Source organism: Euleptes europaea, chromosome 2 (assembly GCF_029931775.1).
Source record: "Euleptes europaea isolate rEulEur1 chromosome 2, rEulEur1.hap1, whole genome shotgun sequence".
NCBI lineage: Eukaryota > Metazoa > Chordata > Lepidosauria > Squamata > Sphaerodactylidae > Euleptes > Euleptes europaea.
Window position 1 is genome coordinate 6972264 of NC_079313.1, and position 118902 is coordinate 7091165.

The 118902-nt window shown below is 49.1% G+C and overlaps 1 protein-coding gene across 1 annotated transcript; it reads right to left on the minus strand.

The window, feature by feature from the left end:
• Nucleotides 1-306: 306 nt before the first annotated feature.
• Nucleotides 307-94404, minus strand: DOT1L (DOT1 like histone lysine methyltransferase). Its single transcript, XM_056867693.1, has 30 exons — nt 94298-94404; nt 72291-72334; nt 67314-67388; nt 65008-65071; nt 60945-61173; nt 58554-58648; nt 56442-56504; nt 51896-51951; nt 50008-50087; nt 41130-41198; nt 38469-38575; nt 36347-36388; nt 35214-35297; nt 33268-33505; nt 29256-29369; nt 27635-27726; nt 26885-26986; nt 25966-26103; nt 25527-25652; nt 20826-21304; nt 17592-17715; nt 15758-15904; nt 13203-13332; nt 11716-12341; nt 9536-9744; nt 8053-8117; nt 4519-5475; nt 2827-2870; nt 2211-2700; nt 307-469 (listed from the first exon to the last, which is right to left on the minus strand). Exons 1-29 carry the CDS (start codon nt 94376-94378, stop codon nt 2248-2250), a joined length of 5133 nt encoding a protein of 1710 aa, XP_056723671.1. The 5' UTR covers nt 94379-94404; the 3' UTR covers nt 307-469; nt 2211-2247.
• Nucleotides 94405-118902: the final 24498 nt, after the last annotated feature.

Genomic DNA, 118902 nt, shown 5'->3' on the forward strand with positions numbered 1-118902 from the left:
CACTCCAAGAGATTGCTTATTAATTATTTCATCCTCTTTTTTTAACCCCTATGATTCAGGCAGAACAGAAAAGCCAAAAAAAAAAAGAAAGATTGAGGGTGTGTTTTAACCTTTAAAAATATATAAATATCTAAACTATCAACAATACAAACTGGAGCCATATCTAAGAATTTTCTTCTGCAGTTTGAATATATATATATATATAGATATATATATTTAACTTAGATTCACAGTAGCAATTTCTTTTCTCGAGTTTTATATCTACGATGTCGCTTTCTTTTTCTTTCTTTTTTTGTCCAGTAGTGAGCGAGAAAGAGAAAAGGGGAAAAAAAGAGAAAGAAAGGGGAAGGAGAGAGGAAGCAGAAACCCAAAAGCATTCCAGGCGAGCACCTTCAGTGGAAACGGAGAGAAGTTGGTCCGTGTTGTCGTTGCATAGGTCGTGTTTGGTTGAGGTAGAAATCCTAGTTACCTGCAACACAGGAACGAAGGGAAGGGGGGGAGACAGAAGAGGGGGTGCGGTTTAGTTTGAAGTATCAGCAACCACCGTGTTTGTTCATCTCAGTTTTTCAGAATGCCACCACCACGCTGTTTGCCCGCTTATACTTATTATTTGACAACCCCTCGTCAATCTAGAGCCTTCTGTTTAGCTAGACTGAATGCAGACTCCTCTATGGTCATGCAAGGCAGAATTTTGAATATATCATACCCGGATAGGACCTGTCCTTGCTCTTCTGGCTGTACTGATTCACTAGTTCGTGCCTTTTGGAATGCTGCTTTTATGGGGAACTTAGATCACGTTATATCTCTCCCCTTTTAACATATAAATCTAATGCCTCTGTGTCTGACACAATGCCTTATTTTATTAAGTGACTGGGATCCCAAGGCTACACTGTCAGTGGTAAGATTTATTTCAGTCCTTATATGCCTTACGCATTAGATTTAAAATTACACTGCTCAAGATCAATGGATCAAGGAGCTTCTAAGGGATAAAAGGAAAGGAAGAGGAAAAAGGTTATCAGCAGCTGTGGCCGGATGCAACTCGGTTGCAATTCCCATACGGCCCAATTTCCGTACTGCACCGTGTGGTGGTCTTCCCTGGCCTTTGCGCAGTTCAAGTGACCTCCAGACAAACACGGAGAGATGGTTTTGTAACTGGATGTGGGGGACCCTGCCCCTTCATGTGTCCCAGATCGTAAGCAATTCTGGTGAATTTCTTTGCAACCCCGAACAACCGAATACAAAGGTTTTCCCGTTAAGATGACCCAGGAAGAGCCTTTGGGTAACTCCACGTAACACATGGATTTTCTCCACTCACAGGGAAACCACATGACCCAGTTTGGTAAGGGAGGGCTCTGTCCGAATCCCACCTTGCCCAGTGGAACAAAAGTCCATGCATGACCAATGTTCTTGGGAGTCTGGATGAACCGGTTTAGAGAAACCTGGATCCCAGATGGGAAGAGTTAAATCATCACATCTGCAGCAACTTTATATCACAGACCCATCTAGTCGAGAACTGTCTATTCTCATCAGCACTAGTTATCCAAACCACGGAAGGCTTCCCCTATTCCTGAAATCATGTAACTAGAGATGTGGGGAAATGAACCTGGGACCTAAATAAGAACATAGGAAGGGCCATGCTGGATCAGACCAAGGTCCATCAAGTCCAGCAGTCTGTTCACACAGCGGCTAACCAGGTGCATCTAGGAAGCCCACAAACAAGACGATGGCAGCAACACTGTCGTGCCTGTGTTCCAAAGCACCCAATATAATAGGCCTGCTCCTCTGATCCTGGAGAGAATAGGGACGCATCATGACTAGGACCCATTTTTACTAGCAGCCATGAATGCCCCTCTCCTCCATGAACATGTCCACTCCCCTCTTACAGCCTTCCAAGTTGGCAGCCATCACCACATCCTGGGGCAAGGAGTTCCACAGTTTAACCATGCATTGTGTGAAGAAAGACACCTTGTTGGTCTTTACGGTGCTACTGGACTCAAAGGTTGCCCATCTACTACAGACCAACGTGGCCACCCACCTGAAACAGCCTAAAGAAGGCTTGCCCTACGTTCACACGGAGAAAATGCATCAGAGACGAAAACCAGCAAAAACAAACCCTTAACGGAAACCCACAATATTCTGGTCTCTTGGCACAAACATCTCTTCCTGCCCCCCACCCCCCGCTCACAACACCGGCCCCTCACAAGGCTTACCTTACAAAGCACGAACACTTAAGGTAAGCCAAGCTCTTTATCGCGGTTTGACCCCAGAGAGGTGCGAAGCGTAAGGAGACTGCATGCCAAGGGTGACCCACATAGCGGGCGCGGCGGCAGCGGCGTTGGGCTGCGGGTTGGAGGGTGCGGCGGGCGCCAGCGCCATGCAGGAGGGCAGAGGCGGGTGGTGGACGGTGAAAGTGGGGCGGGAGGAGACTTTGTGCTGGAGAGAAGCGAGCTTAATAGACAGAGCAGCGTTAGCGGCAGAGGAGGGGGGCAGGAAAGCCTCGGGGGGCAAGCCCTGCAGGAGGACGGACGGCTCCGAAGTAGACCCGAGGAGGGGAGGGGGAGGCGGCAGTGAGACGTTGGGAGGGGGAGGCGCGAGGAGAGAGGACTGTGCCGTCGCGCGGTGGAGGTGCTGAGCCAGCTGGGCCTCGCCGGGGGTCGCCGTGTTAGGGGGTGCTTGGAAGGATGACAGGCCGGCCGCCACCTGCAGAGGATTTAAGTTTAGCACGGCACAGCTGGAAACAGCGCTGTTGCTAAGAGCGGCTCCGAAGTGGAGAGGTGTGGAGGAGGAGGAAGAAGAGAAAGAGGGCGTGGAGGGAGAGGGAGTGGAGGGGGAAGAGGAGGAGGCACAAGGCACCACATGATTAAAAACACCTGCAAACGGGAAAGAAAAAAAACACAAAAACACACACAAAAAACCCTCAGCGTCAGCAGATGGACTCGGTCACGTTCACAGTGAGAAAAGCAAAACCGAAAAAAAAAGCAAAAGCAGGCAAGGGGCGGGGGGAAGAGAGAGGGAACAAAAAATGGCAGCAGCCACACAGCCTGATGTACAATAATATGCAGTACGAACACAGAGCAGCAGGCAACGAACAAGCGATGGTGCAAACTCCGGGAGGTGGACGCCACTTACCTGCCTCCTTTCAGCTACGAGGGGGGAGGAGAGGAAGGAACGGCTGGACTCCGGACCCAATGTGAACCTCCTTCTAGAGCAGTGGTTCTCAACCTTTTTTTGCTCCATTCCCCCCTTTCACCAATGTTCATAACAAATTCCCCCCTTCCTAAGATAGTCTTAACAGTTCTTAAAAAAACAAACTACAATTTTACAGGTTGTACGTAATCTACAGGACATCCCACTTTGCTAAATAGTGGTCCCAATTCCCCCCCCCCCCCCGGAACCTTAAAATTCATCCCCCTGGGGGGGGGAATTCCCCCCTTGTTGAGAACCCATGTTGTAGAGCAACGTTTCTTTCGGCCAGGGTGGCCTGGCTAAACCGAGAGCAACTGTCCCTTCTCCTCGCTTGAAAAGGCTGGCTGCTAGGAATAATCTTCCAGGCACCTGGTTCTCCCCGTCTCCAACGATATGCTATTGCACAAACTAGGGACTAGGATGCCTGGCCTTGCGAGTGGTCTCAGGAATGCTTAAGAGCCAGCCCTCCAGCTTTTCCCCCCTGGCCCAGAGATCTGCCCGCAAACCGAACGTCGGCAGAGCGAAAACCAGTATCGACAGCTGCTGCTCCTGCACACAGGTCAACTCTAGAGCAGGGATGTCAAACATAAGGCCTGCGGGCCGGATCCGGCCCCTTGAGAACTCTTATCCGGCCCGTGAGCCAGCCACCCTCCCCTCACTGTCGATCTGGGCTGACGATGCATGGCCCGGCCCAACCAAGAGACATTTATGCCATGTCTGGACTGCGTAACAATCGAGTTCAACACCCCTGCTCTAGGGCATGCCCCAAAAACCTGTGGTGAGCGCACAACTTGGAACAGTCTTCCAAGTGACATCAGGGCCCTGCGGGACCTTTAAGGAGTTCCTCAGGGCCTGTAAAACGGAGCTATTCCGCCAGGCCTATAACTGAGGACGGCCGCGAGTTGATCCACCATTACTGGCTTCCCCATTCTTCCTCCACACGCTTAACATCTGTGGGGGTTTGACCTGCCATAACCCAGTTACACCGTGGTGCCTGAGTTGCTTCAAGGCCATCTGGTTTATGGTTTTAATATGAGTTTTAAAATTATTGTTCCATAGTTTTATGTATTTTAAAGGCTGTTACCCGCCCTGAGCCCGGCCTTGGTTGGGAATGAGGGCGGGCTATAAATCTGAATAATCGATCAATCAATCAACCAACGTCCACAGCGGAGATTTCACAGGCTGCTCATTCAAAAAGCTTCCTTAGGGAGAAGGTTTCAAAGTGTTTGCCTTGGCTGGGGGAAATGCTCCAAAGAGATCAACGCCCCACTCTTCAAAGCCCCCCCCCCCCGCGAAGTGCGAAGGAGGAACCTCCCCCGAGGGCACACCTACCTCCAACTGTTCCACCTGCAACCCCAGGAGAGAAACTCCCCATGACGTGCGAGTTGGTCAGACGAGTGGCGGCCGAGGACACGTGGACCAGGCTGGCGGCAGCGGCCGGCATCGAGTTGAACAAGGACTGCAGTACCGAGGAGTTAGTCACAGAGTTGAGGTTCGCTTGCAAGGCCATGGAGCCGAGGGAGAACTGTGAGCCGGCGGTCAAGGAGTTCAGAAAGGGGTGGTGCGCCTGAGCGGGGGCAGCCGGGCCGGCCGGGTTGCCGGCGGCAGTGGCCGCCGTGGGGAGGCTTTTGCCATTGAGAAGGCCCCCGGAAGGCACGGCCGCCATGGCGGAGATGAAGAGGTTGTGGCCGTTCTTGAACTCCACCTCCCGCCCTTTGCTGGCCTTGCCGTTGTGTAGCACCGGGGCCTTTTCCGAAGAGCCCCCCAAGCGGACCCCCAGTTCGCCAGCTTCTTTGCCTTTGGCCCCCAGCCAGTTGGCATCTTCCCCTTTCACGGCGCCCAAGCTCTCTAGCTGCCTTTTGCTCAAGAATGGGTTCGCCTCCAAGACCCCGGACTCCTTGTTCCGCTGCACCAGGAACCCCAGCGCTGTCGTGTCGGTGGTTTTGTGCGGGAGCGAAGCACCGTCGATAAAGCTATGTAAACCGATGTCCGTCGACAGCCCACCGTTGTAAGCAAATCCGTTAATGGAACCGCCACTCTGGCCGAGTGTCTCGGCCCCCGTCACGGGCATGGCTGCATGCTTCCTCGAGTGGACCTTGGGGACGTCGCCGGTGTCCTCGGAGGAGGGCCGGAAGGCGAAGAGGGAGTTCTGGCTCAGGGACGACACTGCCTGCAGAGGGCTGTCCGCCGTTTTGGTCAGGTTGATGTCCGAGATTGGCGAAAAGGTGGACTTCCACTTGCTGCTGTTCATGTTTTCGCTGGCTTGCTTCCTCCCGGCTAAGGTGATGCCTGGATTGCAAGAAAAAGGGTGGAGGCAATCAGGCCCGAGGAAAGTAAGAAAGGCCCTGGGGGGGGGGGGCCTGCACCAAACCTCATCAGCCAACTGTGGCCAACTGTGCATGGGAGGTTTCTGCCTTGGAGTTGCCACTCTCCGGGTGCACATTTTTCCCGCCTGAATTCTCAAAACTAAAAAATGAGCCCCCACGCATGCAAAACTCAGGCTATAAATAAGTAAAGGGGCTGTGGTATGTTTGTGCTTATATGGGGGGGAAAATTAAAAATGGGGAAAAAATTAACTGGAATAGCAACATTAGATGATATGTTTAATGAATATAGGATATAGCTTATATGGATTGGTAAATAGAGAATATTAGCTGATTGAAGATTAAGTGACTAGGTAGAAATGATTAATATTAATTTATTGGTATAGTTTAAGATCAAGCAGCGTATTGTAAGATAGCTGAATAGGCCTTTGCTCTTCTCTTTTTTTATTTCTGTAAGTTTGAAATGATAAATTTAAAATTAATCCCCTGGAAGGTGGATTATATTGTATGTTTGGGTTTGTTATGTGTGGTCTTGTTTTCTTTGAAATTTTAATTTAAAAAAAAAATGTTTAAATGAGCCCCCATGCAGATTTTTGAGAATTCAGATGGGAAAAAATGGGCGGCAAATCCCAAGCAAAACCTCCCATGCACAAATGGCCAGAAAGTTTCTTCCCCGGGTGTGTTTCAAAAGGTGTTACAGCCATTAACAGGACTGCCCTTGGTTGATCAGGGATGGCCCAAATGTTCTGCTTAGATCCCTGTTTCGCCACACCAGACAGTGTGGGGCTAACCAGGCCAAGAGACAGCAAACCTTGGAATCCGTCAGCAAGAATATAAGAAACCCTGCTTGATCACCTCAAGGTCCACTTAAGCCCAGCGTCCCGTTTTCAGCTCTGGCCAAGCCATTGCCTCTGGGAAGCTCACAGGCAGGGCGTAAAGGCAGCAGCTTTCCCCCCAGCATCTGGTATTCTGCCACTGCACATGGAGGTTTCCTTTCCTAACAGCCATCAGACCTCTGAGAGCTCACAGAACCCTGGAGAGGAGGTCTGGGAAGTGTGGGCAGGAAGGGACCTTTCCAAAGAGTTGATGGCTGTTACACATTGTTCCTTGCATGTGGCCAAGCTCCCAAACTGCTGCAAAAAAACCTGTGGGCATGCGCAAGAGTGCCCATTTTGCAACACCTACCCTCACTGTACACTAAGCAAATACAGCAAACGCACCAAAGAAAAGAGATAAGGGAGGGGTCCTGTGGCTCAGTGGTGGTAGAGCCTCTGCTTGGCACGCAGAAGGTCCCAGGTTCAACCCCCCTGGCATCTCCAGTTAAAGGGACTAAGCAGGTAGGTGATGTGGAAAGACCTCTGCCTGAGACCCTGGAGAGCCACTGCCGGTCTGAGTAGACAATACTGACTTTGATGGGCCAAGGGTCTGATTCAGTGGAAGGCAGCTTCATGTGTTCATTGCAGAGTTCTACCATTAGGGAAAAAGTCCCCCAACAGGGGCTTACCTTGTACCCGTTGTTCTTCTGAGCGGTCTTCTTCTGTGCCTTCACACTGATGGGCTTTGTGCCTGTGCAAAGCAGCAATTTGGAAACCTCCGGAGCTAGCTTTCTGGGCGCAAGGACCTCCCCCCGACCCTGAAATGCCACCTTAGACTGTGCATGCCAGGGGGCGGGGAGGGGAGGGCATCGCACGTCCCTGCTCAGTTTCCCTCGGTCCTTTTTAGTCTGCAGCCGAATGGTGGGGATTTGGAGTTTCTCCAGGAGACACCTCCCTGCCCAGCTAGTTTTGAGAAACAGTTCATTTCCACTCCCACCTATCCCAAGTATTCCGTCTGCTATACGAAGGCTAAACTATTAGTAGGAACATCTCCAGGATCGCTTGTCCTCATCACCCCCTCCCCAATACTGGACTCTATGAGAGCTCTTGGTACTGACGTCTGCTCGTGCTGCCTGCATTAGGTTTCCAGTACCAACAAACCCCCTGCCCTCCAGTGTGGCGTAGTGGTTAAGTGCGGTGGTTCGGAGCGGTGGAGTTTGATCTGGGGAACCGGGTTTGATTCCCCACTCCTCTACATGAGTGGCCAGAGGCTAAACTGGTGAACTGGATTTGTTTCCCCTCTCCTACACATGAAGCCAGCTGGGTGACCTTGGGCTAGTCACAGCTCTCTCAGCCCCACCTACCTCACAGGATGTCTTTTGTGGGGAGGGGAAGGGAAGGCGATTGTAAGCTGGTTTGATTCTTCCTTAAGTGGTAGAGCAAGTCGGCATATAAAAAACCAACTCCTCCTCTTCCTCCTTCTTTTCCTTTGGGGAAAGCTTTTCCCCTATGCGGGACCGCCTTCCTTCCTGATGACGCCAAACTAACAGCAGCTCCTTTTTCAGGAGAAAGCCCTCCGACTCTTGAAGCGACAGATCTAGCTAGCTCGGGACATTTCCGAATTGCTGCTCCGCGCAGGCACAAAACCCGCGAGCCTGAGGCACGCAGACCACGAAGAAGGAACGTTCCGTTTCTATGCGGACACAGGCCAACCATTCCATACTTACTGCTCTCCATTGGCTTTTGTGGAGATTTGCTGTCCAGTGATATTGTTGCAATTTTTCTTTCGATTCTAGGAAGAAGAGGGGGGGGGTTGTTACTTCAAATTTCCTTGCCGGATTTAGGTTATCCTCAAATCCAGGGGTGGGGAACTTCTTATCCATCAAGGGCCATTTGGATATTTATATCATCATTCGAGGGCCATACAAAATTATCAAAAATTAGCCGACCAAGCCCCAAGCAGGCAGCTGCCCCAGATGACCCCCCCCCCCCGGGCACAGGCAAGCAGGCAGGCATCCAACCGGTGGCGTACTCAGGGGAAAAAAGGTTCCTTTTCTCAGCAAAACAAACTCACATCCACCTTGAATAGAGGCTATTCCTGTCCGTGGGAGGGGGCGGATCACCAGTCTTAGATCCTTCTGAGCTAGAGATCTGCCAGGACCCACAAAGGGCCAGACCAAATGATTTCCCAGGCCTTAAATGGCCACCGGGCCTGACGTTCCCCACCCCTGCTCAAACCAAACAAAGTATTGAAACTGTTCATTCTCCTTCTCCATGTGTACTTTTTTTAAAAACAAACAAACAAAGGCCAGTTATTTATGGCATGCAATATACGGAAACAAAGGAAGATTCCAGTTGTTAATGAACTGCTAAATGAGCTATGAGATTTAAGCTGCCAGGCCAGCAATGCACAAGCTAAAGGAGAAAAGCAAAATACATTATTTTCTACACAAAAGGGCCTGCTTTATTTTGACAAGAGATATTAAGGCATTTGCTGGAGAAAACACTTGTATTCTCAGTTTTTAATATACAGAGCTGGAGAGTTTTCAGAAGTCCACTGTTGTGGGCGGAAACAAAATGAATCTCCCACATCCAGCCAACTCCTCTCGAGAAGCGAAGGGCTCTAAGACTGATCTCAAGGAGGGTGTTTCCCTTCTCCTGTTCGGTTGGCTTTGTTTTAAAACAGCCTGGTTCTTTCCAAATGCTATCCGGCAAAAAAAAGAGACTTGGAAAGCGGAACAAACCAAGGTGGGACGCAGCACGGGAGTCCCATACGAAGGGAACCAACTCTGCTGGAGGGGAAAAAAAGCCCTCTTGGTTCAGTTCAGATGGAAAAGGAAGAAGAAGAGTTGGTTTTTATATGCTGACTTTCTCTCCCACTTAAGGGAGAATCAAACCGGCTTACAATCACCTTCCCTTCCCCTCCCCACAACAGACACCCTGTGAGGTAGGTGGGGCTGAGAGAGCTCTAAGTGAGCTGTGACTAGACCAAGGTCACCCAGCTGGCTTCATGTGGAGGAGTGGGGAAACCAGCCTGGTTCACCAGATTAGGCTCTGCTGTTCATGTGGAGGAGTGGGGAATCAAACCCGGTTCTCCAGATCAGAGTCTACCGCTCCAAACCACTGCTCTTAACCACTACACCACGCTGGCTCTCTCAGGATTGACCCCCTTCGAGGAGCACTGCCCACCGGCCCCTGCCCCCTGCTCACCGGGTGCTGTTGTGGTCATCCTCCGAGCCCTGCTCCTCATCAGACGTCAACGGCGAGTAGTGGACCCCCCCGTTGGTCTGAACGATGGGCTTCTCTTTCTTCAGCACCGGGGGCTGGTCGTTGTCCTGGTACGGGATGGGGGAGTTCTTCAGGGAGTTTTCAGGGGAAGAAATGGCTGTGATTTCTAAAGGCTGGTTAATATTACTGACCTGAAGAGAGAGGAAGCGTAAAACCGTTCAGAAAGAGAAAGGGGTTTTTTTTTTGCATTTAAGGGGGCGGCCAAATTCTGTCCTCTGGGGGCAGTGTTTTTTCTTTCGGGGGGGGGGGTCGAGAATTTTTTCTACAGCAGGGGTCACACATGAACACACATGAACATGCCTTCTACTGAATCAGACCCTCAGTCCATCAAAGTCAGTATTGTCTACTCAGAGCGTCAGCGGCCCTCCAGGGTCTCAGGCAGAGGTCTTTCCCATCACCTACTTGCCTAGTCCCTTTAACTGGAGATGCTGGGAATTGAACCTGGGACCTTCTGCATGCCAAGCAGAGACTCTACCACTGAGCCACAGCCCCTCCCCAACATGGTACCCGTGAGTGCTACATGGTGTTTGTGGACAATTTTCCTGGCACCCAGCCAAGTGTTTTTAGAAAGTGGGCAGGACCAGGTAGGGGTTTTTGCCCAGCAAGGATTCTGATTGGCAGCACAGATTTTTTAAAACTTTGGTTGGCAGCAGCTGCCACCCACAGTGAAAGGATCTTCACTGTGGCAGCCATTTCGTGGCTGTGCCCGCCACACTATGTCAGAATTCCAAAGGTGCCCACAGGCTCAGAAAGGTTGGGGATGCCCTGGTTTTACTGCATAAGCAAGCCCAAAGACAGAGATACAATCTTGCTTCTGTTGCATCCAAATGGGGGATTTGTTTGCACAAAACAATAAGCCAGATTCTTTTGGCGCATGTGCTACTTCACGCACGGTGGTGCCATAACCAGGTGCCTGGTTCATTAAAAAAAATTATTCCCCACCTTTCCTCTTGGCTCAAGGCGGGCTCTTTGGTCTTTTGGTCCTGTGTCTTCAAGTGTACCGCAGTCTCTCTATCGAATACTACTTAATGCCAAATATAGACGGGCTTTTCCTAGAGCCCGCTTTAATGCCCTACCGTCTCCGTTTTAGACGGAAAGTTTCAACATCTGCCTACGGAGCAGCGGTGTTGCCCCTGTTCGGCTAATGCAGTTGAATCAAACACACGTATAGTGCTGCACTGAATTTCATGATGAGATCATAACAAACACCGTTTCCCCTCTGCTATCTCGTTTCAAGCATCTAAACTATTTTCAGGGGGGGGGGGTACGGAGTTAGCCCTGGTCAAATCATTGCTTGAGGATAAGGAGGCTGCAGTATCCCACACAATGGCAAAATACTGCTTCTTGCCTATTAAGAAGAGAAATGCACTCAGAAGTAAGAAGGTAAAAGAAGAAGAGTTGGTTTTTATATGCTGACTCTCTCTACCACTTAAGGAAGAATCGAACCGGCTTACAATCGCCTTCCCCTCCCCACAACAGATACCCTGTGAGGTAGGTGGGGCTGAGAGAGCTCTAAGAGAACTGTGACTAGCCCAAGGTCACCCAGCTGGCTTCATGTGTAGGAGTGGGGAAACCAACCCAGTTCTCCAGATTAGAGTTCACCGCTCCAAACCAGTGCTCTTAGCCACTACACCACATGAAGCTGCCTTCTACTGAATCAGACCCTTGGTCCATCAAAGTAAATCTTGTCTACTCAGACCAGAATCAGCTCTCCAGGGTCTCAACCAGGGGCCTTTCCCATCACCTACCTGCCTAGTCGCTTTAACTGGTGATGCCGGGGATTGAACCGGGGACCTTCTGCATGCCAAGCAGAGGCTCTACCACTGAGCCACGGCCCCTCCCCATGGCAAGCAGGGGCCTTTCCCATCACCTACCTGCCTAGTCCCTTTAACTGGGGATGCCGGGGATTGAACCTGGGACCTTCTGCATGCCAAGCAGATGCTCTGCCACTGATCCACAGCCCCTCCCCTAATGTGAAACAGCTCACTAATTATACCATAGTACGATTGTGTACTATTGTGATTGCTTTTTAAAATTGTTATGCTGGTCAATGACTGTATTTAATAATAAAATCTAAAACTACACAACCCTCAATTCCTCACCATTGAACTGATATTAAGCGGAGACCCCGAAGGCTGAGTGAAGAGCCCGGCCACCGACTGCAGCGATTTGCGTTTCGGCGACACCCCGGAGTTCATGTGGGGCGCCCCCGTGGAGGACCGCTTCCTCCGGCCGCGCTTCTTCCCGTCCTGCACGTAGGCCTGGCTGCACTCCATCCGGATGCTTGCGGTAAGGGGGCTGTGCTTGCTGGAAGGAGAGTGCTTTACGGTTCCCGTGGCGGGAGAGATGGTGAAGATGATCCTCCGCTTGCCCTCGCTTTCGGGATCGGAGAACGCTGCGTCCGCCTGCGCGTCCCCCCGTGTCCCTTCGGCGAATGCTTTCTGGGAGTCCACGTACTGCAGTACCCCTCCCAGACTCTGGGAGGCACCGTTCAGCCTGGGGCTCGGCGAGTGCTGGTGAGCAGGGGAGTTCTGCCCGGAATTCCGCAAGGGCATCGTCAGCAAGGAAGGGTGCTGGGGAGTGGAGCTCCGGGAACCCACCGAATTGAACAAGCTCCCTGAACTGGACGCGTCCTCCAGAGCTGCGTGGTCGATGCTGTGGTTAAGCTGGACGGGGCTGTTTGAAAGAGTCCCGTTGGCCAACCCCGAGCCCGCCGTGTAAGAAAAACCTGTGGAGGAGAGAGATGGGAGCGCTGAGCTGTTAAATCAATCCTCCCCCTCCCCCACAAAAAAACCAGTTAAAAAAATGTGAACAATTTAAGACCAGCAGAGAATCCCTTTACAAAAAGAAAGCCAAAGCATTACAAATCTACAAAATAAAAATATCTTGATTAAGTATTAGTAGAAAAGAGCAAGAGTCCAGTAGCACCTTAAAGACTAACAAAAATATTTTCTGGCAGGGTATGAGCTTTCGTGAGCCACAGCTCACTTCTTCAGAAGCTCATACCCTGCCAGAAAATATTTTTGTTAGTCTTTAAGGTGCTACTGGACTCTTGCTCTTTTCTACTACTGCAGACAGACCAACATGGCTACCCACTGTATTAAGTATTGTTTGGGGCAAAATTTTCAGAAATATAAAACAAGTAATATTATTAATAGTTTAAAATATTACATGTTATATTTGATTCTATATTATGATTTAATAATTATTCGGTTCTATAATAATGTTTAATTTTAAAACGGTATTTTATAAGTATCATATAAAACTCTGTTTTACAAAAGATGTGATGACAATTAATATGTAATGTTGTGCTACCGTGTATTGCAAAGAAGAATGTATATTATGTGTGTGTGTGTGTGTGTGTGTGTGTTAAAAGAATGTGTGTTATGTGTATGTGAAGTACCATCAAGTTAATTCCAACTCATGGCGACCCTATGAATCAATGTCCTCCAAAACGTCCTATCCTTAACAGCCTTGCTCAGGTCTTGCAAACGGAGGGCCGCGGCTTCCTTGAAGGAGTCAATCCATTTTCAAGGGGCAGGGATGTCTGCTCTTTTCCCCACGCAGGTCTTGGCAGGAAGGGACTCACCTGAGGTAGCCAAAGTCAGTGGCTTGTTGGCAGCACCACCGTTCACGCCATTATGAGAACTAGCACCATATTGTTTATCAAGTGTTGAAAAGGAGTCACGGTTCTGGTGGATGGGGCTAGGCGTGCTTCTCTGGAAGAAGGAAAAGACAGGCAACTTCAGAGGGTGAGCGCCCGGCTTTGTCCACCGTTTGCCTAAGGCAGCGGGATCACAGACAGCAGTGACCACGGAGTCAGCATCAAGGGGCTCAAAACGGAGCCACCCACAGCTGGGAAAGCTCGACCCACCCCTAAAAGGTTACTGTCATTCTCAGCATGTAGACTATGTCTTCCTTATCCATATAATACCCGGAGATAAGTTAGGATTTTAAAAAAACGAAGAAGAGGAAGAGGAGTAGGAGGAAGAGGAGGAAGAAGAGGAAGAAGGAAGAGTTGGTTTTCATATGCTGACTTTCTCTGCCACTTAAAGGAGAATCAAACCAGCTTACAATCACCTTCCCTTCCCCTCCCCACAACAGACACCCTGTGAGGGAGGTGGGGCTGAGAGAGCTGCGACTAGCCCAAGATCATCCAGCTAGCTTCATGTGTAGGAGTGGGGAAGCAAATCCAGTTCACCAGATTAGCCTCCGCCGCTCATGTGGAGGAGCAGGGAATCAAACCCGGTTCTCCAGGTCAGACTCCACCGCTCCAAACCACAGCTCTTAACCACTACACCACCCTGGCTCAACCCCAAAGCAAACTAATCCGAGGCTTCGCACAGGGAATTTGAAGCCTGTGCTAGTCCACTGCTGAACACGACAGCCTTATGAAGCTGGACTGGGCCAGAAGTTAAAATGTTCACATGGGTTAACCAGAGAAATCTTCAGGAGTCCAGGCCATGCACTGGAATCCAGGCAGGGTGCTCTACCTCTATGTCGCCTACCACATTTTGCCCTATTCTTCCCATTCAAGGAGCTCAGAGTTCTCCCTTCCATCTTCACAACAACCCTGCACGATGGGCCAACTGCTATCTCTCCATTTAGTCGCAGGTCACCTGCCGAGTTTCACAGCTGAGAGGGAATCTGAACCAGGGGTATGTCCAACACTCTAAGCACTGCCCCACCCTGGCTCCCGTTCGCATCCAGCAAATTTTGCTGTGAGGGGCATAAAAAACTCAAAACATCCCCCGCAGCCCACAGCCCTAAAGATGCAGTTCAAAGTCCTCAAGTCAGTGGACTTCAACCTTTATGGACCCAGAAACTCACGACAATGAGTCGCACGACACAGTAGCGAGACGAAGTGTGGGCGGCAAGGCGAGAGAGCTGGGAGGCATAAGCTCGGATGTGGATCATGGCAAGGATGAGGCAGAGGGCCGGAGCCACGGAAGAATCCTGCCTGCCACAGAGTGACCTCACGCGGCTGTCCTTGCTGCTCTTTTAGACGTGCCTAGAGAGGCAGAAGGCATGGAACCCTGGCTCTCTACGCAGGAGGGGTCTTCCGAACGGGGGCAAAGAAAGAGACGGCTGTGTCGTGGTTTGAGACCCAAATAACAAATACAGCACGCAGGCTACATAACAGCAATTCTGGTATGTTCCAGAAGGAAAACCTCCCCATCAAGAAACGGAATGTGATCATGGCTGCATGTCCCTGAAAATTTAAGGTTGGGATCCAACTGCTTCAGCCAAGTCATGAATTTCTGAAAAATATCCCCATTTTTTAGAACAACAAAAAAAAGGTCATCAATATATCCACAATAAGAAATCATATCTTCTGAAAAGCATCTGCTGCGTAAACAGATGAAATTATATCTGGAATCTTCGTCTGACTGATCTTGATTCTTATCGGTGATCCTATTTTGACCGTCACCTGCGATTCGCCTGCCATTGGAACGCTGACCTGCAATTGAACTGTCTTGCCTAAGAAGAAAATTGTATGTTATGGAAGACCTGGGATTACTGTATTTGGTCTTTGCTTTGTTAGTTGTATAACTTGTATACTGTTGGAGCGAGATTGGCTGCATTTTTTGTTGTCATGTACTTGGTGTTACTGAACACGACCTGCTCACAACCTGAGTTCAATCCCAACAGGAGTCAGTTTCAGGTAGCCGGCTCGAGGTTGACTCAGTCTTCCATCCTTCCGAGGTCGGTAAAATGAGTACCAGCTTGCTGGGGGTAAAGTGTAAATGACTGGGGAAGGCACTGGCAAACCACCCCGCAAACATAATCTGCCTAGTAAACGTCGGGATGTGACGTCACCCCATGGGTCAGGAATGACCTGGTGCTTGCACAGGGGACTACCTTTACCTTTACTGAACGCATTCTGTGCAAATAAGATTAACTTTTGTTATAGAGCCTGTGTGCTGTATTTGCTATTAGGATGACTTCGTATTACAGCTCAGTTCTATTTTTGAGATATGGTCTGAGACCTGGTAGGAGGGGGCTCTGCAAACCCACCTGAGCTCCTGGACTGTGGGGGGCTGAAGACCACTGCTGAAGGGCATCATCGTCTCTGGCCTAGCTTTACAAGGAAGGGACCGGGGGGGGGGGGAGGGAGAAAGGTCAAGGAGAACCCTTACTCACCACCTTCTCAACACGGCTAGGTAGGACTACGCTGGCCAGGGGAATGCTAACGGGGAGTTTATTGGGCTGCACTGTGCTGAGGGGGATACTGATGGGAAGGCTGGTGATGGTCTCCCCGTTATTCGCGGGCGTCCTCTCTCGCAAAGCCTGCAAACACACAAAGCAGACAACGCCCAATGCAGCAGCTCTCCCTTTCGCCTGTGGCTGTAACACCACCACCCCCACACACATATGCCCCATCTCGGCCGAACTGAATTTCTTCCCTTCCAGCCGGGGCATCCCGGCTTGGCTGCATACACAGACAACATGTGCGTAAAATGCCAGCAATAGTTTAAGAGCTGCAAGCGTAAGAACGTAAGAAGAGCCCTGCTGGATCAGACCAAGGTCCATCTAATCCATTGTCTTGCCTGTGTTCCACAGCACCTAACATGATAGGCCTGCTCCTCTGATAACTGGAGAGAATAGGTCTGCATCATGACTAGCATCCATTTTTACTAGTAGCCATGAAGCACTCCACCCACCCCATGCAGGCTAACCAGCTTGTATTGCGCCATGTGCGGCACGCTGCAGAAAGAGTCGACGGCATTATCCAGCCAACACACCCAGAAACAAACGCGCACATTGCTTTGACCGGCGTTCTAAAAGAGCCAGGAGAACCACAGTACCGATTGCTCTCTTGCCTGAAGCGTTACATGTAATGTAATAAATAAGTAAGCGATGTATGTAGTCTGGAGATCAGTTGTAATTCTGGGAGATCTTCAACCCACACCTGGAGGTTGGCAAGTCTACTTACTGGAGAAAGGGTCTGCCTGTACCCCTCTGGGCTCTGGCCCAAAGGGCCTTCCTCCAACGCAAGAGGCCTGGAAGACTTCTTGGACCTGCAGGGAGGCTTCAGACTTGGCTGAGAGGAGTGGTAGGGTACAAGCAGAGGTCTTGGGTAGGGTTGCTAACCTCCAGGTGTGGTAGAAACATGGCAAGGGATCTTCACCAGGAACTGATCTTAAACGTGATGTTGATGAGGTGAAAGGCACCAGTCTATAGGACTGCGCGCTTGTGGCTGCTACTCTATTCTTTAAGCCTTTAAAAAAAATGCAAAACATTTGTAGTGCATTTCAGAACATGCCCAAATAGGCTAGAGAGATTTGTATTTATTTATACTTCTGGTTCACTTACAATGCAATAATAATCAGATGTTGTAGAAACTGTAAAATGTGAGTTTTGATTGCTTTTGCGGGTGGATTGTTGTCCCTTGACTGAAGATTATTTCCAAAACTAGTCGGGACCACCAATCCATGCGGCTGGCTCCCTTGCATGTTCTTCTGCACCCCTCTGCAACTATTTCTCACCCCCCCCCCAGTTTTCTGGACTGCACTCTGTTACAAAACCTACTTCAAAAGTTTCCATACGATCAGAAGCATTCCCTCCATCCCGAGCAGATGACAAACAGAATAAATTATCATTCTCCCGTGTGAAAAGTTAAAGCCGCGTGGCAGAAGAGCCCACTCAAGGAAGCTACGGTAGAATCGTGCAACAATTTTCCAAAAAAGTTGGATGTTTTAGTAATCCAAATTCTATTTGAACTGGTATCTTCTACAGATTAACATTGGGGGGAGCTACCAGAAGCGCGGCAAGGAACTCTCTCCGATTTGGGACACCATGTGAGGGTTTCCTAAGCTCAGCCATCATTGGCATCCTTCTCTCAACTTGGTTCCCCAAACCCCGCGGGGCCAGACTATCATTGTTGTGCCTGGGAACTCAACCCGTGGGTACACGCTACCCAGCTAGCAAAAACTGTAGCCAAACACCCAGAATCGGGGCCCTACGGCTTCCTTACCTTCTCGTTAGCGGCTGGCAAAGCTGCCGGTGAAGAAGGACGGGGTTCCTGAGGGCTCATCTTTATGCCGTTCGGTATCGTCGGGCTCGGGAACGTCACGGCGTTCTCTTTTATGTGCTCGGCTCTGTAAGAAAAGAGGATGGAGTTTTAAGACCAGCCTCGGCAGCGACAGCAGTGCTAGCGGAGGAGCTGTGGCTCCTTCGGCAGAAGACCTCTTTGGCGGGAAGGTGCTTTTTCCAGCTCAGGCTCTGGAATCACCAACTAAGGATCCGGGACAGCAGGTCCTGGGAAAGACCTTTGGACAGCCACTGCCAGTCAGAGCGGACAAGGCTCAGCTAAATGGACCAGCAGACTGATATGTTAAGAAGATCCAGCTGCGCCTGGAAGGCTGTTTTTTTAATTACAGAGCATCAGCAATACTTCATCAAATATCTAGGCAAGTTTGAAGAACGAAAAGATAATTTCGGAGGGTAGCCATGTTGGTCCCCAGTAGAACAGGTAGATTCGAGTCCAGCAGCACCTTGGACACTAACAAGAAAGCCTGCTGCTGTTTGTTTGCTAATTTAATTTATTACGGTCATTGTTGTTGGCTCTTATTTAACAGCTAAGACAGGTATTCTGGTGAGATATACACCTTTGCTTTCTGATGGTTCAGTGTACACAAAATTATTAAAAATATTGTTTAAAATTACGTTCAGGCTGTATGTGTAAAACATAAAATGAATTTGGGTCCTATCCCCATGATATCTCATTATGTATATGCAAAAAAATTCTAAAATATTCCAATATATGGAAAGATCCAAAATATGGACCACTTCTGGTCTCGAGCAGTTCGGATAAGGGGACACTCGACCTGTATAAGCTTTCGAGAATCAAAGTTCCCTTCGTCAGTATGTGACAAAGGGAGCTTCGACTACTGAAAGCTTAAAGGCCCCCCAAAATCTTGTTGGTCTCTATGGTGCTACTGGACTCAACTCCAACAAAAAGATGGTGACTTTTAAACTGTGTTCTGAAAGGTGCCCCAACCCCTTCCAAGACAAATTTCCCTGAAAAAACAGTCCTTTGCTTTATCAACAATGCCCCTTCGACCAGAGATCTTGAGCTGTGGGGGGGGGGGAGGAGGAGGAGGAGAAGGAGGCGAAGAAGAAAAGTTGGTTTTTATATGCCGACTTTCTCTACCACTTAAGGGAGACACAAACCGTCTTACAAGCACCTTCCCTTCCCCTCCCCACAACAGACGCCCTGTGAGGTGGGTGAGGCTGAGAGATCTCTAACAGAGCTGTAACTTGCCCAAGGTCACCCAGCTGGCTTCGTGTGTAGGAGTGGGGAAACAAATCCAGTTCACCAGAATAGCCTCCGCCGCTCATGTGGAGGAGTTGGGGAATCAAACCCGGTTCTCCAGATCAGACTCCACCGCTCCAAACCACTGCTCTTAACCACTACACCACGCTGGCTCTTCACGCTACGATTAAAGCCTGAAACACCGCCCTTGCCTTCCATGACTGATCTCCCCTAGCAAGGCGTAGCTGACAACAATGTGCGGCTGTCCTCAACAAGGACCAGAGCTTTTTCAGCCCTGGCCCCTGCCTGGTGGAATAGCCTTCCAGGTAACGTCAGGGCTCTGCGGGACCTTGAGGAGTTCCACAGGGCCTGTAAAATGGAGCTATTCCGCCAGGCCTATAACTGAGGACAGCCGCAAGAAGATCCATCTTTACTGGCCTCCCCATCCCGCCCCCACTTTAAAATCGGGGGGGGGGGCTGATCTGCTGACATTTATTGCTTTGGTGCCTAGGTATAGTTAAGGCCATCTGTTTAGGGTTTAAAATGGTTTCAATGATTATGGTTTTAAGGATGTACCGGTACTTGATTTATATTGGATGTATTTATGTTTTAATTATTGTTAGCCACCCTGAGCCTGGTTCACTGGGGATGAGGGCGGGTTATAAATTCAAATAATAATAATAAAATAATAATAAAATAACAACAACAACAACAACAACAAAAACCTTGTGTGTTGGGGGAGGGGGGAGGAAGTTCATGGGCACACTTTCAAATTAATACAACAATTAATGCAACAGAGAGGCAGAACAGACCGGGCTGGTGCTCCATTTGACCACTCTAGAAAATCCCCCAGAATCTTTTACAAAGCACATCGGCTAAGTGAGGTCTTACATGGAATGTTTTTCAAACAGGTAGCCGTGTTGGTCTGTGGTAGTCAAGTAAGATTTGAGTCCAGCAGTCCCTTAACGACCAGCAATGATTCCCAGCGTATAATCTCCCGAGAGTCAAAGCCAGAAAATCCGATGCAGGGAGCGTCACATCTCAAAAACGTATCCCCTGGAAATCTCGTCGGACTTTAAGGTACTGCTGGACTTGAACCATGGAATGTGGTTGTGGTTTGAAAACCACACCAAGAAAAAGGAGGAGGGTTGGTTTTTATACCCGCTTTTCTCTACTATAAGGAGTCTCAAAGTGGCTTCCAATTGCCTTCCCCTCTCACAACAGGAACCTTGTGGGGTAGGTAAGGATGAGGGAGTTTGGAGAGAACTGTGACCGGCCCAAGGTCACCCAGCAGGCTGCATGTGGAGGAGTGGGGAATCGAACCCGGTTCCCCAGATTAGGGTACACATGAAGCTGCCTTATACTGAATCAGACCCTTGGTCTATCGAAGTCAGTATTGTCTACTTAGACAGGCAGCGGCTCTCTAGGGTCTCAGGCAGGGGTCTTTCACATCACCTACCTGCCTAGTCCCTTTAACTGGAGATGCCGGGGATTGAACCTGGGACCTTCTGTATGCCAAGCAGATGCTCTACCACTGCACCACAGCCCTTCAACTGCCCATGTTCTAACATTGGCTCAATCTCTATTGATAGGCAAAATAAGAACACACTAAAAGACGACCGTGTGGGAATCTGGGCTCTGGCCTCCATCTGCAACTCTGGCACCACTCACAAAAGGAACCTTAAAAAGCAAAAAAGACTTGGTGCAAATAAAAAAAGCTAGCACTTCAAGGAGAAAGCACCCACCCTGTTTCCTGTGTGTACGTTTTATGAATGCAAGGGTTTTTCCTCCCTCAAAAGAGTGCAATCCCTCCCCAGCAGAAGCTCAGAGAAGCATAGTGCACAGCTCTTCACCACGACACCACACTGGCTCTCCTACTGTGATCCTTTCTCGAAAGAAGCCGATTCCTTCCCTCCGACCCCCACCGCCACCCAGGATCAAAGAGAACCTCACCTCTGATGGTTTTCATTACTTGCTGATTTCCCACTGCCCGTATGGTCCTGGTTCAGGTGCCTCCGCAGGGCTATCTTCGCTGGGGAGAACCTGGTGTAATCTGGCAAGGACAAGCTCAAGGCCTTGTCCGGCTTCTGCCGACAGTGGTGGTTCGGGGTGCAAGGGACAATATCTTGGTCCAGGTGGGAGGCGGCGTACTGAGGGGTGCCCTGCTTGGAGGAAGGTCTGCCGAGAGCATTGTGGATCTCGTACGGGGTCGCGTGACCGTTCATGGACAGTTCGGGGCTCATGCCGTTGATCGGGGGCACTGGGAACTTGGGGCACTCCAGCTGGAACATGCCGTGGTCAGGCTCCGGCTCACGGTTCGGGTGGCTTTTGTGGCGCGGCTGCGCCGGTGGCGATTCCTCGGGGGGCATGTACGACTTCAGCTGCAGGAGTTCCTGTTGCCTTTGGCTCTTCTCGAGTTCCACAATGCTGATCTTTAAAAAGGAGAGGAGAGGAATGGAATTGGGATACTACATGCCCAGTTAACACAGCACTTTATGGCAGAGGCTTCCTGCATGCTGCTCTTCAGGAAACCCATCCCAGCTCAAAACTAAGAGCCGGGCAGGCAAAAGGACCATTACAACACAAAATACTCACTACAATACAATAACCTTTATTGGCACATGATGTAATACAACAGATCGTCCATACAGATAACGGTCAGAGGAAACAAAAACATATTAAAAAGCCATCAATTGTTAGACCTTATCTAATCTGTTTTTGATTATTAAGCTTAAGAAAATAGCTACTTTCCCAGTTATTTTGGGTGATAAATCACTGAGAAGATGATAGGTTTTCAGGGCTTCTGAGTGGCCTGATATATTAGCTAAGATAGAATCGAGAAAATTGGAGCGTATGACATTATACTGAGGACAACAAAGAAGGATTTGGGAAAGCGACTGGATTGAATTTGAGTTACAAGGACAAAGCCTCACTGAGTATCTGGTTTGGTTATATCTGCCAAAAGTAATAGCTGAAGGAAGAGCATTGCACCTAGCTAGTGCAAATGCTCTGCGTGTTTGAGGGGCATGTAGGGTAGACAAATAAGGAGCCAGTTGACAAGTAATTAGGGGAAAAAACTTGCTATATGCAGTACACACAAGGTGACCATATACACAACACTCAGAAGTGTCACTCAGGGAAATATTTCCTGTCTCCTTTTCCTGGACGTTTTGTCTTTGCCTTTCAAGCTGCTTTGGCCTAAATTAGAACCCCTGATGCAAACTTAAAAAGGTAAAGGTCCCCTTGCAAGCACCAGGTCATTCCTGACCCATGGGGTAACGTCACATTATCCCGACGTTTACTAGGCAGACTTTGTTTTACGGGGTGGATTGCCAGTGCCTTCCCCAGTCGTCTTCCCCTTACCCGCAGCAAGCTGGGTACTCATTTGACCGACCGCGGAAAGATGGAAGGCTGAGTCAATCTTGAACCGGCTACCTGAAACCGACTCCCGTTGGGATCGAACTCAGGTCATGAGCAGAGCTTGCACTGCAGTACTGCAGCTTTACCACTCTGCGCCACGGGGCTCTTGAAAACTTACCTGGATGAAATTATTAGGGACTGTGGTTTATACTGCTATGTACAGCTTATTCTAGTAAGATCACATTACGTAATCTCTGTACCGCTTAACATGTCATGTTAATACTTATGCTAAGGAGCCCTGTGGCGCAGAGTGGTGAAGCTGCAGTACTGCAGTCCAAGCTCTGTTCACGACCTGAGCTCGATCCTGACGGAAGTCTGTTTCAGGTCGACAACTCAAGGTCGACTCAGCCTTCTGATCTTCCGAGGTTGGTGAAATGAGAACCCTGCTGGCTAGGGGTAAAGTGTAGGCGATGGGGGAAGGCAAAGGCAAACCGCCCCACAAACATAGTGTGCCTCATAAATGTTGCCCTGTGGATCAGTAGTGACCTGTTGCTTACACAGGGGGACTACCTTTACCTTTTTAATACTAACGCTATGTTTTTGTTTCTCTCTGGTGGTTCCAGAATTCTAGTTTTTATACCCCGCTTTTCTCTATTCTTTAAGGAGTCTCAAAGCGGCTTACCATCACCTTCCCTTCCTCTTCTCACAACAGGCGCCTTGTGAGGTAGGTGGGGCTGAGAGAGTTCAGAGAGAACTGTGACTGGCCCAAGGTCACCCAGCAGGCTGCATGTGGAGGAGTGGGGAAACCAACAGAGTTCACCAGATTAGAGTCCACCACTCACGTGGAGGAGTGGAGAATCGAACCCGGTTCTCCAGATCAGAGTCCACCACTCATGTGGAGGAGTGGGGAATCGAACCCGGTTCTCCAGATCAGAGTCCGCCACTCATGTGGAGGAGTGGAGAATCAAACCCGGTTCTCCAGATTAGAGTCCGCCACTCATGTGGAGGAGTGGAGAATCAAACCCGGTTCTCCAGATTAGAGTCCGCCACTCATGTGGAGGAGTGGAGAATCAAACCCGGTTCACCAGATCAGAGTCCGCCACTCATGTGGAGGAGCGGGGAATCGAACCCTGTTCTCCAAATTAGAATCCGCCACTCTTAACCACTACACCACACTGGCCAATCTCTGCCATCAGAGGCCTAAAAGGTCCAAACGTGTAGCAGAACCAGCTTTCCCCCACAATTAGTCAGCCTGGCTATTAACACCCTCCGTGCCTTGGAGCGCTCTCCTGTTAACAAAACTCCCTCCCTGACAACCACATGTGTGTCCTCAGCATTAGGGGGTATGACCGAGGCTGCTGCATCAATACTCTGCCTTTCATCCGGGAGGGTTGCACCAGCGGCTGACGACGAAGGTTCATAAGAACATAAGAAAGGCCCTGCTGGATCAGACCAAGGTCCATCTAGTCCAGCAGTCTGTTCACACAGTGGGCAACCAGCTGCCTCTAGGAAGCCCACAAACAAGGCGACTGCAGCAGCATTATCCTGCCTTTCTTCCACAGAACTAATATAATAGGCATGCTCCTCTGATACTAGAAAGAATAGGTATGCAGCATGACTAGTATCCATTTTAACTAATAGCCATGGATAGCCCTCTCCTCCATGAACATGTCCACTCCCCTCTTAAAGCCTTCCAAGTTGGCAGCCATCACCACATCCTGGGGCAGGGAGTTCCACAATTTAACTATGCGTTGTGTGAAAAAATACTTCCTTTTATCTGTTTTGAATCTGTCACCCTCCAGCTTCAACAGATGACCTCGCGTCCTAGTATTTTGGGAGAGGGAGAAAAACTTCTCCCTGTCCACTCTCTCCAAACCATGCATAATTTTATAGACCTCTATCATGTCTCCCCTCATTTGCCTTCTTTCCAAGCTAAACAGCCCTAAGCGTCTTAACCACTCCCCACAGGACAGTTGCTCTAGTCCCCTAATCATTTTGGTTGCTCTTTTCTGCACCTTCTCAAGCTCTGTAATATCCTTTCTTAGGTGTGGTGACAAGAACTGTACACAGTATTCCTAGTGTGGTCTCATCATAGATTTGTACAAGGGAAGTGATAGCAGCAGTTTTATTATCTTTTCCTCGTCTAATTATGGCCAGCATGGAATTTGTTCGTCACAAGCAGAAGCGAGAGTGTCTAAAGGGCTGGGGAGGAGGACTCGGCGTCTCTCTGGCACGCGCACACCCTTCCCTCTTTTCCCCTCGCGCCTTGACAACGGCCTGCTGAAACCTGGACATTGTTGCCATAGGAGACCAGCTCCCTAGAGAAAGGTGCCTTCTGGTGCAACAGGACTCTGCTCTCTGCATTGCCTTTTCCCAGGGGGAGGGGAGCCGCTACTTCCCCCCCAGGTCTTGTCACAAACCTCACAACAGCATGCACACAGAGATAGAGAGCAGATAATTTAGAGGGCTGGGGAGGTGGGCTGAACGTCCGACACTACAATGCCGCCCCCTGCTGCCTTGGCTAATTTCAGGGTTTCCACTGTGAGGCCGCAGTGGCCAAAAAGCCGTCTGTAAAACATATAAATCCAAAGAAAACGCAAAATACTATCAGTACGTGAGGGGGGGGAGCAGGTACTGTGGGGGAGAGAAGCAGGGGGGTTGTGGAACCTTCAGCGAAGGTTCAAGATTCTTCTGGGCGTGGAGTGGGGGTCACTGGGGGTGTGGGGGGGGGAGGTAGTTGTGAATTTCCTGCATTGTGCAGGGGGTTGGACTAGATGACCCTGGTGGTCCCTTCCAACTCTAGGATTCTATGCCAGAAGACAGATGCGCAGCTTGGAATTTTGGGACGTGAAGAAAGAAGAACAGAGTCGGGAGGGGCCTCAAAAGCCACATGGTTTTTTACAGTAAGAACTGTTCGACAGCGGAATTGGCTGCATGGGGTGGGGAGCTCCCCCTCACTGGCGGTCTTCAAACAGAGGCTGTACAAACACTTGTCAGGGATGCTCTAGGCTGATCCTGCATTGAGCAGGGGGTTGGGCTAGATGGCCTGTCTGGCCTCTCCCAACTCCATGATTTTCAGCCCTCCACAACTTCCAGCCACTGGGCCCAAGGATATGGTCGCCACATAAGACCTTCCCTCCCAGAGGACCACCATGACACAAACTAGCCGGGCCATGCAAGCGACCTTGTTAATTCAAACTCTGCAACCAAATGGAACCAGCTAACCGGGCCGGGTGGAGGGGGAGGGAGAATTCTCTAGCAGTTATATTTCCCAGCCCACTCTGGCACTCCTACCTGTAATTCCAAGCAATGCTTTTGCTTCTCAGAGATCTGGTTCTTCAGCGCCTGCTTTTCTTTCAGCAGATTCTCCAGTGACAGGGTTGACCAGTCGAGCTTCAGCTCTTCGCACCTGGCCTTCAGCTGAAAGGAGGCAGAGAGAGAGATGCGATTGGCCGAGGAGAGCTACAGTCCGCCGGCAGTGAACCGGAAGGGTTTGCGCCCTCCTGCAAACCGGGGAACTCAAAAACGATCCCCTCCTCGCCCTACCCGTTTCTTCTGGGAATACGACCCAAGGTTTTAAGCCCTTAGTTCGGGAACAATTTCTAAGCAACTCCCAAGAGCCAAAAGGGAGGCTTCACAAGCTAGCCTCGGCCCCGCTGTGCGAGCCAAACACTGGCACCCCTTTTTATTTGTTGCTGTGCTCGTCAGACAAATGCAGTACGGAAATACCCACCAGCTGCAGGCTCTGGTTCCTGAGTTCACCGTTATCCTTCTCCAGCTGCTTGGACTGCTCCTTAAGCTGTTGGTTGTGAGCAGAGATCTCTTTCTGAGCTTGAATAAGGTCGTTGTAGGTCAGAGCCTTAACTCCAAGCTGCAGGGGACAGAACATGGTGTGATGCCGTTACCATCCCCGCAACAACAAAAAGAGTCCGTCCGCAGAGTACGCCAAATACTTTGCCCCTTCTCCTCGTGCCTGGCCTCCCTCGAGGGTTTCAAAAGCACATTCCGCCCAACTCCGATTCGCCACAAATGCCCAAGTACAGGTGCCGGGGCTAGTCAGGGGTTGCTCTGCAAGCCGGGATTCTAAACCCAAGGTTGAATTCTGCTTTAGAATCCAGCCTTTGTGGGTAGGGTGGGGTAGCAGCCTCCTGTTTGCCCAGGTGCCAACACTGGGAGGGGCCATGGCTCAGCGGCAGAGCATCTGCTTGGCATGCAGAAGGTCCTAGGTTCAATCCCTGGCATCTCCAGTTAAAGGGACCAGGCGAGGAGGTGATGTGAAAGACCCTCTGCCTGAGAACCTGGAGAGCCGCTGCCGGTCTGAGTAGACAATGCTGACTTTGATGGACCGACGGTCTGATTCAGTATAAGGCAGATTCATGTGTGGGATCACAGCAAGTCGGCATTTACTGGAAGTGGAAGCATTCGAGCTCCTCTCTACTGCACAAGGAGAAGGAAGGGGCTTATAGGACAGCAGTAAACGATGTTTGTGCACATCCTGACCAGAGGCGTAAGAGAAAGCACAAGCAGAATAGATGGAACAATCACCCAACTCTGCACAGCGCATCTTTTGTATGTTCAAGGGCATTTTCCACTCATCCGTACACCACACACACACCCCAAAGCCAAGCCCCCCTCTCCCCCTGGCTTCGTACCTCATCTAGCTTCTGCTGGAACAGCCGTTTTATTTCTTCTTTCTGAGCTTGGCAATGAGTAAACAACTGCTGCGCTTTCCCCAGCAAATGCGTATTCTTTTCCTGAGAGAGAGAAAGCAGCCAAGATGTCACCCCTTGCAGGCCCAGGGTCCTTTTGCTTACAGGGCTGCTGCAACTGCTGGGAATCAAACGCGTCCCCCCCTTTCCTTCAAACGCAGCAAAGCCCACAAGGAAGGTTTTGATGAAGCTGCTGACGTCACCATCCAGAAATTACAACACACAAAACAGAGGCTGCATCCAGACCATGTGGATTTGTCTGGAGGACTGATGGACTAGTAGCAATCTTCTTCTTTTTTTTTTAAAGAAAGGAACAGGAGAACCCCCATCATAGGGAAGCATAGGCTTTTGAAGCAGTTAGCACTTCCCTGCTGAAAAGGAAGTTTATCATCTCTCCCAGCACTGTTTGCTAATATTCAGCTGGGTCACCTTCATCCATCCATTCATGGCTCAGTGGTAGAGCATCTGCTTGGCATGCAGAAGGTCCTAGGTTCGATCCCCAGCATCTCCAGTGAGGTGTGAGCTTTTGTGAGCCACAGCTCACTTCTTCAGATACAGCCAGAGGATTATGTAGGAATCTGCCCCCCCTCCCCCAGCTACTTCATCTCACACACAAGGTGCTGCTTTTTTTTTAACGCCCCTGCAGTCCACACAACATCAAAGTAACCAGGAGGCCCTTGGAAAACCAGCTACCTTTTCCTGTTCCAGCAGCTGCTGAAGGTTCTCTTTGTACTGAGGGGTCTTCATGTATGCCATGAATTGCATGTACTGGATCTTGAATGAGTCTGTAGGATAAAGCAAGAGAGAGGGAGGGAGGGTCAAAGAAAGGAGCGTTTAAGGAACAGCCCCTGCGTTGCGACTCAGCGGCACCATCTGCACGGCCTCGGTTGGTTGGGTCCCCATCCTGCCAGCTCTTCCACAGGTGCAAGAGGAGAGGGAGCAGAAGCTCTTTTGAGCCCCAGAGAGAAGAAGAGTTGGTTCTTATACCCCGCTTTTCTCCACCTTTAAAGAGTATCAAAGCGGCTTGCCATCGCCATCCCTTCCTCTCATCACAACAGGCACCTTGTGAGGTAGGTGGGGCTGAGAGAGCTCTAAGACAGCTGTGACTAGCCCATGGTCACCCAGTTGGCTTCACGCGTAGGACTGGGGAAACAAATCCAGTTCACCAGATTAGCCTCCGCCGCTCATGTGGAGGAATGGGGAATCAAACCCGGTTCTCCAGATCAGAGTCCACCGCTCCAAACCACCGCTCTTAACCGCTACACCAAGCTGGCTCTCATCCAAAATCAGGTAGGTGGAGCTGAGAGTTTGGAGAGACAGGCGTCATGTGGAGGAGTGGGGAATCGAACCCGGCTCTCCAGATTAGCGTCTGCAGCTCTTAACTACGACACCACGCTGGCTCCCTAGGGCAGAGGTGTCAAACTTAAGGCCCACGGGCCACATCTGGCCCCCCGAGAGCTCTTATCCGCCCCACGAGGCAGCCGAGGCAGCCACACACCCCTACTCTCGATCTGGGCTGGCAAGGCATGGCCCGGCCCGACCAAGTGACATTTATGTCATATCCAGCTCTCATAACAATTGAGCTCGACACCCTTACCCTAGAGAAGAAGAGTAGGTTTTTCTATGCCGACTTTCTCTACCAATTAAGGAAGAATCAAACCAGCTTACAATCACCTTCCCTTCCCCTCCCCACAACAAGCATCCTGTGAGGCAGGTGGGGCTGAGAGAGCTCTAAAAGAGCTGTGACTAGGCCAAGGTCACCCAGCTGGCCTCATGTGGAGGAGCGGGGAAACCAACCTGGTTCACCAGATTAGCCTCTGCCGCTCATGTGGAGGAGTGGGGGAATCAAACCGGGTTCTCCAGATCAGAGTCCACCGCTCTAAACCACTGCTCTTAACCACTACAGCACGCTGGCTCTCCTAGGGATTGTGGAACCTGCACAGACAACAAGCCATGTGGGACGGGGCTGCAGGACAGAGCGGAATCAGGAGAGATCAACTGTCCTCCCTCTCGTGCCAGTGAGAAAGCTGGTAGGCCCTGATCCGTTCAGGCCAACTCCTTCCCCTACAACACCCCAAGATCACTAGTTCCAGGAGGGGCTCAACTTCCTGGAGCCTCACCCCCACATTCAAGCTCCAGACATGTCCAGTTAAAAGGAGTTCAAGGGAAAAGCCTTCACCCGAGACCTCACGATTCGACCGGCCATAAGGCAGCTTTGCGCAGTCGGGGATTGTAAATCTTCACTCTGCCTCCCGCAAGGGCACCTGCCCGCCTCTCCCTCTGTTCACCAAGGTGAGGGGGGAAGGGCTCTTACCTAGCAGCTTCTGTAGTGCAGGTGGGGTGGGAGTCACCAACAGTTGGTTTGATGAATGCCGCTGCACTTTAGGAGGTAGTTGGTAAAATGGACTATGAGGTGACCTGTATGCATCTGCAAAAAAGAAGAGAACGCAGGCCGTGAACACTGAGGGGTTAAAACCAGTGAGACTCTGCCACCGAGAGAGGGAGCGGCCCACACTGAGCCACCCTGCCCTCTGGGCTGTTAAAGCGATGCTGGTATGGTGGGGGCGGGGGGCTTCTTAGGAAGCTGCTGGGTCCCCATAAACTTATGCATGCAGCCACGAGAGAGTGCTGGGATGTGCTTTTGGGCAAAGGTGATGACCGACCGGCCATGGCAGTGTCCGCAGTGTGCTCCCTAGAATACTTCCCAGAGTTCTTTGAAACACACAGGGACCTTCATGGAAGACACACGGATGATGAACAAACACTGTAGGAGCTCAGTGATAAGGAGGGGCAGCTACTAATGAGAAGAAAACAACTTTCCCGTAGCAGTGCCAAGGTTACAAAACACCCTTTTCAGGAGCAGCTGAGCCTTGGTCTTTTCGGAGCAAGGCTAAAACCGTATGGTTCCACGGGGAATTCTGTGAATAAATGCTACCTCCATTGCTCGGCCTACTGAAGTGGTCCTCTATGAAAGGCTCTGTCAACCACCTCCCACCCCCAGGGCCCATGAGGATCCACTGGATGGGGAACAAGGGAGAGATTCCTCCTGACTGTGCCCTTTTTATGACAACTAGGCGCAAGCAGTAAACACTTCTTGAGGCAGCTGTTGAAGGAAGGCATTTGCCTAAGCCAGCTGCTTATCAGCCGAACAGCCATGGGGGCGTGGGGAGGGCACCTCCTTAGTGCCAGACAGCATTCAGCTGGACCCTAGCTGTGGCACAGTGTGGGTGGCAGGCTATGGGGTTCAGCACTTCTCGGCACAAATAACGAGAAGGAGAAGAAGAAGAGTTGGTTTTTATGTGCCGATTTTCTCTACCACTTAAGGAAGATTCAAACAGGCTTACAAACAGCTTCCCTTCCCCTCCCCGCAACAGACATCCTCCCTGTGAGGTAGGTGGGGCTGAGAGAGCTCTAAGAGAGCTGTGACTAGCCCAAGGTCACCCAGCTGGCTTCATGTGAAGGAGTGGGGAAACCAACCCGGTTCACCAGATTAGCCTCCGCAGCTCATGTGGAGGAGTGGGGAATCCAACCCGGATCTCCAGATTAGAGTTCACCACTCCAAACCACCGCTATTAAAAACTACACCACGCTGGCTTTATGGTGCCATAAAGCGTTGTTCGTGACACTCGTTCACTTTATTGTGCTTTCTGTGTTATGAAACATTGAAAAAATAGTAGACGACGCTTGGGGGCACGTTCTACATGGCTGGGGTTTTAGTGGCTGGAGAGGAGACGCCTGCGGCTCATCCTCTTGGCCAGAGTCATGATGGAGCATGGTGCCCGCAGACAGAGCCACCGAAGGAGGCACCCGTGGGCCTAGCTGTCCTTCCACCTTTGGGCATGGGACAGACCCTGCGAAGCCGGCTCGAGCAGCGCTCAGACACAGGTCGAGGGCTGCCACCAGCCAAGCCCCTGAAGTCTCCCGTCGCTCTACGGCCTACGGAAATGAAGTGCAGGCCCTTCTTTGTGTGTGTGTGTGTGTGGGGGGGCTTCGCAGCAATTGATCCCCTCCCCTTTATGAAGATGCGTCAGTTCCCAGAGCTAAATTGGGCTAGGGGGCAAAGGGAAGAAGGCTTCCGCTACTTCCGGAGGAGCATGATTATTAAGGGGGGGGTGGTCAGAGGGCGAGGCTGCAGTCCCTTCAATGAAGGAGGGAGGATTTCTGCAGCTTTAGCCCCATAGGAGCTTCCTTATGCTCTCTGCCCCATTTCTTCTCTCTCTTTCCACGGCTGATATAGGACAACAGGAAAGAAGAAAAAGAAGAGTTGGTTTTTACATGCCAACTTTCTCTACCATTTAAGGGAGACTCAAACTGGCTTACAATCACCTTCCCTTCCCCTCCCCGCAACAGACACCCTGTGAGGTAGGTGGGGCTGAGAGAGCATTGACTAGCCCAAGGTCACCCAGCTGGCTTCATGCGGAGGAGTGGGGAAACAAACCCAGTTAACCAGATTAGCCCCCGCCGCTCACGTGGAGGAGTGGGGAATCAAACCTGGTTCTCCAGATCAGAGTCCACCGCTCCAAACCACGGCTCTAAACCACTACATTACACTGGCTCTCCTTGTTGACAGTTCTCAAAAAGCTTGTGGTCTACAGTTCTGAAGGGCCAGCCTGATTCTAAGCAGTTACGCCCGCCCGAAAAGGGCGAGGGGGTAAAACACGCCCGTTCCCAAACACAGAGGGAAGTGTGCTCCAAACAGAATAAGCGCAAGTGCTTATTTTCAGAAAGCCTCCCCCCCGCCCAACCAGCAATCAATAGATCTGCCCCACTGACTGCAGGACTTCAGGCTTTATTGCTGGGGAGGGAAAGATAATTCTAATGATTAATTAATTAATAAGGGAGAGGGCAAATAAATAGCGTCCCATGAATCTGGATTCCCCCCCCCCTTTGAATGTTAACATCAATAAGCTTGGAGGTCCATAGATAACTTGCAAACCAAAATGTTATTTAAGTTCGAAAACCACTGGCCTCCTGAATTCACAGGAGGTTGATCATAACTCTCTCCCCACCCCTCCCAGGGGGGAAAAACAATTTTATACAAGGGTTCAAACTGTGCTGCGAGGCAGATAGATCACAATGGGTAGCCGTGTTAGTCTGTCACTAGCAGTAGAAAAGAGCAAGGATCCAGTAGCACCTTAAAGACTTCTGGCAGGGGATGAGCTTTCGTGAACCACAGCTCACAGGTATTTGAAGAAGTGAGTTGTGGCTGATGAAAGCTCGTACCCTGCCAGAAATTTTGTTAGTCTTTAAGGTGCTCCTGTGCTGTAAGGCAGTGATACATTCCTGGATGGAAAGGCAGGATAGAACCAACAATAATGATGCAGTTTTGCAACAATAATGATGGAGTTTTGCAAGACTATGGCTTGCCCTGCCACCCTTTTTTGCTTCAAGCTATCCTCTGTATCAGTAACCCTGCTGCTGGCTTCCAAACGCCCATCTCGTCAACGGGTAGCCCCTCCACACACACCCCTCGCCCACATCACCTTCCAGTATTCAGGAAGACATTTACCGATATGAGCCGGCTCACTGTTCCTGCTCTGAATCTCCTCACTTGGGCAGGTGTGGCCGGTAGAGAGACGGAACAGGACCTCTTCCGTGGTGGCCCCCTGGCTCTCGCATGAGCTCCCTGGAAGAGGGATGACAGAACACCTACCTCCCGTTTCAATGTTTCAAAGGAAGGGTAAGGCACACCTTGTCAGAATAACCGCAGGAGGGTGGACCAGTTGGGGTGGGGTCTTTTTTTAAAAAGCTTTTAAAGTCTGATATTTGCAAGGTTTTACAGTAAAAGAGCAGTAGTCTAGCACAGTGGTTGGGCTCAGAATCAGGAAATAAAAATCTCGTATTAATCATAAACTTTCTTGCCCCTTTTATGCAAGACCCACGCCCCTCTGCATGCTCCTTCCATCTGCAACGCGGGGACATTACAACACTAACCTACTGTTACGGAACTGTAATTAAGGATTATTCAGATAAGTTGTCACATGCTCAGACATAGCGCTTCGAGAGTTGATATTTAAACACTAAGTACTATTATATTTAACACATGGGATTGCCCCTCACTGGCCCTGAACTTATTTGAAGGGGATGGCGGGCGGGGGTGGTGGTGGTAAAGTTGGTTCCTTTTTGGACATCGGATTTACCAAGTCTGGCTACATGCAGGCGACCTAAAGAACGGGATCAACCGTTCAGCGTTAGAGGAAAGGAATGCCCGTTGCTGTCAAGTCAGCTGGCACTCAAACAATTTAGACGGGCAGCAAAAAAAAGGCAGCTGCCCTGTTCCCCACCCCCAAACCCCTCCCAGGACCTCCTTTGGTGCCAGGGCTTACCCTGAGGAGAGGACGAGCATGTTTGTGATATAGTTTGAGCGTGGAGAAGCTCCAGTGCGGTTTGGTTCTTCTTGGTCTTGCGCTCCGGATTCACGACGTTCATTTTCTTGGGACGCCCGCGCTTCCTGCCCGCCATTTTCCTTCCCTTTTTGCTCAGTTTCTTCTTGCGCGCTTTGGACGGAGATGGCTTTTTGACGGCATTGGCCCCAGGATTCTTCTCTTCTTCAGCACCATCATCCTTTTTGGGGGGAGGAAAAATGGTTTGATAAGAGAAAAGAAAACGGTGCTTGACATGTTCCACTCAGATCTGCTCCGTGGTGGCTGTTGTCTTTCTCTGCTGGGGAGGGGGGGGCACAACTTTGCGCTAGAGCACCTGCTGTGCATGCAGGAGGGCAACACAGGATAGGACTCACAATAATGGGTTTAAATCAGGGGTGGGGAACGTCAGGCCCAGGGGCCGTTTAAGGCCCTCAAAATCATTTGGTCTGGCCCTTCGTGGGTCCTGGCAGATCTCTAGCTCAGAAGGATCTAAGATTGGTGATCCGCACCATATCGTGGACAGGAATAGCCTCTATTCAAGGCAGATGTGTGTTTGTTTTGCCGAGAAAAGGAACCTTTTCCCCTCTTTGCAGAAGAGTTGTTAGCTATGGAGCTGCTAGGACCACCCAAGAAACTGTGTTAACCCTTTCCCACCAGGGCCGTGGAGAAACGTATTGGTCGGCTAATTTTTAAGTTGTTAATTTTGTATGGCCCACGAATGATGTTATAAATATCCAAATGGCCCTTGGTGGAAAAAAGGTTCCCCCACCCCTGGTTTAAATTGTGGGTGGAAAGGTATCAGCTGGATATTAGGAAAGCTTTTTTACAGTAAGAGTTGTTCGACAGCGGAACCGGCTACCTCGGGAGGTGGTGAGCTCCCCCTCACTGGCGGCCTTTAAGCAGAGGCTGGATAAGCACTGGTCAGGTATGCTCTAGGCTGATCCTGCATTGAGCAGGGGGTTAGACTAGATGGTCTCTATGGACCCCTTCCGACTCTATGATTCTATATTCAAGGAAAAGTGTAGATTCCCCAGAGGTGGCCTCAGGGTGGACTCCTTACTGGCACAGTTCTCTCCCCTCTCTGCTCACTCATTTCACGGCATTTCTACCCCACTCAGGATCTTTCACAGAACACCAGGTGGTGCGTGTGTGATTCCAGGGAGGCTAGCTTCGGCAAGGCTGTGGGATCACGTGCCCTGTATTCACACCAGGGTGTGGGGAGGTAGACTGCACTATTAGAATTCTGAACTTAATTTTTAGGGGAAGAGCTTCTGCGGTTTCAATGCACACGACAGTCTGAACGGGAAAGTTCTGCTGCTGTGCCGATGAAATGCAGGCAGGCAGGCAGGCAGGCAAGGTATCTGTTTCTCTTTAACACTACATCAGGACGTTTTGTTGAACTCTGGCTCAGGTTTGGGAGGAGAGATGAGGATGGTGGCGAGTTGTTTTTGTTGCCCCAGAAGGTTGGACCAGAACCAACAGGTTGAAATTAAATAAAAAAAGTTTCCATCTAGACATTAGGAAGAATTTTCTAACAGTTAGAGCAGTTCCTCAGTGGAACAGGCTTCCTCAGGAGGTGGTGAGCTCTTCTTCCCTAGAGGTTTTTAAGCAGAGTCCAGATGGCCATCTGTCAGCAATGCTGATTCTATGACCTTAAGTAGGTGATGAGAGGGAGGGCATCTTGGCCATCTTCTGGGCATGGAGTGTGGGTCACTGGGGGTGTGGGGAGGGGGAGGTAGATGTGAATTTCCTGCATTGTGCAGGGGGTTGGACTAGATGACCCTGGTGGTCCCTTCCAACTCTATGACTGCCACCACCTGAAGCCCCAACTCAACTTATAGGAAAGCCAAGTAGCGGCATGTGACATAGATGGGAGGGGAGAGACACAACATCTGGCGGGATCAAACCTTGGTTTCCTGGACTTTTGTTGGCGTTGTTGTGTTGCTCTTGTTCTCTCTCTGCTGCCGGCGCCTAGCTGCCTCTTGTTCCTCCTGCAAGAAATAAAAGGGGGGGGCTAGTCACACACATGCAATCCGAAAGGCAGCTTTCCATCAAAGCTATGAAGAGCTAGTTAGCCTCTCCCCACACTCCCCAAAGGGGGAACACAACAACGAAAGAGCAAGAGACTGCGGCTTCCTTGAGAAGCAACTCAGTTTTACCCACTTATGAGAAGAGTTACGCTGACTATCTGAATGTCCATTTCCAGAAGAAGAAGAGTTGGCTTTTCTATGCTGACTTTACCACTTAAGGAAGATTCAAACCGGCTTGCAATCACCTCCCCTTCCCCTCCCCACAACAGACACCCTGTGAGGTAGGTGGGGCTGAGAGAGCTGTGACTATCCCAAGGTCACCCAGCTGACTTCCTGTGGAGGAGTGGGGAAACCAACCCGGTTCACCAGATCAGCCTCCGCCGCTCATGTGGAGGAGTGGGGAACCAAACCCGGTTCTCCAGATCCACCCTGCCCACCGCTCCAAATCACTATACCGAACTGGTGTGGAAGAAGGACGAAACCTGTTTAGGATTAGATGAACGCCGCTCCACCCAAGCGGTGCCTTTGTCAGGTCAAATGTTCCACCCTGCACCCTTCCTAATGACCCAGTGCAAATTCATGTGAACTTGGTATCAGTAAATTTGGATAGTACTTTACAAGTATTTGACACCTGTTGCATTCTACTCTTCCATAGCAGTTCTATGTATCTAAACTTGTAGCAACGTGGACCCCCCCATCCCCCTGGTCAAGGCAGGCCTTAACACACACTAGACTCGAATCTAGCTCAACAGGGAAGAACTCTATGCCTGCTTCCACATTCTGCTGCTGCCCCAGAACTACCGTTAACACATAGTTTTGCTCACAACTTAACTCTGCAGAACCGCTAGGCGCTTTTGCAACCCTACAACCTCTGGAAAGCTAATCTGTGCGATCGTCCCTGTCGAGATACGAGTGGCAATCGTATGCCTTTTAAAGCCCGCAGCTGCAATATTTAATGCTCCAACTAATGCGTGTTTGTGTTTTTCTTTTACAAACAAAAGGCTACTTACCCTGAGTTTTGGATTTTTGAGACTAGAGAAGTAGTTTTCAAGCTAAAAAACAACAACAACCAGAAAGCACATGGGAGTCAGTCATCAGGACACAACAAAGAATTCCAACAGGGCATGCAAAGCGGGCAGCGTTTCTCCCTTAAGTTTCTTTCCCCCACCCACCCCCAGCCTTTGAAGCAAAGGTGCCGCAGAGAACAGAGTCCAAGATGGCGCTTGGCTTATCAACTTCAATACAGCCCGCTCCGATTGCAAAAAGCACCGTTTACCTTTGGCTCGACGGAAGGCTGGTTTAGAAACTTATTTACTTTCAGAGAGACTTACCAACAGGTGAGGGGGATGGGGAGGAGAGAGATCTCAATGCTAACATGGCAACCATTAACATGTTTTATTTCTCTACAAAACAATGGCAGTGCATTTCTTATGCAGGAACTGAATATTCATCCAAAGGCAGAGAGAAGCACATTTTTGAAAGGGTTTAATTCAACAGTGCCATACAAGTAAAAAAATCTCCTTGTTATCACTGCTGGGGGGGGGGTGCGTGGGGTGGGGGAGAAGGGCACAGAGAAATTAAACCAAAAGAGTTTCCGTCTAAACATTAGGAAGAACTTTCTAACAGTTGGAGCGGTTCCTCAGTGGAACAGGCTTCCTTGGGAGGTGGAGGGCTCTCCTTCCCTGGAGGTTTTTGAGCAGAGGCTAGATGGCAATCTGTCAGCAATGCTGATTCTATGACCTTAGGTAGATCATGAGAGGGCCATCTTCTGGGCATGGAGTAGGGGGTCACTGGGGGTGTGTTGGGGGGGAGGTAGTTGTGATTTTCCTGCATTGTGCAGGGGGTTGGACTAGATGACCCTGGTGGTCCCTTCCAACTCTATGATTCTGTGAGAGGAAAAAATCAGCACACCTCAACAGCACCTCTAAGACCAAAGCAGAGATTCTGCCCATAAAAGTGAATGGCGGCGGGGATCTGCGTGCGTGTGTGTGTGTGTGTGTGGGGAGAATGCACATGTATCCACCCCCCTCCCCAGTCTCTGAAATGTGTACTCCCTTGTAGGGAGCCCAGCCAGTGAGAACCCAGCCTCCTCCCCACTGCAGACCCCCACCTTATTCGTTGGTTTAATCCAGCCCCCAAGTTGTTTTTCTTAGCCGCACCCACATATTACACCAGCAGGTCCAAAAATTAAGCCCCACAAAGAAAGCCCTCTTTCAGAGGGGAGGAGGAGGAGTTGGTTTTTATATGCCAACTTTCTCTACCACTTAAAGAAGAATCAAACCGGCTTACAATCACCTTCCCTTCCCCTCCCTGCAACCGACACACTGTGAGGTAGGTGGGGCTGAGAGAGCTCTAAGAGAACTGTGACTAGGCCAAGGTCACCCAGCTGGCTTCATGTGGACGAGTGGGGAAACCAACCCGGTTCACCAGATTAGCATCTGCCGCTCATGTGGAGGAGTGGGGGATCAAACCCAGCTCTCCAGATTAGAGTCCACCGCTCCAAACTACTGCTCTTAACCACTATACCACACTGGCTCTCCTCGGGAGGTCCTGAGGTCTTCTCTGGAGAAGCATCCCCACCCTCACAGCTATGAAGCATCAGTTTCTTACTTTTAGGAGTCAAGGTGAACTACTCTTGGTCCCCACCAGGGCTCTTGATTTAAAAAATTTTAAATGTGTACGCAGGGTGCTAGTCCTAATGATTCATGATGATTTTTAATGGTTGCTAGTTTTAACTGTGTATTTTACTCACAAGATACGTTGGATGCCACTAAATTGTGGGTTTTACTCGCAAGGGGCACTGGATGCCACTAATCTGAGAAATGGGGCATGTACTTTTAAAAATACATTTGATCTGGATCTAAATAACTCCCATCTCTGCAGGTATAAAATTCCCCCTCCCTGCGGTATAAGAACGTAAGAAGAGCCCTTGCTGGATCAGACCAGTGGTCCATCTAGTCCAGCATCCTGTCACACATAGTGGCCATAGCATCTGTATGAACCAGGAAAAAGAAGGTCAGGTTTAGAAAGTGCTGTATTGCCAACAATAAAATGCTGAGACACCCATTTTGCCTGGCAATGCACCCCACAGCCTGGCATATAGACAGCCAACGCCTGCCGCGATATACTCACTATGGTTCGATCGATAGTATGCAGGTAGTAAGAAACTGGTTTCCCGGTCCACGAAACAGACCCTTTGAGTGGTGATAATTCCACAACTCTCATTATAGTGCCGATATCTATTTAAAACACACACACACACAAAGGAAATGAACACACATTAAGGCCAGCATATGCATTGTAGAGTGATGAGTTCCTACAATAAGAAGTGGAGATGGCCAAGGGTGGTGATGGTGGAATCCAGGGTTCGTCACTCCCTGCCATTTCATGTCAACAAGGAACAAGGAGGGATATCCCAGGGCAGAACCATCAGCCAATCCTAGAACTGCAGGGCTGTACCCTTCAGTTCGGGGTCTCCTGGACTGAGCTGGAAATGGAAGTATCGACTGGCCAGTCAAAGGCAGGGCCGGTTCTCAGCGTCTATCTGATGCCTTCTCTGCCTTGAAAGGGTTCTGAAACCCCACTTTCACACAGCCCGTGGTTGCCTGCTTGCTAGTAACAAAGAGAAATAAAAGGGCCACACCAGCAACAGGAGATAAAAATAAGGCTGAGGCCAATAGTGCAAAATAGGTTAAAAAAAATTCATTACTCAGAACAGAATTTCCCTATGTGTTTCACCCAAGAGGATTCTTCAGGGGAATCTGTAATATATCATCTCAGGAGGTAGTGAGCTCTCCTTCAGTGGAGGTTTTTAAGCAGAGGCTAGATGGCCATCTGCCAGCAATGCTGATTCTATGACCTTAGGCAGATCATGAGAGAGAGGGCATCTTGGGGGCATTGAGTAGGGGGTCACTGGGGTGTGTGTGTGTGGGGGGGAGGTAGTTGTGAATTTCCTGCATTGTGCAGAGGGTTGGACTAGATGATCCTGGTGGTCCCTTCCAACTCTATGATTCTATGATCTATCTTTCTCCTCTGTGCAATCTAAAGGACAAATAAGCTCTGGCAGTTATGTACATGGTATAGACTGTATGCTGATTTTTAATATAGCGTTTTATTTGCCTACACAATTTTAACCAAATAGCTATTTTTATAAACTCAGTAATGTAATTACGTATTATATACTGCATATTCCCACGAAGAAGCCTCTTGGGCGAAACACGTAGGGAAATTCTATTCTGAGTAATAAAAAATTTAAACCTATTTTGCATCATTGGCCTCGGCCTTATTTTTACCTGCCTGCTTGCTAGGCCAGGCCCTCCGATTCCTCTGAACTTCCTGGTTCAAGATCTGAGGGGGGGTCCCCCAGGGGAACCAGCACACAGAATCCCCATACAAGGCTGCTCAGTGCCATCAAAGCCTCCACCCCCTGCAAAGGGTTGGATCCAGCAATCTGCCAGCGGAACACCAGACGGTCCCAGATCTTCCCTGCCTTCCCCTCCCTCCAAAACTGTTTCCAAACCTGGGAAAGCCGATTCCTGGGGCTGTGAGACCCATGTAAAGTAACAGCTACACAGGATGATGGGCTGCCGTGTGTGTGTGTGTGTGGGGTAAAACTCCCCCATCCTGTCTCTTCTGTCTACTGAGCCAGCTCTTCCATCTGCAGCACTGCTGCCGAAGGAGGGAGAATGGAGAGATTTTACCTCCTTTCCTCCGCCTGACCACACACCCAGGTGACTTGTGTGGCTATTACTCCATACGGGTCATAGAACATAAGAAAGGCCACGCTGGATCAGACCAAGGTCCATCAAGTCCAGCAGTATGTTCACACAGTGGCCAACCAGGTGCCCCCAGGAAGCCCACAAACTAGATGACTGCAGCAGCATTATCCTGCCTGTGTTCCACAGCACCTAATATAATAGGCATGCTCCTCTGATACTGCAGAGAATAGGTATGCGTCGTGACTAGCATCCATCTTGACTAGTAACCCTGGATAGCCCTCTCCTCCGTGAACATGTTCACTCCCCTCTTAAAGACTTCCAAGTTGGCAGCCATCACCACATCCTGGGGTAGGGAGTTCCACAATTTAACTATGAGTTCTGTGAAGAAATACTTCCTTTTACCTGTTTTGAATCTCTCAGCCTCAAGCTTCAGCAAATGAACCTGTGTTCTGGTATTATGAGGGAGAAAAGCTTCTCCCTGTCCATTCTCTCCACACCATGCATAATTTTAGACCTTCTTTCCAAGCTAAACAGCCCTAAGTGTCTCAAGACATTGGGAATCAACTTCTCCAGAGTTGGAAGCGGCTTCCAAGGGGTCAGGAAACCAGGGAAGATTTCCCAGGCCTGTCGCCAGCTAACTGCTGGATCCAACCCAACGATTTCCCTTCACACCCCTCGCTACACACAGCCAATCCAACTAGCAGATGGAAACAAGTCCCTGGGTTGACCCCAGCTCTCTCTCCGGCCCAGTGGGGCTTGGTTGCTTTTAGACCAGTGATGCTCACTCATCGGCTCAAGAGCCACATTTGGCTCTTCTGAGCACCGTGTCCCGGTGTGGCACCTGCCCCAAGTTTCAGAAAAGTGGGCAGGGCCCTTGCCCGCTTGGCTTGTGGTTGGCAGGGAAGGGTTAGGCAGCGAGCTTCCCTGAGGTGCATACCTTATGCCAGGGACGGAAGTAAATGTGGTTTCTGTGGGGTAGAGGTTAACTGTGAAGGTGGCTCTCCGTGAGCCATGGGGTATCACAGTTTTAGACCCACACAAGCTGAAACGAAGCCTACTGAGAGCCAAATCTTACCGCTCAAGTTTCGACTGTTTATTCTAAAGTTTAGCGGTGCAAAAGGTTTCGACGATACAATTTGGCCACCTGTTAGGAGAGAAAAGAAAACGTGAGTAAATGAAATCTCCCTTAACAGTGGAAAGACAAGCAGAAATGGGCAAATCCTGTTGCAAAGGACAGGAGAACTCACCTTGCCTTGCAACACAGAAAAAAAGGGACCAAACCCAGTCCTGAATGCTTTTTGTGCTGGACAGAAAGCATTCATGCAACCCATTACCATAACTTGGCCGATAACAGCCATTGCAGCAAGGAGAACTGGGCCTGATTTAAATGTGATGCCAGCAGGCAAGAAGAATGTACCAATGTGAGTGCCCAGCGCACCCCACTTCAACTGGGCCCCAAACTCTACCTGTGCAACGTTAGCACACCAGAGATACACAGCCTTAGGTAGACATTGCGACAGCTGCCGATACTGCATGTGTACTAGGACTGCACCCTGACCTGGATGGCCCAGGCTAGCCTGATTTCATCCAGTCTCAGAAGCCCAGTCAGCCTTGGTTAGTACCTGGATGGAAGACCCCCCAAGGTAGTCCAGGGTTGCTATGCAGAGGCAAGGTAACGGCAAACCACCTCTGAAAGTCTCTTGCCTTGAAAATCCTACGGCAGTGGTTCCCAAAGTGGGCAGTACCACCCCCTGGGAGGCGGTGGGATTACCTAGGGGGGCACTAAGAGGCAAGGGGGCAGCAGGGGGGGCCTAGAGGTGGGCCCCTTCAACTGTGTTGTTCACTAATAGATCAAGCTATGGCACCGTGCTTGCAAATTTGGTAGAAACTAACAGAACTGTTTTCTAGACTTTGAAGAGCTGGTACCACTGGATCAAGTCCATCAGTTTTGTTGAATAAAGTTCAACTAAAAAGTTTTAATTTGGCTTTGAATAGATGTGCAATTAATGTTAACTGTTTTGAAATTTTATTGTTATTATCTTCTTTAGTGCATTATGCAAACCCCTACTTTGAATAATGCTTTTTATAGGATAGGGTAACGGTGTGCTGGGGTTGAGTTTGTAGAACCAAGGGGGTGGTGGCCCCAAAAATTTGAGAACCACTGTCCTACGGGGTTGGCATAAGTCGGCTGGGATTCGATGGCACTTTCTGACACCCACCAGGACTGCATGCGCAGCGGTCCATTTTAAACAAAACACAGGTATTTTGAAGTCACGCTTAAAATCAGGCCTCGGATACCTCGCCATATCAACCAGCAGCTGCATCGCTGCGCTGCTCTGAGAACATGTATCTGGACCTGTGAGAACCACTTCAGGAACAGCACCCACAAAAACCTGCAGATGATTTCAAGGGTCCCCCAACACAATGTAATACCTGTCAGAGGTTATAAACACAAGTCCTGACAAGTGGCTTTCTTCCACTACCGCTAAAGACAGACGGTTTGTGTGTGTGTGTCCTGTATCACAGAACGCCAAAAGAGCTCTCTCGCTCATCTGGCGTGGCAAACCCGTCTGAGTTAGCATCTCGGCGCAATTCAAGGTTCTGGGCCCAGCCACTTAAAAGCTTTGGATGGCCGAGGCAAACCCAGGTAGTGTTTCATACCCAAAGGTGCAAGGAGAATTAATCTCACCGTTAACAGGAAACAAAAACAAAGGGGACTGTCTTCTTCCACCCCCAGAGTGCTCAAATCATACAAGCGTGCCCAGGACCTGCACTCACCTGGGGGGGGATCCATGGTGAGAGCAACCTCAACGGGATGAGAGGTTAGCAGAGACTTCTGAGAAAGAGCCTTTTTTCTGTTCACTCCATCCCACCCATCCCCAACTACGAAACTCTTTGCACCCCTGGGGATATTATTGGCACAGTCCCCCATATGACTTCTGTTCTCATGCTGCCAGAAAGCAGATTTTTTTAGACCGCTTCCTTGCATCTTGCTATTTAATGGGTCGGTTTGTATTCAGACTTCTGCCTTTTGTGGCTGTCTACCGTTAAGATAGAAACACAGGCTACCAGTCTTTAACAAACAAGCCGCCTGAGAAGATTCTGCTCTTGGTGCCTTACACTTCAGAGAGACTGCGCGTCGGGTTCTGGGCCACAGGATTTTTAGGTCACTGATGCCCTCTCCAAAGGATCCTTGCCCCACTGAGGGCCTGTCAGGACAGGAGCTGTCAGCCACTCAGAGTAAAACAGACTCTTGCTTCAGAGGGTCTTTGTGGCAAGGGGCTACTCAACTGACACAGACGACGCAGATCAGAGCTGTGCTCTTATAGCGGCACCGGGCCCTGCTGTATTTTTCACGGTTTCACATGTGCGCACACACTTCCTTGTTTGGGTTTAAAATTGCATAGGTGGTGTTGTACCAACACCAGACATAAGACCAGGGGAATTGGAACAAAATAAAGTAAGTAAATTCTAGAGATGTTAAAGAACCAGAAAACCTTATCTGACTTCTTTAGGATAGGGCAGGCATAGTTTTGCATTTGGAGTGGGCATTCCCATAAAACTTTCCCACTCAAGTACTGCCACATTATTACTAGCCAACTACTTGTATGTTCTCCATATCCAGAAGAGATGAATACAGAAAGAGAAGCATGCAAGTTTCCTGGTCTCTCCTGAGCCTCAGGATGCGGCCACCCTTCTCTCTCTGGGAACCCTTGGCAAACTGGCTTGCACATCACATGTTCTCTTACTGTGGTTTCATTTAGAGATGCTCAAAAGAAGCAAACAGACATGCTCCTTCCTCTGACTATGCCACTGAACTGCTGAATCATCCAGCAGGGGAGGAATTTTACCTCGGCGAGAACCTCAAGCCCTGGGCAAGCGTTCTCCAGTGCCACCTCTCTGTCCTCCCCCCTCCTGGCCAGCTCGGAGGTCCTTTTGAGTTCCTCTGAGTTTCTGCCCTGCTGACAGTGGAATCCTGTCACTTCAGGCACAGCCATGTTTACATTTGGCTGGGACAAGGAAGATGGAAAACCGACACTCGAACTCCGGCAGGGCCGAGGCCTACACTCATTCCCCATCCTTTGAAAGTTCTAGGTCTCGCTACATTTTGGTCGTGTGAGCAGGAGCAAAATTCAGCGTTGGGGTTGCTGATGTCCTGCACGAGGGTGGACAATAAAGTCATAGGGCTGCAACGCCACCACCGGACTCTCTCGTTGGGATGTCCTCGATCTTTCGGTCAACAGCGGGCTGCATGATTACAGTAAAAAGGGTTACAAAGTAAGTAGTACCTTCACAATGTAAGGACCATTTGACTACAAGCGCCTCCACTTCCAGAGCAGAGAAGGCTCTCTCTTGGTGGAATGGTTTACAAGTAATAAAAAGGGATGCACTTGCATTAACACAGTTCCTAGCCCTACCCATGAAGAGCCAGTGTGTAGTAGAAAGGGCTTACTGGAATCTAGGCCTCGTGATACTGCAGGAGTTCTGCAATATGACGATTAGGGGGTCCGACGCTGTGAATAGGTTCCTTGAAGCCCTTCTGCAACCAATCCAACAACTGAGATCTGGGCACAAATCGACTGAAGTGGACGGCCAGGGCTAGCAGCTGTTGGACCCGTTTCTTGATTGTGGGAGATGGTAGTTCCCGCAAGTCTTGGAGTTCGCTCTGCATTGGTGACTTGGCTCCGTTTCCTACCCAATAACCAAGATGGCAGGTCTAGGTTCCGGCCAGCATGTACTTTTGGAGAGTGGAGTCCACCCCCTCCAGATGTCAACGAAGACTGACTGTAGATGCCTTAGGTACTAGTCCCATGAATCACTAAAAACCTGTCACACGGTCAGTGTACACAGTCGCATACTCATGACAGGGTCTTAAGAGTCAGTTGACCATGCGCTGAAATGTGGCGGCTGCTCCATCCAACCTGAAGGGCACGGTGACGAATCGATGAAGTCCCCATGAGGTGGTGAATGTTGTTGTGTTTTTCTTATTCTGAGCTACCGGTGGAATTTGCGAGTAGTTAAAATTCTGGTCTTCGGTTAGGTGTTCCAGCAACTGCGGAGCTCCTGGCACAAGGAAGGCAAAGAACATATTCACCTCTCTGACGTCCAAACACCTCTGGATCAGCCACCAGGTTTTGGGGCAGGTGATATCGGCCTCGGTCTGCTAGAGGTTCCCATGACCCCTGCAGCCAGAGGGCAGCAGGCATAGTTGACTTGCTGACTACCATGCCCGGTTCTCTGACAGCTGAGTGAGTGATCAAGATGGTGCACCTCACTGCCAGTGAAAACAAGGCCCCGTACTGGTCCAGATGGGTCATACAACTGGGACTACTGAGCAGAGGTCAGGGTTTCTGTGGAATTTCAGGCAACCCTGCTCCATTCAGTCACCAATGGAGGACTTGCTTCTCTTCTGGAAGCTCCTTTGTCAGGGCGAACAGGGCAGGCTTCTCCTCCCAACGCCTTAAGGAGGCTGATTCGCAATCGCTTGGTTTCAGCCCAGGGGTTAGCTGAGTTGCACTGCATATGGAGTGGTCCCCCTCTTCCCAACCACTGTGTGTGGTTGTATCCACAGGTCCACCTTACCAGAACCATGGAACATTCCACCAAGTTCCTAGTCCGGGTCCACCGGTAATGCTGCCTTTTGGGGGACCTCAGGACATCTAAGTACTTGCAGGCCCACACCTGAGCAAACTGCAACCACTCTGGGGACTGTCACATGTGTTTGTCTATTCCTGCTGGCCGCTCTTCTGGTTGCCCACCCCCAACATTCAGCTAGGATCACCAATGGGCAGGGTGTTCAAAAATTAACTGGTAAGGGGATGCCCTTTGTGGAGCCTTGAGGGATTTCTCTGACTGCTAAAAGGAGGATATCCCAATCAGATGGCCTTTCTGAGAGCCAGCGTGGTGTAGTGGTTAAGAGCAGTGGTTAAGAGCGGCAGACTCTAATCTGGAGAACCGGGTTTGATTCCCTACTCCTCCACATGAGCGGCAGATGCTAATCTGGTGAACCGGGTTGGTTTCCCCACTCCTCCACATGAAGCCTGCGGGGTGACCTTGGACTAGTCACAGTTTGCTCTGAACTCTCTTAGCCTCACCTACCTCACAAGGTGTCTGTTGTGGGGAAGGGAAGGTGATTGTAAGCCAGATTGATTCTTGCTTAAGTGGTCAAGAAAGTTGGCATATAAAAACCAACTCTTCTTCTTTCTTCCATGAAATTTTTCACTGCCAACTTTTAACATCTGAATAAAACTTTCCACAAGACAGTCTGGGGGGGTGATACAGTGAGGCTCGGCTCTGGGGGACAAGAGTCTCAATGCCTGACACAGCAGGTGGAATCAATGTGATGCGAAACCGTGCCCCTGATCAACCAGGACTTCTCGGGGAATGTCAACCCCACAGAATCAACACCAGTGCAGAAAAAGGGTTCTGGTATTACAGTGAGGGGATCCGGGGATGTTTGGGGTCAGCACTCACAGGTCCATCAGTTGTGTTACTTCTGTCCCCCCACAACCCTTTGCTTTTCATCCGAGGACTTTGTCTTCCTTCAAACTGAAGCAGTTGTTCGGCCTGTTTAGCAACTCGCCGTTACCCCTTAGCATCTTGAGGGTTTTGTTCTCCCTCTGCAATTTCATGGTTTTTTTTATCATCCTTGGCTTCCTCTGGCTGGGCAGCGCAGGGTCACAAATGCAGGTCTCTGTGACAGCCTTCTTATTCTTGGTGGGGATGGCCCCTCTGACCAGAGCTCGCCAACGGGGCAACTCACATTTGACGAGGAGAGGCATTGGCTCAGCAGGGCAACTGGCACCATGGCTTCAAAACAGGCCCGTGGGTGTTATGGTCTTCCACTGCCAGCCATCGCTCACAGGTCCCATGGATGCAGCAGGCTTCATACGATTCAATGCAGGTATGCCTTGGGGAGTGATTGCCAGGAAAACGAGAGTCATAGCACTTCTAAGGTCTGGCGTAATCATTAATGCCTGGCCATATATTGAAACACAGACCAATAGGGGAGGGGGCTACCCTCCATGTGAAAGCAGCTTCCAAGCAGAATGCCCAGTTGCCTTCCATAAATGGACCCTTCCAGAGAAGTGGCTGGGCTGGCCAACCGTGAAACAAACTCTTCCCCGAGGGTCCGGCAGGACTCCTACTGGAAGCCCTCCACCCTCGGCATTGTGGTTCCCTATACGCCGCTTTCCTTTTTTGCAGGCCGCCAAGTCCCGCTTGTACCTCGGGTTCGGGGCAGGTGACCATGCTTGCCCGCCAAGTGGGCCATCTGGTGCTCACTCTGTTTTCTCTGTGCGCTCTGAGAGCCTTAAGTGGGGGGTGGCAGCCCCTATTGGTGGCCCTCAGGCTTCTGGGCTCTCCTCACTCTGTACCCACATGCTCCGGGTGAGAGAAGGCAACTCTGAATGCCCAACAGCCACCTAATATCAGGGCCAACTTACTCAAACTCTGGGGATTGTTGAGGAACCCAGACTCGATAGCGTGGCGTAGAGGTTAAGAGCAGGTGGTTTGGAGTGGTAGACTCTGATCTGGAGAACGGGTTAGTTTCCCCACTCCTCCACATGAAGCCAGCTGGGTGACCTTGGGCTAGTCACAGCTCTCTCAGCCCCACCTACCTCACAGGGTGTCTGTTGCAGGGAGGGGAAGGGAAGGCGATTGTAAGCCGGTTTGATTCTGCCTTAAGTAGTAGAGAAAGTCAGCATATAAAAACCAACTCTTCTTCTTCTTCTTCAAGTGGGCTGTTTGGTGTTCACTTCGTTATCTCCATGTGGCTTTTGAGCCTTTAGTGGGTGGTGGCAGCCCTGGCTGGTAGCCCTCAGGCTTCTGGGCTCTCCTCACTCTGCAACCTCATGCTCCTTGTGAGATAAGGCAATTTGGGATGCCCAGAAGTCACCTCATATCTGGGCCAACTTACTCAGAAACTTTGGGAGCTGTTAAGGGACCCACACTTGACTCTTTGGAGGCATCACCTGAGGCTGTTCTGAAATTGGCCATTTCTGGATGAGCTTTTCTAATGTGCAGGCTTTTTCCGAAGGGCAGCTGGATTGGAAGCCATCGCCTACATGTTTTTGTCTATGATGTGACATTTCTGAAAAGTGCCTTTTTTTTCATAATCACCACTCTCAGCTGTGCCGAGGGCGCAAATGATTGGCTCTGTAAGGAAGGGGCCCTCCAATGGCTGGCCACTGGGGCTTGGGCTTCAAGGCCACCAGAAACGGCTTCTATATCATCGGTAGGAGCCATCCTCATTAGCCAGAATGGCGCCTCCTGTGGACTCGGTTACCACAGAAACAACCTGGCTGGCGGAGAACCCATGGGAGAGCAGGGTTCATAATAGCTCCCTTGGGACTGGCTAGCCATTCCCCCCAAAAGGGTGAGGTCAGGGGCCGAGTCCATCGCAGCTGCCCCGCTGGCCCCAGGCGCCATCATCGTGGTGGTTGTGGGTTAGTTCACCACCTTCTTTGCTCCCTCTATGGATCCCCCCTCACCCCCCCCACTTGTCAGTTTCCTGCTCCCTTCTGCATCTCAGAACAGGGGCAGCTTTTTGGTGTCTCTGAGCACCAGGTGAGCAGGATTGCTTCTCACAGGCTCTTTTTATTTATTTTTTTTGTTTCTCTCCCTTATTTGCAAGAAGGGAGCTCTCCAAGCTGAGGGGTGTGTGGCGTGATTCTTGCCCTACTGGTGGCAGCTTCCCCTTACTTCCAGCCTGGCCATCTTGATATTCAGCCAGGCCTAGAGAGATGGCAAGCTGATGCCTGGCTCCCCACAGAGCTGCGCCCCACTTACGACTCAACACATCTGAAGTTCGGGGGCCGGGGGAAGAGCACAGAGAAATACACACACGCACACTATATCAGGAATGACCAACCAGTCGATCGCAAGGTGGCCCTTCAGCATTAATGGGATCCTTGCTGAACAGCTGCTGGGTCCAGGACGCACCTGGACTCCAGCCATCCAGGCCCTCCCTCAGTCCTGTGAGCTCTTTAGCATTAACACGGTGCTTGCTGCACAGCTGCTGGGTCCAGGAGGCACCGGGACTCAAGCCATCCAGGCCCTCCCTCAGTCCCATGAGTTATTCTGGCACTGACGGGAGGGAGGCGGATGAAGCTCGGGTGCTGCCGGCCAGCCCTTGTGGTTCAGGCGTGTCCTGGTCCGTCAGCTGTTCAGAGCTGGTAGGAGGACAGTGTCCCCACCCTCCCCCATCAGAGCAGAACAAGCTGATGGGCCAGGGCTGTGCTTCCCATCCGCACGGAACAACTGGGGATTGCCAGTTTCCCCACCGTTGCTTCCCTGGGTCTTCTCGCTTGCTAAAAACCACGTGGTGGCCAAGAAGAGGGAGAAGGAGCAGGAAAATCACCCCTTTTTTTGCCTTGAACACATGAAGGACCCTTAAACTGAGTCAGACCACTGGTATAGTGGTGACTGGTAAGGGAGGGGTGAAGCATGTGGGGGCCAGGAGACCCACCACTGCTGGCACACACCCCCCCGGAAGCAGCAATTGCCAACAAAAAGTTGGCTACCCCTGCACCACGTACAATCCGTGTGCACATACGAATTATATGTGCAAAGCACTGATCTGTTTTTTTTTTTCTTTCAAAGCAAACTTGAAAAGGTCCGAAGCTACTGTACACTTCCTGGTCCCAATATATAGAGTCAGTCAGGATTCCCGTACAAGACAATGAAGACATCTACGCAAGGCCTAAAGATTTGAAGAGGAGGAGCAGCGAGACCAAATCTCTGCCCCCAAGAAGCCTGCAGACAGCAACTGGAGCCATTCCAAAGCCTCGAGGGACAAACATGAATGAGCGACTTCCGGACAGCCAAGCTGATTACGAGCAAGGACAAGAACTCAACACCACCATGCAAGCTCAAAACGCGGAACTTCATGGCTGTACCAGCTGCCGCAGCAGAGCCAAAATAGCATTCGTCACAAAGGCTCAAATTATTACCTTCCTTCATGTTCGCAAATCGCTCCTTCAGCTGGTGATCCACCTCAGGTCCAAAGGCAAAGTTATTCACAAATATAACGCTGCAAGATAAAAGCACCACTAGTAAGACATGACGTGACCACCTTGCTTCCATTTTAAATGCAAAGCTGCTAAGGCGAGATAGAAGTACACTTAGCAAACAACGTGGTTTCGCTGAAATGCACTGACAGAACATAAGAGAAGCCCTGCTGGATCAGACCAAGCCCCATCAAGTCCTGCAGTCTGTTCACACAGTGGCCAACCAGGTGCCTCTAGGGAGCCCACAAACAAGACGACTGCATCATGACTAGTATCCATTTTTACTAGTAGCCATGGATACCCCCTCTCCTCCATGGACATGTCCACTCCCCTCTTAAAGCCTTCCAAGTTGGCAGCCATTACCACATCCTGGGGCAGGGAGTTCCACAATTTAACTACGCTAGGTCATCCAAAGCAGACTGAAAATACTCATGTGGGGGGTGGGAAGATCCCTGGACACAATCACCTTTACAAACTACATATATTGTCCATTTTGCATTTCTACAGGACCCTCAGTGTTCGAAGCACTTGGGCCACTACACAATGCTGGCTCTATCACATTTTTACTTTACCCTTTTCTAAGGCAATCAGGGCGGCAACACATGGCAGTCCCCTCTTCCATTTCACCTTCACAACAACCCTGTGAAGTAGGTTATGAGGGCAAGCATGACTGGACAAAGGCCACCCCACAACACTCAGGGCGGAGCAGGAATTTCAACCTGGCATGTCTCCCAGCCATTGACTCACTCTGACATCAACCCCACATTTTTAGGGCTCTTTTTCCCTACAGTAAGGGCAATTTGCCTTGAGCTTGAAGGATATTTCCATTGATACGGATAGGGACAGGCTACAATCTAGGTAAGGCCTCCTTTCCTCTCCCAGCAGGACAGTCCCTGAACTTACTAACAGAAGAGCCACACATCAGTCTAATAGGTGAGAGGCCTCCCACATGGTGCCCGTGAGCACCATGGAGCCCGCCGATATTTTTTCTGGTGCCCGCCAAGTGTTTTTAGGAAGAGGGCAGGGCCAGGCAGGGGCTTTTGCCCAGGAAGGCTTCTGTCTGGCTGTGCTGTTTTTTTAAAAAAATGTTGCTTTGACAGTAGCTGCTACCACAGCACAAGGATCTGACCTGTGTTACTAAAGTTAAGCCATGGCAATCAGTTTGTGGCTGGCTCTGCCTTCTGCCGCAGCCATTTTGTGTCAGCCATTTTTTCGCTGCGCCCACCCTGCCATGTCAGAATTCCAAATGTGCCCGCAGGCTCAGAAAAACTGGGGACCCCTGTAACAGGTAAATAAAACCCTCACAGAGAAAAGTATATGTTTTAATGGATCAGCAGCCCTAGAGACAGACAGGTCTCTAAATAAATCCGTATTTAAGGCACACGGATATAGGGTAGCTTGTTTTTTTAATATGTGTCAAAATGTTTATTTTTAACCTAACTGTAAATTATTTTAATTATATATACTCTTTCAACTTAATATGACATAACTTTTAAACAATATCAATGTACCCGTGGTAACATTGCTGTTATGTTCTTAATCTTTTTTAGAGCAATGCCGCAATAAACGTATAGAGTAGTAGGGTAGCTTGTTTATTTAGAAGGTGTCTGTGCTGCCCCTCCAGAAAGCCTGCTCAAGGAGGCTAGTAGTCAGTCATACTGCGGCCAGGGAGAAGCAGATTCAAACCCATTCCATTATCCTTTCTCAGCCTAGCATACCTCACAGGGCTGTTGTGAGGGCAAAATGGAGGAGAACAGGGACCATGACAACACCCTGGATTCCTTGCTAAAACGACAATATAAAAACACGACACCCAGACAGGATACGGTACCTTGTGTTAGCAATTCTCTCTCGCCATTCTTCCGAGAGGAAATCACCTCTTTCCAGCTAGGAAAAGAAAGAAAATGATTCTTGAAATTCCATTTCCCCACCCATGACAAATGTGAAGTTGGGACACAACTGAAGATGCCCCAGGTTACAAAAGACATATTCTCCTTTGTGAATGCAAATCTTTAAATATATTTATATCCCCCCACCCCGGCAAGCTTCTGTTACTGTAATTCAGAGGACCAAACACTGAAAAGAACTGAGACTTCTCTATTTGATATTGTGTTTTATTACTGTATCAATATTACCAGTTGTGTGTCTTGGGGGAAAAATGCGATTTATCTTTCGCTCAGGTTACACGCAACCTCCATTCGTGTGTATTTCCTTTCCACCCACCCTTGACGAAAACTGACACTGCAGCTCCGCACAGATTTTCACGCAGTCTGAATGGCAGGCCTCAGGTACCTAATGGGGTGGGCATCTTTAAAGGATAACCCCGGTGCGACCTCTCCTAGGGGCAAATGTAAGAGCCTGGGCTTCTCCGCAGCAGTGCCCTCAAAGAGAGGTGTGAAAAGCTACCTCATGTTTTCTGTTGCCCCAGAAGGTCGGGTCAGAACGGACGGGTTGAAATTAAATCAGAAGAGTTTCTGTCCAGACATTAGGAAGAATTTTCTAACAGTTACAGCGGTTCCTCAGGGGAACAGGCTTCCTCAGGAGGTGGTGAGCTCTCCTTCCCTGGAGGTTTTTAAGCAGAGGCTAGATGGTCATCTGTCAGCAATGCTGATTCTGTGACCTTAGGCAGATCATGAGACAGAGGGCACCTTGGCCATATTCTGGACGTGCAATAGGGGGTCACTGGGGGTGGGGGGGGAGGTAGTTTGGAATTTCCTGCATTGTGCAGGGGGTTGGACTAGATAACCTTGGTGGTCCCTCCAACTCCATGATTCTAAGTTCTTAGAAAGTAAAGATTAGCAAAACAAAAAACCCACAAATCAAGTACCGTGTAAGCGCTGTTTCCAAATGAATTAAGAGCTTTGCGCGGAAATCTTTATTGCAATAATACTTGTCAAAATTTAAAGAGAATATACTATATGTTTTTCTTGCACAGATCAAAATTAAGGGGGGACAGAAACAAAGGCAGTGAGAACAGCTGACTTCCCAGGCACTCTCCCTAGGGAGCAAATCCCATTCAGTGCCAATGGCATTTACTTCCAAGTATACCATGGTTAGAATTGCACTGTAAATTCAGCACACCCAAGGCCCTGTGCGTTATGTGCTGGGGATGCACTCATCCACTCATCTATTTTAATGGAATTTAACTCTCCTCCACAGAATTCACTAGGGGACCTCACAGCGCACGTTATTTGCTAGCTCCATATCAGATCTGTGACCCCAATTTCACCATGTGAGAGGAGCAACATACCGTATTTTTCTGTGTATAAGACACCCCCGTGTATAAGATGACTCCTATTTTTTTGAACCCAAAATTAAGAAATCAGGGGTCGTCTTATACATGGAAAAATACGGGTGGGGAAGACAGCGGGGGACCATCGGAAGGCCGGACGCTGGCCGGCCAGGGCGACCGGGCTCTTCCCTGCCCGTTCTCTTCCCCGCCCATCAGCTGACGGCTGAAGCCGGCTGGCCAGGGTGACCGGGCTCTTCCCCGCCCACTGACGGGAAAGAACCCTGATGGGTAGGGAAGAGAGCGGCAACCTTCCGTGTATAAGACGACCCCCAATTTTTTCTACATTTTTAAAGAAAAAAACATCGTCTTATACACGGAAAAATACGGTTAAAAAAAAAACCTGTAGCTTTCCTTTTGATTTCACCTGCACAGCAAATCAAGGTGAACTGGTAACTTGATTTTAAAAATCTGATTGTACGTATTTGCAGTTTTATCTCTCTCCCCCCCCCCGCCATCTCAGTTTAAAAGTCGATAAAACATATATGTCCTCTCACACAATTCCCAGCTTGATCTCATCAGAACTCAGACGCTAAGCAGGGTCAGCCCTGGTGAATATTTGGATGGGCGACCTCCAAGGGACACCAGGGTCGCGAAAAGGAGGCAGGCAATGGCAAACCACCTCTGGACGTCTCTTGCCTTGAAAACCTTACAGCAGTGGTTCCCAAAGTGGGCAGTATCACCCCCTGGAGGGCGGTGGGATTACCTGGGGGGCACTCAGAGGCAAGGGGGAAGCAGGGGGAGCTAGAGGTGGGTCCCTTCAACTGTGGATAGGGTAGGGGGTGCTGGGTTTGAGTTTGTGGAACCAAGGGGGCAGTGGCCCAAAAAGTTTGGGAACCACCGCCTTACAGGATCGCCATAAGTCACCTATGACTTGATGACACACACAATCAACTACAAACTCTGAAACTGCCAAGCTTGCCCAATCCTGCATTGGCAACGGCATCCGTTCGTTGCTGTTAATTTTAGCAAAGAATGAACCTTTAGCAAAGGAATGTTTTCCACAGAAAAATAAATTTTGGAAAATTTCCCACCCCTCATCTCTGGTTAAGCCTTGTTTTTTAAACGACCACCAAGAAAGCGACAACAGAACCGGCAGTACGAGTATCCCCCTCATTCTCTTTAGCATTGAGCTTTGAGCGCTTTCAATTCTGCATCTCACTTTATCTGCATCTCCAGTTAAAGGGACCAGGCCAGTAGGTGACGTGAAAGACCCCTGCCTGAGACCCTGGAGAGCCGCTGCCGGTCTGAGTAGACAATATTGACTTTGATGGACCGAGGGTCTGATTCAGTAGAAGGCGGCTTCACATGTTCGTGTACCCCTGCCTCTTACCAATTCAGGCAGGGGCACCGAGGCAAGATGCCAGATCTGGGAGGCCTACCCTGAAGAGAGTGCGGAAGACAGGATCACAGCTCCTGAGGGCTGAGCCTCAGCCAAAAAGAGGCAGCCAAACTGGTGGGATGGAGGGGGGGAAGCCTCTACTGGCGGTGCCTGCGTCAATTGGGAAAGCAGAGGCGTCAGATTTCCAGAAGCTGAGTTCTGGGTTCCAAAAAAATCAAACCCAAAAGAGAACTGATGCAGAAGAAGCAGCACCCCACCATACACACACACCAATCTGTAGTGGGAAGCAGAGTAAGCAGGCCGCCTGGCTTGTCTGAGCGCATGACACAATACGCAGGGAGGAGAGGGAAGAAGTCACCTTCCAGCCGCAGCCTCCGTGCGATACGTTTGGCTCACAAAGGCCGTTTTGTTCTGCCCGGAAAAGCACGCGCGGCTATTTTTAAAAACGACCTCGCGGCAGGCATTCAAAGCTGCAGAACGGTGGCTCCGTTTCAAAGCCACTAATGGCGTTTGGAGGGCTTTTTGAATCTTAAAAACAGCCGAAGTTCCCGCTGGAAAATGGGGCATTAAATACCCATATCTGGAAGAAGTTAATATCCTGCTGGGGTTCCCCCCACTTTTTGTTTTTGCAAAAGAACAGACCGTTAAACTGTCCTCAGTGACGAGTGGGGGAGAGAGAAATGCAGAAAGCCACAGTTATTAGGAAAAGCTAACAAAGCCAGGAACTATAAGAAGGCATGTGTGGGGGGTAGAGCTCTCCCACTTCCACCCTAACATGCTTCATTTACCTGTTACAAGGACCCAGGGTGGGGGGATTGTGCTTTGCCAACCAATCCGCACAACTCAGACCCCGTTTCTGAGCGTTACATTTCAGAAGTCTAGCACTAACAAGTCCTATGAATTATTAACCCACACAATACAGCTCTCCGTTTGGAGATTAAGAAGCTGAATTTAGGCAAGGATCCAGAGGAGAGGGAAAATGAAACACAACGCTTCCCCCCACTCCAGATACTTAATCCAGCCAATGCAAAAGAGAAATATCAGTGCAGCAGCATATTCTAATTTTCCCTCGGCACGCTGCGCCCATGCGTCTCTGACACAGTTACCCCGCACACACTCACCAAATGCACATAGATAATTGAGCGACCTATTTTCTTATTAGGGAAACGGGGAGGTGAGCACAGACAGGTGGGAACCGTTTAAAGGGGAGGGAGACCTCATTACGAGAGACTTCTTGGAAAATTAACCGCTCAACCACTTTCGCGTGGAAGCGGCTCCGCATCATTACGCCCCCCAGATACCCGGGTAGCATTCCAGGGGGAAGCTTCCACGTTGGAACCGCAGAAGCGCCATCTGTCTGCACTAATTGCAACAAGAAGCTTTTAGCCTTTAATAATGGGAAACGCGAGCCGGAATTCCCAAATAGCACATCGCTGCGGCCGCTCGGATCACCTAAGGAACTGAAATTTAAGAAAAAACGGCTTCTCTGGGGGGAGCAGAAGGAAAACAACTTCTTTTTTTAAAGAGGAATTCAGAGGATATGCCTGCAGGCAGAAAAAGTAACTCTCCCGGCTCCTGAACCAATGCTATAACGCATGGTTTCCTCACTGTGGTGAGAGCTCGAAACCAATTTCTTTTAAGAAACCTATCACCATAACCTATGTACGTTGTGTGCATATAGGGAAGTCCATTTGTTTTCAAAGCCAAGCTCGCGGTTCTGTGGTTTTCAGTTACTTTTTCACTCACTGTGTATTCTGCGTGTTTTTTCCCATACCATTTCATCCATTTTCTGAATTCTTTGTCCATGGACTGGAAAAGAAGGGAGGCAGGAGACAAAAAACAAGGAAACAAAAAAGCCTTGCCATTAGTAAACCTCATTATCAGTTGACACTTGAGCAAACGGTGGGCGGGGTGGGGGAACGGCAGTTCTTGCGAGAGCTTGTGGTTGTAAAATGCTGTCAAGTCGCAGGCAACTTATGGCAATCCAGCAAGAGCTTCCTGGCGCCCAAGTTCGCGCGAGCAAAATCGCCACGTTCTTAAGATGGGAAGGAAGCTGAAGGTGATTCTGAACACACATGAAGCTGCCTTCTACTGAATCAGACCCTCTACTCAGACTGGCAGCCGCTCTCCAGGTTCTAAGGCAGGGGTCTTTCACATCACCTACTTGCCTAGTCCCTTTAACAGAATACTGAATTCTCAGTGCAGTATGACAAGCAGATGCTCTACCACTGAGCCACGGCCCCTCTCCAAGGCTCTCCAGGGTCTCAGGCAGGGGTCTTTCACATCACCTACTGGCCTAGTCCCTTTAACTGGAGATGCCGGGGATTGAACCTGGGACCTTCTGCATGCCAAGCAGAGGCTCTACCACTGAGCCACAGCCCCTCAATGAAACCTACACCGAGGGGTTGAGTGAGGCAGCCCAGCTGCCAGAACTGGCCATCCGGAAGGTCAAGTCTCTCCGCATCATTTGCAGAAGGGGCCGCAGCTCACAGGCAGGGCCCGCCCTGTGCATGTGCAAAGCCCCCAAGTGCCATTCTCAGAACCTCCAGAAACGGAACTTGGAGAGCAGAGCTGGAAAAGGCCTTGGATCGAGTCCTTGGAGAGCGGATACCAGCCGGAGCAGATGGCTCCATGTGTATATTCAGTTTCCTAAGCCTTGAGACGGGCCCTACAAAAGCAAGTACTTGGTTCCCCATCTCCCCCACCCATTGCCTTCTGTAAAGGTACCAAATCAGCCATCCCCCCTCCCCGGGCCAATAAAGAGTTTGCTGCAACTCTCACCAGCGTTCAGTGCTGCTTTCTGGTATCTGCTCCCCTCTTGTCTCGGCCCCATTTTACCTGAGCACCTGCTCCCCACTTCTCCAGCAAAACAATGTGAACTACGACCTTGGCTTTGGAACAAAACCATGCCTCCCGTCACATTTCAGACATGGATATCCGTTTTCCACAGGGTCTGAAGCTACATGATTGGCCCATTAGCAGAACTAAGTCCAACCCCCACTTCCGACCCAAATATCTGGGCTGGTGACAGGGCAGAAGATAATCTGCAGCTACGTGTGAGATTAAGATTTGTATTCTGAAGCTGCAGTGACAGCTGAATGACCCACTGATTGTCTGGGTGCTGAGATATGTCAGAAGGGCAGCATTTTTGCAGTACAAGGGCAGCGGGCACAAAACCCAGTTTCCCCGAGGACCTGAGCTTGCTTGCTTGCTTTTAAAGAGGGGTTTCTAGCCTTTATGGATGCACAGAAATGCTTCAGAGCATGTGAACACCACCCGCTGTGATCTTGGAAGCCAGAGTGGTTACTGAGCAAGATTTACAGTTTGGGGGGTTTTTTTTGGGGGGGGAGGAGGGAATAGTTCTGTCTCGCTAGAAAAGACATATAATTACGCAATAGAAAAAACAAAGGATTATGCACAAGTAGTAATTCTGCTCCTCCAGCACAATTTACAAAGGCCGCAGAATACTGAATTCTCAGTGCAGAATAAAAAAGAAAAAAAGAAATTAGGACAGAGTACACACAGCCGTGACTACTACCGTCAAGATAGATCACGATGGGTAGCCGTGTTAGTCTGTCACCAGCAGTAGAAAAGAGCCAGAGACCAGTGGCACCTGAAAGACTAGCAAAATTTCTGGCAGGGGGATGAGCTTTCGTAAGCCACATGACATTCTAGTTTGTATCTGAAGAAGTGAGCTGTGGCTCACAAAAGCTCATACCCCTGCCAGAAATTTTGTTAGTCTTTAAGGTGCTACTGGACCCTTGGCTCTTTTCTACCGGCGTCAAGATCTCTTCTCCACAGCTGGGTCCCAGCCTGGCCACAGAACCCACCATTATTCCAGGCCAAGCGGCTGCATACCTCTGCGTATTTGGCAGGAATATCCGCTTTCTCCACCCCGTAGTGATGTTTGCAATTGGTGGCTGCCGCGACTTGCAGGACCACTTGACCCACACCTGACAAAGGCAAGACAAAGAAACGCAGTTAGAGAGCCCTGTGACAAAACAGTATGTAAAGTGTGGGGGTGGGAAAAGAAGAGGAAGAGGGTCGAGGGCATGACTGCACAAGATAACATTGAGAAGGTCGGACCAGAACCAACGGGTTGAAATTAAATCAAAAGAGTTTCCGTCTAGACATTAGGAAGAATTTTCTAAGAATTTGAGCGGTTCCTCAGTGGAACAGGCTTCCTCAGGAGGTGGCAGCTCTCCTTCCCTGGAGGTTTTTAAGCAGTGGCTAGATGGCCATCTGACAGCAATGCTGATTATATGTCCTTAGGCAGATATCATGAGAGGGAGGGCATCTTGGCCATCTTCTGGGCCTGGAGTAGGGGTCACTGGGGATGTGGGGGGGAAGTAGTTGTGAATTTCCTGCATTGTGCAGGGGGTTGGACTAGATGACCCTGGTGGTCCCTTCCACCTCTATGATTCTAAAATTTACAAATTAAAAGATATCCTTTACATTCTTCTTTACCAGCAAGCCTCATACACGGGGTATAAAGCTGAGGCCAAGAGCTTCCCTACGCAGTTTTTAAATGCGCTCAGAGTCCCATTTCCATTGGGCTGCCACCCATGCAAAACTGGTGCATTGCTGAAACGGTGAACTAAGAAAGGCAGAACCGTGCATGGCACCCTGAGCTCCTTGGTGGCAGAGCTGGGTGAAGATGCAGTTAAATAGTGCCACACAAGCAAGATGCAGCATCTGATCCAGGATCCACCAGGCATAAGAGAAGCTTCTGCTTCTCTTAAAAAAGACCATAAATATCTAGCTGCATATGTGAGTGGATGCAAGATACACACTGGCTATCTTCAGGCACAGTCATTTTAGCTTCTAGGGTCAGTTCAGGCTTGATTTGATCTATAAACCACTGATTTGTTTTTTTGGCAGTCCACAGAATCCGTAACCCTCTCCTCCAACACCACATTTCAAAGGAATCTCCTTTCTTCCTATCAGCTTTCTTCATAGAATCGAATCATAGAGTTGGAAGGGACCACAAGGGTCATCTAGTCCAACCCCCTGCACAAGGCAGGAAATTCACAACTAACTCCCCCCACACCCCCACAGACCCCCTACTCCATGCCCAGAAGATGGCCATATCTCATCATCTGTCTAAGGTCATAGAATCAGCATTGCTGACAGATGGCCATCTAGCCTCTGCTTAGAAACCTCCAGGGAAGGAAAGCTCACCACCTCCCAAGGAAGCCCATTCCACTGAGGGACCGCTCTACCTGTTAAAAAGTTCTTCCTAATGTCTACGGACATCACTGATCAGCTTTCACACCCATACATAGTAATAGGGAATACGATGACATGAATTAACTTGATCTTGGTGGCCAGTGACACAGCCTTACGCTTAAGAATCTTTTCTAGGTCCTTAATGGGTGCCCTTCCCAGTCTCAATCTCCTTCTGATTTCTTGGCTGCAGTCTCCCTTTTGGTTGATGATGGAGCCAAGGAATAGAAAGTCTTGTACCATTTCCTCATTGTAAGCCTTACAGTTGAGTAATTCTCCTGCCTATTCTATATTCTGCTTTTAATTGAAACACACAAGCAATACATTTCTCTCTCCAACCATGGAGTCTAAAAACATAGCCTTTTCTAAACCAAAGCAGAGGTTTCATGAGAAGGACACAAGACCTCACCCGAGATGCCCCATTCTGCATCCCATGGTGGGACTGCAGCTAATAATGCTGACTCAGAAAGTGACCAAACTGAAAATTTTTTAAAGCAGAGACCGCGTCTTTGGCCATTTATACATGGTGAATTTTGATGCCCGCTCAAAGCTCTTTTTTTAAATGCAATTTTTAAAATGCCGATTCACGGTTCCTACGCAAAGCGAGAAAATCCACCCCCCCACTCGCCTGCTCCTTCATTCCTGTTTGCATATCCATTAGCATGTGCATAGCTAACGCACTGCTGTTATTTTGCATGGTTCCTTGAGGGGACTCTTCGGGGCAAACAGCAAAGGTTGCGTAAAATGGGCTCTTAAGTAATGTGAAGCAGGTATGCGCCGGCTTCACAGTCACTTCCAGAATGATGGTTCAGCGTGAAAAATTAAAAAAAATATGCAGAGCAATTCAGCCTGGAATGTGCTGCTAATTACCATGCATAAATGGCCTTTGTTTACTATCCAAGACAACAGCGCACATTAGTAAAAAAACAAAGGAATATACAAGGAGGGAAGAGCGTTCTCTGAGCAAGATGATGCACGAGAGAGGAGAGAGGGAAGAGGGAAGGCAGAACAGCAGCCACTTACCACTGCCCAAGTCCACAAACAAATCATCTTCCGTCATTTTTATCTCATCTATCATCTGGGCCACCAAGTCAAAGGAAGTCTCTCCGTATACTTCTGGAGAAAAGGGCTCATAGTTGTTAAGTTTTTCTGGGTCCGTCACTGAGTGGTTATACACTTGCTGTAGGATATGGCGGAGAAGTCCATTGGAGGGGCGGGTGTTCAGTTTCATGGGCTGGGTGGTTCCTTTCCACTGGAACAGAGGAAGAAAAGGAAAACCTTAACCCTCCCTGGATCGATCTCGGCCATCGCTATCGCGTGCCAAACAAGCACACCCCTTTGGAGGCAGAAAAGGCCTCATCGATCCTCATTCACCGGCCCAACAACACCGGAGTTTGAGGGCACACTGTGAAGCAGCTGCCCAAACTGGTAGGGTAAGATTTCTCAATACGGCCAGTCTTTCTACTATGCTACTGCATTAACGACAGCTCTGTGGAGGTGTGTTTTTGGAGATCAATTCCGGAGAAGGCAACAGCTCAGTTCAGACAGGATATGAACATATGAAGCTGCCTTATACTGAATCAGACCCTTGATCCATCAAAGTCAGTGTGGTGTAGTGGTTAAGAGCGGTGGTTTGGAGCGGTGGAGTCTGATCTGGAGAACAGGGTTTGATTCTCCACTCCTCCACAGGAGCGGCGGACACTAATCTGATGAACTGGATTTGTTTTCCCACTCCTATACATGAAGCCAGCTGGGTGACCTTTGCCCAGTCACACTCTCTCAGCTCCACCTACCTCACAGGGTGTCTGTTGTGGGGAGGGGAAGGTGGTTGTAAGTCGGTTTGAGTCTCCCTTAAATGGTAGAGAAAGTTGGCATATAAAAACCAACTCTTCTTCTTCTACTCTGACTGGCAGCAGCTCTCCAGGGTCTCGGGCAGAGGTCTTTCACATCACCTACTTGCCTAGCCCCTTTAACTGGAGATGCCAGGGATAGAACCTGGGATCTTCTGCATGCCAAGCAGATGCTCTACCACTGAGCCACGGCCCCTCCCCTAACCGAGGTCTGCACTTCCTAACAAGTTTCAGAGGGTAGCTGTGTTGGTCTGAAGTAGAACAAGAAGAGTTGGTTTTTATATGACGACTTTCTCTGCCACTTAAGGGAGAATCAAACGGGCTTTCAATCACCTTCCCTTCCCACAACAGACACCAGGTAGGTGGGGCTGAGAGAGCTGTGACTAGCCCAAGGTCACCCATCTGGCTTGGTGTGTCGAAGTGGGGAATCCAGTTCACCATAATAGCCTCCGCCGCTCATGTGGAGGAGTGGGGAATCAAACCCGGTTCTCCAGATCAGACTCCCACCGCTCCAAACCACCACTCTTAACCACTACACCACGCTGGCTCTAGATTCGAGTCCAGTAGCACCTTAGAGACCAATATAATTTGGGGGGGTGTATGTTTTCAAGAGTCAAAGCTCCCCTGGGGAGCTCTGTCTCTCGAAAGCTTACACCCTCAAGAATCTTGTTCGTCTCTAAGGTGCTACTGGACTCGACTCTAACTTCCTAACAAGCAGCTCAGAAACGCTTTCGTTTTCTGCTGGCTCAGCACCCCTGTCTCTAGGTGCCTCTGGAAACAATTGCTGTAGCTACAGTTTGTCAACCGAGACCTCACATTGAACTGTTACTGGCACACAGCCAGCTCTGTAAACCCGCTTCATACCACGGTCTCTCGTGAATATACCCCACGGACAGTCTTTTCAGATGGCCCGCCAAACCACCGAGCCACCAAACTGTGGGCTTGCTCACAACTCCACTGCCAAAAGCTAAATGTTGGGTTCTTTGTTTCCTACATTCCCGGGTTAGTGCTCCAAAACCACAACAACTTCAAAATAAAAGCTTCCCCCCGCTAATTAAAATCGTCCTCGTCAAGCCACTGGAACACCCGATGAATCAACAAATGACGGCTTGCAGAAATCCTTACACAGGAGCTCATTCCCCCCCCCTCCCCTGAAAGAAACTGAAAATTAAAACCAGTCATTAAAAAAAAGTCATCCCCTTCTCTCCTTCAAAAGATAATTTCAAGCAGAAAATTTTTACTATTTTGTATTAATGAACTCCAGGAAATTCTCAAATCCATGGATCCCTGCCATGACACCCTTTGATGGTGTTTTAAAGAGCCTGTAAACCTCATCCAAGCCTTCAATCTGTACTTAATAAATCCTACGGCTATTTTTGTAAGGGAAAAGGCTACATATAATTGTTAAAGAGGGAAAGCAGGAGAACGGCCACTGTTCTTCGGTGATCTTTAATAATTTAAAACCGGCAAACTTATTTTGTACATGAATTAAAAAAAACGGCTCTCCGTTTCGAAATGTGCATCCCTGCCAAGGATAAGGTTTAAAACAGCCTATATATTTTCAGTGGCAGAAAGTACAGAAAGATCACCTGGGAATATAAATGTGGTTTTTAGCCACCCTGATGCTTAATAGAAATGAGTAGCTTCCCCCCCCCCCCCGCATATCCATTTCCAAAAAAAACTGGCTTGTTTTCAACACTGACATTGTTAAACAGGCAAGTTTTCATTAAGATGTTAGTTTCTGCTAGTTTTGAAACAGAAATTTCCAGTTTCTGCTTGATTTGGATCAGGTTTTCTGGGATCGTACCCCTTACTCAAAGGCTCCTCCTCCACAAATTTCAGACAGATTATAGACAAAGTCAGAACACATTGGAATTAATGTAACAAATGGAATTAATTCATTGTTATTCCCGTTTGTCTACATTATATGAAGGAACACAAGAAATCAAGCATGTTCAGTCTGCCCCCCTCCACTGCCCATGATCAGCTATTTATTTACAGCTTAGATGGGGAGTATCAAACATAAGGCCCGCGGGTCGGATGCGGCCCCCTGAGAGCATTTATCTTGTCTGCGAGGCAGTTACCTCCCACCCTCTCTATCTGGACTGGTGAGTCACAGCCCGGCCCGACCAAGTGACATTTATGTCATATCCAGCCCTCGTAACATTTGAGTTCGACACCCCTGGTTTAGCCTTCATCAGCCAGATACTTAAAACTATGGTTAGGGATTGCCCACAAGGTAGGAAATAAGGAGTCAAGACTTGCAGAGGGAATATGCTGTGATGGCAAAGTTGACCTACTTGTTGAATAAAAGACCTGTTGGGGAGTGGCAGAAGAAATGGAAACTTTACTATGATTATCTGCAAATGTAACTTTAATAGTTTGTAGCAGAACAATTAGAAAGTGAGTAAGTTAGTATATTGTGGTTAGAACATATATATGCTTTAGAAATAGGATTTAGTTACCTTCATATCGACTAATTTTTTACCTATGACAAAGGGTTATAACATATAAATAATAGACTTTATCTGTAGTTATATATAATGTGTTAAGCAAAAAAAGTTGGATATTCAAGAAAGTGAGAGAACAGATGTGGGACTGTAGAGAAATAAGTAATGCTATAGCTTACAAGGAAATATAAAGGGGTTTAAAAATCTTATATAATGGGATCTCTTGTGTTTGATATTTTTATCATCTTAGTACTTAGAAGATAAGTAAAAGACAGCTCCTTTTGGAAGATTTGATATACTGTATGTATATGGTGTAAGCACGTTGTGTTTAATTTTGTAAGTTCTTTTTTTTTAATAAAAGTGTTTTTTTTTTAAAAAAAAAAAGACTTGCAGAGGGCTGGCAAGCCGCGGTTTTCCTGTTAAGAGCCAACTCCGTGGCAAGTAACCAGTCTCTTGTTCATTGGTCCTACTGGGCAACTGGTTGGCCACTACGTGAAACAGGTTGCTGGACCCGATGACCACCGGTCTGATTCAGCAGGGCTTTTCTTAAGTCCTTACGGCCTTCTCCCCGCTTCCCTAACAGCTCTCGGGTCTCTGCGCTACAAAGTATTTTCGAGACTTTTAACCAAGGTTAACTCGACGGAACCGTGAGTGCACTGACTGATGCGGTCATCCGAGTTAAGCCTGTCGAGATTCTTAGCGAGTACTGCTTAGTTTACAAGAGGCTGAAATAAGCCATCAGAAGAAACTGGAGGAGTTCTGGGAATGGCGGTCAGGAATACGTACCAACTGGTGAATGCTATCAATGGCGCGATTGTATTTGTCACAAAGCCTTTGCATGCTTTCAAAGCTGGGGAAAAACGGAAAAGGAGGGTGGGTGAGAGAGAAGAGAAAAGTTAATCAGCTGTGCAAATTAAGGCTCCCTTAAGGTTAGGTATGCTCCTGCCCAGCATGTCTCTTTCAAGCAGGCCCAGCATCATGTACAGAGAAGAAAAAGAAGAAGAGTTGGTTTTTATATGCCAACTTTCTCCAGCACTTAAGGAAGAATCAAATCGGCTTACAATCGCCTTCCCTTCCCCTCCCCACAACAGACACCCTGTGAGGTAGGTGGGGCTGAGAGAGGCCAGAGAGAGCTGTGACTGGCCCAAGGTCACCCAGCAGGCTTTGTGTGGAGGAGTGGGGAAACCAACCCGATTCACCAGATTAGCCTCCTCCGCTCATGTGGAGGAGTAGGGAATCAAATCCTGTTCTCCGGATCAGAGTCCACTGCTCTTCACCACTACACCACGCTGGCTCTACACATTGTGGAGAAGCTGGCCCCCAACAATAATTGCACTTCCTCAAAGCCCCACATCAGAACTACTCAAGGAGCCCTTTGTCCGAGGAAGAACTCCTACATATGACATTATAAAATGCGTGTGTGGGGCAGAGAATTCTGTGGCATTTTCCAGGGCGCTCATTCCATGCCCAGTGCCAGCTACCCTAGCTTTCATTGCAAGGCTACGCTTCTTTGTCCTACCCTTCCTCCCGGAAATTGAGAATTATAGAGCAGGGTGGTTTCCATCCTCCCCCACCTCGCCTTAATCTTCATAACAACTTTGAGATACTGACTGGCCCAAGCACTCTCAGGAAGCTTTAGAAGAAGAAGAGTTGGTTTTTATATGCTGACTTTCTCTACCACTTAAAGAAGAATCAAACCGGCTTACAATCATCTTCCCCTCCCCACATCAGACACCCTGTGAGGAAGGTGGGGCTGAGAGAGTGTGACTAGCCCAAGGTCACCCAGCCAGCTTCATGTGTAGGAGTGGGGAAACAAATCCAGTTCACCAGATTAGCCTCCGCCGCTCATGTGGAGAGGTGGGGAATCAAACCAGGTTCTCCAGATCAGAGCCCACCACTCCAAACCACTGCTTTAACCAGTATGCCATGCTGGCTCTTTTTAGGGTTATACATGGAATTTGAATCTGGAACTCCATAGTCCAAGTGGGTCCTTCCAGCTGCTACACCACAGTGGTTGTAGCGGTTGTCTTGTTTGACCCGAGAGGGTAACCTAGAACATGGTTCACTTTCCGCAGCTGCTGCACACTGGAGTGGGGGGTGCGTTTTAGAAAGTTAGTAACTGCAGCAATGCTTTTTTGGCACACGGCCCGGCGTTAGCAATAGATCAAAATATTCATGCACTTCCTTTCATAAAAAATAAACACGCAACAACAACAAAACATAACCGCAGGGAAGACCGTCAGCAACAGTCAAATTCCTTTGAGCAGCGAGATTTAAGCCAAAAATGTTAATGAATTCCAGTTAACAATGGAGCTTCCCTCTGCAAAACGGTTTTTGTTTTTTTAAAGAACCAAAACACACATTGGGGGTTCCTATCACAAAATTTCAACACATATACTTCAGCCCTAAGCCAAAACAGTCTTACTAAAGATTAAGCAACATTGCTACTATCAGGTACGTTCGATGACTTGGCCTGATAAGACTCTGGTGATTTTTCCCCAGATTTTTTTTTTAAGAGAAGAAACTTTTATTTCATGCAGCAGCTTCTGCTAATATTTGCTCTTTGAGACAATTCCAAAGCAGCCATCAACTCAAGTACTTGAAGGGCTGTCACAGAAAGGATGGTGCAGAGTTGTTTTTTGTTGCCTCAGAAGGTTGGACCAGAACCAATGGGTTGAAATTAAACCAAAAGTTTCCATCTAGACATCAGAAAAAAATTTCTAACAGTTAGAGCGCTTCCTCGGTGGAACAGGCTTCTTCAGAAGGTGGTCAGCTCTCCTTCCCCGGAGGTTTTTAAGCAGAGGCTAGATGGTCATCTGTCAGCAATGCTGATTCTGTGAATTTAGGTAGATCATGAGAGGGAGGACATCTTGGGCATCTTCTGGGCATGGAGTAGGGGTCACTGTGGATATGGGGGGAGGTAGTTGTGAATATCCTGCACTGTGCAGGGGGTTGGACTAGATGACCTTGGTGGCCCCTTCCAACTCTATGATTCTATTCTATGATTCAACTAGCAGTATCCCAAGCATGAATGAAGATGCTACTCTGAGCCCTTGTTAAAGTAGATGAACCAGCCAATCTGTTGCTCTTACCTTTTCGTATCATAGTCAATTAAAACGTAGTTTTCCATAGCAAGCTTCAGGTCTGGAATTTCTTCACAGACCCACCTGAAATTAATCACAGAAGAAAGCAAGTGAGCTTCGCAATCGAGAACACAAACACGTTACCAGATGACAAGAAAGTTAATGAAACAACCTGCTCACAGATACTTCTAGTAATTATCTGTGGCTAACCGAAAGCCTTAAAATGAATAAACTCCAATTTACAAATACAAGTAAGCCAGTATTAGTCTGCAACATTTGTCAGGTATGAATGAGCGGTTACTAACTTTTGCCTGCCTAAGCAATGGCAAATCAATAAGCAGTGCCACAGACCTAACTATTTGGAACAATACAAATATTCTAAGATATTACTAAATTTCAGGGAGGAGAGGTAGAAAACAAGAAAGCATCTCTTTAGAGGGGCAACAGTGGCAATGCACAATATATCTAACGCTGAACAACTGCCCCAGAACGTGGATCGAAGAATCCGAACAATGGGGCCAGGTACAGAGAAGGACGGATATTCTGCAAACCTAAGCAAATCCCTCAAGTTTGCACAAAAATCTCAATAATTAGTCAACACAATTGAGGGTTGTTCAAACCCCAACACAGAGAATGCTGGCTGAGATCACAGCTGGCACTGAAGGACTGCCTAACAACCAAGGCCCTGCATCCTGGGCCTTTGCAAACTCTGCAAACCCAGCAAGATTGCAGGTTGGAGGGAAAGCAGTGACAGAGGTGGGAGAGAGAAAGTAAAGGAAAAACTGGGAACAGAAAAATTGGGGAAAGAATGGAAAGCAAAATTGGGGAAAGTATTATTTTATAAGCCACCTCAGGCAGGTTCCTGGAGAGACAGCACAAACATTTGCTAAATAAATAATAAGTAGAGGTAAAGCTGGAAAGAGAAGGAATAGAAAATTGGGGGGGGGGAGAGGGAGAAAGAGAAAGGGCTGGGGAAAAGAGTGGGGCCAGGTATTTCCATCCCTGTGAGTCTCACAGGTCCATAGCTTGTCTATATTTAACAGATTCTGAAGATGGCCCCAGAGTACGGATCAACAACTCCTCACAAGGAGGCCATGGGCAGATTAGGGAGCTGTTTCTGCAACTGTGGGGGGAGACCCCCCAGGTTTGCAGAAGAATCTGGACCTCAAGAAGGGCAGAAGGGAGAAAACACAACTGAGGTCTTGCAAGACTACTTCATGAGATCTCAGCAGCTGTTTTGGATTGCCTAGGCAGCCACAAACAATATGACCAGTGTTGTCTATGATAATATGACCAATGTTTGCCTAGATAATAAAAAATGGCTTTTCCAATCTCCTTCGATCCCGACAGAAGTTGGTTTCAGGTAGCTGGCTCAAGGTTGACTCAGCCTTCCATCCTCCAGAGGTTGGTAAAACGAGTACCCAGCTTGCTGGGGGTAAAGGGAAGATGACTGGGGAAGGCAAGGGCAAACCACCCCGCAAACGTAGTCTGCCTAGTAAACATCGGGATGTGACGTCACTTGGTGCTTGCACAGGGGATTACCTTTATCTTTTAAGGTAGTTTTGCACAATCTTGGTGGTCACTTGCTCAACAGAACTGAAAGATGACTGGAGAGGGGGAGGCAGGCACGAAGACTCGGTGGCAGGGGGCAGAGCCAGGAGGGAAGGAAAATGGAGCAAGGGGGTGGGCATTGGGGACCAGAAAGAAGCAAGGACATTCTCCCCCACAAGTCTCACAGGTCACCTTCTTGTGGCACCTAAAGGTGAATGAGTACACTCTCCCCACCCAGAAGAACGTGATGAGGCAGGGTCACCCCTGATGACTTTCACAGAAGGAAAGGTGTCAAGGACTGCACCAGGGTGGTAGCAAGACAATCCAACAGGTGCAGCAGAGGATGGGAGACCGTGATTCACCCTCATGTTTTGCAGAAGGAGCTGCTGCTAACTTCTGGCCGAAGGCTCCAAACGTTTTTGGCTTGACTTACTAACCCGTTGCTGTTCCTGGAAGCTGTCAACCCTTCCCTCACCAGAGTCCTGGCGCGTTTACTTTGGCGTAGAGCCCACCCCATGGAGTCAACAAGAGTGGAGAATGTAAATATTTTAAATAAATAAATAAGCAAGGGATGTGTCGGCCTCTGGCCATACGCCTTGCTGTTAAAGCCGACAAAGGCCTAGAAGAAAAGCAGAGGAACTACCCCTTCTTTCCCCATAATTCTCCATCTCCGGCAGCCAGCCTGAGTAGCATCCGGCAAACTACGGTGTCTGCCGGCCTTCACCTCACGCCATCTGTTCCATCGCAATAAAGAAGTATGAGAAGAATGAGGTAAGACTTGCCTGGGAAAGCAAAGCCAGACCCCAGGGAATCGTGTAGGGAGTTCCACTGAGACCTTGTACGGTAGTTCCAGGTAACTATTTCTGGCCTGCGGTAAAGCTACTGCTATACCCTGGCAGGATGCTGGCCAACAGCACAGCCAGATCCAAGGCATCGGCAAGAAGAACAGAAGAGTTGGTTTTTTATATGCCAACTTTCTCTGCCACTTAAGGAAGAATAAAACTGACTTACAATCACCTTCCCTTCCCCTCCCCGCAACAGACACCCTGTGAGGTAGGTGGGGCTGAGAGAGCTCTAAGAGAGCTGAGACTAGCCCAAGCTCACCCAGCTGGCTTCATGTGGAGGAGTGGGGAAACAAATCCAGTTCACCAGATTAGCCTCCACGGCTCATATGGAGGAGTGGGGAATCAAACCCGGTTCTCCAGATAAAACTCTACTGTTCTTAACCACTCCACCACTCTGGCTCTCCCAAGCCAAGTGGGAAGAGGCTTCAGCCAGGGAGACCACATAACCAGCTAGAATGTTTTGGTCAACTCCCCTCCCCCACTCCAACGTATTTAGGGGAAGAAACATTGGTGGTACTGAAAAATCAATCCCTCTGTACTAGGCATCAATCTTTATGAACGTTTATGTAAAACATTGTAATCCCACCCGTCTGCACAAACAACACTTCTGCACACCGGTTGCCTGCCGTGGTTCTAAAAAAAATGTGCATGCATCCTCAAACCCCCCCTCCTCCCTGGCTCATAAATACAACATGCTATATGCCCACTTAACAGGCTCGTCAGCGGGGGCTTTGATTTGGATTATTTATGAAAGAGCGTCCTCTTTTCCAACATGAATTAAGCCTCGTAGCATTACCACCAGCGCAGAACAGAAAAAAGCTCCTGCCCCCACCGATTAAGGCTCTGTTAAGCACGTCTGCCGAAGAAAAACCATGACAATTTCTGCTCAGGGTACAGTTGTCTCTTTCCTAAACTGCAAAGTTCCAGATGCTTTAGCCTTGCCTCACAGAGCAGGCCCTCCAACCCCAATGGCCATTTCCGTCCTTTTCCTTTCTCCCTTAGAAGCTCCTTGATTCAGGAATCTGGAGCAGCCAAATTCTAAATCTACTGTTTAAGGGACAGAAGGACTGAGATAAATTTTGCCACTACCAATGAAACCTTAAGGAGCGCTGTCGCTTAATAAATAGGGCATTCGCTCAGACGCAGAGTTACTAGCCCGGTGGGCTAGAAGAGGAATAATATAACTTGATCTTAGATCCTCACAAAAATGACATTCCGGGAGCACGTGTGCTAGAGAATCAACAGAACCAGAAAGACACAGGTGGGTCCTTTCCAAATATGACAGGTTCATGTTTCTACCTTGCATAACCATAGAAGGGTTAGCGAGGTCCGCATGAAGTCCTGAAAGTAGTAGGGCCTCACACCTATGAAGTGCAGTGTGGCCCACTAGGTGGCAATGCAAAAGGCTGCATATAAACGAACTCAAAGGAGTGGCAAAGCCCAGACTCCCGCCAAGCAGGAGTGCCATTTGGGCGAGGAACCGTTGGAACTGACGGAAGACGGGCTCCTGTGGGTTCCCGAGGCGAAACCCGATGGCCGGCCCCAGATCGATGCCAGTCTGTCCTCGCTACAGGCACAGCCAAGTCCGCGAGCAAAGCGGCAGCCCCAGGAAAGTGGAGCGGGGCACTCTCGGGGCCGGCGGCGGCATGCCGCACCAGCCCCAGCCCAGCAGCGGCCCAGCTGGTCAGCGGCCGGCCAAGCCCCACGCCGCAGGAAGCGGCGGCGGGTGGCGGCGGGCCCTACCCCACCAACCCCCCTCATGCCACAACCCCACAGGGGGGTGGAGGAGCATACGTGGACACCTCGGGGGAGGGCAGGGGCGTCCGCTGGCGCCATGGCCACGGAGGCGCCGCCCCCGCCCGATTCCCAGCGCCGCAGTTGGGCGATAGAGCCCGGACAGGGCGGGGCTACAGGGGGAGGAAGGATGATCCTAAGGAACGGGCAGGTGAAGCGAGGCCCCTTTATAGCCTCGGAGGAGGATGCCAGGGGGCAGGCCCAACTGATAGGGGGGCGGACACAGGGTGAGGGGAAGGGATAAAAGCCGAAGGGAGCGGAGGCCGAGGAAGAGGGTGAATGTGGCAGCTGACTACTGGCTGTGCGTGTGAACCCCAGGAGTCAAGCTGGCTACAACCGACGGGGAGGACAGCTCAGACTCCAAGTCAGACTGGTCTGAGGCCGAGGAAACTCTCCTGGAGCGACAGGGAGCAGGGCACACAGGCTCTAACCCACCCGCTGCCAAGGCCCCGCCCCACAATGTGTTTCAGTAAAAGTCTCCAGATAACTACCAATACCCCCTCACAAGTGTGGATAGGAAACAATAACTATGTGGCCAGCACATTTTAAGCTTAAGCACACAATTTGCAATGGTATTATCCATGGAGTCAGGTTGCAGCTCTGAGATCAAACATGCATCCCTGTTCCTTGCGCCCCCACTGGTTAAACACAAAAACTGCAGGCAACAGTTCAAACTGGGACATACCCCTCATATCCCAGAATCCTCCTGGTGTTTGGACCCAGGTGATCCCAAAGAGCCAATCAAGTCCTACTAAAGCTCCCAGATCAGCCGCACTCATTAAGCCTCAAGACTTACCGAATTGTCTCAATGATTTCATGAGCAGCATCGTGGTGTTTGTCCTGCAAACAGAGAACAAGAAAACAGATTTAGGAACATCTGGAATTCACCAGGCATGCTGCCCTTCCTTTTAAGAACCCATTATCAGTGGCAAATGCAGAGAAAAGAACCTAGACTGGGTTTTTTCCAATGCTTCAGGTGCATTTTAATTTTCTCGGGCTATTTCATCTCCCCCAAACCAAGAAATACTGTTTCCAAAAACACAACCACGGCCACTTCCTTTGCTTTTTGGCTTCATTTTGCCCACCAGTTTCCCCTGCTTTGCTGTACCCCAAAGGGTCACAGGACTCAAGCTACCCTGCCTGAACCTAAGCACAGTTTACCAGCTCCTTTTAAGAGTTTAAGGATGCGCCTCCCTGCCTCTCTTCAACCAGAAAGCGGTACTATATGCACTTCAGTTTAATGGCTATTCTTTTTTTTCTTTTTTTTTAATAAAGTTTTTATTTATATAGATGGGAGGGTACAGGAAAAAAGAGGGGAGGGTAAATCGTTATATATTTATATAAAAACAGTACAATACTATAAAAGATTTTCTTAATAAAACATAGTTACAAAATACCGTTCAGTTATTCTACTTGTGTCATATTGATATTCTTTTATCAAATATTCTAAATTTTGCTTAACCATTAATTAAAACATAAAGAATAATGCACTACCTGTTATAGATATTTGAACCAACATACTTCATTCAAGTTAATTGCAGTTCATATAGGTATAAAATAACGCCCACTTCTCATCAAATTGTTCTGTAGACTCACTGGATTTTAGGTTTAACTCAAAAGTCATTTTTGCCATACTAGCATATTCCAACAGTTTTTCTTTCCAGTCTTCTATTCGGGTATATGAGTTAATTTCCATGTTCTTGCCAACACCGTTCTAGCTGCAGTTGTAGCATATTTAAAAACATCATGTAAATTCAAAGGCAAGTTTGGTGGCACTATACTGAGTAAATAAAATTTGGGATCAAATGTTAACTTCATATCTAACATCAACTGAAGTTCTCGATGAATTCTTTTCCAGTATATTTGTAATTTTGGACATGTCCACCAAACATGAAAGTAGGAACCGTCTGTGTCTTGACATTTCCAGCAGGCGCCTCTTTTTCCAGGAGTAGTCATCTGGGAGAGCATATTGGGGGTCAAGTACCATCTGTAGAATGTTTTATACCAATTTTCTTTCACTTCTTGGCAGACAGTGTATTTCATTTCAGAGGTACAGAGTTTTTCCCATGTATCCAAATTGATCATTTCTCCAAAGTTTTGCATCCATTTTATTATATTGATTTTCACTTGTTCTTCTTCTGTATCATATTTCAAAAGGAGCTTATAAATTTTTCCTAATAGGTGAGAGTCATTTTTGGATACTAACTGCTCAAATTCTGTTAATTCACGAAATGGCTGAGGATATGAACAGTCTTTTTGTAAGTTGGATCTCAGTTGTAGGTAAGTCAGCCAGTTCAATTTTTGAAATTTTTCTTGACGTTTGCTCAGGCTTTTAATTTCTCCTGTGGGCTCTATCATTTCATTATAAGTGAGATGGACACCCGGTTTGAGTTTAACGTTATCTTGGTATGCTTCGGTAGGCGACATTATAGATGGTGGAGAAAAACTTATTCTTTTCTTGTACTTTTTCCACACTTTCATTAACGCTATTTTGACATCGCAGTCTTCTGGTGCTTTATCTTTTGGAATTTTTGTTGTAGAATCCCACAAAACTTTGTGAAAACCTTGTCCAAGGTCCACACGTTCTAAAATGACATGTCTACTTCTGGGATGTTTTATCCATTCTGTGATCCAAGTTAGGCAGGCAGCGTAGTAATATAATTTAAGATTAGGTAATGCCAATCCACCTCTTTTCTTTTCGTCTTGTAGCACTTTAAATCTGATTCTCGGTTTTTTTCCATTCCAGACAAATCGGTTAATTTGTTTTTGCCAGTTTTCTATTATTCTGTCAGGGATATCAATCGGCAAAAATTGAAATAAAAAGTTTAATCTAGGAAGTACGTTCATCTTTATTGTCGATATCCTTCCCAACCAAGAAATGTTCATTTTAGACCACAAATTTAAATCCTTTTCTATTTCTCCCCAGATTTTCAGATAATTTGACCTTAGAAATGTCTTATTTTGTGAAGATATATTGACACCCAGATATTTAACTGGTACCTTGGCAATTTGACAACCAAAAACTTCGATATACTTGTCTTCATCTGTTGTTGTATTAAAAGTCATAATTTTCGTCTTTGTTTTGTTAAGTTTATAACCGGAAAACTTTGCATATTCGATAATATGGTTATAAACATATGAAAGTGTTTGCCCGGGATTCTTTTAATGGCTATTCTTCATCTTGCAGTTTAGTTTCTTCCCCCACCCACGCATGATCTTGATGGGGTAGACCAGAGATCCAAACCAACTGATAAGAGAGGGGGAGGGAAGGGTGGTGAAATGTTACCATCAGTAAAGGTGGAGTTTAAAAACCATCCCAACAACAGAGTGGGGTTCCTGATTGTAGGCCAGGATTGTAGAAGTGCCAGCAGGTTGCCTGGAGCAAGAATCTTCTCCAAGAAACCAGGCGAGAAAGCTGGTGGTAACCAGGATGGTTCCGCCACAACCCCCCCTTCAGGACAACATGTCCTGAAGATAGCTAGTGCCTAGTTGCATTGGCCGGCACCCCTGTTTCTTCCACGGGGGTTGCTTGCCATTAACACATTAGTCATATTTGTCATTAACCTTTATTAAATGTGAAGGCAACTTCCCCCTCTCTCAACGCAGCCCCTTAAAAAAAGAACAAATCTTTTGCAACGTAAGCTTTCGTGAGCCAGAACCCATGGACAGATGCACAAAACTGTTTCTGTGACTCAGTGGTAGAGCATCTGCTTTGCATCCAGAATGTGCTAGGTTCAGCCTCCGGCAGCCCCAGTTAAAAGGACTGGATGATGGTGATGTGAAAAACCTCTGCTTGACACCCTGGAGAGCCACTGCCAGTTAAGAGTTGACAACAGAGAATGTCTTGGGAAGTGGTCAGCAGGGCTGTCGATTCGGTTCGTCCCAAACCGAAAAACAGCCGAATTTCCCCTGATTCAGCGGTTTTTAGTTCGGATGGAACCGAACTCAAAAAAGGCGGGAAAACGGGGAGCCGAATTCAGTGAATTCGTGGTGTTCGGCGAATAAATTCGGCAAATTCAGGGTTCGGCGCAGCAGCATAACCATCAGTTAGTAAGCAGCATTCTCCCCCGGGCAATCGGTGGCCAAGCTGGGTGGTCTTCTGGCCAATCAGTTTGAGCGATTGAGTGCATCAGCCCAGCTGCTGCGCGGCCCGGGAAAAGAAAGAGTATCCGTGTGTGAGATAGAAATCCCCGTGGTGGGGTGCTTGTGCACATTCGCTCCTTTCTGTGGCTGCAGGGGGCGCATTTTTTGGGGTACAGACCCCAAACTTTCAGCGGAGCTTCAAAGGACCCTTCTTGCGAGACCCCCAAGTTTTGTAAACATTGGGTCAGGGCCCCCCGAGATATGGGGTCCGAAAGGGGTCCTCCCCTTAATGTGCATTTTTATTCCATTTAAAGCACACACTAGCTCCTTTTCGTGGCTGCAGGGGGCGCATTTTTGGGGGTAGAGACCCCAAACTTTCAGCGGAGCTTCAAAGGACCCTTCTTGTCAGACCCCCCACGTTTTGTAAACATTGGGTCAGGGGGTCCCGAGATATGGGGTCCCCCCCTTTTCCCTATTGGGATGAATGGGATCAGCCAATCCTGTGTGCATCTCGAGAGCGGCAAATCCAAGGCAAAACCTCCCATGCTTAAATGGAATTGTATTGGATTATCCAGTCCTCCCAGTCCCTCCAGATGGAACAGAAGACATCCACAGTAAGACCCCTTTTGGGGCTTTAATCTATAATTTTTCTCCTGTGTGTGTGTGGGGGGGGGGGGAAGCAGAGTCTGTGTGTGTGTGGGGAGGGAGCAGTTTCTGTGGGTGGGGGGGAAGCCAAAGGGGGCTTTCGCCTGTTCTGTCTGGGGTGTGTGTGTGCCCCCTCGAGTCTCTCTCTCCCTGGTTTGAGGGGGGGGCTTCAGTTGTGTGTCTTCAGGTTTTCCATCATTCATAAGATCGGTTAGGTCTATTTTGATGCTTGCTCAAAAGTTGTTTTCAAATTGTGACTTAAAGAATGCATTTGCCTGGTCCCGAATCTGATGCAAAAGGGGAAATTCCACCCCCTCCTGCTCCTGATGCTTAGCTAGCATGCCTCTGTCCCTTTCCATGGTTTGCAAACTTCCAGGCGTCAAGTGTTGCTTTGCATGGTTGCAAAGGTGTTGCTTTGCAAGGTTGTGTTGCTTTGCATGGCTTGCAAACTCCCAGGCGTCAGGTGTTACTTTGCATGGTTGCAAACGTTATGGTTTGCATGGTTGTGTTGCTTTTCATGGTTTGCAAACTTCTTCGCACCTGCCCCGCCCTTGCTCCCTGCAGCTCAGCTGTTTGTCGGGGCTGGGAGCTTTGAGTGGGCGGCAAATGCACATTAAGGAGGGGGGACCCCTTTCGAGGCCCATATCTCAGCCCCCGCTGATCCAATCTTTACAAAACTTGGGGGTTATTGCAAGAAGAGTCCTTTGAAGCTACGCTGAAAGTTTGGAACCTCTACCCCCAAAGATGCCTTCCCTGGAGCCACGGAAAGGTGTGGTTGTGATTTTAATGGCTTTATTCGGCCTAATTTTTCCCCGAACTCTGGACCTCATGCCGAATTGCACGGACCCGAAGCGGGGGAGTTTGGACTTCGGCATTTCCCGAATAAAAACGGGCTGAATTTTGCCGAATCCGAATTTTACCGAATTTTTTTTTCAACAGCCCTAGTGGTCAGTAAGCCAGACCGGGACCTCAGACCCATACTCAGGCTCCCCTCTCTGCCATCAAATCCAATGGGTGATACTGGGCCCGTTACCCATTATTAGCCTACCTCCAGGGGTAATGCGAGGATACAAAAGAAGTGGGGGAAATGACGCATGCCTCCCTGTGCTCTTTGGAAGAAGACTAGGATAAAATTGTACTAAACGAACACTGACTTTGACAGACTTAGTGGAAGGCAGCATATACTCAATGTGTATATGCACTCACAGGCAGGAGTGTATACGGGGAAGGGAGTGACTTATTACAAAGTGATGCCAGAAGGCACAGAATTCCAAGGCACAGGTGTGTTGCATTACACCGCAGAGCTCGGAAGGCAAAACGTTCCAGTCAAGAAGACTAAAACAATCCCGGAGTGGCTGCGGATCACTCCCAACTGCTGATGAATTGACAAAGAGCCACTTGGAATATATGGATTACTCTTTTGATTGGATCTTGTTTTAAACTAGCCTCTCTTTGCTACAAAGCCCCCACCCCACCCACCAAAAACTATTCTGTTGCTTGCAGCCTTTAATGAAAATGGATTGGCCTAAACGGATGCATACCCCCATGCATCTGAAGGGAGCACTGTCTCAGGAAAGCTGATGTTGGAATAAATGCTAGTCTCTAAAATGCCATCAGACAGCTGTTTTTATTTTGAGCCCCATGGCGCAGAGAGGTAAAGCTGCAGTACTGTAGTCAAAAGCTCTGCTCACGACCTGAGTTCCATCCCAACAGAAGTCGATTTCAGGTAGCCGGCTGAAGGTTGACTCAGCCTTCCGTCCTTCTGAGGTCGGTAAAATGAGTACCCAGCTTGCTGGGGGTAAAGCGTAGACAACCAGGGAAGGCAATGGCAAACCACCCTGTAAACAGAGTCCGCCTCGTAAACATCGGGATGTGACATCACCCCATGGGTCAGGAATGACCCAGTGCTTGCACAGGGGACTACCTTTTCCTTTAAGGAGAGACAATCTCTATAGCGGCCAGCCACTCCTTATCTCTAATTAATCCAACCTTGATAGTATCAGATCCGCATATGAATTCCAACTCAAAAGGGTCAGGATATGAATCTAAAAAATAAAAAATTTAATAAGTCATGCCACTGAAGCTTTAGGACACAGCAGTTTTTGTGGTGTGAGCTGCCACACCAAATCTATCAGTATTTCAAGGTGTCCCAAGATTCTTTGTTAAGAATCTGCAACCGAAACCGTGGGCCCCTCTTGAATTTACCCCCACACACACCAAAACAATTACCTCCAGAGGTGAAGCACATTTCACCACAATATATTTCGAGCAGGACTCTGGAGCAACTCTACTCCAATCAGTCACCAGATCCATATTTCACAAATTCCCTGGGAAACACAGCTTTGGTTTTGGATTTTGTCTGCAAAGCCACTTTCCTCAACCAGCAGCAACAATAAAGCTATAATAACACAGCAGACCAGCTCACTGGGTTTTTTGTTGTTGTTGTAACTCAGCAGAGACGACAGGAGGGCGCAAACAAAGAGATGGATTACTCCTGCATTAGGAGGCTCAGCCCTGATCTGCTACCCTATGAAGCCACTTGAAGAGAGCAAGCATCACCCCACTGCAAGCCCTGCCCATCAAGACTTTGTAAAGTATGTGGGAGCAGCACTGACCACAAATGGGAGACACAGACAGGGGTGGGGGAAATCGTAGAATCATAGAATTGGAAGGGACCACCAGGGTCATCTAGTCCAACCCCCTGCACGATGCAAGAAATTCACAACTACCTCCCCCCCACACCCCCACTGACCCATGCTCCATGCCCAGAAGATGGGGGAAAACCTGCCAGGATCCCTAGCCAAACCAGCCTGGAGGAAAATTTCTTCCTGACTCCAAAGTGGCGATCGGCATTACCCTGGGCATGCAAGAAAGGGCCACAAGAGCCAAACAGTGGTGCAACCCTTCCTGCCCTCCCTCTCATGATCTGCCTAAGCTCACGGAATCAGCATTGCTGACAGATGGCCACCTAGGCTCTGCTTAAAAACCTTCATGGAAGGAGAACGCACCACCTCCCAATCGAGGCCCCCCCAGCATTAAACCTAGTCTTCCATCATCTTGGACAACGGCATGCATCAATTGAAGAGCCAACTGCTAACGTATGCCATCTTAAATTTACCAAACACAGCCTCAAACCTCTTAAAAGGTCCTAGCACACACAAATATTTAGTATACCTTTGTACACCTTGTGTCACTGGAGGCCTAAATGCACAGATTCATGCATACTGCATGTCAATGAAGAAGAAGAAGAGTTGGTTTTTATATACTGACTTTCTCTACCACTTAAGGGAGAATCAAACTGGCTTACAATCTCCTTCCCTTCCCCACAACAGACACCCTGTGAGGTAGGGGGAGCTGAGAGAGCTGTGACTAGCCCAAGGTCACCCAGCTGGCTTCATGTGTAGGAATGGGGGAAACAAATCCAGTTTACCAGATTAGAGTCTGCTGCTCATGTGGAGGAGTGGGGAATCAGACCCAGTTTTCTAGATCAACCTTTGACGGTCCTTCTCTTTCTTCGTTTACCACAGTAGAAAAGAGTAGAAGAAGAGTTGGTTTTTATATGCTGACTTTCTCTACCACTTAAGGCAGACTCAAACCGGCTTACAATCACCTTCCCTTCCCCACCACAAACACCCTGTGCGGTAGGTGGGGCTGAGAGAGTGTGACTAGGCCGAGGTCACCCAGCTGGCATCAAGGTCACCCAGTTTACCAGAGTAGAGTCCGCCGCTCATGTGGAGGAGTGGGGAATCAGACCCAGTTTTCCAGATCAGAGTCCACCGCTCTTAACCACTACACCATGCTGGAGTCAGTTTAACACATGACTATTTAACAGTTTAACACATGACTATTTTCCTACAGAGAGATTATTCTACATAGGTATACATTTTCCTGTTACTTGTAGTCAGATGTCATGTTTTGCTTACTAAGCTGCGAAATTGGTTACATTCATCATACCTGACAACTTACGTTTCTCTACAAAGCAAAAATATTAATGCAGGTAAATAACATCAGAGTAACCTCTGTTTGATCCCCTGTAGAGGACAAGGGGCTTAGCATGGTACAAGCATTGAAAGCAACTCCTAGTTTCCATCTAAACTTAGAAGACAGACATGGTTCCTTTACCACTGGGTAGATGCTACTATGCCCTGACCTGGATGGCCCAGGCTAGCCTGATCTCGTCAGATCTCAGAAGCTAAGCAGGGTCAGCCCTGGTTATTATTTGTATGGGAGACAACCAAGGAATACCAGGGTTGCTGTGCAGAGGAAGGGACTGGCAAACCACCTCTGTTAGTCTCTTTTCATGAAAACCCCCCCCCCCAAAAAAAAGGGGTCGCCATAAGTCAGCTGCGACTTGACGGCACTTTACACACACACACACACAGATGCTACTATAGGAGCCCCGTGGCGCAGAGAGGTAAGCTGCAGTACTGTAGTTCAAGCTCTGCTCACGACCTGAGTTCGATCCCAATGGTAGTTGGTTTCAGGTAGCCGGCTCAAGGTTGACTCAGCCTTCCATCCTTCCGAGGTCGGTAAAATGAGTACCCAGCTTGCTGGGGGTAAAGGGAAGATGACTGGGGAAGGCACTGGCAAACCCCCCCCCCCCGCAAACAAAGTCTGCCTAGTAAACGTCGGGATGTGACTTCACCCCATGGGTCAGAAATGACCTGGTGCTTGCACAGAGGACCGTTACCTTTTAGATGCTACTTAGCAGCTGTTTGCTCATAACTGTTTAACTCTGAGCATTATACCACCTTGAACCACCTTCAGAGATATTGAAGTGTGGATGTTTCATCAGTGTGTTGTGATGAGAGGAACGGTTTTATCCACATATTACTGATTGTCACATGGCCAAACTCAGCAATGCTGCATCCCAGCGTCTACCATGAGGGGCATGGTGCCATTTTGAGGCCTGGCTTTTGACTTTTGAAATCACTGCAGGGGTCCAATCCTACTGGGAACTGTGGCACAGAGGAACGTTGGATTAGATGGGTGCCAAGGTGATAGTTCACCTACGGTGCCAAAAAAAACCTTAGGTCGGCCCTTGATACATCATTTTGCCAAGGAAACTTGGGCATGGAGTATGGGACACTGGGTGTGTGTGTGTGTGGGGGGGAAGGTAGTTTGGAATTTCCTGCATTGTGCAGGGGGTTGGACTAAATGACCCTGGTGGTGCCTTCCAACTCTGATTCTGTGATTTGTTGGTCACCATGCCAAAAGGTTTGGGAAGCACAGTTCTGGATGAAGAACCCCCAACCACCTTCTACCCACTTCATGGAACACAGGTTGAAAAATCACTGCTGCAAAGTAAAATACCGTCCCCACACTGTTTCTAAGACCCAATGGCTTTTCCACCTCATTATTGTCAGAAGGTGGTGGTGTTGGGGAGAACATGAGAAGTTGGCAAGGAGGAAGAGGAGAGAACGATGTGAAGGGCGGGAGTGGCCTTTAGGGAGGGCTGGCCTGTGACCCACTTTGGGGTCCTGACCCACATGATGGGACGTGCTGATCTGGAAGGTCATTAATGGCAGGTGTGCTTCCTTAAATGTTGGCTTTCCCATCTCTAGCTTGCCTCGAAGGGTCCAGCAGCGGGACTCAGCAAGCCCAGGCAGCTAGCCGTCTGAACTGAGTTTGCACCTCGCTCTCTACCTCAGAATCCTCTGCAACATGTGGGTGTTCTTCGATGGTGCTTCTGTGGAAGTTTCCCTTCCGGTTGGAATGTTTGTATGGCACCTGTTGTGTGGGCTTTTAAGTCATAGCCCACTTTGTCAGCTGGGTGAAACCCCTTCCGGCTCCGAGGATGGACAGCCAGATGAAAACGATCATATGTACCCGCTGCCCTGTGCTGAATCGGACCCTTGGTCTGTCAAGGTCAGTATTGGCCAGTCACATGAACACATGAAGCTGCCTTATAGAAGAAGAGTTAGGTTTTATATGCCGACTTTCTCTACCACTTAAGGAAGAATCAAACTGGCTTACAATCACCTTCCCTTCCCCTCCCCACAACAGTCACCCTGTGAGAAACCACCCCGGTTCACCAGATTAGCGTCTGCCACTCATGTGGAGGAGTGGGGAATCAAACCCAGTTCTGATCAGACCCTTGGTCCATCAAAGTCAGTACTGTCTACTCAGACTGGCAGCAGCTCTCCAGGGTGTCAGGCAAAGATTCTCCTACCTGGTCCTTACTGGAGATGCCAGAGATTGAACCTGGGACCTTCTGCATGACAAGCAGATACTCTACCACTGAGCCATGGCCCCTTCTCCTGACTGGAGATGCCGGGGATTGAACCTGGGACCTTCTGCACTCAGACAGAACCTTGGACCACTCAGACAGGCAGTACTTCTCCAGGGTCTCAGGGAGAGGTCTTTCACATCACGTACTGCCTGGTTCGCTTAAACTGGAGATGCCAGGGATCAAACCTGGGACCTTCTGCAGGCAACCCAGAGGCTTTCCCACTTAGCCACAACTCCTCCCATTGGGTTGGAGCTTCCGTCTTAAAGCCTCTGCAGCTAGGTTTAGGAAAAAGGAAAAAGGTGAGTGGGGGGTGACGCAAAAGAAGTCTATGAAATTATGCAGTTATTATGCACTATGCGCTTGTGAATCTCACCACCTCGCAATGGGGTGAGAGCCACTGGCTTAGATGTATTGAAAAGGGGGTTGGGCAGACTTTTGGAACAGAAGCCTGTTGTTGGCTGCCAGTAGGGGTAGCCAAACCAGACTGGTGGGTGCAAGGCAGAACATCTCTGTCACCTGCTGAGCAACATTTTTGCCTCTGGGCTTCCTTGTGGCATCTGACAGGCCAGGCTTGGAAACAGGATGATGGGCAGTTGATCTCATCCAATATGGCTATAGTCTTTCCTTCTTGACTGGAAGACTCCTGCCTCTGCTGCTGAGCCATTGTGTATCTTTTGGCATGTCATTCTCTCTCACAGCCTTATCAGATCATCTCCTTGCCGGTGGTGAAATTAGCACAGTGACCCATCTTGCTGGGTTGGTTGTGAAGGTAAACATAGAGAGGGAGGTAAAACACTTAGTTATGAGGACTGTGAAGGGCTGTGTTGATCCTGGTCACCTGTAACATCAGGAATTGCTCCCAGCCTACTGCAGGGTTGCAAATTCCCCTGCATTAAAAACTATCATGACCAGAGAGCCAGCGTGGTGTAGTGGTTAAGAGTGGTGGTTTGGAGTGGTGGACTCCGATCTGGAGAGCCGGGTTTGATTCCCCTCTCCTCCACATGAGTGGTGGAGGCTAATCTGGTGAACTGGATTTGTTTCCCCGCTCCTACACGTGAAGCCAGCTGGGTGACCTTGGGCAAGTCATTCTCTCTCAGCTCCACCTATCTCACAGGATGTCTGCTGTGGGAAGGGGAAGGGAAGGTTCGATTCTTCCTTACGTGGTAGAGAAAATGGCATATAAAAACCAACTCTTCTTCCTCTCCTAGAAGAACCAACTTCAGTGCTTAACTTGAGGCAAGGCTTTGACTTGTACTTTGGGAAGCAAGCCCGACCCTGGGAACACTATCTTCCATGCCATACTGTAGTTGGGATTTTTTTCTTCACTGCATATGCATGTTGATTGATAAAGAGTCACGTAAAATGCACCCTGACAGTTACTAGAGAAAGTTTCTTAGACTCTTTGAGGACTCAGAGGGAGTAATGGTGCTCGCAGCCTGGAATCTAACCTCCAAATGCAAAGGCTGAGAACTTTGGAACACCACTTGCTTGGGGTTCATAGTGAGGGCAGCTGTGTGCAATGTTTGTTGGTTTCTCAAAAACATCTGGTTGGCCACAGCGGCAAATGGAACGTTGGACTAGATGGGTGCCAAGGTCATGGTTTACCTATGGTGCCAAAAAACCCTTAGGTCAGCCTCGGATGCGTCACTATGCCAAGTAAACTTGGACTTGTGGGCCACCGGGCCAAAAAGGCTGGGAGGGCACGGTTCTGGATGAAGAATCCCACAACCACCTTCTACACACTTCATGGAACATAGGTTGAAAAATCACTGCCGCAAAGTAAAAGAACCACTTTTCTCTTGGGGTTCTTGAACATCGCAGGACAACCTGAATTAGAAGGGTAAGATGTAGCTGACTAAGCACTTCTGTCTGCACTCCAGGTCAGAAATAGAGGCCCTTACTAGAACAACTGCACAGATCTTTAGCCTAAATGATTAAGGACACCAAAAAGAAAAGTTCTCTAGAAACAGCAATCCCTTAGGTGGTTAGTTTACCATTTTTGTGGGTGGGTGGCAATAACAGAAGTATCATAGAACCACAGAATCATAGAGTTAGAAGGGACCACCAGGGTCATCTAGTCCAACCTCCTGCACAATGCAGGAAATTCACAACTACCTCCCCCCACACACCTCCAGTGACCCCCTACTCCATGCCCAGAAGATGGCCAAGGTGCCTTCCCTCTCATCACAGAATCAAGGGACGCTGAACAGTAAAACACGAAACCGCTTCTGCTCCAGATACAGCCGTCATGAAACACCAAAGGTCGACTTCAGAAAATATATTCTGACTCACTTGGAGGAGGGGGGGAGGATTAGTCAGGCAGGCACGATTCGGCTAACCCGTCACCCGGCGTGAGGAGCGGAACCACTCACCATTGAATCATTAGAAAAGCCCTTCGTGTTCCTTCTCAGGAAACTAGAAGGTGGGAGGGAGAGTCATGCGTTCTGTGCTTTGCATGAAAGCCAGGGGAGGCTGCATCTGGAACACGCCACGGCACTCTCCTCCCATGGCCTTAATTAGCCGTGGAGGGGGAACACACACTTTCGCACCACCCTCCCAAGCTCTTAACATCTAACATCGTGACATAAAGCCTTCCTTTTGTCAGCTAAGCAATTATGCAAATCCAGCTATCTTGCTGTAGTCCTACTTCGTGATCCTTGGAGACACACTGGGCTTTCCCCATTCCTTTTGAGAAAAAGCACAAACCTGCCACCTAAATAGTTTCTGTCCACCCAGCTATTTGCACCAAGTTTCCTAAAGGGGGGGGGGGAGAACCTCACTTTTTAGGGTGATCTCAAGGAAGGTGGGACGTTAGGAACATGTGGAGATTGTAAGAGGGGAGAGAAGAACTGAGCTACATAATTTTGATACCTCTGTCTACAGGGAACCCCAAGGAGTCCTGTGGCACAGAGTGGTAAGCTGCAGTACAGCAGTCCAAAGCTCTGCTCCCGACCTGAGTTCGATCCGACGGAAGTCGGTTTCAGGCAGCCGGCTCAAAGCTGACTCAGCCTTCCATCCTTCCAAGGTCGGTAAAATGAATACCCAGCTTGCTGGGGGTAAAGTGTAAATGACTGGGGAAGGCAATGGCAAACCACCCCGTAAACATAGTCCGCCTAATAAACGTTGGAATTGGACATCACCCCATGGGTCAGGAATGACCCGGTGCAGGGGGACTACCTTTACCTTTACAGGGACCCCAACACACTCTAAAAAGTACTTGGTTTTTGAAAGATCGTTCTTTTGTTGTTTGAAATTCTGACAAAATGATGCAGACAGTACTGCTGTGATTGAACATTACTGAGGCCATAACCAGGGAGGTGTGCATTTCACACCAAATTAAAATTCTGAGGCTACACAGGCCAAGTTATCTACCAAGAGAAGTGGAATCTTACGACAAGCACACACAATACAAATTGAACAAGCATGTATAATTTCTCCTGTTTTGCATATTCTGCCACATTTGCTATTTTGCATAAATTTATTCTGGTTCTCCTCCCCCCCACACACATACACTGCCATGAGAAATCTCATTCAGCTGCCTCTCAGGACATTTATTTAATTCATTTATACACCGCCTTTCTCCCCAATGAGAACCCCAAGCAGTTCACATCCTTCTCCTGTCCTCCAGCATGGTGCAGTGGTTAACAGCGGTGGTTTGGAGCAGTGGACTCTAATCTGGAGAACCAGGTTTGATTCCCCACTGCTCCATATGAGCGGTGTTTGCCAATCTACTGAACTGGGGTGGTTTCTCCGCTCCTACACATGAAGCCAGCTGGGTGACCTTGGGCTAGTCACAGTTCTCTTAGAGCTCTCTCAGCCCCACCTACCTCACAGGGTGTCTGTTGTGGGGAGGGGAAGGGAGGGTGATCGTAAGTCGGTTTGATTCTTCCTTAAGCGGTAGAAAAAGTCGGCATATAAAAGCCAACTCTTCTTCCATTTTATCCACACAACAACCCTGCAAGGTAGGTTAGGCTGTGAGTGTGTGACTGGCCCAAGGCCACCCAGCACTCTTAACCACTACACCACATTGACTTCTGACTAGAAACTTGATTTTGCTCTGCTCTCACAGCCCTGGTGAGAATTCACTGGCAAAACAGGTGCTTTGCAGATTCAAGGTAAGACATTCAACTCCTCTGCTTAAGAGCAGTCACGTTCCAAGCAAAAGCACCCTTCAAGAACCATGCCAATAATGAAAGAGCTGTTTACACCAGAAAGGGCAGACATATTTACCCAACTCACTTGGTGACAGCCTGTCAGACCGAAAGTTACCCCAGGTAAGTTTGCCAACCTCCAGGTACTAGATGGAGATCTCCTGCTATTACAACTGATCTCCAGGCGACAGAGATCAGTTCGCCTGGAGAAAATGGCCGCATTGGACTCTATGGCACTGAAGTCCCTCCCCAAACCCCGCCCTCCTCAGGCTCCGCCCCAAAAATCTCCAGGTATTTCCCAACCCAGAGCTGGCAACCCTAACCCTAGGTGTTATTTTTTTTTAATGAGGCCAAGACTTCTGCATATCTTTATATCACAAACACCAGGAATTAAACTGATTACCAACCTCATAATATTAGCCACCTCCAATATTTTCAAACAGAAAGCTGCATCTAATACTACCCAGCCCCATCTCATAATACTGGCTAAAATTGTGCTCTTGAATCAAATGTACCTCCCTCCACCACCACCACCACACACACACACAGCAAGCAGGAGAGACCTCTAAGTGCCAATGAATTTGAATTCTCTCTCCCCTAGTCCCAAGCAGGGCTAGTGGCAAGTAATTCAGTGCTGGCTTCTCACATGGAATCTTTCCCCCTGCTTGAGTAACAATAAAGGCAATTCCCACATTGCTGCCAGGAGAGGGGGGAAAGAACAAAAAAACCATGCAGCAAACCAAGTGGTGAAACTAAGAAACATTCTGCTTACGTCAAAAGAGCTGAGCTCAGAAACCACAACGGACCCTTTTCCCCATTGCTGCCAAGTAGATTGAGAGCCAAGAACGGGAGGGGAGAAAGTCTACAGCTGAATAATAGTACAGAGTTAGCGGGCTAGACAATGTGGTCACCCAGTAAGCATCTTTTGCTGCAGTGGGCTGGTCGACTCTCCTTTTTTAACCGGGGACACACACACACACACACACACACAAATGACCACAAGTGGGGGGGAGAGAAGCATGCAGGCAAAGTCAACAGATGCCCACTTAAGAAAGGTTAATTGAGGTTGAACACATGAAGCTGCCTTATACTGAATCAGACCCTCGGTCCATCAAAGTCAGTATTGTCTACTCAGACTGACTCCAGGGTCTAAGGCAGGGTCTTTCCACATCACCTACTTGTTTAGTCCCTTTAACTGGAGATGCTGGGGATTGAACCCGGGACCTTCTGCATGCCAAGCAAATGCTCTACCACTGAGCCACGGGTCCCTGCCCCAAAACGGCACCGCTCGTAATTCTTAAAACATAGGGAAAGTTCAATGTCGCTAGTTTCTAGCAAATCTCCCGCCCTATACCAGGTGAATACAGGTACGTTTGCTTCGTGCGGCTCTTCGTGGGAGAGAGTGAAGAGGGATGGTCAGCTACGAGCCAATTATGTCAGGCCCAGTAGCAAGCGCATCCTAATTAAAGAAGTCTGGGACTCTTAAGCTGGAACTGCTGCAGCGGACTCTGGCAGGCAGCTACAAGCTCACAGCATGGGCTTCTGACCAGATCTGTCGCACGTGCTCCAAGAACACAGCGGGAGCAATGCAGTTTACCAAACCTTGGATTTACTAGGGGAAAGGTTATGCCAATACAGCAGGAACTTCTTGTGGGTCACACCCAAGAGAGTCAAGGGTCAGTCTGATAAGCACAAGGCAGGACTAAAGGGAGAGGGGTGAGAAGGAGGGCTAGAAAGAGCAGCAAATTTCTAAGTGGTGCCATTTATTTTTTTATATAGAACCAAACCATCACAGAATTGAATACTCATTTCAAAAATTCACATCGAGCGATTCTCACCATTCAATGAAAACTTAACACAGATTACTTTTTTTTTTTAGAAAGAGAGACTCAACAGCTGCTAGTCACCAATAAGCTAAACAGAACCTGAACACATGAAGCTGCCTTATACTGAATCAGACTCTTGGTCATCAAAATCAGTATTGTCTACTCAGACTGGCAGCGGCTCTCCAGGGTCTCAGGCATGGGTCTTTCACATCACCTACTTGCCTAGTCCCTTTAACTGGAGATGCCGGGGATTGAACCTGGGACCTTCTGCATGCCGAGCAGATGCTCTGCCACTGAGCTATGGCTCTTTCCCCTAACCTCCGTGTTTAGAGATACTTCCACCAGATTTTGGGGAAATGCCATGAGGGGAGAGCTGTTTCCTTCACACCCTTCTTTTCAGGATTCCGGAAAGACACGTGACGGATCACTCTCAGAATCGGGATGATGCACTAGATGGCTCTTCACTCTGATTCAGCAGGGGACTTCCTTGTCTTCTTAAACGGTCTTACCTCTCCCTTTCGCCCGAAATTTTGCTTTACAGCTCATTGCGCACCTGCCCACAACAAATTAATTTAAAAAATACTTTTAAAAGTCATAATGTCTCAACTTTCCCAGATCTCTGAAGGGAAATACCTCTTTTAGTGGGGGGGGGGGGGGTTTGGGGGAGGTGTTAAGTGCCGTCAAGTAGCTTCCAACTCATGACAACCCTATGAATCAATGTCCTCCAAAATGTCCTATCTCTGACAGCCTTGCTCAGATCTTGCAAACTGAGGGCTGTGGCTTCCTTTATTGAGTCAATCCATCTCTTGTTGGGTCTTCCTCTTTTCCTGCTGCCCTCAACTTTTCCTAGCATGACTCATGTCTTCTCATAATGTGACCAAAGTATGAGGAATAAAATGCTTAGTAACAGAAAAGAAAGCAACCAAGCAGCTAAGCGCAGCTTTTTTGATTTCAATTAAACCACAAGGAGCGCACATGGTAGTAACTGCACACATTAAGGGAGCTGCCCAAACAGGAAAGGCTGCATTAACCAGTGTGTGCCCTGCAGGCCTCTGGCTCCCTAGCAAAGGCACAGTCAAAAATAGCATGCCCTCCTTCCTAAATAGGCAGGAACTTTCGGAAACCACACTATCAACAGCCCTAAAGGACAGAAAGTCCAACACAACGCCAACATGCAGTGAGGTTTGACCACCTTTCAAAAAAACAAAAACACAGTAATTTCTGGAAGCTTATTGTTGTGTCTGTTACAGCAACCGAGTGTGTGGCTATTTCACTCCATGCTGGCTCAGCTACATAGCCTTGTTTATGCTGTAATGCATGAAACCACAAAACTGGAAGAAGTCCAAGCGCTGCAGAAACATAGTAGTCGAGAGCCCCGCACCAATTAAAAACAAACAAAAAAAGCAATTCTCAGCCCCATTCTCAGACATAACTAACTCCGGAGAAAGAATGGATGCTAAGGCAAACATGTGGGTCTCCTCCACACGAAGCCAAGAACTGTCCTCTCCTGGGGCCATTTTATCCCAACGCACCAGTTTGAAAGAGGAAAGGGCAGCCAAGCTTGCAAAATGTTTTACTATATTATTCACACCATCCATTGCAAGGAGTTAGGTGTCATAACATACAATGCCATGCTGTAGATAAGCAAAAAATGGAGTATATTTAGAAATAATGAGATAAGGGGGAGGATTTCAGCATGTTTTGACTTAATGAAGGAATATAGAACATGCCTTTCTATTTAGGTTCCTATTCTTCTCCATTTTTAATTTTTTTTTTCCCCAAGGAAAGAACGCCACAGGTTCTCCCAGTCATCAGAACTAGAAGTTGTCCCAAAGTGGGTTTTGTAAAGAGGAAAAAATAGACTAGTTCTTCCACATCTCAACTCTGAAACCATTCCAGAACAGAGGGCCAGGCTAGAGAAAGGAGAAAGAAACTTTACTTCTTTCTGTGCTAAGTCCAGCCGGCTTCCCCATCAGTTCACAACAGGAGAATGCAGTCACCTAAAACTGAACATACAGAAGGAAGCCAGGCCTAATAATTTTCATAACATATCCAGTAACAAAGCCCTTTAAAAAAAAACAAAAAAAACAGCAGCTTATCTGAAACGCCCAAACTCCAGAAGATGACCAAAAAAAAACTGGGCTGGTTTGGAAAACAGCTCATGATGGTTTGCTTGTTTGTATCCTCTAAAAAAAGGCTAAATGTGCTTTGTGAGACAGCAGTGCACTATGAGGCGTGGAAGTGTCAACAGGGTGGAGCCAGCAGGGGGGTGCAGATTGTCTGGGTGTGGGCTGGGAGTAACTGCAGGCAATGAGTCATCCAACAACAGGAAAAGCAGGATCATTCTGAAATGGCTGGCCTGGGATGTGAGGAATGTCTGGGACTCTGAAAAACCGAGGGGTTGCGGGGAGTTCTGAAAGAAAAAGGTTGGCAGAGAACCAGAAGAATTCCAGAGAAAGAGGTGTCCCGAGACATGGGTCAGGAGGAGAGCAATTGTGACATTCAGTAGGGTCAACCGGGGATTCTGGAACTAAAGGAGAAGAGATCAAGGCGTAGTTATCTGAGGAGGGCCCCTGGGAGTTGCGCCTGACCTCAAAAGATCAGGAACATGGAGAGAAGGAAGGAAGGAAGGAAGAAACCTGGCTCAACTACCTGAGGACATGCAATGGGAAAGCAATGTGTCTATACAAAAGGATATCAAGGCACAAGAGAGAGAGAAAAGAGAAACACCACACACAACAGTGATAAAGCATAGAAGACAACTAAGGAAAGATCTACCAAAGTGGGGGAGAGGGTTTCCTGGGAGCAAAAAGAGGAAGGTTGGCTTGCTGGGTGCAGAAAATAAAAGGTAACCTGGTGGAAAGGGCTACGAAAGATCTTTCCAGGAGATATTCAAATAGAGGGGATGCACCTTAGGGAGATCAAAACCTACAGATGCCAGAGTAAACACAGCAGACAAAGATGGACTTGGGTGGGGGAAGGAAAGGTGAAAAATACACAGGAACTGAGAACAGTTTGAGCACACCAAGTGGAAAGCAGGACTGGGAGTTGCCTGGGTCAGTGAGGCTACTTTGACTGAGATCCTCCAGAGGGAAAAGACCCCGAGATACAGAAGGGTGACCTTTTACGGGAAAGGTTACGGGGAGGTCAAACCAGGATTCGAGTCAGGCAAAACAACAAGAGACAGAGGTAGCCTCGGAGCAGCAGGACAGTGTGACACCACTCTTCCATTTCAGGTGAGATGTGAAATCAGAAAGGGAAGGAAGAATGAGAAGTGCCTGGATGAAGAAGTTCCCCCTTCTATGCTCAACTCACCCTCCTCATATAGACGGGCGGAGCTCAGAAAGGACTGGCACGAAGGGCTGAACTTCCACCTCACTCACATTGTGTTACTATTAAACACAAACACAGTTTTAATGTTTTCCCCTCCACATATGGTGCACCCCCCCCCCAGCTTCCCATCTCTCACACCAGACATCCACCTAAGTTACCAGAACCCCTGCTTCTGCCCTCACGTCACTCCCGGACTTCAACCTATTCCCACTGACCTATCCCAGTTCCCACCCCCAGCATTTCACTTACACGTCATTCATATAACACCAAACGAATCATTCGTCCACCCCCACCCCCAGCAAATCTCTCACTGGGATTGCTACATGAGTCCCCTGATATTTATTTTATCGCATTATTACCCTGCCCTCCCCAACCTGAAGGTCGGGCTCAGAGCGGCTGATATCACCACCCAACTGCACCTCACTTGTATGATAAGCATGTGGATTTTCACCCAACCCTTGTCCCTCCTATAACCCCCTCCTTCTACCATTACCCCAATTTCCCTGTCCCTCCACTTCACACACCAAACTGGACCATATACTGTAATGCACAATGTCCCTCAATTTCCCCATCTCGGATTTCCTCTTGTACAAACACAACCCCTCTCCTCCCAAATAACTCCAGATGCACCATCTATAACAGCCCTCCTTCCTCAACTTTTCTCCTCAGACCACATTGCACCCAGCCCTGCTTTCTCCCCATATCACCCCAACTTCCCTGCTCTCTCCAGTTTCACGTCACACCAAAGCTGCACCCTGGAAGCACTCCTCCTCACGTCCACCTGCCCTTAACGTCTCCTAAACCCAGTCCCCCTATATCGATCCCAAACGTCACATTACTTGTACAAGACCAAAAAGTGCCTGGAAAGCTCAGATTTTCCCCATCCGCCTTCCCAGTTCCTTCTTCAGGGCCATCCGCACAACCTCCCCAACTTTCCCCCCACTTGTGTATGTGAAGTGGTGTCAAGTTGCTTCCAACTTATGGCAACCCTATGAACCAATGGCCTCCAAAATGTCCTATCGTTCACTGCCTGGCTCATATCTTGCAAAGGGAGGGCCACAGCTTCCTGTCTTGAGTCAATCCATCTCATGCTGGGTCTTCCTTTTATCCCTGCTGCCTTCCACTTTTCCTATCGTTATTGTCTTTTCTGGTGACTCTCATCTTGTCGTTATGCGACCAAAGCACGATAGCCTCCCCCTACTTACAGGACACCAAACTGACCCCCTATATAACAACCCCCAAGCAATGCAACACCCTCTTCCACACACGCCCCCCCCACTCACTCAAAACAAGAGAAACTGAACTTACCCTCTCAAAACACTCTCTCCAATGGCACCCAATGTCCCACCTATGACATACACCCCTCAAAAAAATACCACCCAATAATACCACCCCTTTCACACACAACTCCCTCTCCCAAGTTCCCCCCGTGACACCATATTAGGGTGTGGGGGGGGGACACAATAAGGTCTTCCTCTTTTCCCCGCTGCCTTTCACTTTTCCCAGCATTATTGTCTTCTCATGATGTGGCCAAAGCACATAGCTTCCCCCTACTTACAAGGCACAAAACTGCCCCCCCATATAACAACCCCCAAGCAATGTAACACGTTGGCCCACACACGACTGCACACCACTCACTCAAGAGAACCTGAGCCACCCTCTCGAAAAACCTCCAATGGCACCCAATCGTCGCATCGATAACATACACCCCCAAAAAATACCAAAGCATGATAGCCCCCCCTACTTACAAGACACTAAACTGCCCCCCTATATAACAACCCCCAAGCAATGCAATACCCTCTGTCATATATGACCCCCCACTGCAGACCACTCACTCAAAACAAGAGAATCTGAGCGACCCGCTCACCCTATCGCCCCACTTTTGACATACACCCCCCCAAATGACACCCCCTTGCACACACAACTCCCTCCCCCCAAGTTCACCCCATGACACCTTATTGGGGGTGGGGGCACAAGGTCAAACCCAGGGGGTTCCCCCATCCTGTTCAAATTGCTCCCTCCCGCCCCACTGCAGACCACTCACTCAAAACAAGAGAATCGGAGCGACCCTCTCGAAACACCCTCTCCAACGGCACCCTATCGCCCCACTTTTGACATACAACCCCCCCAGTGCTACCCCCTTTCACCCACAACTCCCTCCCATGACACCTTATTAGGGTGGAGTGTGTGTGTGGGGGGGGGGATACAAGGTCAAACCCGGTGGTCCCCCCCCACGTGACATCCCCCTACTTGCAAGGCACTAAACCGCCCCCCCTATATAACAACCCCCACACTGCAGACCACCCACTCAAAACAAGAGGATCTGAGCGACCCTCTCCAATGGCACCTAAATCGCCCCACTTTTGACATACATGCACCCCCCAACCAAATGCTAAATGTACACACAACTCCCCCCCCAAGTTCACCCCATGACACCTTATTAGGGTGGAGGGGGGGGCACAAGGTCAAACCCGGCGGGTCGCCCCCCCACACACACACGTGACATCCCGTCCCCGGGGGGGGGCCCACTCACGTATACGGGCAGGGGCCAGGGGTAGACGGCCGGCTCGGCTCCGACGGGCGACTTGAGCCGGAGCTCCAGCCTCTCGCCCATGCTGTCGGCCGTCGGGGGCGGGGAGGTCCGGTCCGGTCAGGTCGGGGCGGCGGAGGGCGGCAGGAGGCGGCGTCGCCGCAGCAGCCCGAGCATGCTAGACCCGGGCGGCTCTCCCGTCGTCGTCTCTCTCTCAGCGCGCGCCTCTCGCCTATTGTCGCTCGCGCCGGGCCGGGCTCCTCCTCAACGCCGTCGCCGTCAGCAGCCGCGCCGCCGCAGCCGCCATTTTGGGCCGCCCCCGCCGGCGTCGGGGGAGGGAGGGGCGGGGGGCGAAGGGCGCGCGGGCGGCGGACGCCAACCAACGGGATTTGTCCCCCCCTTTTTTTTTTTAACACCCGGTTCTCAGAGAGGGGGCGCACGGCGCATGCGTGACAACAAGACTCAATAAATTAAACGGGGCGGGGGGGGAAGCCTCTCGGTCGGTCGAATGGGAGTGGAAGGGCCGAGGTCGTTGGGCTGGGGTGCGCGCGCACCGCCTAATGCCCCTCTCTGTCTCTCTCTCTCTCTCTCTATACATAGAACGAGTGACGGTAAGGGGCCGAGAGCGCCTGCGCCGGGAAAGTAACGACATCTACATGGGCGCGCTCGTGCGTAAAGCATCGGGGGGGGGGAGGGAGAGAAGGAAACGTAGGAGGCGGAGCCTCAACGGATATTGGAGGAAGGAAACATTGGAGCGGAGATGGGGAAGGAAAGATAGGAGGCGGAGCCAAAGTGGAGAAGGGAAGCAAATGAGAGGAGGAGGAGGAGGAGGAGGGGGGGAGAAGGGAGGGGCTTTCTCGTCGCCGTCACGAGCGCTCCTTGATTGGGCGCGCGAGGACGAGGAAAGAAGGCAGGGAGGGGAAACAGAGAAGCGCGATCCTCCGCGGACGTGCGCGCGCTCGCGCCCCCCCCACGCCTCGATTCCCCTCTACCTCGTTTGCCCCGCCCGCCCCTTCCCATCTCGCGAGCGCGCGCCTTGTCCTCAGTTGCCCTCGCGACGGGGATGGGGGAGGGGGAGTTGGCGCGTGCGCGCGCGCCTCGCTTCTCCCCTCTCGCGCGCCGCCTTCTCCCTCTTCCCCTCAGGAAGGCATGGCTACAAAACCCGCCCGTTAGGTTCAAGCCAGTCAGTCCTCCCGTTTCACAAGCGACCTCAGGAAATAAAGCGCCACAAATTTTATATATTTATATAATTATGTTTTTATATATGATTATATATATAATTATATTTATATAGATATATAAAATTATAACATAATTATTATAATATTATTATATAATGTATAAATTGATATAATATCATATAATTATAACACTATATATTTTATGGGGGTTCCCGCACTTGGTATTCCCAGCGATGTATTAAGAGTTTGAAAATGTTATAAAAAAATACTGTTCGCGCTTTATGTATTCCCACCAATGTGTTAAGGGCTTGAAAACGTTATAAAAAAAATACTGTTCGCACTTTGTTTGGCCCCTTTCGCTGTGAAGACGTCTTCCGACCATTTATAAGCCGTGGTATCCAAAAAACCTTTTAAAGCGATGTTTTTTATAACATTTTCAAACTCTTAATACATCGCTGGGAATACAAAGTGCGGTAACCCCCTATATATATAATTTGTGGTGCTTTATTTCCTGAGGTAACGTAACTATAGGGAACTATATATGTACACATTCCTGAGGTAACTTCTAACTAGAGAGAGAGCGCGCAGCCACGGTGGGCCGTACTTGCCCCACTGAGGAGGACTTCCTGAACTCAGAGCAATGCTGGGTTTCCTGGGACCAGCTTTCTTCTCCTGGGACCAGCAGGGAAGGGGCCGTGGCTCTGTTTGTAGAGCATCAGCTTGTCATGCAGAAGGTCCCAGGTTCAATCCCCGGCACCTCCAGTTAAAGGGACTGGGCAAGTAGGTGATGGGAAAGACCTCTAGCCTGAGACCCTGGAGAGCCGCTGCCGGTCTGAGTAGACAATACTGACTATTGAGGAGGGGCCATGGCTCAGTGGTAGAGCATCTGCTTGGCATGCAGAAGGTCCCAGGTTCAATCCCTGGCATCTTCAATTGAAGGGACTAGGCAAGTAGGTGATGTGAAAGACCCCTGCCTGCCTGAGACCCTGGAGAGCCACTGCCGGTCAGAGTAGACAATACTGAGTTTGATGGACCCAGGGTCGGATTCAGTGTAAGGCTGTGTGTTCATGTGGTCTCCAACTCCCACAAAGCAAAGAGCCAGTCCAGGATTTCCTCTGCTTCACTGGAGCATGAGATGCTTCCGGAGAGCCTCGGAGGCATCGCTTTTGGGTCTGCTGGGACTAACGCTCATTCAGAAACATTGCCCCCCCCCCCCATTGCAGGATGCTTGCTTGGCTTGCAACTTCCTGACACTGTGGAAACTGCAAACGTTTTTTGTGTTTGGTCCCTCCTACCCATTCTGCCACTGGTGGCGTTTTGTGGCGGTGTCCACTGCCTGTTATCAGCCTTCTGGCAGTTTGCTGGGTGGCACTGGAAGTTCCCAGTGGTTCTGTAGCTTTTGCTTTGTATATTGGAAGAGCACAGGTGGTGGCACAGAGGCATTCCTATGGGCAGCTGATCCACCAGCCCCCCAAAAGAGAGAGATCCTGCATCCTCCCAAAAGAGAGAGATCCTGCACACACACCCAAAAGAGAGAGAGATAGAGAGATCCTGCAGGGGTGTCAAACGTAAGGCCTGTGGGCTGGATCTGACCCCCCATTCTGAATCTGGGCTGGCTGGGCATGGCCTGACCCGACCAACAGATTAACACATGAAGCTACCTTCAACTGAATCAGACCCTTGGTCCATCAAAGTCAGTATTGTCTACTCAGACTGGCAGCGGCTCTACAGGGTCTCAGGCAGAGGTCTTTCACATCACCTACTTGCCTAGTCCCTTGCCGGAGTCTGAACCTGGGACCTTCTGCATGCCAAGCAGATGCTCTACCACTGAGCCACAGCCCATCCCCTCCCCTTTTCCCCCAAGTGTCATTTATGTTATATTCAGCCCTTGTAACTATTGAGTTTGACACCCCTGCTCTAAGAAGCTACAGCTAAGATTGTCAACCTGTAAGTGGGGCCTAGAGATCTTCTGGAATTACAACTGATCTCCAGACTAGAGAGATGAGTTCCCCTAGAGAAAATGGCTGTTTCCGAGAGGGGCTCTATGGCATTAAATCCCATGGAGGTCTCTCCTGTCCCCAGATTCCACCACCCCAAACTCCAGGAATTTCCCAACCTGGAGCAGACAATCCTAGCCTATAGCCCACTCACAGCTATGTTTCTCTGCCTCTGCACAACATCTAAAAAGGCTAGTTCTAGGGTTATTTGACAGTGCATTCAACGGAAACCAATGAGTTGACTTCAGCACCTTGGGAGGGTGACAGAACTCTATTTCTGGGTATCTCATGTGGGATAGCAACCATGCTGCCCTGTCACAAAATATGATCCAGTCTGTGTCCTATACTAAAAATAAAAGGCCACCCAAATGCTTTAGCTTTTTTTTGTAGAAGACATTCCACCCCATTGAGTAAATATGCTTATCATCAAGCTACACTGAATCCAGCTCAGCTTACTTCCAAGTCAACACAGAGAAGATTAGGCTGTAAGGAGTATGCTCACTACGATGGGACAGGAGCTGCCTATTGGGTGATGTTGTAAGTTTCAAGATCCTTTCGAGCAGGAGCAGTCCATCTGCACAGTGGAATTTCAGCAACCCTTAAGAGTCCACAACCATCCACAGAGTAACCTTGGACCAGTTCCCAGAAAGGGAGATGTACCACTGGATGTCTGCCCTGCGGTTAAGGCTCCTGCTTTATCCACCGTATCATATTGCTTCCCACAAAAAGGTGCAGGAATCCAGCGTGAAATTGCCAGACCAGCAGCAAATTTTATTCTGTTCATTGATGTCTTCACAAAGACTTTTTTTTTCTGTTGCGTGTTAAGTGCCGTCAAGTCACTTCCGACACATGGCAACCCTATGGATCAATGTCCTCCAAAACGTCCCATCTTTAACAGCCTTGTTCAGGTCTTGCAAGCAGAGGGCCGTGGCTTCCTTTATAGAGTCAGCCCAACTCTTGTTGGGTCTTTCTCTTTTCCTGCTGCCTTCAACTTTTCCTAGCATGTCTTTTCCAGTGACTCTTGTCTTCTCATAATTCTTCTGCTACAAGTGTTAGATCACAGCCAAGCTGTGAAAATGGTATTATCACCAATGACAGTTCTTTTGAAGATGGATAGGTACCAAATTCCAACTTGCATATCCTCGTATTGTTTTCACCTCACCCTTGCACAAAATGAACCCATGAGACCTTAATTTCACCTCAACCCATGTTCTGTTTCCTTTCACCAATTTCCCCCCCCTGTTACACAGTTTTAAAACATTATTTGTTGCGTGGAATAAAAACACCACAAAAAGAAATTGATTCAGAACACCAGCAGTGGAAACGAGTAAACGTCAAAGGCTCACAACATGTTGTTTTGCGGAAAAGGAAAGAAAATCGCTTTTGGATGGATCACTGGAGCATTGCCCAGATACGTCAGTTCGACAGAGTGCCTTGTATCCGAACACATGAAGCTGCCTTCTACTGAATCAGACCCTCGGTCCATCAAAGTCAGTCTTGTCTACTCAGACCAGCAGCGGCTCTCCAGGGTCTCAGGCAGAGGTCTTTCACATCACCTACTTGCCTAGTCCCTTTAACTGGAAATGCCGGGGATTGAACCTGGGACCTTCAGCATGCCAAGCAGATGCTCTACAAACTAAGCCACAGCCTTTAATTCCTCTTTAAGGGAATTTGGGCCACATTGTTTACATTTTTTAAAAAATCTCTCTTGTACGTCAGTGTATATTCACAAATCTGCCTACCGAGGATAACATTTCACGCCTCTGACAAAGCAGACTGCCATCCGCAAAGGATTCTGCTACAGCCAATCTCTTTTGAACCCCACTCTCTCTATTCTGGCTGCTCGCCTCTCCTCTGCTATCCAGTTAGCAATACCGAAAATTGAAATTGCACGCCAGTTCGCTTCCAGCCAGCAGCAGACTGTAGATGAGGGACACGCAGAACGTGCAGCCGGATGGTGTTTTTTTTTTTCCAACCGCTGGTACAGAACATTGGGAAGGAGGCGTCTGAGGACCAGACAGAGGGAGGGAAAAAATAACCCTCGCTAGTGCCTCCAACTAATGTGTGTGCACTGGGGGTGGGGGGAGGAGACTACAAAGCTGAGTTTTCCATCCAGATAATGATTCAGAAACCATCATTTCAGGTTAACAAAGGAATAATTTGCAGGTGTGAAAGAGGTGCTTGGCTTTAGCCCACTGTTCTGTCAGAGCTAAAGAGAGCACCCCCCTGGTTTCGAGATGGGTCCCGTTTTTCTCCTCCGTCATTCCTCCCATGCCAGAAATCAGTAGGTAGAAGCAGTTCTGTGCCCACCGTGCTATTATTCACCAACGCAAAAGAGGCCGAAGCTGTAAGCCCTTCTAATCCTCTTTTAAACCATGGACGTTTTCAGAGGTTGAAATTCGCACATCTACCCTGCATCCCAGTCCTTGTAACGTGCAGATCATCTTCCAACTACATCCCGCCTCTTTCAATATTGGCTGTTTTTCTGGTGAAAATATTAAAAAGATCTGCAACAGCTGGACTGTACGCATCAAAGTATATTATAAAATTTCTAACGAACGTTTGAGTCATAGTTTAATAGACTTCAGTGCGCAATAAATGTTAATTGGTTTAAAATATGCTAAAAGCTACCTTTTGGACATATTTATGTCCAGTGTGGTGTAGTGGTTATGAATATCTGGAAGACCCAGGTTCGAATCCCCACTTGTGCCACGGAAGCTCGCAGAGTGACCTTGGCCCCCTCATACTTGCTCAGCCTAACCTACCGCACAGGGTTGTTGTCAGGATAAAATGGAGGAGAGGAGAATGATGTAAGCCGATTTGGATTCCCATTGGAGAGAGATCTGGGGTATAAATTAATTAAATTATTAACAAATGATGTCTGGACTTCAGTATTTGCCAGGGTATTAATCAGGGTGTGGAATCATCTTTTTTTTATTATTCAGTTGTGATTTACATTCTCCTATACGATCTTTTTTTATTACTCCATTGATCTCTCACTTTCCAGTATGTTCACATTAGGGTTGCAAACCTCCAGGTACTAGCTGGAGATCTCCTGCTATTACAACTGATCTCCAGCCGATAGAGATCAGTTCACCTGGAGAAAATGGCCGCTTTGGCAATTGGACTCTATGGCATTAAAGTCCCTCCCCTCCTCAAACCCCACCCTCCTCAGGCTCCGCCCCAAAAACCTCCCTCTGGTGGCAGAACCTGGCGACCTTAGTTCACATGATTATCATTTAAGATATTTGCTGTCTGGTAAAGGTAAGGCTGCTACCCTAGCTGTAGCTCATTATTTAACGGCTGCCTTGAAGATGTGTCCAAAGCTATAATCACCTTGCGCCTAAATGCTCATTTGCATACAGGCACTCATTTTGCACAGGATCTGGAAAAAACAAGAATTTATACAAGATAGAAACTAGAATTTCCCTTGTTGCTGCCAGCAAGGATAAACTTGAATAAACTAAGGGCTTTCCCCCCTCCTCTTCCTACCTCCTCTCCTTTCATTCAGAATATTTCAAGGTACGTATAACTTACAGTGGTTTTGAAACATGCACACAGAGAGGGGAAGTATAATGGACTGTCTTTGATTCAAACAGAGGCATTAAAAAGGGATAGAAAGATCTCTCCATAACTGCCCTGGGACTAATTTTCCAAGAGGATGTGGAACGGAGGTAGGGTTGCCAATCCCCAGGTACCAGCTGGAGATCTCCTACTATCACATCTGACCTGGACAATAGAGATCAGCTTACCTGGAGGAAATGGCCGCTTTGGCAATTGGACTCTATGGCATTTAAGTCTCTCCCCTCCCCAAACCCCGCCCTCCTCAGGCTCCGCCCCCCAAAAAATCTCCAGGTATTTCCCAACCCGGAGCAGGCAACCCTAAACAGTGGTTAAGAGGACAAGCTTCAAGATACACATCTTAACAATCTTCTGCTTCTCCAGGCCAGGTGGAAACAAGATAGCTAGGTGTCTAAATGGCCAGAATACAGAAACTCTTTTACACTCCCAGATATGGGACCCACCCTCTGAACTGCTAGCATATGACAGGAAGACACACGGCATCAGTGTTACATGACGGGAAGTGGTGGCAGTGCTATCATCTGACTGGTATCAAGGCTGGCTAGAAGCGTGGGCAGCCAACTGATAGTGCCGTACCGACATACACACTTTTAACTCCATTGACTTCAGTTGACTTAGAATGGGCGTAAATCTGCTTTAGGATTTTGCTGCAAGAGTAGGGTTGCCAACCTCCAGGTGGTAGCTGGAGATTTCCTGCTATTACAATTGATTTCCAGCCGATAGGAGATCAGTTCCCCTGGAGAAAATGGCCACTTTGGCAATTGGACTCCATGGCATTGAAGTCCCTCCCCTCCCCTTCCTCAGGCTGCGCCCCCAAAACCTGTTCCTCCGCATGAGCGGTGGACTCTAATCTGGAGAGCCGGGTTTGATTCCCTGTTCCCCCACATGAGCAGCAGACTCTAATCTGGAGAACCGGGTTTGATTCCCCATTCCTCCACATTAAGCCAGCTGGGTGACCTTGGGCCAGTCACAGTTCTCTCTGGACTCTCTCAGCCCCACCTGCCTCACAAGGTGTCTGTTGTAGGGAAAGGAAGGGAAGGAGATTGTAAACCGGTTTGATTCCTTAAAAGGTAGAGAAAGTCGGCATATAAAAGCCAACTCTTCTTCTTTCATAGCTGTTCCAAATTCCCATTTCTATCTTTGTCTGTTTCAACACATCTGGCGCAAGCCAGCAGCACGTTACAGCAGATAGCAGGCATCAGCCAACCCAAGTTTTTATGCTTTCTCTCCAGGGAAGAGAGGGGAGCAGCTGCTCTCCCGGCTTTGCCGGGTGGCCCGTGATTTATTAAAAGGGCTGTCTGGATGATCGGAAGGAAGGAAGCTGCAGTCCTGGTGCCTCCTGATTGATCTCATCTAATTTCATTCATTTATAGTCTGCCATTCTCACTGAGGCTCACAGGGCAGATTATAAAATATAGAAAACAATTCAGTCCGACTGCTCAAGACATCTGGTAAACAAGGGGGTAGCAGTAGGAGGAGGAGGAAGAAGAAGGGTTGGTTTTTATATGCCGACTTTCTCTGCCACTTAAAGGAGAATTAAACCGGCTTACAATCCCCTTCCCTTCCCCTCCCCACAACAGACACCCTGTGAGGTAGGTGGGGCTGAGAGAGTTCAGAGAGAACTGTGACTATCCCTAGGTCACCCAGCTGGCTTCGTGTGTAGGAGTGGGGGAAACAAATCCAGTTCACCAGGTTAGCCTCCGCCGCTCGTGTGGAGGAGTGGGGAATCGAACCCTTTTCTCCAGATCAGACGCCACCGCTCTTAACCACTGCACCACGCTGGCTCTTTGTAAGCAAACAAAGCAAACAGAAAACAGTCTAAGATGGGCATCCCCAACCTTTTTGAGGCTGCAGGCGATTTTGAGGAGGTGGCGGTGAGCGCCACCCAAAATGGCTTCCATGGGAGGCGGAGCCAAACCCCAAAATGGCTGCCTCAGGAGACAGAGCCAAAGGGGATACTCCCTTCCTCACACCTGGGAAGAAGGAAATCCTGAAGTGGCAACAGAATTACACACTCACTAAAGAAAAACCAGTTGCTTATCAGTTTTCCTTATCCTCCAGTGGAAAACTATTTCACTTGGGAGAGCCAGCGTGGTGTAGTGGTTTAAGAGGGGTGGTTTGGAGCGGTGGATTTTAATCTGGAGAACCGGGTTTGATTCCCCACTCCTCCACGTGAGCGGCGGAGGCTAATCTGGTGAAGCGGGTTGGTTTCCCCGCTCCTCCGCATGAAGCTAGTTGGGTGACCTTGGACTAGTCACAGAGCTCTCTCAGCCCCACCAACCTCACAGGGTGTCAGTTGTGGGGAGGGGAAGGGAAGGTGATTGTAAGCCAGTTTGATTCTTCCTTAAGTGGCAGAGAAAGTTGGCATATAAAAACCAACTCCTTCTTCTTCTGAAGGAGGGAAGCCAATAACAAGCCCTGACTTACAATGGCCCTAACCACTTTCTGAAAAGATTGGATGGCACCAAGGGAAGTTCTGGAGGGCACCACGTTGGAGAACTTGGCCTAAGGCATGACATACCATAAACAACACAGAGGGTGGATTACAGAAGTACAAGAGTGCAGTAAAAGCAAGATGATACCTACAACGAACACTGAAACAGACTACAATCTTGTTTCCTTATAAACAGAGTTGCCAGCCTCCAGGTACTAGCTGGAGATCTCCTGCTATTACAACTGATCTCCAGCCGACAGAGATCAATTCACCTGGAGAAGATGGCCGCTTTGGCCATTGGACTCTATGGCACTGAAGTCCCTCCCCAAACCCCGCCCTCCTCAGGCTCCACCCCTAAAACCTCCCACTGGTGGCGAAGAGGGACCCGGCAACCCCAGTGTAAGGCCACTGCTGATCGTACCCATTTGCCTGGTGGCACCGTCAGAAGACTTTTCTTGGATTAGTCTAGCTTTCCCAGCCCAGCCTAGCTCCTCAGGCTCTGCCCCCAAAATCTCCAGGTATTTCCCAGCCCAGAGCTGGCAACCCTATCCCAATATGTAGGTGTAAAGATAGAAAAGCCATTTTGAACACATGAACACACGAAGATGCCTTATCCTGAACCAGACCCTAGGTCCATCGAAGTCAGTATTGTCTACGCAGACCGGCAGCAGCTCTCCAGGGTCTCAGGCAGGCAGGGGTCTTTCACATCACCTACTTGCCTAGTCCCTTCAATTGAAGATGCCAGGGATTGAACCTGGGACCTTCTGCATGCCAAGCAGATGCTCTACTACTGAGCCACTGTGCTCTGGACCAGAGTTTTATTCTCCATTTTGAATGCTGTGTGTCAGCCTCAGTAATTTTCCAGAGGCTCAGTTCACAGAGATTGACAAGCAACACCTGCAAGCTTGCTGGTCCAACAGATAGCCGCTCAAGGACACCTACATTCCAGCTTAATTGGAAGCTTTGATCCAGCTGTGAGACAGATGGGAGGGGGGATGAGATCATTCTTCTGTGCTTGAGAAGTAGGGTTCCCAGGTCCCCCCTCATCCGGTGGGAGGTTTTTGGGGCAGAGGTGAGCCAAAGATCACACGCGATCGCGTCACTTCCGGTTTACACCTGGAAGCACCGCGTCACAAGGGGCTGTTTACCACTCAAACTTGGAGTTTGAATGGTAAAAGGCCCCCCTTGCGATGCGGTACTTCTGAAGTGTCTATGAATAATTCCCTGGCTTTCACACAGACACGGGTGCGGGCAGACACGCAAGCACCAAGCAAAGCCCCTTCCCCCCTTCCCTTCACCAAAGTGCCTGGAAAGCAGTACACACACACACATAGCCCGCTCAGACCCCCTTCTCCAAGGCTGAAGCTCTCCCCTCCTTTCCCCCTGCCCGGGGGGTGAGAAGAACTCTCTTATCGCAAGTGAAAGGACACTGTATTCCCCGGCTAGTGAAACCGACAAGCTAAGACGCGCCTGCGCTTAGAGAATTACTGATGTATCACAAGTGGGGAACAATGCACAACGAAGCATCGCATGTGCGAAAAGTATCTTTATTGTAAACGTAGTTGCCTGAAAAGTTATAAATCATACTGCTTGCCTCTTGGGGGAGGGAGGTGTCGTCTCCCGCCTGCCATTTGGGTGCGGAGTTGCACACCCGGTTCTATCTTTGATCAAATAAAGAGCTGTTGGTTTCATCCAACCTCCTCTCAATTGTCTGTCATTGGACTCTACGGATAATTGGGGTGCAACGTTTCTGGCGCCCAATGCATCGCAAGGGGCCTTTTACCACTCAAACTCCCAGTTTGAGTGGTAAACGGCCCCTTGTGACGCAGCGCTTCCAGGTGTAAACCGGAAGTGATGTGGCGGGCAGGCGCGCGTGCACGCGTTGCCCGCCGACCCTCAGCTGGTCAGCAAGCAGCCAGGTGGATTGGCGGGAGTTTGCCCGCCACCACCTGGCACTTGGAAACCCCATTGAGAAGAATGCTGGTCAGAACCAGTCTGAACCATCTAGAGGTTTTTCCCCATGTACTGTTCTGATTGGGAGGAGGTGGGTTCAGAAATCCGTAAGTGTAGTTAGGCCTTATGGTGGGTATTCTTCCTTTTTGCTTTGCCTTCTTGCTTCGGGACACCAATTCTTCAGTGCCTCAATGTAACGCATAGGCCATTTATGCAGGGTCAATTTTGACGCTCACTCAAAGCTCCTTGTTAAAATCCAACCTTTATAATGCCTATTCGTGGTCCCGATGCAAGAGAAGAAAGTCAAACAAATCCCACCTCCTCATTGCCTGCTCCTTCATTCATTTGTTTACATAGTCATTAGCAATCGTCATTTGCATAACTAACCCACGGCTGTGATTCTTCATGCTTCCTTGAGTGGATGCTTCGAGGCGGGGATGGGGCAAATAAAAAAGGTCGCGTTAAAGGGGCTCTTAAGAAATGTGAAGTCTGGAACGTGCTGCTTATTACCACGCATAAACCACAGTAAACTCTGCAGTGACTATGCAGAGACCTGAACCAGATTAAGCAGTGAGTTAGAACGACTGCTAAGTAACAGTTAGTAAGTATCTCTGATTAGCTTAAAGTTTATTCTTTTAACTGTAACCTGTGTTTTAATCAATATATTTGAATTCTTCTTAATAAAGAAGAATAAAGAATTCAAAGATATTTTTCAGCTTTTTAAAAGGCTGAGTTTACTGACCTGGGCTCGGTTACTCTACAAGCAAGGTCTGAGTCCTGGAGAGGGCTCATTCTTGACAGTAGGGTTGCCAGGTCCACCACCAGCAGGAGGTTTTTGGGGTGGAGCCTGAGGAGGGCGGGATTTGGGGAGGAGAGGGACTTCAATAGAGTTTCCAGCCTCCAGGTACTAGCTGGAGATCTGCTATTAAAACTGATCTCCAGCCGATAGAGATCAGTTCCCCTGGAGAAAATGGCCGCTTTGGCAACTGGATTCTATGGCATTGAAGTCCCTCCCCTCCCTAAACCCCTCCCTCCTCAGGCTCTGCCCCAAAAACCTCCCGCCGGTGGCGAAGAGGGACCTGGCAACTTCAATGCCATAGAGTCCAATTGCCAAAGCAGCCATTTTCTCCAGGGGAACTGTTCTCTATAGGCTAGAGATCAGTTGTAATAGCGGGACATCTCCCGCTAGTACCTGGAGGTTGGCAACCCTACCAGTATGTGACATTTAATTTCTACTCAGAGCTGGGTGGTGGTGGGGAAACAAACACACACAACACTGTGGATAAGAGGTCAAAAGCACAGCAATGTTTCAATGCTCCCTGCGGGGAAGATACATGCTGCAGCAGAACACCTTACTGCAAGCGAGAAGCTCCACACTGGCAAACCGCATCCATGCAAACAACACGCAAACTAACCGCCCAAGGGTATATGTAGGATCCCAGGCCAGGTGGGAATAGCTTGTTGGGATCTGTCAAAAGGGGAGGGGTAGAGAACCATTATCAAATTGTAACAGGGAGCCCTGCGGGCAACAAGGAAGAATGCTAGAGAGGCCCGTAGCCTCCTTTCTGGCTTTCATTTTGACCGCATGGAACCTCTACCTTGGCACAAACCAGTGGTAACAATTCCATCTTTCCTCTCCCACCTGGGGAGACGCATTGCTCAATTTGAAGCTCCACATTTCCCATCCCAAATACCACGTTCTTCAGCTTCTTAACCCAGTTTTAGAATGGAGTACGTAAAGGATTGCCAGAATTTCAGCTGGTTTAATTAACCTATCTAAATTTACAGCCCGACTCATCCCAGGTGTTCACAGCTGGGAGCCAGAACTAATTCCTGGCCCTTTGCTTTTAATGGTAAACCTCTAAGTGATCGTATGTTTGCTACATCCACACAGCACATGTTTAAATGTGGTTTTTTTTTTAACTGGAGGTCTGTAAATCCCGAAATGTTTGCTGTGACATAACTAAGGTCCCACAATAAACATCCATTAAATAGTTAAAGACCGCCAGATCCTCACAGAGGAGGCTTCCTGCTGCACTCCTGCATGGTTTGCTGCTCTGGTTTTCTAATCACTCTGTCAGAGGTGGTCACTGCTGGTTAAGTACCCTCTCCAGATCATAAGAACATAAGAAAAGCCCTGCTGGATCAGACCCAGGCCCGTCAAGTCCAGCAGTCTGTTCACACAGTGGCCAACCAGGTGCCTCTAGGAAGCCCCACAAACGAGACAAAGGCAGCAGCACCATCCTGCCTGTGTTCCACCGCACCCAAAATAATAGGCATGCTCCTCTGATACTAGAGAGAATATAGGTATGAAGCATGACTAGTATCCATTCTAACTAATAGCCATGAATACCCCTCTCCTCCATGAATATGTCCACTCCCCTCTTAAAGCCCTCCAAGCTGGCAGCCATCACCACATCCTGGGGCAGGGAGTTCCACAATTTAACTATGCGTTGTGTGAAAAAATACTTCCTTTTATCTGCTTTGAATCTCTCACCCTCCAGCTTTAGCAGATGACCCCGTGTAGTTGATCAGGTGTAGATCAGGTGTAGTTGAAGTATTAATGTACTTTAACTGCTGAAATCTAGCAAGATTAGCTGCCCTCAGAGGAGGAGAGTTCCTTCTGCATCTCTGCATGAGGCACTACCATGGTGTTTCCGTCTGTTGGGGCCAGATAACCCTGCCTCCCAAGTCAGACCTACACTTTTCCTCACAGTTTTTTTTAAGGAGCTATGGACCCGGGTTCATGTCCTACCTGGTGGGGACCTGTGGGCTATCTCAGGGGCCGGTGGTGAGGTCTCCCTATTGCAGGCTCTGGCCAAGTGGCCTCTAGCACTGCGGGAACATTGTCAGCAGGCATCACTGCGGGTCTCTCCCTGGTCCCTCAGTAGGGTTGCCAACCTCCAGGTATGGCCTGGAGATCTCCCGGAATTAAAATTGATCTCCAGTCGACAGAGATCAGTTCACCTGGAGAAAAATGGCTGCTTTGGAGGGTGGACTCTATGGCAATATAGGCTGCTGAAATTAAGGTTACCAGGTCTCCCCTGGCCACCGGCAGGTAGGGTTGCCAGGACCTTCTTCACCACCGGCAGGATGTTTTTGGGGTGGAGCATGAAGAGGGCGGGGTTTGGGGAGAGACTTCAATGCCATAGAGTCCAATTGCCAAAGTGGCCATTTTCTCCAGGTGAACTAATCCCTATTGGCTGGAGATCAGTTGTACTAGCAGGAGATCTCCAGCTAGTACCTGGAGGTTGGCAACCCTACTGGTGGGATTGGTGGAGGGTTGCCAGATCCAGGCTGGGAAACTCCTGGAGATTTGGGGCTGGAGCCTGTGGAGGACAGGGACCTCAGTGGGGTACAATGCCATAGATTCCACCCTCTAAAGCAGCCATTTTCTTCAGGGGAACTGATCTCTGTAGTTTGGAGATGAGCTGTAATTTCAGGAGATCTCCAGGCCCCACCTGGAGGCTGGCATCCACAGCAGAGGTCCCTCCCCTCCTCAAACCCTGCTCTCTCCTGCCTCCACCTCCAAAATCTCCAGGTATTTCCTAAACCAGTGTTGGCAAGCCTATCCCATGGATCCACCTCGGGTTAAGTAGCACCTTAGAGACCAAGAAGAAGAAAAGATTGTTTCTCTACCACTTTCTCTACCACTTAAGGAACAATCGAACCGGCTTACAATCACCATCCCTTCCCCTCAACAGACACCCTGTGAGGTAGGTGCGGCTGAAAGAGCTCTAAGATAGCTGTGACTAGCCCAAGGTCACCCAGATGGCTTCATGTGTAGGAGCAGGAAAACAAATCCAGTTCACCAGATTAGCCTCCACCACTCATGTGGAGGAGTGGGGAATCAAACCCGCTTCTCCAGATCAGACTCCACCGCTCCAAACCACTGCTCTTAACCACTACACCTCACTGGCTCTCAAAAACTTAATCCCTGAAGCTATTATTGGTCCCTCTATGCCACCAGCGGGAGGTTTTTGGGGCGGAACCTGAGGAGGGCGGGGTTTGGGGAGGGGGTTCAATGCCATTGAGTTAGGGTTGCCAGGTCCCTTTTCGCCATCGGTGGGAGGTTTTGGGGGTGGAGCCTGAGGAGGGTGGGGTTAGGGGACGGGCTTCAATGCCATAGAGTCCAATGGCCAAAGCGGCCATTTTCTGCAGGTGAACAACAACTTGCAAAAATACAGGGGGCATTCTAAAAATAAACCTTTTCCAAGTGTAACAACAGAAGTGTGCCTCCAATAGTCATTAAAAAAATGTGTGTATTGACAACCCAAAGTGTGAGAAATGCCACCACAGCGATATACTTTGTAAACCTCAGATGGATTTTTTTTACAGTCATTTCCCCCTGCTCACCTCTACTTGTGTGGTACTGCCATCCACTGGAGCTCATTTAATATAGCAGGCACAAGAAGCATTAGTGTTCATTCAGCATATTTGGGCTGTTTGTCCATTAATTTTCTGGACTTTTTTAAAAAGTAAGATTGATTGGACTTGCATAAAGAAATACTGTCAATCATTCATTAACCTAAGATTAGCTGTCAGTCTGCCATTCCTTATTTGAGTGTACGAAGTATGATCTAGAGGAAGGAAGGAAGGAAGGAAGGAAGGAAGGAAGGAAGGAAGGAAGGAAGGAAGGAAGGAAGGAAGGAAGGAAGGAAGGAAGGAAGGAAGGATTGATGACAAACAGACAAGGGAGGGAAACTGAGATAGAATAAAGCAAATTATTTGTGGGGAAGAAATGAGGGGAAGACCCTCCAGAAGAACCTATATACCCTATTTTGTTATATATGTCAGAAAGAGAGAACCAGTTTCACATAGCTTTCTAAATTTGCATTAGACTTTTGGTCAACTGTTATTCAGTAATCAATTCCACGGGGGTCACCACGTTAAGGTTGCCAACCTCCAGGTACTAGCTGGGGATCTCCTGCTATTGCAACTGATCTCCAGCCGATAAAGATCGGTTCACCTGGACAAAATGGCCGCTTTGGCAATTGGACACTATGGCATTGAAGTCCCTCACCTCCCCAACCCCTGCCCTCCTCAGGCTCCACCCCAAAAACCTCCCACTGGTGGTGAAGAGGGACCTGGCAACCCTACGCCACATTCGTCTGCTTCAGCCCAAGCAACAGTTCTTGTGGCGCTATTGCATCCATTGCTGCCAAAGCTTTCACAGGCTGGAATTGAGTCATACTTTGTTTACGGGCATATGTGTCAAGAAGTTGAGGTCCCTCAATTTCTTGGAATGTATTATTTCTTTTGAGTTCAGGCCTAGAAGCCTATGGATTATGTGGTTGGGATTTTAGACCAGCAAAATAAGTTTCCTTTTGAAAACTGCTTCTGTAGAGGGAGTAAGGTAAGCCCCAGCTGGTGCTCGTTAAAGCCTTCTCTCCCCTTTCTGGAATGCAAGGCCGTGCATAGTAACAAATCGGTCAGCCATCATGACAATGTCCAGGTGCCAGGTAGTTCTGTAAGCTTCCTGACCTGAACACCTCTTAGTGAGTCAGCATTCCTAACCAAGCGATTAATTACCAGCTAATTGCTTTCATTTTCTCAATTGGCTTCTATGAGCTCATCCTTTTGAGAAAACGGATATAAGGACAGGCCAGTCCTGAGAAAATCATGCATGCTTTGGGGTACAGCAGGAGAGCTGTGCTGGTGGCATCACAACCCATTTGATTTTGTCCCTTGAGGGGGAATCTCTGGTCAAGCTGACCTGCTTGGAGAAAACTTTGGACAACCTTTTGAAACTTTTGAATGCTGGAAGCATCTTTGGAACTTGCTAACTATAAACCTGATGCAAGAAACCTTTGCCAATCCTTTTGAACCAAAAAGGCTTTTGAATGTACTAGTTAGCTATGCTAAATAGTTTATTATTTTCTGGAGAAGGAGGCGATAGAATGGGTGGTGACGGAGACCGAGCCCGGAATCCTGACATCATTGGGTGCGTTTATGTCGGCTTTGCAACGCCGTTTTGAAGATCCTCACAGGGGGGAGAAGGCCAAGATTCCCTTGCGTAGGCTGAGGCAGGGGGCCCGCTCTGTCATGGAATATGCCCAGGAGTTCCAGTCCCTCTCCTCCAAAATCCGAGAGTGGAGCGAAGCCACCAAGGTTCAACACTTCCGCGAAGGACTGTGTTGGGAAGTGTTGGACGGCTGTTTAACCCTGGGAGACCCGGAGACGATCGACAAGTGGATCAGACTGGCGGCCCAGGTGGAGACCCGTAAACAGATGCTCCAGTTCTCTAAAGATTGCACTGCAAAAGAGTCCTCCCGAGCCCCCTTCAAGGGAGCCACCACGGCAGAACCTCGGCGAGAGGGGAAGAGCCGCGGGGGATTCTCCGAGGAGAAAGTGCACCACTTTAAGGAGGGAGCCTGTTTAAAGTGCGGCAAGATGGGCCACTTCGTAGCTAGTTGCTCCAACAGATCGACGGACTCGCCAGGGACCAGAACGCTCCAGGGACGTGGATCTACCCCGGCTCGGATCCCGGAGCAGAGGAATACGGAGGGGACGAACTGTTGACGCGGGGCAGCCGCCTTACACGCAGACCCGGCGCCTACTTCATGCGACCACGATCAGAGCTGTTTGTCCAGGGACTCGTTGCCGGCAAAAAACGAGGAGAGCCTTCTGTGAAAGTACTGGCATGGAAGGCTACCTCTAATGACTCCAATCTGGTCCCGGACAGGGTGAGTGACCAGGGAGACACCCTTTTACTGCCCATTGTGTCACGGAACCCCCGGGGAGGGGAGCCGATTGCTGTTGTCACAATCCTGGACTCTGGTTGCTCCTGGACTTTGATAGCTCAGGAGGTAATAAACCGCCTAAAGGTCGGGACTAGAGAACTGGAAAAACCCTTATATTTCCATCAAATGGATGGGAGTGAACTGCAGGGAGGTCCCGTCCATTTGCGCTCCCGCAAGGTGTGGTTGGGGTGATGGTGTTTGGGAGAAGTATCAGACACCCCAGAGGCGAGTGACTACAGCAGAGTCAGCACGTATATAAAAGTGCTATTTTATTGTACAGTGTCAAAGTGCTCCGCAAAGCAACCACTTCTCACAACCCACAACCAAATACATATATGATACACTTATATACATAACTGGCATAGTCTCCCAGCCAATCAACTGTTGGCTGCCTTGTCTCCAGGACCATCTAGCTCAGTCCAGTGCAAGCCAGTTTTTCTGCTCAGTCATTGTGCTGTCATGTGACACCACCAATCACCTGGCTGTCACTTAGATCTTTTACATCTGCTTGCCAATGTGCAGTCTTACATGTCAACATGGGGGTGGGAGACCAGTGGGAACAGATCCACTTTACGGTGGTGCCTAAGGTTTCTTACCCAGTAGTTCTGGGTAGCAACTGGTTGGCGGGGCACAACCCTAGAATCGACCAGAAATTGAGACGGGTGGTTTGGAGCTCCCCAATGCGAAAGACACTGCAGGGAGAGCTTACCCGAAGGGGAGGGGGGACGCCGCGACGGTTGAAGCAACAACTCTGCCCCCCGAGTATAGAGACGTTGCGGATGTATTCGAGGGGAAGGACTGTGATTTGCTGCCCCCTCACCGCACAACGGACTGTGCTATCGAACTGACAAAGGACATTAAGCCGTCCAAAGCTCGGGTCTATCCCATGAGCCCACAAGAGAAGGTTGTCCTGCGGGAGTTCCTCGACAAGAACTTAGCCCGGGGATTCATACAGTTGTCCAAGGCTGCATTTTCGTCGCCCTGCTTCTTTGTGAAGAAGAAGGGGACCTCGGATCTCAGATTGTGTGTGGAGTATAGGGGACTTAATGTTGTTACTGAAACTAACGCTTACCCTATCCCCTAATCCCTGACCTTCTAAGTCCGTGTTGGCGAACCTATGGCACGCGTGCCATAAACGGCATGCCGAGCCCTCTCTGTGGGCACGCGCAGAGCCGTCGCATCTGCCCCCTCCTCCGCCCCTCCTCGCGGCCTCGACACAAGTTTCCGCCGCGCCGCAGCCAACTTTGTCACGGGGCTGGGGCGGAGGCGGCAGGCGTAGTGGTGCGGCTGGCCGGGTAGCTGCTGGCCCGGGCCTGCCGTGACGGCAGTTTCCTGGTGCGCAAGAGCGTGGCTGGTGCCTTCGCCCTCTGCCTGCTGTGAGTGGCCCTGGCCCCTTGGAGGCTGAGGGAAGAGGGCTTACTCTCCCCCCCAGTAGGCTGCGCTGTGATAGGCGGCAGCGAGTTGGGAATCACTCCCCCCCTTTCCCTCCCCTCCCCTCGGAGCCCCCCTGAGTCGGGAGCTGCTACCGAGCGTGCTTCTCCGCTCGGCACCAGTCCCGCTCCGCACCCCGCGAAGGGGAGAGCAGCGGCGGCAGCAGCCGGCTTCTCCCCCAGGCCAATGGATACCATATGCAGGAGGGCGAAGGCAGAGCTCCGGAGATGATTTCCACCTCCTCGTCCCGCCCGGGGTTTGCATTTGCTGCAGGCGGCGGAGGGGAGCCAGGGAGCCAGACCGGAGGAACGGAATGGGAAAGCCCCCCCCAAACCCACTTTTGCAAACTTGCCGCCCTTTGCACCCGCACGGCTTTTGCTGCTGGTGTGGGAAGGCACCTCTTTCTCTGCAACATGGGAGGCTTTTTTGTGTGTGTTTGTGTCTTTGCATCGTTGGGGGGCGAGTTGCAAAAGTTCACCTTGCGGGTTTTCATGCAAGCCTGCGGACAACTCGACCTTTCCTCGGGGGGGGGGGTGTTTGTGTGTGTCTCTCTCTCTTCCCCCCCCCCAATACACCCCGTTGCTGGGGCAAGCTGGCCCCTCGCACATTTTCCCCATCCAGATTCTCAAAACTCTGCATGGGGGTAATTGGCCATTTGTGAATGGGAGGTTTTGCCTTGGATTTGCCATCCAGATTCTGAAAACTCTGCATGGGGGGTGGTGGTTATTGGCCATTTGTGAATGGGAGGTTTGCCTTGGATTTGCCACTCAGATGCACATTTCCCCCATCCAGATTCTCAAAACTCTGCATGGGGGGTTATTGGCCATTTATTAATGGGATGTTTTGCCTTGGATTTGCCACTCAGAATTCCTTAAAAGTGTGGAATTCTCTGCCAAATAATTTTAAGTCAATGAAAGCACTTGGGATTGCTTTCCTCACTTTGTTTGGATCATCTTATGCTTGTGAGCAGCTGTTTTCAGCTTTGAATTATATCAAATCTGACACCAGAAACAACTAACAGATGACCTGAGTGCTGCATGTGTTGCTCTCAAATTTACAAAGTATGAGCCAAGGGTAGACAAATTATCAGCATGCACACAACAGCAAAAATCACATTAATTGTTCAAAAGCACGTCTTTCGATAAAAAGTTGTTTGTATCATTGAAAGCTCTGTTATTGTGTTTTTCTTTTAAGGCAAAATATGTTAACATATGAGTTGTTTTTTCCAAACTAAAACCTCAGTATTCAGGTTAAATTGCCGCATTGGCACTCGGCGATAAATAAGTGGGTTTGGGGTTGCAGTTTGGGCACTTGGTCTCTAAAAGGTTCGCCATCACTGTTCTAAGTCAACTCCAGGAAGGCAGGGTGTTCTCTAAACTTGACCTGGCGGAAGCCTACTACCGGGTCCGGATAAAGGAGGGGGATGAGGCGAAGACAGCTTTTTCATGTTGTTATGGTTTGTTTGAGTTTATGGTCATGCTGTTCAGGTTGTCTGGAGCTCCGTCATGCTTCATGAAATTAATGTCTTTCGGCCTCTGCCCATCCCCCCCGGCATCTACACCTCAATGGAGACCTGCCCGGCTAATCGTTACTGAGTTACCAGGTCCCGCGGAACAATGCCTGGGAGCCCTGGCAATCACCTAGTTATTTCACACATTAGTTTCATGTATGGTTTTTCCTGTGAATAGTTACCGGCTGTTACCTTCTGTATTGTTTCCTTATACCTAAATCATCAAGGCAACTCTGCCTCAACTCGGCCCTTTTGTATTATGTCCTGAAACTAATCAATCCTATTGTATGAATCCTTTAAATGTACTGGTGTTTCCCCATGTCTGCATTCTAGCCTTATGTCTCAACGGACCCACTGAACTCGCTGGCTTTCTTAAATAAAACGTTTAAACTCGCGATTATGTCTGGAGTAAAGTTCCTTATGAGAGAAATGCAACGAGGTGCTGAGTCTTGCAGGTAGTTGTGCTACCTTTGTAGAATTTGGAGGAAAACTCTGCAGACCCACTCAAAAAGAATAAGCACTCCCCTCAGAGTGGGTGTGGAACATTCCCAGCCATGGATGAATGGGCAAAGGCGGTTGAATAATTAACATAAGGGGGGGAATCGCTTTTTTACAGTGAGCCTGTCATTCCCTGTGTATGTTGAGCCCCAGTCAAATCTCTGTATGAATGCCATCAAGGGTGTCTTCTTCCCAAGCTCTTATGCTTGGAACTATTCCTGTTCCTCCCACTTTGCTGATTCATCAACCTTCAGGAATGGCCCACACTCACTCTGACAGGATCCAGGTGGAAAGAAGAAGAGTTGGTGTAGTGGTTGAGTGGTGGTTTGGAGCGGTGGACTCTAATCTGGAGAACCGGGTTTGTTTCCCCACTCCTCCACATGAAGCCAGCTGGGTGGCCTTGGGCTAGTCACAGCTCTCTTAGAGCTCTCTCTGCCCCACCTACCTCACAGGGTGTCTGTTGTGGGGAGGGGAAGGGAAAGTGATTGTAAGCCGGTTTGATTCTTCCTTAAGTGGTGGAGAAAGTCGGCATATAAAAACCAACTCTTCTTCTATGCTGACGAATGCCTCCTCTGGAACTGGTTAGGCAACCTGGGCAGAGGAATGAGTTTGGGAAGCCTGCAAACTTTTGTCAAAGAGCCCTCTCCCCAGCATCCCTCCCCTTTAAGGACATGAAGAAGAAGAGTTGGTTTTTATACGCTGACTTTCTCTACCACTTAAGGGAGAAGCAAACCGGCTTACAATCGCCTTCCCCTCCCCACAACAGACACCTTGTGAGGCAGGTGGGGCTGAGAGAGTTCGGAGAGAACTGTGACTGGCCCAAGGTCACCAAGCAGGCTTCAAGTGTAGGAAGATCCTCCCCTCCCCAAACCCCGCCCTCCTCAGGCTCTGTTGCCCCAATTTTATTGTTGCTTGCAAGTACAAGACAAACAATAGTATGCTGAAATAATACAAATGACCATGCGGATGTTCTTATGCCCCCTGCATTGAGATTGCAAGAAACAAATGGTTTGGGGGCTGTTTTGTCTGAGCTCCCATTCACACGCGATCAACTGATGAGAATTTTTTAATTGAATGGTGCACTGGTGTTCATTTTTTCCTTTTGTCCATTTGTAGGGTTGCCAACCTCCAGGTACTAGCTGGATATCTCCTGCTATTACAACTGTTCTCCAGCCGATAGAGATCAGTTCCCCTGGAGAAAATGGCTGCTTTGGCGATTGAAGTCCCTCCCCTCCCCAAACCCCGCCCTCCTCAGGCTCTGCCCTCCTACCGGTGGCAAAGAGGGACATGGCAACCCTAGCCATTTGGGGGAATCACAGTAAAGCAGGCATGTGGAATTGGGCTGGTGACGTACTTTACAAAAAATCACTAGTCAATGGCAAAGCAGTATTTGCAGAGGGGAGGGACTCAGACATACGCGCCTTTTTTCGCTAGTGATCTATCGCTAGAGCGCATGCAAGCTGCATAACAATGACAACATTGGTGGCCACTCCCATTGGTTCAGACGCTTCACATTTTTGCTGGCCTCATGCAGAAATTTAGTTCCTTCTGAATGCTGCAACAGATAATGCAACACAACTACATCTTGGAACGTGGGACCTCTTTTTACTCTCCTATTGTAGTCTTGTTTGTATTCATCTATCTATTTGTCAAATGAGTGTAACACTTCAAACATCTGGCTGTGAGTTTTGGCTCTTGGAAGCTTATATTGCAAAATATTTGTTAGTTTTAAAGGCGCCCCTAGGCTCTTTCCCAATAAATAGCTACAGAACACCAGACTTTATAGAGCCACTCCTTGTTTTAAACCTTTTCCTGCATTTTCCAGCAATCCAGATGCATTTGAGGACTGGTTCACACATGACAATTTCACAGCAGCGTCATGGAATTTCTAAAGAGCTTCATTTACCAAACAGTTTAATAAATAGTTGTTAGGCTCTAAAAGACCCCTGAATATCTGAGGTTAATTTTTTACGGTGCCAGACTCTCCATAGTTATCTCAGTCTAATTAATAAACATAGATTGGAGCAAATCTGTATAGAACTGCATGCTGCCGGTCTACGGTTGCCATCTTTGGCTGAGAGCCAGATGACGCATGTATAGGCAGGAGAGCCAGCGTGGTGTAGTGGTTTGGAGCGGTGGGTTCTGATCTGGAGAACCGGGTTTGATTCCCCACTCCTCCACGTGAGCGGCGGAGGCTAATCTGGTGAGCTGGATTTGTTTCCCCACTCCTCCACACGAAGCCAGCTGGGTGACCTTGGGCTAGTCACAGCTCTCTCAGCCCCCCCTACCTCACAGGGTGTCTGTTGTGGGGAAGGGAAAGTGATTGTAAGCCGGTTTGAGTCACCCTTAAGCGGTAGAGAAAGTCGGCATATAAAAACCAACTCTTCTTCAGGAAATTGGATGGTTTCATCCAAATATTAGCCAGGATCTAGTAATATATTATTTTTAGGGAGTCCTACCGCATGTTTTACAGGCACTTCAGGTCTGAAACAATTTTGCATTCTGCATTATGCTCGGTTTTTTACAGAATACATTTGCTAAAAGCGGCTAGCACAAAAAAAATCCTCTGCGTTAACACCCCCCCACAAATTAAAACCAGTTATAATATAAATAAATTAAAACAGGAAACTGATTATAATTCTTTCAAGCTGCCATGCAAATCAAAAAAGATGGCCGGGTTGGGGGAGGTTCACCATAGCGACTTCCAGAGATATAACGGCATCATCCAGCGACCAACCGAGAATAGTGTCCAAGGTCGAGTCCGCCCATTCACCGCGGAAGCTCAAGCTTGGTGGTCCCGCTCTAGCCTTTCTCTATGGTGCTCTTGTTCCACGTCGCCGTCCAAGTTACGTAAACGCCCCCTTTCATTACGCTCCGTGTGCGTCGATCTCCCTATGGGAACCGGTTACCCCGCTGCTCTAGGGGTCTCCTCGCACCTCTATGGTGACCTCCGGTCACGCCTTGAGACGTTACTACGCACCAGCGCGTCTCCGAACGTCAAAAAGAACGTTCTTCCCGAAACCTCACCCCCTTGCGCATGCGCGCGCCGCCCCACCACTAACAGCTCTTTCCGTCACCCTCCCTCTCCTCCCACGTCCCACATCCGTTGGCTCGCCTCTCCGCCCTTTCGCAACGTGCTTACGTTGATACGCACGCGCCGCCCCCTGCGGTGCGCCAGGCTTTCCCTGACGCTAAGGAGCGCTTGCGTCTTTCTCGCCCGCCTCCTCCCTTCCCCTCCCCGCTTCGTCGTGCGCATGCGCAGGCCGACACGGCGCGTGG

Excerpts from the sequence above, each read along its gene's own strand:
- DOT1L (XM_056867693.1), bottom strand. The coding sequence starts at position 94,378 with ATGGGCGAGAGGCTGGAGCTCCGGCTCAAGTCGCCCGTCGGAGCCGAG. Across the intron at positions 61,174-65,007 it reads TTGATAGCATTCACCAGTTG|TGGAAAGGAACCACCCAGCC; the intron begins GTACGTATTCCT and ends CCTCTGTTCCAG. Across the intron at positions 41,199-50,007 it reads ATTTGCGAACATGAAGGAAG|GTGGCCAAATTGTATCGTCG; the intron begins GTAATAATTTGA and ends CTCTCCTAACAG.